This window comes from Labeo rohita, chromosome 6 (genome assembly GCF_022985175.1).
Source record: "Labeo rohita strain BAU-BD-2019 chromosome 6, IGBB_LRoh.1.0, whole genome shotgun sequence".
NCBI lineage: Eukaryota > Metazoa > Chordata > Actinopteri > Cypriniformes > Cyprinidae > Labeo > Labeo rohita.
The window spans coordinates 27,635,794-27,779,972 of record NC_066874.1 but is presented as its reverse complement, the minus strand read 5'-3'; the positions used below and the strand labels follow the sequence as shown (position 1 = coordinate 27,779,972).

At 35.8% G+C, this 144,179-nt stretch overlaps 1 protein-coding gene across 1 annotated transcript; it reads left to right on the top strand.

The window, feature by feature from the left end:
• The first annotated feature begins 32,027 nt into the window (after nucleotides 1-32,027).
• Nucleotides 32,028-107,334, top strand: cntn3b (contactin 3b). The gene is made up of 23 exons (XM_051112466.1): nucleotides 32,028-32,433; nucleotides 40,492-40,629; nucleotides 44,884-45,028; nucleotides 55,440-55,615; nucleotides 60,192-60,287; nucleotides 64,650-64,853; nucleotides 66,848-66,950; nucleotides 68,738-68,922; nucleotides 71,855-71,991; nucleotides 73,990-74,119; nucleotides 74,592-74,742; nucleotides 74,822-74,949; nucleotides 81,327-81,502; nucleotides 87,463-87,580; nucleotides 88,266-88,424; nucleotides 90,088-90,237; nucleotides 90,583-90,653; nucleotides 91,812-92,046; nucleotides 93,926-94,035; nucleotides 96,847-97,033; nucleotides 99,054-99,166; nucleotides 99,966-100,131; nucleotides 101,561-107,334. Exons 2-23 carry the CDS (start codon nucleotides 40,575-40,577, stop codon nucleotides 101,653-101,655), a joined length of 3,090 nt encoding a protein of 1,029 aa, XP_050968423.1. The 5' UTR covers nucleotides 32,028-32,433; nucleotides 40,492-40,574; the 3' UTR covers nucleotides 101,656-107,334.
• The last annotated feature ends 36,845 nt before the right edge of the window (nucleotides 107,335-144,179 follow it).

The window sequence follows — 144,179 nt, the reverse complement described above, 5'->3', positions numbered from 1 at the left end:
TATTTTTTTTTTTTCATATCAGTCAGTATCTATAAATATCATGATAAATGTCAATTTTTTTTCCCAAGTTTAAAGGCAGATTTGTAAAAACCAGACAGTTGTAAAAACCAGACAGTTAAATGTGGCTTTAAAATATTCTTTATGGTCAAAACATGAAAAACACTTTGTTTTTAAAATTCTTTTTCCAGTCATTTTTCCTTAAAATAAATATACTAAGAGGTAAAAATTATGTCTTAGTTCTGCATGTTTTAATGAGTAATATTGGTTCAAATCAAGAAACAGGTTCGTGTTACCTGATAATATTAATAACATGTTTTGTCTGTTAGAAATAAACATTTGACAGTAGCTTGGGTTAGGATGTAGATGTAGATTTATGTTCATTATCAAAATCAGTAATATCTGTAAAACAGTAATATCTGTAAAAATTGTAGCAACCTCATTTGTATATGATGAAATGTAATTATTCTGACTGTTTTTTTTTTTTTTTTTAAATTAACTATTGCTTTTCCATAATACCATCCACAGATCATAATAATAACTGTCAAAATCACAAATATTTCACCTCAATACCATGGTAAAAATGTAATCTGGTTCCTAGGTATTTGTATGAAAAACAGTAGTCTAAATACATTTCGTATAAATGCATAAACACTATAGCTTAATTAAAAAATACTGTAATTATATTCCATTACTCCTCCTTCAATACATTTAATACATGTCTACATTAATAATATAATACAATTTGACACAAATATACCCACATTTCTGACACAATACCACTGTGCAGTTAGTGCTACTACAGTAAATCTATGGTAAATGATGGTATTTTGTAGATTAAAAAGCCTTCTGACTGTATCGTTGCACACAGCGTTTCTCCTGTTTGTCAGTGCTGTTGACTATAAACCGAGTCATTTGTGTTCTTCACTTGATTCAAGCACTTCACGCTGGTGCTGTTTAGTGACGCGAGTGGACGCATCTGCTCTAATAAGTTCACGCCGTGCCGCCGTTTGAACTTTGATCCAAGCGGATAAACGGTCCGAGTGGCGTGCTTTGTCGCATAAACATTATATCGAACATTTATTGAACCCTTGTTATCGCGCGATAATTATTGTTATTGATTTATCGCCCAGCCCTACGTTAAAGGTCCAGAAAGGTAGTGGACATGATTAAAATAGTCCATGTGACATCAGTGGTTCAACCGTAATGTTATGAAGCTACAAGAGTGCTTTTTGTGCGCAAAGAAAACAAAAATACAGCTTTATTCAACAATTTCTTCTCTTTCATGTCAGTCTTCACCACAGTCGAAGAATTGTTTTGTTTTTTGGCAAACTATTCCTTTAACTGCACTTAAATCTTATATGCAGTCAATAGAGTACCTTTCTATTGAACCCCCGTTTCAACACTAGACAGGTTCCCCTGCAGGTGCAAGCTTGCTTTGCATTTGGGCAGCTCAGGTGAACCGGTGATGTCCATTTCCAGAGTTCAGTCTCAAGCTACTGCAGCTGCAGTCTAAAAACACAAAGAGAATATGGAAGCGGAAGCAAGGTCTTACAGGTGAGCGGTAGTGCTTACTGATGCTGAGGAGCGTTTGAAGATTTTGCTAGACTCACGTAGGGTACACTAAGGTTAACGCTTAAAAGAGTACAGAGTCATTTTCTGACTGCCCTGAACTTGGCGTAATGAGGAAATTTTGCATGTAACATCATTAGCACGGGGTTGTAAGAAGGACACGGGACATAACATGACATGTGCATGGCAGATCATACGCAGGGCTTTGAACTATCCAAGAAGACATCAGGAATCTAGGGACTGAAACTTTGCCAAAGCTGCACACCTGCAGACATGAAAGTTATCACTGTCACAGTAACCATGGCAACTATGGGTAAAACAATGCTGAGTGCTGACATCCACAAGAAAGAGAAAATATCTCTTTGTTATCTCAATTGTTTCTCCTTAAAACAATGATGTCTGCAGCTTGTTAGATTTACCTTCTGAGGAAAAAGACCTCAGTGAGACCTCAGACCTCAGAACTTCAAGTTTCTCAACATCGATCAAGCAGCAAGCGATGCCTTGAGGTCATCACAAGTAAAACTTAAACATGAAAAAATAGTATAAATAACAATAAAAGTATAATTACTAAATACTAATAATTTTATTTATATAATTACATAATAATAATACATATATAGTTTAAGTTTGCATACACCATGCAGAATGTGCAAGATGTTCATTACTTTACCAAAATAAGAGGGATCATACAAAATACATGTTATTAAACTGCCTGCTGTTCTTCAGAAAAATCCTTCAGGTCACACAAATTCTGTTTTTTTTTAGCATTTTTGTGTATTTGAACCTTATAGTTGCATATGAGTCCCCCAATAGTGCTCAGTGTGAAAAAATGCTTCTCAAAATCATACAGTCATTGTTGGAAAGGATTAAAATACACAAAAACCAAAGAATTTGTGGGACCTAAAAGATTTTTCTGAAGAACAGCGGACAGTTTAACTGTTCGGGACAAACAAGGGACTCATGAACAACTATCACTAAACAAAAAAACACAGATGTGGATCATTTAGATAACAACAGTATTGAGAATCAATGTAAACTTTTGAAATGGGCCATTTTTATAAATGTAGCTATTATTTTCTCTTGTGGACTATATGTCAACATCTTTTATGTGAAATATCTTATACTACATAAAAAATAACATGCATTTTGTATGATCCCTCTTATTAAGGTAAAATAATTAATATTTTGTAGATTCTGCAAGGTGTATGGGGTATGTATTTCCATGAACCTCCAAGCACACATTTGCAAACAAGATCTGAAATCCCTTCTTATGACTAAAAATAAATCTTGAGTTTGCGATCAAAATACAGTGTGGAATTGACCAAAAATCAATTTCACCCACTGCCAGTGTTGTTTGTTTGTTTGCAATGAGATGTGTTTAATGCAAATCAGGAAATGGTGCAACCACAGCCAAAATTTGTGCTGAATGCAATTTGTACAGAACAATTTTCCAATAATGAAATGTAAATGCTCACAGCGTCACACTATTCCAGCACATTTAGTGCCTGGTTAAACCGGAATGCGGGTGGTTAGTAAATAAGACAGCAGTTTTTTGCGCTGTAACACTGCGTGCAATAGCGATGCAATCATTTAGTGAAATCACTCAGAGATTTCAATGAACTGAAGAACCTCTATCCTCATTCATTTCATAGCGCTGTAGTGGCTCTTAGTGCATGACAGTTATGGTATATTTTGTATATTTTGTAAAGATAACATCTTATTCAAAGTTGATACTTAATGAAACAAAGCTCCATTAATATTCTGAGCTGCACAGAAATAAAAAACAGCAGACAAAATACATTTTTCCTACACCAACAGGTTTGTGAGGCCAAATGCAGAAAATAAAACAATTGCTCTGTGTGTATCCATCAAATCTGAAATGTAGGAGGCAGTCGCATCCCTTAATATTCTTTTATCCAAGTTTCCTATCACCTCTTGTTATGTTTTTATGACAGAGTTTCCTGTTGCTGCGGTTCCACGATGTTTGGAGACAGGTGTAAGTTGCAGCCTCACTCAATCAAATCTGGCATCTATCCACCCGTGACACTGAGGAAATGATTTAGCAGCTGTTTCACCACTTCAGTAGAGAATAATAACAGTTTGCCATCAACCACAGAAGAATAATTTCACTTAAACAAGCCTAGACCTGTGTGAGAAGAAAACATTACTGTGATTTGAAAGAATGAAGTTGCCTGGGCAGATGGATTGCCAGTACATAATGCTTTTGTAAACTGATTGGTATGCCATTACCTTTCAGGGTTGCAGATTTTTTTTTTTGAAAATGTATGAATGAATTTGAGTGGCAATAATTACCCCCAAGACACATTTTTAGCAACCGCATCCAAACCTGTCAAGATATTTGCTGCTATTACAACAGAATTTGTCATTCAAGAAATCTGAAATAAAGGAAAACAACTCTGAATGATGCTTTTTTGAATAGCAGCTGCTTATGATGGACTTCTGAAATAACATTTTATATATGTAGTCTAAAAATGGGACTTAAAAATGGGAATAATGATTTTTGAATAGAAGTTGCTTGTATTATGAAGTAAAATATTATTTCGGAACATTTATTTCAGAAGTCTGTATACATACACACTGTACACTAAATATCTTGTATGTGGATGTGTGTGTGTGTGTGTGTGAAAAAAAAATTCTATATTTTTACATTAACAGCGTAATCAATATTCTATTTATTAAAGCCAATTATAAATCTCATCAAGTTAGTGTTTTTTAGAATTTCATATTCATTCCAAAGTAATAACTCAAGGCAGCAACAATTTAAATAATATATGGCCGTGTCAACTCAACCAGAGGTCCCCGGCTCAAATTTTTGATTTTGCTAATATTTATTCTGAAGAAAGATAGACATGTATAGTGATGAAAGCCAAAATATTAAATGTCATGGGTGAATATTTACTGATTAATTGACTATTTTGTAGAGGGAGGTCAAAATGGCAATTTTCACCTTAGATTCAGAGGTAAAAATGACTTCATCTTATTTTTACAGAGAGATTGATAGTTCTATTAGTAAAATCTGTTCACTTTATCAGTCTTTGTTACATTATGTGCCAACAGTGACTATTTAAAAATGGGTAAACAGCAATTTTCAAGTTTTTCTCCAAAGTTTGCATGCCTGTAACTCAAGAAGTATTAAAGATATCTCAATGCCCTTTTAGACATTGCGTCTTAACAAACTTTCCTTTTGGCATCTTTATTTTTAATGCCCTATGAGATTCGGCTGCAGAGATATTAAAATTTAAATATGGCTCCAGGAGTAAATTATTAAAATGTACACATTTTCAGTGGTCAAAAACAAGATACAATTCTTATTTAAATATTACTTCTTCTTTAGACATTGTTCTTTAAATAAAATAAGTATCAGCGGTACACAAAGTGACCAACATTTGATTTATTTGACCACTGAAAATGGGTAATATTCAACAATCTGGACATTGAGCTTCATTGAGACTAAATGATGTAGGGCCTTAAAAATGAAGATTCCAAAAGAAAAGTTTATGAAGAACTAGAATCTAAAATCATATTGTAATATCTTTAATACTTCTTGAGTTATAGGCACACAAACTTTGGAAAAAGAATATTTATGGCACTCAGACTGGTGTTCATTCAGTTGTCTTGACAGAAAGAAACAAGATACATCTCTAGTTTTAACATTATTTATTCTTCAGACATTCCTCTTTAAAAGAAAAGAAGTATCATATTTTTGCTAAATGACCCTGGTTTTTGACCACTGAGAATGTGTACATTTTAACAATTAACTCCTGGAGATATTGGAAATTCCAATATCTCTGGAACAAATTTCATAGGGCTTTAAAAATAAAGAAGCCAAGGTTTGTTAAGACCCAATATCTAAAAGGACATAAAAAATATATCTTTAATACTTCCTGAGTTACAGGCATGCAAACTCTGGAGAAAAACTTGAAAAGTGCTGTTTCCCTATTTTTGAATGGTCACCTTTGGCACATAATGCAACAAGGATTGCTAAAGTCAACAGATTTTACTAATAGAGCTACCAATCTCTGTGTAAAAATAAGATAATGATGCTGCCATCTTTTCTTTCATTTTTACCCCCCTGTAAGTTGACTCTAAATCTAATGAGAAAATTGCCTTTTTGACCTCCCTCTACAAAACAGTGGATTACTCAGTAAACATTTATCCATGACATTTAATATTTTGGCTTTCACCACTATACGTTTATAGTTATAGTATACGTTAAAATTAGCAAAATCAAACATTTGAGCCAGGGAAGGGGAGGCGAGAGGGATGTTAACTCCTGCTGTAATTTTCCTACTATTTATTAAAACTAAGCCACAAGAAAATCTGATTGTTTATGCATTTTAAAATATATTTTTATCTATTATTATTAATAGTATGGACTTTCTGATCAGAGCACTAGTCAAATTCTCAGTAAACTCTGCTGATGTCATAATGATCATGATTAATACTTCTGAGAGGTCACTAAAAACAGCTTGCACCCAGATTAGCATTAAAAAATGAAAATGAATTTCTATAATAGGCTACATAATAGGTACAGGATATGGAATACTGCTGATTATTTTCCTCTGAAGCTGCCTCTCTTGCCCCTCTTGAATGATTTTTTTTTTTGCATACCGCATGCATACTCTACTCACACATACACGCACTAACCCAGCTGGCTATTTCCCATGATGAATTGTAGTGTTATTTTCAGCTCTTTCTCTTGGCAGAAACACCTGGCACTGATTGAGGATCAGGTCACATTGGCACCCTAGATCAACTCGTGAGGCAGGAGTCTGGGTGAGACCGGGCGCTCTGGCACTGGGCAGGCCGCTAAGGGTGCTTGTCTAGGACACCAGATGGAGGGATCTGCATATTCTGAGAACAACTGACTGTCTGGAAACTGACAATGGACCAATAGGATGGCTCAGCTGATCGCTGATGTGAAAGTGTTATATAATATTGTGTAAACTAACAGCAAAAAGTTTGGTTTCTGGAAAAAAAAAGTCTCAATATTCTCACCAAGGCTGCATTTATATGATTAAAAATACAGTAAAATATTAATATTGTGAAATATGATTATCCTTTTAAAATAACTGTTTTATATTTTAGTAGATATATTTTAATGCAAATGCAAATTATTCCTGTGATGGTAAAGCAAAATTTTCAACAGCCATTGCTAAAGTCTTCTGTGATATTTATATTTATTTGTGCTTAATATTTTTGTGGAAATTGTGATACACTACCACTCAAAAGTTTGAAGTAAGTATGTTTTTTAAGAGAAGATTAATAATGTTATTTATCAAGGCTGCACTAACTTTCTATTCACCAACTAATCTTTACAAAAATATAACTTTCAAAAAAAATATTAAATAGCAAAAAACTGCTTTCAGCATTGATGATAACAAAAACCATTATTAATACATGAACACCAATACATATTTAGAATATCTACTGTAAATATATCAAAACTTAATTTTTGATAAGTAATATGCATTGCTAAGAACTTCACTGGACAACTTTAAAGGCAATTTTCTCAATATTTTGATTTTTTTTGCACTCTCAGATGCCAGATTTTTAAATAGTTGTATCTTGGAAATATTGTCCTATCTTAACCTATACATCAATGAAAAGCCTATTTATTCAGCTTTCAGATAATGTATAAATCTCAATTTTGAAAAATGTACACTTATGACTGGTTTTGTGGTCCAGGGTCACCACTAGTGTGGTCTTTTGGGCCAGTAAGCAACCAACCAAAACACCTTATAGCAAAAACAGCAAAACCCTGGTATTAAGGCAGCAAGTTATCCATGGGAATGAAATACTATTTCCTTTCAAATGAAAAAATCTAATTATAATTACTATAAACCAACCTAATCTGCATTTTTGATGAGAACTGCCCTAACAAGGTTTTTAGAAATGTTCTAACCTAAGAATAGCAAAAGCCCACACATTTACATCCACATGCAGTCTTATGGCAGTTGTACATTCTACCACCAGCTTATTTGTAGTGTATAATTTAACACCCACCAAAGAGTGTGTGCATACGTGTGTGTGTGTGTGTGTGGGCACACATGTGAGCTTGAAGTGTTCCTGACAGTGTGCCCACTTTTAATGAGAAACACCTGGCCCTCATTCATAATGGAGGGCGGATTTCAAATTAATTTGGTGGCACTTCTGTCTGTCCTGGGTGATGTTCAACAGCTGTACAACTCCACTCTCAACTGCATAATGAATCACGCTTCCCTCTCGTTTGAACCCAGAGATGGGCTTTTCATTGTTCATCTTCTCTGGATATTGAGGGCTGCCACCTCTATAATGCTGAATGCTATTGTCAGAAAAGTTGCTAAACTTGGAGTACGATTTGAGCAATGATATCTGGAATAAATGATGCATGTCTGAGGAAATCTGCTGTAAATGCAGAGTGAATGTCACAAAACCTGTCAAGGAATGTAATTCTCACATTTTACCACACCAAAATAATAATTAAAAGTATTACCAGAAAATTATCTATCTTTCTTTGTTTTTTCTTTTTCTTTCTTTATGCATTTATGCATTTTGCATTATTTTGAGGACATTTAAGCACATTTACCCTATCACATTTTTCCAGTGATTTTCATTATTGTAATAATCTTTTTAAAAAAAATCAACTGAACTAATTTACTAATGCAACAAATGCCATCATGACAATTATTTAAAATGTCTTTTTTATGTTACAGTAGTAAAAATAAGACTTTTTGTTTTTAATTAAAGGAAATTAAGGGTCAAATCTCCTAAAAAATATATATAGATATAATATATATGCACAAACATACGTCTCACAATTATCACTTTGCTGAGAAAAAGTCACAATTCTAAGAAATAAAGTCAAAATTGCAAGATACGAACTTACAATTCAGACTTTATAAAACGCAATTGTGAGTTATTATTCTGACTTTTTTCAGAATTGTGAGATATAAACTAAATTCTGAGGACATGTTAGTCTTTTTTCCCCTCAAAAGTCTGAAAAAGTGTCACAATTCTGACTTTATAACTCCAATCAGAAGTTTATATCTCACAATTCTGAGAAAAAAAGTCAGAAGTGTATGTTTGTATCATGCAATACTGAGGAAGAAAGTCTGAATGGTGAGATAAAAAGTCACAGTTATCTTTTTTTATTTAGTGGCGGAAACAGGCTCAACTCCTCAATATCCTGCAACACTGCAAGCCATGAGGTTTGCATTTTTTGTATTGAGCCCAGAGCTCAATCCGTGTTGCTTATTTTATTAAATCAAACTTTCTTTTCACCATACAGATTTGCAGGTCAGAGTGAATGAACAGACTGCCATCCATCTCCAAGAACACGTTTTGAAGGGCATTTACACTTGGTTTTTTAAGACCAACCAGCTCTCTGTTCTGTAAAATACAGGAAGGGACCAGCTGTAAACACATCATTATGCTTCTCTGTGATTCAGCTGTCCTAATAAATGAAGATTCTTGACAGTCAATGTTCCCTGAATGTAAGCAACTATATGGGCTGATTCAGAAAGAGCTGAATAAAACGCTGGTGATGTTAATAGTCCTTCCATCAAGTGCCTGTCACCTTTGGCTTCACAACTGTCTTTCAGTAAGTATGACAAAAGAACAATTAAGTCAGGGAGAAGTAAAACAGCAGCTGTGTCTCTGCCCCGGTGTGTCCTTGTTCTTTGAAATTTCTTCAAGAACTCAAACCTTGAGCTCTTTATTTTAAGACCGCACATATTCACCACTTCCCAAGCAAACCAGACTCTAATCAAATGAAGAGACTTTCAAGTGAAAAGAGAGAAATACGTGACTTATTGCATTCCATGGGGCACCATCATGTTTTAACAGACTGTGAAGATGATTCATAAGAACAAGGATTGTGTCAAAAGTCTTTCATTTTTGTATCAGTACACCCACCTATCCACGCTCACAGTCACATACGCAGACATAGCTGCTTGTCAAGTGCTGGATTTTTCATATAGAAGAATTTATGTGGACATGGATGGCAATTTCACTTCGACTTTCCAAATTGTACTCTCTCTGATCTTCCTAAGGAGCTTGCTTTTGATGTCACAAGCTGCGGCAACGGTTATAGGTTTAAGGAGCAACATCTCTTTGGAGGATTTTGATGTGCTCTGCTTATCTGCTCTGTATATTTGCATTCAATTTTTTTACTGGTAATGGAAGATGTGTCATGCCCTGATGATGCATGCTGATCATGTGACTCAACAAGTGTGTATTTCTTTCTTAGGAGTGTGTCAAAGGGTCAAGGTTTGGCTGGTTATATCTTCAGGCATTTTTATGGTGGAAACCATAAAACCATTTTATTCACACAACCAATTGTTCTGTTATTTTATCACACTGTCACATGCAGTTTCGTAGACCAAAGAGTTCATGTTAGAAATCTCATTCTAAATATCTATAATCTGGGATGCACAAATGACATTATAAACGTGTATGACATGAGCCAGAATTTCTAGAAACTAATACAATCACAGATGGGCAGAGAACATACAGAGTGAGTTAACAGATCTTTCTTATGAGGCCACAGCCATCTGCACACTGCATTTCAGAGAAGACAAAACTCTATTTACACTATTTTTGATCCCAGATCTGTAACAGCCACGACAAGTTTGTGAAATATGGATGCAAATTAAACGTATTATTAATATTATTACATAATAACAGTATTATTACCGCATATGGCAAATTCTATAAGCTTGTTCTTTATCCTTTTATTTTACTATAATGAGGTTTTTAACAAAAAATGAACATTTTGTCTGTTGTTCACCCCATGACTTAATTTATTCTGTGGAAGACAAAAGGAGACATTTTCAAAGGCTGTACTGGTTGTTTTTTAAAGGGGTCATCGGATGCCCATTTTTCACAAGTTGATATGATTTATGAGGGTCTTAATGAAAAGTCCATAATATACTTTGGTTAAAAATTCTCAATGGTAGTGTAAAACAACACCTTCTTTATCTTGCCAAAATCAGTCTGGTCAAGGTTGCTTTAAATGTAATTGAGTTCTGCTCGCCCCGTCCTTTCTTCTCTCTGTGGAGTGACGAGCCTGTTTACTGTAGCCGCGTTTAGCCGCTAAACTTGCTAACTAGAATGTTGTTAGGAAAGGCGATCGCAAAGATCCATAAAAACCCTTATACTCACTTCTGCTGTAAGTGAAGCTGGATCACGAATGATTTGCGCGAACATAGACGGATATATGTAGATCCGGAGGCGCATTCCATTTACAAACAAACGTAATCCACTGCATTTTCAGTGGCTCAGATGTCAGGAGTAAATGACGACCAATATGTTCATTATTACATCCGGCAACACAACACCTCAATCGCTTAATCTGAGATATTCTTGTCTAACTTACATCCCTGCTCCGGCATCGAAATAATGGAGGTCGGACTCCTACAGCTGATTTAAGGCAGGTCTGAGGTAAGACGCTCATGTCAATCAACTATCGTGGGAGCGGAATCTGTCGGTGTGACAGGATTTTTATCATTATAGGGTAGATGTAAAAGTGTAAACAATATGTAAAAGTGAACTTCGCATCCGATGACCCCTTTAACATTCTGGTTTAAATATCTAAAGATGTAAAACCTATAACACTATGTGTGTACTAATGGTAGTGTATTTGCTCATGGGTGACATTTCAAATATTGTTTAACTGCTGACATTTTAAAATTCCAACAAAGAGTGCAAATGACTTCTCTTTTTTCATTTATAAATAAATTCACATTCTCTGTTATGCTTGTGAAAGATCTCAGGTGTCTTGTTCAAGAGACAGGAAGCTTCTTGGTATTTCATGGTGTTTTTATTTTACACAACTTGAAGGAGAAGTTCACTTCCAGAACAAAAATTTACAGATAATTTAATACAGATAATCACCCCCTTGTCCAAAATGACTTAATTTAATCAGCTTAATTTAATTATTAAAAGTGGATATCTCTATTGAAATAAAAAACAACATATGCTAGTTAGATATGTTTTGAAGCATGAAAAGCTGGTTTAAGCTGGTCCTTAGTTGGTCATGAGCTGGTTACAAGCTGGTCCTGAGCTTACCCGTAATTTACCATATGCTGTTTTTTTTTTGTTGTTGTTGTTTTTTTTACAGGAATAACAGACAGTTTTAGCAGATTTATAAAAGAAAGATACAGCTGTACTTTGGTGACACTGTTAATTTCGTGATCTAAAAAAAAGTGACAAATATATCTCAAGCAAGTCGTGTGCAATGCTACCAACAACCTCCATAACCCGAATAAAGCACGTTGATGGGTGTGCTCTTGCTCTACTTGAAATAAAACATTCAGAAGCTTATACAAACCCTTGGCACAGAAAAAACATCATTTTTTTGAAACTCTGGCCATGTTTAGCATGTCAATCCAACTCTTTAACAGTGTAAATGAGTCAGAATGCATGAAATAGCATTAGACCTCCCCTTTAACTAGCAAAACGGCTTGAGTCTTGTTTGTACAAATACACATGGGCAGTCAAAGAGTTTCACTGTCTCTGAAACGTATAATTATTGGATGAATACAGGTCAACAAGATGTTGTTTTCGCTTTATGTCATGAGTTGCACAACCAGTTATTTCCTTTGTACTCTCAGACAAAGTTTTGTTGAGCAAAGCTTTCATGTTAGAAATCTTATTCTGAGCATCTATATTCTAGGATATTACAAACATCTAAGACATAAGCCAGAATTTCTAAACACCAGTACAATCAGAGATGGGCAGAGATAACACATTGCTGATAACAGAACCATTTAAAAGCATTTCTTCATGTTTACAATGGTTATTTATCTAGTATGTTTAGAAGTGACCTTCCAATTCCAGCCGCTATTACAAAATTTCAACCTGTTGGCCTGAGATACCAATCAGAGCTTTGTTCCTTTGCTGTTATTTCAGCTAGCCGAGCACAGTAATCCCCGACACTACTCAGAAAGGCTGTAATGACAGGAAAAGCATCATTCTGTGAGTTCCTCAAAATCCTGGTTTTGTGATGAAATGACTTTGTGAAAGTACTTACAAGAAGCTTACACCAAGCAAAGCATCAGTGAAGCACTAAAGACAACCCTTTTGTCTCTATAAAGGATTACACAAGCCAGTGATCTCAGCCCAGAATGTTCCTGAGATGCCTGAAGAGGCTCTGCGAAACACAGCTGTTTTCCTCAGTCTCTATTCGGGAGCAGCAATGTTCACATTACACCCACTATGGATGTTTGAAGCCTGCTGTTACTATCTGAAAACTGTGCTCAAAATGCCAATAGTCTAAATCATTGTTGCTTAGTACTACTGGTGATAGAATAATACAAAATATAGACATTTTATTTCAATTGTTACTTTATTGTTTTCATGTTTTATTTCTAATTTCAGGTTAATTTACTATATAAAATTTGCTTTGTACATCTAAGATTCTTCCTATTTTTGGAATATTGATCTAAATATATAGAATACATTGATATTAATTAAAATACTAAAATATAAAATCAAGAAATAATAATAATAATAACATGCCAAACAGGGATAGTTCACCTATATATATATATATATATATATATATATATATATATATATATATATATATATATATATATATATAAAACATGGATTTTGATGTGAGAGGACAACAAAGAATATCCTTTTTCACTGCAGGAAGTGTTATGGATTATGGACTGGTATTTTGACCAGAAGCAATGGCTTAAAGTCAAAACGTCTTAGTGATGGATTTTTTTTCTTACAAATATCATGTGGATTACTTGTGGATTATGGTGATGCTTTTACCAGCTGTTTGGACTCTCATTCTGACGGCACTCATTCACTGCAGAGCCACAAACAGGAATGCAGAATACTAAAAAAGAATTTCACAAGACGCTAACTGATGGACTGGAGTCGTGTGGATTACTTGTGGATTGTTGTGATGTTTCTATCAGCTGTTTGGACTCTCATTATGACGGCACCCATTCATTGCAGAAGCACAAACATGAATGCAGAATACTAAATCATTTTAAAAGATGTTAACTGATGGACTGGAGTCGTGTGGATTATTGTGATGTTTTTAACAGCCGTTTGGACTCTTATTCTGATGGCACCCATTCACTACAGAAGCACAAACATGAATGAAGAATACTACATAACAATTTTGCAAGATGCTAACTGACAGACTGGACTTGTGCAGATTACTTGTGGATTACTGTGATGTTTTTATCCGCTGTTTGGACTCTAATTCTGACGGCACCCATTCACTGCAGAAGCACAAACATGAACGCAGAATACTAAATAACAATTTCACAAGCCGTTAACTGATTTGCTTTAGTCGTGTGGATTACTTGTGGATTATTGTGATGTTTTTATCCGCAGTTTGGACTCTCATTCTGATGGCACCCATTCACTGCAGAAGCACAACATGAATGCAAAATACTAAACAATTTCACAAGATGCTAATTGACAGACTGGAGTCGTGTGGATTACTTGTGGATTATTGTGATGTTTTTATCAGCTGTTTAGACTCTCATTCTGACAGCACCCATTCACTGCAGAAGCACAAACTTAAATGCAGAATACTAAATAACAATTTCACAAGCCGTTAACTGATGGACTGGAGTCGTTTGGATTACATGTGGATTATTGTGATGCTTTAATCAGCTGTTTGGTCTCTCATTCGGACGGCACCCATTCACTCCAGAACCACAAACATAAATGCAGCATACTAAATAACAATTTCACAAGACATTAACTGATGTATTAGAGTTGGATTTCTTCAAATCTGTTCTGATGACGAACCAACCTCATCTACATCTTGGTTGGCCTGAGGGTTGGTAAATTTACCAGCAAATTTTCATTTTTGGCTGAACAGTTCCTTTAAGGCAAAGGAATCTTTGAATTTCAATCGTATATACCACTATACACAGGCACAGTGACTGAAATGCTCTCACCTTTGTGGGATTACTTCATCAAGCATCACATTCTCCATCAGAGAGATAAACCAAATTAGATTGAGAAATTATGTGATTAATAGCAACAGAGGAATGCTAGTCCCTATTCTCATTATTTACAAGAGTGGTGAGAGGGTTTATTTGGATTCCCAAAGCAAAGCAGATAATACAGCTGAAGGACAAGGACACCGTGTTTTTGCCTGCCACAGAGCACAGATGCCACATCTCAGCTGTTATACACTTAAGAGCATGTTTGATTCTTTAGCCTGTATTAAATAATTCGCACACCAGCTTGATCAATAAGAGAAATGAAGAAATAACACCAGCTAATTACATCCCTCCTATTCCTTTCATTTCCACAATGGCTTTACTTAAGGTAAATGCATTGCTGTATAGCACAAACATGAAAGCAGAATACTAAATAACAACTTCACAGCCAATGTCAATACAGCATAGCAATTCTTTAGCAGCTTTAATGTATGCAAGGCTTGTCATAATGCAGTCCAAGGCATTAACAAGCCTTTTAGTCATAGTCACGAGCGTATTTTATGGATTCTGTGGGGATGTGTTCACAGAACAACACATATGCATTTTTTCTAAGCTTTTAAGCAAGTGTTGAACTTCATGATCAATTTTGAATGAGAGCTTTTCTGGGTATTTAAAAGTTTGAAGCAGTGAAGTTGGCATAGAATGCCTGTCTCATTTGCCTCCGGTTGCATATATTCAGTTTTTTAAGGTGAGTAGGTGTGTGGCTGAGGATGCTTAACGTGTTTTAGGAGAAACTTTCTGTCCCTCAGGTCTTATTCAACCCAGAAAGAAATTCTATTTCACTTTTTTGCAGAGCTTATTCTGCATACATCTAAAACAAGACAACCGCTTTAGAGAGTGAGAACCAAATTTTATTAGAGAGAGAGAGGTGTGAAGAGATCTGCTTAAATTGACTGGCCTTGGTGATGTAAGATCTTCCTCAACAAACACTGACATTCAATAAGGAACTCCAGACTTTACACAACTCTCAGGTGAAAGACAGACTTGCAGGCATAAACACACAACACTGTTTCATTTCATTTCATGCGCTGTAATAGATAAGCAAATATATAGTGGCATAGGATATATCAAAATGGGAAATAGTAGGATATTAATCACTAGTCACTGCTGATACGTATTTGCATTTAAATAGAAACAACAATAAAAATACACCAGAAAGGTGTATTGTTTTTCCTCATATACACTGCCTACCTCATACTCCACTATATAGCAGGCTGAATGATTTTGATTTTAGTTTGACCACATTTTATCAAATTTGTTCCGGTCAAGTCAGGTTAAGTCAGAGCCAAGGTCTCATTTCTGGTTTTAGTCCTCATGCAATGGTAATACAGATCTGCTTGAATGTTCCTTAACATAATGGTATAGTGCTTCAACAGCAAAAGAAAATATCACCATGGTGATAGGTGCTTGCAGGGAGAGCATTCAAACAGGTTGGAAGGTGTACAAAAGTAGGCAAATAAAGAATTTCAGAAATAAGAAAAAGGGAATTATGCAAAGTTCCAAGTTCCTTTGGTTACTGCTGATTGCTCAGACAAGCTTTATAAAACATCCAACAGGAATGAACTAGAGATTCTGTAAACAGTGCACTTATTAAAGATGTCTTTTATGCTTACAAGTAAAGGCTGCATTTATTTGACACCAGTTGTTGTTGCTGCACTCCCAACTCATCAAATATTGACACTTGGTCAGGATCCCTTTAGCGTCACTTTTTAACATGCAGGGTCCTCCATTGTTTTCAGCTGTTTGCTTTAATTAAATGGTTTGCATGCATAAAAATAGAAATAATTTTATATAAAGTTATACTTTAATTGGAGCACCTAACCCCACCCCTACCCTAAACCTACCCACTACTTATCAATATAAAATATGTAATAGGCAAATATAAGTACAGTCACAGGTATTTATTGCAAAAACTGACCATAAATAAGCAGTATAAAAGCATTACAAACAAGTCCTTTGCATTCCGAGTCTTCCGAAGCCACACGATATCTTTATGCGAGGAAGAGACTAAAACATAAGGTTTTAATCACTGAAAATGATCCATTAAAGAAAAAGTCCGCTTCCAGAACAACAATTTACAGATAATGTACTCACCCCCTTGTCATCCAACATGTTCATGCCTTTCTTTCTTCAGTCGTAAAGAAATTATGTTTTTTGAGGAAAACATTTCAGGATTTTTCTCCATATAATGGACTGCTATGGTGCCCTGAGTTTGAACTTAAAAAATGCAGTTTAAATGCGGCTTCAAACGATCCCAAATATGGTTTTAAACAATCCCAGTCAAGGAAGAAGGGTCTTATCTAGCAAAACAATCGGTTATTTTCATAAAAAATAATACAATTTATATGCTTTTAAATGTCAAACGGTTGTCTTACTGTTAGGGAATGTTGAAAAACTCCCATCTCATGTTCTCCCTTAACTTCAAAATCTATATCGCTGTTTTATCTTTTTTGTTAAGGGTGTTTGATCTTCTTTGCATGTTCACTTTGCAAAGACTGGGTCAGTACTTCTGCAACGATGTAGGATGATTTTGAAATTATTTTTGAAGTCGAGGGAGATGGCTGGGATCTTTTACAACAGCATTTGGGATCGTTTGAAGCCACAATAAAACTGCATTTTGGAAGTTCAAACTCAGGGCACCATATCAGTCCATTATATAGAGAAAAATCCTGAAATGTTTTCCTCAAAAAACACAATTTCTTTACGACTGAAGAAAGAAAGAAATTAACATCTTGGATGACAAGGGGGTGAGTACATCATCTGTAAATTGTTCTGGAAGTGGACTTCTCCTTTAACACGCTCACATCTAATTCACAGAGATACTCCTAAATATTAGCATGACGCAAACGGTTACGAGACACACAGGAGCCAATGGCATTACACAACCAAACCAAATCAGGATGAGCTTTATGGTGGATAAAGACAGTGATCATGTGTATTCCTCTCAGAAATCAATCGTTTTCCCCCCGAATACTATTTTTTAAAATAAATTATGACTGTAGTTGTATCTGCCTGTTCTATCCTGTTTTATTGACAAATGGTTAGGTTTAGGGGAAGGGCTTGTGTTACCTGCTCATACAGTAAATGTGTAAACAGTGTAATGTAAATAAAACTGTTGTGACTTTGCATTGAGGGAAAAAAAAAAAAACGCACCACAACATAAATACAATGGCAAAATGAGTTCCCAATACATAATTTGATCATGACGATAAAACTCCCATTGCCTTACTCCTTCATTGCCTGCACGTCGAAAAATGACGCGAAGGGGGTGCCCTGTGTGTCCAAAAAGTGACGCCAAAGAATCCTGACCAAGAGTCAATGTGTGACGAGTTGGGAGTGAGAATGTGTTGGTTTTTGTAATATTATATTTAAAATGTAATTTAATCCTGTTACGGTTGCAATGCTAAAATCAATGCATTGCAATTAGTGAATTGATTCTAGATTTTCTGAATGCATTGTGATTCTTCCTGGAATTAACTCTGAGCTTAGTTTTTAATAGCAGATGGTGCTTTAACCTAGTTGATGCAAAGCTGAACATTTAGCGGCCACTATTCCGATTACATGTTCCTATAATTTTAATACCTATGCTAAGTTGGTCCTCAAGAAATCTTTTTATTATCATCAATGTCGAAAACAATTGTGCTGCTTAACATTTCTCTGGAAACTGAGAAAGTTTATTTTATTTTATTTTTTTTCCCAAGATTTTTTTTGTTGAATATAACGTTCAAAAGAACAGCATTTGAAATGGAAAGCTTTTGTAACATCATAAAGTTCTTTACTGTCACTTTTGATCAATTGAATGTGTCCTTCCTGAATAAAAGTATTAATTCTTTCTTTTCTCACTTTTGAACAGTAGTATAAAGAGTAATGTGATTAAAACTGCAGAGACTGCAAACATCACACACATCTTGAAAATGAATAGAAATGTTTGTCTCTGCAACATATACTAATATATTTCTACTATATTATTATGTAAATGAATGTAATTTAAGCCTTATAGGGGTAGACATTGCTGATGTTACCGATTACTGTAATGTCTTATGTTCATTTGGGAATGAGCAATAAACACTTAAAGCAGGATTTATTTAAAGATTTGGAGAAAGGAGAAAAATATCACGTTTTACTGTATTATTTGGATAACTTTCACAAAACAACACTTTCACAAACACTTTTAAAGACTTCCTTTAGAAAAGATCAAAACGTTGTCTGATAATAGCACGGATGGCCACAGTTGCTAAGGTAGAACTGGCCAGCAACACTGGCAGTCGGGAACAAAATGCATGCTAAACGAAGAAGCAAAAGTGAGAGAGACAAAACAAATCCAAAAAATAATAATAGGCACAGAGAAAAGAAACAAACAATTAGACAAAATTCTTTGTGATCATCTCAAAGTTTTACAGTCTAAGATTATAATGAAGTCCCCACGCACCATGTTGCCACACTGCTGTGGGGACAGATTGTGTTTCGATCCTGCAGCATCTTTTCTATTCAAAAGATGCATCATTGTTTGTGGGCAAAACACAATTCCTCTCTGTGGCAAGACTTTATGCTGTTTGTTCTTCTATCTCTTGTGCACTTGCAACCCTAGACCTCAGATTTTCTGCATTGCCTCCAGTCTTCATGCTAGTAGTAGTCTATACGCAGTTGTACGTTATGCACCCTTTGTAAATTCAAGAGCCATCACCCGAACCCTGGCTAAGCTTTGCTATTCACAGCTGCGATGTGGATAAAACCCTCCTCCGAGCTTCTCTCAGCAGCCTGTGGGCTGCATAATGAGTAAAATACAGTGACTGATTGCTGTTAGGATGCCAGCGGCTATTTGGCTAACCATGAGGCTTTTTCCAGCTTGAAACAACGTGAAGACGTTAACATCATCCATACAGTGAATTTGTGTAATTTAGTGCAAACTGCTTTCTTACATCTACTCTCAATTTTGTCATTTCAGGTTGTTAGCATAGCATAAATCTTTCTCTAATCATCCAGAGATGTGTAACAACATGCAGAGGAAGTTGCATTCATTTGCTCAGTTACTTGATGATTATGGTAACAAATGCCACCTCTGAGTCATTAAATCTGGTATATGCACAGCAGCCTGTGCCCTATCAGTCAACCTCAATAGCCTTTTACCATGAAGCACAATGACGAGCAAGGCTAGAAGATGCAGAGGGGATGTTGGGAGCAGTCTTGGGCTCAAGTGTGAAGCGTGTATGACCTGATTGATTGTGTTGTTATTGTTAAGGACTCTGTTCCGTCTGCCTGCGGGATTCACTCTCACCATTCATCCACTCGTCTGTTTGCTCTGGCTCTCATAAATTTCACAGGCAGAGCCGAGCTCTGCTGGGAGCTTAAACAATTGCCTTATTGATGGATGCCCACGTATGAGTGGAGAGAGAATCTTTACAGGAGCTGCTCCTTAAGGCCTTGTGGATTTTCTAGTTTCTTGGCTACATCTCCTCGATATGTTTATATGATTAATATGAGAGGAGATATATGAGCAATAAATCACAAGTAGCTTTGCGATATGGGTGTATATCGGCACGGCTTTGATTGGGTAATCACAGCGTGCCAATATATAGCCATATTGCACGGCTACTTGTGCAATATTGCATTTATACAACAATCGACGGCATGAGTGTGTAAATGCATAAGAAACAAAAACGGAGTGCCTTCAAAACCCCTCTTTTGTGCAAACTACTTCCTTCTGCTTCCATTACTAATTCGAAAATGTCCCTTTAGAACTAGTATTAAAGGAACATTGAGTTGCTTCATTGAAAGCTTATTGTATTACTGTATAAAAGCTCACTCTATTGTGAGTGAGATGGACTGAGCAATTGTGATTACCTGCATCTGATACAGCATTCATTCTTCATCTCATATTCACAATAAAACATTGGTTTGAATGTCTGCTGAGGAAAGCGATATCTTTGTCGTACTCTCCTTTCATCTATTTCCGATTACAGCGCTACTTAGTGCATTTGTTGGCTGCGTCTTACAAAGTGTTGTTGAAAGTAAAAATAACATGTGTTTACAACCCTGTGTCAGTCTCTTTCAATATAAAAGTCTTTACTGACGGCTCACTAATAAAAACAGTCTCTTGTCGCCATCTAATGGCTGAATAAATGGAACTAAAGTCACAATTATGAAAACACACATCATTTCCCAATACTAAAAAGCATTATTAAATACTACTATTTATATAATGTTATTTACTGAATAACAATATTTAATAAACAACAACAGTCATCAGAAAAGCTGCTAAACAATTCAGTCAAAAGTACAAAGGCAGCATTAAATTAACATAAAATATAACATGATGAGATTTTGCCCTCAGCCAAAACTATTGCTCTGGAAAAATAACTAGATTAATGAGACCAAGATATCACTAGAATATCACACTCTTCTCACTGCTCCTCTGGACCAGAAAGAACTTGTGCATATATATATATATATATATATATATATATATATATATATAGTGCATTTATGCATTATGCATTTTTAATTTGAATATATATGTGAAGCTAATATGGCTGTAATTCCTCTATTATGGATTCTTAGAAGGATTATGTGGGTCATTCCTGCAGTGCAGTACCTGAACTTTTTAAAAATGTATCTGCCTGTAATGTTTTTAAAAAAAAGAGGCTTTCTTAGACTTTCAGAAATAGGCTCTGGTTAATATATGCAATTTTTTAACCATCTTGTGAAACCTGATATTAGTTAGAACTTCTGTAATGTTTTAAAAAAGGATACAAACAGCACAAACCTCAGAATATCACAGAATTTATATTAAAAAATAACTTTGCCAATAATGTTTATGTGTACATACTTATGATTTTTGTAGCCTTTTTCTTTTTTGAATTTAAATATAAATATTATATAAAAGACTAACAGGATGGAAAGTTAAATTGAGGAGAGAGGAAAAGCATATAAATTGATTCACAATTAAAACAATATTAATAAAACATGTTTTGTTTTAAACATTTTAATTCACAGACAGAAAATAGCCCTGGAATATTTCTTCATAAATTGGCAGTTTTAGTTTATGTTCACCTATAAATACTTAATTGTGATCTTGGGGAAAAAAAAGTATGATTTATTTATTTATTATTATTTGTTTAAAGTGATTTTAATACTATGTCCCATATATTAAAAAAGACAGGGTAGTGCATAATAGAAATGACCCATGTGTATAATTAAAACTTTTGACTGAAAATGCACTGATTTTCAGTACGTCAAGTATCTATAATGAGTATCTATAATCGCCTCACAATAGTGAAGTGATATCAAACCTAAATGCTCTTCTGAATGCCTCACCTCGCAATGCCCTGCTTGTTTTGTTCCTTTTTTCAAGAACAAATACTGCTATAACATGTTTAATTCTTGCATGCATCAGCTCAAGGCACACAGCGAGTCAGTGGGGGAGCTAGCGAAATGGAGTGCTGAAATATTTATCAAGGCGTTGCATATTCAGCCTGAGGTCCTTTGTGAGTGCTCTTGTGATCTTCAGCAACACGTTCGCAAATTAAATATTGATGGCGTTTAAATAAATAGGCGAATGGCGCGCCCTGGCTTGAAAGGATGCCACGCTGAATAAGTGAAGATATCGGTGGTGGCTGGGGTGCCCTTTTCTCATGAGACAAAGGAGTGATAAAGGGAGATTCGCTACTGTATCCTGCCTTCTTGCCCTGCCTTCCCGCTTCACGCTGAATAAAAGCATCGCTCAGATACAATGTTCGCAAGTGTTTACTCAAAAAGGGTCATAACAAAAGAAAAAATGTGATCAATGGACCTAAAAGGTTCAGTCACATTTACTGTTGCTCTGCGGAAATTTTGCATACGAAAACCCATCATTCCAATAGGAATCCACACGATTAGGAATTTTGAAGGCAAAAAACTTCTCCTTCACCAAAACGTATAACAGTTAAAAAGTAATAGATTTAAAATGCACTTATTTTATACTAAGTATAGTTCAAGTCTATTACCACATTTACTGATATATTGCTTGAGACTTACTGATATTAAAATTTTAATTAAACTTTATTTGGAGTACTACTTGTGCACAATGCACATTTCTTAATATTAAGCCTAAAATACGTTTTAATGTCACTATTGATGAGGACTGTATGATCTTTAAATAATAATAATAATAAAATGTCTTTAAATGCAAAATTTCAACAATCAAATATACTTAAGTATACCTTTAGTTGGACTTCAGCACTACTTTTGCAAAATTAAAGTACAAAATTAGTTCCAATTTAGCAGACTTAAAATATACCAGTTTATTATACAGAACGTACAATTGCAGGGTATTTTTATTAATTACATAATATGTAAATGCATTTGTAGTATACTTAGCTTGAAATAAATGTATTTTAAATACATTTTAGTATATTTATTTTTCTCTAGGGACAGATTTATCAAAATATTAAACCTGCTGTTAGTGCTTTCTTTTCTACACCACTAGAGGCAACCAAAGAGATTTTGAAAATTACAGAAATAATTCACCCCAAAATTAAAATTAGCTGAAAATGTACTCACTCTCAGGCCATCCGAAATGTAGATGAGTTTGCTTCTTCATCTGAAAAGATTTGGAGAAATTTGGTTTAATTTTATTTTAATCACTTGCTCGCCAATGGATCCTCTGCAGTGAATGGGTGCCGTCAGAGTCCAAACAGCTGATAAAGACATGACATAAAAATAAAAATCCACAAAAATAAATCCACAAGTAATCCACACAACCCCAGTCCATCAATTAACATCATGCGAGGTGAAAAGTTGCCTGAATCAGGAGAGAACTATGCACAGACCAAGCACCTTTCTAAACAAATATGTCAATAGATTCATTTTGATGTGATAGAAAACAGAGGAAAACTTCTTTAAAAAAGCAACACTTTAAAGTGAAAACGTTACAAATACACAGCTTTTCAAGTCACTAGTTTGTTAACTGATTAACTGATCAACCGAAGTATCATGTTATCTAACATGATGTGTCTACATTAAATACTTATGGTTAGGTATTTTTAAAAATGTATCAGTAAAATAATGACTTCTGCTAAGCACATTTCACAAACACTCCCTGCTTTCCAAACTCGTGTCACTGGCAGAGAGCTGCCTCCAGGTTTTCTGATTTTCTTCCTCTTTCTGTGTAGGCAGTAATCAGATTTGATGCAAATTACAGATGCATACTGGTGATCTGATATATGCAATTGAACATTTTAAATAAAAGAATAAATAAATAAATAACAATTGCCATATGCCTAGAAATCTACAAAGCAACCAATTGTAATTCACTTAGAGAACGCAATGATGCACAAGAGTGATCTACGTGGATGAGTAACAAATCCAAAGTTACGTTCAATAAAAACACTAATTAGAACTGCCATCAGAGAGAGTAAGAGAGAAAAAGGATATGAGAAATAAAACCCTGGATGCTGTTTTTTTTTCTGTTTTGGAGAGCAGCCAAACGTTTAACACATGCATACATAAATTCATGCATAAATTTGGTGCTTCCATATTGCATATCCTTTTCAAAGGCGTAAACAAAAGACATGCCACACTATAATAGCATATGTATTGGTTCAGACAATGCACTGTAGTATCACACAGCACCTGGGCCTCACACTTCCTCTAACCTACATTGAGAAAGATAAGGAAGAAAACATCAAAAGCTCACTCACTTCCTGTTCTTCCAGCATAGAACAGCTCCATGGGAATACAGCATCATTTATAACACTTCATATTACAAACAGACCAGGATAAGGAGATGGATTCAAAGTGCTAGTTTGCATTAAGGTCTCACCTTTCTGGCTTCTATGTGCATAGGATTTGTTGTTGAGCGTATAAATATAGTGATCTTATAGCTGTCAGATGCAGGCTAGCAGGGGTCTCCAGGGATATGATCCAGTTTTAAAGATCCCCTTAGGAAATTCAGAATCCCTAGTGGTGATACACTTGCTATTAATAAGCATGTGTCAAAAAGCAGATATGTAAAATACTGTACACTTGTATTTGACAGTTACTTTGTAACAATCCAGAAAAAAGACACTGGAAAGGGCAAGATGTTCATTTGCACAGTGTTTCAACAATAGTTGAAAATGAATAGCTGTTATCCTTGGTTGTTAAATGAATAGGCCTTGAATTTAAATTATATCCTGACAATATATCTGACCTCTAAATTAACATCAGTACTCCAGAGAACCATAACCCAATATTTTGATATACTGACATACAAACTTGACATACAAATTTTGATTCTGTTATGGATATACAGTGGCATGCAAAAGTTTGGGAACCCCTTTTAGAATCTGTGAAAATGTTAATAATTTTAACAAAATAAGAGAGATCATACAAAATGCATGTTACTTTATTTTATTTAGTACTGTCCTGAGTAAGATATTTTATATAAAAGATTTTACATAAAACCCTTGGTTCCTAAAACTGTGTGTGGTTACCTAGATGATCTACGACTGTTTTTTTGTTTTGTGACGCTTGTTCATGAGTCCCTTGTTTGTTCTGAACAGTTAAACTGAGCACTGTTCTTCAGAAAAATCCTCCATGTCCTGCAGATTCTTTGGTTTTCCAGCATCTTTTGCATATCTGAACCCTTTCCAACAGTGACTGTATGGTTTTGAGATCCATCTTTTCACACTGAGGACAATTGGGGGACTCAAACACAACTATTAAAAAAAGGTTCATACATTCACTGATGCTCCAGAAGGAAACACAATGCATTAAGAGCCGGGGGGTGAAAACTTTTTGAATTTGAAGATCAATGTAAATTGTACTTAATTTGTCTTCCAGGAAACATGCAAGTATCTTCTGTTGCTTCTGAAGGGCAGTACTAAATGGGAAAAATGATATTTAAATGAAATAAGAAAAATTCGGACATCTTCATCCTGTTCAAAAGTTTTCACCCCCTGGCTCTTAATGCATCATGTTTCCTTCTAGAGCATAAGTGAATGTTTGAACCGTTTTTAATAGCTGTGTTGAGTCCCTAAATTGTCCTAAGTGTGAAAGATGGATCTCAGAATCATACAGTCATTGCTGGAAAGGGTTCAAATATGCAAAATATGTAGGAAAACTGAGAATCTGCAGGACCTGGAAGATTTTTCTGAAGAAAAGTGCTCAGTTTACCTGTTTAGAACAAACAAGGGACTCATGAACAACCATCACAAAACCAAAAAACAGTCATAGATTATCTAGGTAACCACACACAGTATTAAGGATCAAAGGTTCCCAAACCTTTGAAGGGGGTTATTTTAATAATTTCAGCTATTTTTTTTTTTTTGTCTTGTGGACTATATGTAAACATCTTTTACGTAAAATATCTTACTTAGGACAGTACTAAATAAAAAATAACATCCAGTTTGTTTGACCTCTCTTATTTTGTTAAAATTATTCACATTTTCACAGATACTGCAAGGGAGTTCCCAAACTTTCGCATGCCACTGTAAACAGTCTTACCTACAAGAGAGTTGTTCACAAGCTACACTCTCCATTAAAAAAGCTGCTTTACTGCTAAAAAATGATTTTGTTTCCTACAATGGAATATAGGTAAATATCAAACGATTCAGGGTGTGAGTGAAATGTCCAAGTGAATCAAACTGAATTGCAAACAATTTCTGTTTGTAAACAATTTTGATGATTTAGAGCAATGATTCATGTGCGAACGTGGCATCGCTGCTGGTTCTGATTTTAAACAGTTGATAGAAAACAGAAGATATACTGCTGAAAATGATTCTTAGGTCAGTACGGTAATCTCTATCATCAGACCAGGATTTATTATCAGCAATATTTTGCCGGAGCACAGTGGTATTTCAGTAAAATGACATACCGCTGAAGTTGTGACGCCCTTGGTTCAAAGATTGTTTCATCACAAGATGAAGTGGGACGCATTGGATTGAAAAGCTGGCACTGGGGTTTTGAGTGAGTGTTGCGAACATGCTCAGTCAAGAAGAAAATTCTTCTATCTGCTAAAAGAACCAGACAGACACTAAACAAACTCAGACTGTGCAGAGATAAGATTGATATTGACAGCTGCAACACCCAAACAGGCACAATAGATATTTCATATCTAAAATATCATATCATATTTTATGTGGCTTTGCTTATTGAGAGTCTAAGCCAATTTCTTTTTTCCCCAGAGGACCAGTCTGGCCAAAAAATGAATGTTCTGTCATCATTATTTGCCATCATGTGTCAAACTTGTATGGCTTTCTTTCTTCTGTGTGTGTAAACACACAGTCATTCTTTGGAAGACTTTGGAATACAGTGTACAAGCCATATGGATCACTTTTAAAACACTGCATCATTGTTTTGCATTTGACTGCATCTCCCCGAGTTTGAGAAGATGAATGGGAAGGAGGAAAAAAAAAATTGTTTCTTTTATGAGGCTAATGAATAAAAAATTTAGAATCCAGAAGAAATTCAGAAAGTATTTTCTTAGCTTTGTAAAATTAAGGTTGAACCACTTATGGACAAACACGGACTGTTTTAACAACGTCCTTGCTATGTTTCTGTGCCTTGACAGGAACCTTACTGTCTTTGGAGGTCATAGCGCTCTTTGATTTAATCAAAAATATCTTAATTTGTGTTCTGAAGATGAAGGTCTTATGGGTTTGGAAAAACATGAGGATGAGTAATTAATGACAGAATTTTCATTTTTGGATAAACAGATCTGTTTAAGTAGCACAATCATCAGAAATTCTCTCTTTGCCTTCAACGTAAGAAAGTAGGCCTACGTCAAGCAGGTTTGGAGCAACACAGATAAATAATAAATTAAATGTTTAAAAAAACATTTAATGTTAGACAACTGTCCACTCACTGAGGTAAAGTGTAAGATGTTTCAAGAGAGTCCACAGCACTGCATCGTGTTCAGAATAAACTGGAATCCTGACCACAGCCGTGCTATCATTTACAACCTCAAATCATCACTTCGAAAACCATGTTGCCAAAAAGCCTTAGCGGGAGAGACTTCGGAGGGCACCTAATTGGGCGCAATGTCTGTCGTGGGTCAGAGCTGAGCGGTACAGATCTCTCTCTCTTTTTAATTAATACCAGTGGGCTGTCACAGCCTCCAAATGAGAAGTCATGAAAGATGAGTGTGCAGTCGACCATGCAGCTATTTGAAAAAAAGCACTGTGTGTGTTTGTATTGATGCCTTGTTCCCTGCATTTCTCTGCTCTTGCTTCTGTGTTCTCTGTTGTGGATCAAACAATTTAGTCAATAGGGCTGTTTGGTGAGCTGGACACGTTGAGAAATGTTCCAACAGTCCTGAGTTATGACATACGCACAATAAGACAAGCAATGTGAATCAATATTGCGCAGTAACCAAACACTGACTGTCATAAAAGATCAGAGCATAAAAATAACAAGAGGTTAACACAAGATTAGCAGAACTCAAGATGAAAAAAAGTCTTAAAAAAAATGTAAAATAAAAAGAACAATTTTTTTTGTCCTTCACATGATAAAATTGAATTTCATTTTATTTTATTTTTATGAGCAGAAAGATGTAATTTGACAAAAAGGGCATTTAATTGGTTTATTCAAAGTAATCTCTCTATTATACACCACTTTATTGCCATTTTATGAGCATCCTGGGCTCGGAAAAGAGAAGAAAATGAGTTTGCTGCCCTGAGGGAACTTCATGCAGCATAGGGTTAAAACTGAAGGCTGATATGAACAGCTGAACAGCAAGTTGTGCTTAACTTATGATATAGTTTGATGGAGGCATGAATAGGTATACAGCTCTTTGGAAATGACTTCAATTACTTCCTTGCCCCGGCAGCCAATGTCACTTTCAGTGTATTTCATCAAATCCTGCCTCAAAGAAAATGCATTATATGATTTAAGGTGACGAAAGTCATAGGTGAGTCACTTAAAACCATTCATTAGATGGCTGATATTAAATGGCATTTTACAGCTTAGAATTTTTGCAAATGCTACTTTTTTGGAATGAAAGTTTTCATTTTCTTAAAATGAAAAGCTTAAAACTAACCAAATAAATCAATATAGGTCAAGCATTCGGTTTAATTAAAAGTTTCCCACAACAGTTTGATTGTGATTGATGAATATGACATTTATGATTGATGACGAGTCATTAAAAGTTTCCTCAACTGTTTGGTTATGATTAATGATGAGCCATGATTGACAGGTCATTCAGGAGTTCTATTACTAAATGTATTTTGAAAGCCAGAAATAATGATTTTCTTGGAATTCAGGGCATTGCAAAATGGTTCAGCAAAAAAATTGTGGGTTCATAACTAAATAAAACCAAACTTAAAATGGTGCAACCCTCCCCTTTGATTTGGGACTAATTCAGAACACAAATTTAAAATCAACAGCAACTGCATTTGGAAATGATGCATTGTAACAGTAACAGTGTAGATAAAGCTGTAGATGCCAATTAGAAAAACAAAAAGAGAAGCACAATTTGGGAGAGAACATATCACAAGAGATAACAGCTCATCTGTGTCTCAAGAACAGCCAAATAAGACACACCATACTGTCTAGAGAATACAATGAAGGAAAAGTCATGCTGAATAAGCAGTGAGGTGCCCTTGATTTGCTCAAAGCCTATAGGGGAACCAGATGGATCTGTGTCACCTGCCCAGCTTTGAAGTTCACAAACCCCAGCAGGATATCTACCAAATGAGGGATCAAATTCTGTTTGATGCCATTTTTTCCCTCTGCATTGGAAGATAAAATAACATGCGAAGATTTGTCTTTATTGCACATAGCCAGTGTCTCATCCTCAAGTCTGGATAATGAAATCTGAGGTTAGGGCTGCATTTCATAATAATGTTTGCTTGGATGTTTGGATGGCCGGCTCAGCTAGGAGGAACTTGAAGTAACTTGTCTATTAAAGATATTCAATATTTATATAAAGCCATAAAACCACAAATCGTGCAATTCATCCGTGTTTATATATTTACAAACCTTAAAAGAATATTCTTCATTTACTCACCCTCAAGTCATTCCAAACTCATATATTCTTATATATTTTCTCTCTATAAGAAGAATTATATATATTATTTATGTTTATTATATTATATTATTATAGTGAGTTTTCAGTTACAGTCACAGCTATTTTTTAATACAACAGCAGCTCCTACACCAATTTTTTTTTCACTCTGAAATTACTAATAATTTTTTTTAAAATGACAAAGAAATGGCACTTAAGATACTGAATTAAACATGAAATTCTACAGAAGAAAGACTGAAATAGCATTTTCTTGTAAAACATACTCCAATAATCTTTAATTTACACCTTGAAAATACAGAATCTGTCATAAAGGATAAAAAAGCACCATAGAAGCATTCCATACGCCCCATAAAATATATTTCAAGTCTTCTCAATCTACGTGATAATTTTGCAGAGTCTTTGTTCAGTGATAGTAGGCCCCTTTAAAATACGATTCACAAAAATTTGTGTTTCATGGAAAATTGTATGCTGTGAAATATTCTTTTAATGTTTATGTAGCTGTAAATATCAGTTTACACTCACCTCAAGATATTACATGTGACATGCTATAACATTGCCCGGTGCAGTCAACCATTTGGCTTCCCAAAGCAGCTAGTCATAAGGTTCTCAGCCAACAATGTTTTCTTCACTAGATGAGGGTCCATTGCACATAATTAAATGAAAAAGTGCTCTATTATTTACCAGACATTTCTCAAAGACCTTTTGCGCTCTCTCTCATCAGTGTCTCCTCCGTCTTTTTCTGATTCTTACAAATTGCTCTGTGCTTTTTACACAGGGTCGAAGAAATATCTTCATCCCTGGGTCGCAATACCATGCCCTTCAAATACCACAGGCTTTATTGATTGACAGTGTTAAGTGCTGGAAAATCATATGGAGGTATACTCCATTATCCTTTAAATATTTCTATTGCAAAGGCTACATGATCAATACTTGGTTAAATCATAACATTAAATGGATTTTAATTTGGTGATAAAAAATAACATCTTAAACCAGCTGCAGTGTTTTAGAACTTAAGTCCAGACAAGACCAGACTTGGAGTCTGAGTCTAAGCCCATATTTTCAGAAGCATTTGGACCTGGTCTGGCCTTGGACTTGAATGAACTGGTTTTAGCTGTAGAAAATATTCTGACTGACTTGAGTCAGAGTCCAATTTAGTCAACATTTCAGTCTGGTTTACGTTTGCTTAGCTGGTCTCCCAGCATTAGCAGATGGCCCAAACCCTCCAAAACCATCAAACCAGTCTGGACAGCAGAACCCAGCCAGCTAAAACCAGCAAACCTGGATTAGTCTGGATTAGGTTTTTTTGCAGCAGTGTGTAGCACTGAAGGACAAAGGTTGTGCGAGGTTCAGAAGAGGAACAGTAACTGTGTTATGGTGGCATTCAGCAGTAGGGTGTGCTGTTTTGTAGCTGAATTCCAAATGACCTGGAATGGTAGGGTTATCTGAGCTTCACGGGTTTTCTAGTCAGTTTAAATTATGGGAGACTGGGGCTAATAGTCACACATGGAAGTTCACAAGGGCTGTATGTCAGTACCTGTAATGTTTTAAGGCATAAATCCAATTACACAAATGCATATTTTCCGTAGCTTTGAATGTTTGTTTCAAATAACTAGTTCAAAATCATCTTACAGTACATAAGTGTTAGAGAATTCTGTCCTCCAAACTAAAAATTCCATTTATCATCATATTATAATTGTTGTTACATAATTAAATAAACACACATAACAGCTTACGGTAGGTTTTCATTTAGAGCAAGATCTATTTATTAAGAAATCTATTTTTTATCTCCAAATATTAGTTTGATTTTTCTTTTTCTTTAATATATAACAATTTATGCTGTTTCATGAACTGTTTTGCTATAGTGTGACGTGTCCAACTGGGTTGATTGATGTGTGTTCAATGAACTGTATCTTTTATTGGTGGACATGTTTAATTGCTTTTTTTGTAGCCTAGACTTTCAGGCTTGTGCCTGTAATTGACTTTCAAAAATAAACCTGCCCTGAGAAATATTCGCAGGAGTAAAACGTGTGACAACTAGCACTCATCTCCCCTAAGTCAAGCTGTGAACGAACTGAAACTGCTACAGGGAGAATGCTTTTGTGGAACAAATGAATCTTCTTACATATTAGGTTTATCCTGAGCTGCCCTTGTCATATCTCAGCATAGCACATACAGTAGATTAGCTTCATTCAAATGTACAGGGAATTAAAGCAGAGCCATTGCATGCTATTACAGTTCTAATATTGCGAGATTGCAAATGAAATTCTTAAGGGTCCAGTTTATGACATCCTATTTCTAATGCACAAACCAGAAAATAGCAAATGGCACTGAAGAAGAGAGCAGGCATTAGACAAGTGATGCAAATGATCACTATCACATAAAAATCTTTCCTTAGAGGCACTTTGCTCATTGAATTTGGGGCGTGCTTACAAAGGCACTCTCAGCTGGAGGTGCATCAGCATGTTAGGTACCAGAACTGCGCATTTCATCCACTGAGCGCCTGCTGGAGGAGGAGATACGCATCATATATACCTAACCAACCGTCTTTCTGGATCACTCTGCTGGTCGGAACCGATCACGGGGCACGTGTGTGCAGTGGATACGCCGGAGCGCTGTGATTCGTGGACTAATTGCGGGGCGCTTGCGGGAATACGAGGAGCATCTCTGTGGACGAGAGGGAATACATCTCGTTTTCCTGTCCGTCTCCACACACACTTCGATTTAGAGGGCATTTATTTGGTACTAAAAGTGAGAGAACGATATCAGGAAAGATGTTACCGACGACATTAGGAGGTTAGAGGTGCTGAGGTTTATCCCATCTCTGAATATGGAGTAAATTCCCACGTCTTTTCTTATTTTGACTCGGAATACAGTGAACGGGAGCGCATCACGGTGAGTTATTCATTATCCATGCACTATTAGATTATTTAAAGTAAGCTGTAAGCGCAAGTTTAAACTGTAAGCGCAAGTTTTATTTGAGATGCCAGATAATGTAATGAATCTACATTATGGATATCGTTATAAATACACAATGCCTTGTTAAATACAGAAAAGCAAGCGCTGCTTTTACACATGAAAACCTGATCACGACCCCAATGACTTAATCGTATTCAACGTACTGATAATTAGGGATGGGAATTTAATCAGTATGATACTTCAAAACCCGTGCCTTAATGGTTCCACTTGAGATGTTTTAGTACTTTTAAGGACGGAATATATGGAGGAGAAAAGAATGTAATTCTTAAAGTATTAGTCGGCAGTCAGTGGGTTAGCTAATTTCAAAAGGACAGATATAGTCTGATAACAAATAATAAAAAAAAATGTTTAAACCGGAGTATCAAGTATCACAAAAATGTGGTAATTTAATGTACTTGTCAATTTATATGACACCACTAATTAGAACAGAACTCATGTGTATCTTTCATGTATATCAACAAAACCTCTCACAGGTTTAAAGTGTAGCATAACAGGTTCGTTTTGTTGTGAACAAAAAATGAATAACTTGAGGTTCAGAAAGTGATTAATTCTAATAACACCACCAAGGATCCATAACAAAGATTCATATCATAAGAGTCTTTCGTTGGCCAATCGGATTACCCTGTCAGGCTGCATTTTATTTACTGAAAAGAATCAGACCACAAAATTCTTTCTAGAGGTTTCGTAAGTGATTAATTCAAATAACACCATGAAGGATCCTTAAGATTCACAACAAAGATTCAGATCATAAGAGTCATTCTTTCGAGAGTCGTATTAACCCGTCAAGCTGCATTTTATTCACTGAATAAAATTTATTTCTGGAATCGACTAAGCTCATAACTCTGTATGTTTTTGATTCACTAAAAAGGACTGGATCACAACAGAGTAATTTAGGGAGTCGTACTACGCTATGTTTTTATCTATCTATCCATTAGGCATGAATTAAGAGTAATTTCTTAGAGAATTGGTAGCGGTGTAGAGTAGCGTTTTAACCGCGTAATAGTACTACTGTACTTTGAATTCTGTGGAGGACTTACTTCTGGATTGATGATGGGCTTTCTTCAGGTATGCTATCTTCAGATGTGTAGTAGCGATATATTTCCCAACATATTACATCCGCCATGTTGGCATGATCTTTGACCTGTATGTTCCTTGACCAGTGATATTCTATCAACAACAATGAAAACAATTTGAAAAGCTGTTGTTAAACGAATACAATTTGACCACAAGTAACAACTTTCTATTGGACATATACTGTACCACGTGAACACTTAAATTCTGTGACCATTTTCTATTTTTCAACTTATGTGAACTCTGACAGAGCCTTAGCTATTGTAGTAGAGCAGATGTGTGATATATTATGTGAACTGCACACTGATCTCAGTCATGTAGGACAGAAGATCACATGGGGCACAAACATCACTCTTATCTTGCAGATTGTATTTCCTCAGACTCAAGATATGATGCATAAGGGATAAAAACTGGCAGGTGCTATACCTAAAGGTCTTCAGCATCTCCATTTGTTCTGATTCAAGACATCCGTAACAAAATTCCCTTGTAATGCATGCCTCACAGTATGGAAGGCACATATGGAACCCCACGGAAAGAAATTTCAGGGAATTGTAATCTGTTCTAAATATTTAATTGGATAGATATTGCTTTTTTGTAAATGGTTGTGTAGAATATGACTCATCAGCTTGAAACGTCAGTCTGTTGAGGGTCTACTTGGAGTCATCTGAATGCTAACAAGAATAATTGTTTAATCTAATTCCACAAAGTAACCAGAAGTCACTGGAAAAAGAATGGAAATTCATTTGTCAAAAAATTTGAGAACACTACAGTTGTCAGTAAAAGGGTAAAACCACATGTAATACTTTTATGATCCAGCCTGAGTTAGTTTCTTTTGAAGTAAAGCCCTCAAACAAGTGTTAGATGGATCAATAAACTATCAGCCTCTCCATAGATCAGCCAACGCTGCCTCTATGGCCTGGTTTATAATCTCACAAAGGTGTGACTAAGCTGTGGGAACTTTAGTGCCTTTATGTATTGCAGGAGCGAGACAGAGAGGAAGGACACACAGGAGAAAACACACATTCGGCTCTCTATCTGCACCACATCTGCTATTCAAATAGGAATGGGATCCTTCTCTCGTGTGTTCATGTTTATTTATGGATGCATCTGGGATGCATGGCTCATCTCATTTTGTTGCTAACAAGCACAGCCAAATTAGAGGTGAGAACACTGGGAAGCAGCAGTGTGCAGAATTCAGTCGAACTTCTCCACAGCACAGCTTGGCTTCCTCCGAGACTATTTATTCCTCTCATTGTGGCGTATAAAGTTTATTTAAAGAGAGACTAAAGATAAATTTGAACATGCGGGAGGAATTCATTAGAGATGAAAGTAATGTTAGTTTATATAACTGTGTGTGTGTGTGTGTTTTAAATTCTGCCTTTCTTAATATCCATCTCTCAAATTCACTTTCTGCAGTCTGGATCACAAACTTTTCTTTTGTTATCTTTCTAAATGCATTTCCTCTATCTTTTTTAATATCTGGTTGAGGCCTAAAGGAATACTTCACTCCAAAATGAAAGTTGTCATTGTGTTATTTCAAACCCATATGTCTTTGAAACTAAAACAAATACTTTTTGTTTTACTTGTTGTCCACTTGTGGTTTTAATTAATAATCTCACCCACCATTGATCTGTTAAAAGTTGCAGCGAAATCAATCATTGTCAGAGACTCGATTTTGGGAACCAGATCAAGAAATGTATTGAAGCATGTAATATAGCACAAAAGTTCATGCTCTTTTTCTCTATTTGTGCATTTTAATTACCTTTGCCATCATCCAGTGCTTACTTAAAAACAATAATAATTTAATAACACTGTTAAAAGTAATCAAAATCAATATCTATTTTATCATACTGTACTTTATAAAGCTGTGATGCCTAAATTCACATGATTTTAATTAAAAAAAAATGTGTGTACTTTAATAAAACAGTAAAGATTTTAACGTCAGCTATTCACTGGATATCAGCGATAAAATTTAAATAATAATAAAAATGCATCCCAACTTTTATGATGCTTTAGAACCTTTATAAAGCTTAAAAGTTTGGGTCCCCATTAATTGTTGTGTGGAAAAGCACGAATGTAGCATTTTCTAAAATTTTCTGTTTTACAGAAGAAGGTAGGAAGAAAATTCAGGTTTGGAATGACACAAACATTATGACAATTTTCTTTTCTGGGTGAACCATCCCTCACAGAAGTGTGCGTTTGGGGGAATTCTGCCACTGTGATTATTGGGTTGTGGGATGGATCGCTGGCTGCCATCTTACTGTTAAGTGCACTTTCTCCCCTTGCCCCATGACAGTTCTATAGAAAATACCTTTCAATTTTATAGATGCCAAAAGAGTAAATCTGTTTCTAAGAATGTTGTTCTAGGAATCTAAATGCTGTGATGGATAAGCAATTCATTTTTGTTTACCGGCGTTCAAGGATTCTGCTTTAGTTGTGCTCAGCTCTGTATTCATTCATTGATGGTCATTTGCACTCAAGCTTCTTTCTTTCAGTATGTGTTGCATTTTTTTTAGCATTATTTATATACTATTATAGTATTTACTAATATTTTTCATTAGCTTTTATTTTTTCTATTTTCATTTTCTATTTATTTTATTTTAATGGAAACTATTTTAATAGTTTTAGTTCACAATAACAACAGTTGTTGCAGCAGACATCATCACAGTACTTTTTCCTCCATTGAATTGCTAAGGTTTGATGGTCAGGCATAAAACATGATTTATTCTCAGTGTCTAAAACACAATATACAGTCAACTTCACCACATTGTTACAAGAACTTATGATTTATAGCATAAGCATAAAACCAGCTCCCACACCAAATGTTTAATGTCAGTCGAAGTACCACCAAGCAGTTGATGTACAGTAATTATAGTCTAAAAGTACACATAATGCTCAGGTTCAGAGCTTTAGTGTAAGAAGTAATTTAGCTGACACTTCTTTTCAAAGAGGTATACTTATTAAAGGGACAATCCCCGTGGAATAACTTCCATGACGGGGAAGGTTTCAAGGGCCGTTCCCGCCAGAAAATCAGTTCGTCAAGAGATGAGTTTGCCAAGTAGGACACCATCAATCAACAATAGTTTTTAGTCAGCATTCCTGTCATAAAACGTTTTTAGGTTGCAACCCACCTAGCCTAATTCAAACCCTAAAATCTGATGAAACATACCCTAACAAGGATTTTGATCCAGGAAGAGGTCCTTCTTAACACAATTGCCTAATAATGTTAGAATCAAAGTGATATGCAGGATTTATTGCAACCATCAAATCAACATCTATTGTGGAATCTATTTCAGCTTCAAGTGGGAGATTTACTGATTGGCTCAATATATATTTTTCCTCATCAACTAGTGGGTTGCTGGCATATCATGCACCATAATCATGAGAGCTACAGTGCTTGGCATGTTCATCACTGCTTCCTATACTGCTGATCATCTCTGTAATACGATGCACTATCCATTTGTAATCACATGTAGACCGTTGTGCATGGTGTACAACCAAAACAGACATCTTTAACCCCTTCTTATATCGGTTATATGTCAAAATGTTCATACTAACCAAGCAGTGATCTCATTTACTGGTGCACAGAAGCATGGCTTTTATATCACTGTTGCAGAGGTGATGCTGCACCGCCTCATTACATTTGCTAGCCGAATGCTGATCATTTTGCTTAATAAGACGGTCAGTGAAAGCTGGAGGAAAACGACACCACAGCTCAGTTTTTAGGAAGGCTCATGAGAGATTGGTCGTAATTGCAATTCATGCCCTGTCTCGCGTGTTGCTGGATGTGACATGCACGCAATATGAAATCTGCATCCAGTTTGTTAACTCATATTTTCTTTTTTCCAACAGAAATCCGCTCTCGGAAGCTTTGCTGTAGGGTGTGAGCTGTCCTTTATTTTGTCAGCTTACACTTTTTTTGGGGTTACATGCAGGTTACGTGCAAAGGTCATAATAAGAAACAATGACAACTGTAATGTTTTTCATTGAAGGTCTGTAGCTACAGTTCCTCTTCCCTCTTGTCCTGCGTCAAAAGCCGAGCTGTGTAATCCAATCTGACAGAGTTTCCTGCGGCATAATGTGCCCCCAAACTTAAAAGACGCCAGGCAAATCCACCCAGAGACCCCCTGTCCCTGCAATTACGACAGACACCCAGCAGTTATCCCCACTAGGATACAGCACTAAACAAGGGGCTCCTCTGAAGATTATGCAATTATAACAAAACGATAGCAGATTACCCTTTCTCTAAGCCTTCATGCCTTTATTGATTTAAAGGGCCAGTATTGAAGAAATGAGTATGTGTTTATAAAAAAGAACTGAGAAAAGTGTACACAAATGGTTTTATACCTAAGGGTATGAAATAAAGACTGACTAACTGGTTCTGTAGATAGAAAAAAAAATCATATGGCCTCAGGCCATAGAGCTGGAACTGTGACAGTTAGGGATTTTCAAAGCAAAATAAAGCGAGTAAAGGAAAACCTCCAATACTCACAGGAGTGAGTCCCTCATGAAATGCTATAAAAATCCCAAAGTGCATGCCAGTCTGTCAAGATAACTTTTATTATAGTATAAAATGCAGTAAATGTAGCTTTTTTGATCTAGAAACCCATCTGATGGCATATAAAAGAGGAACACTTTAAGCACTGCTACATATTTTAATGAAATAAAAATGAGTAAAATAAATTTTAAATATACCTTAAAGGAGTAGTTCACTTCCAGAACAAAAATTTACAGATAATGTACACCTAACCCCCTTGTCATCCAAGATGTTCATGTCTTTCTTTCTTCAGTCATAAAAACTAACCTTTTTTCATGATTCCTCTCCATATAATGGACTTCTATGGTGCCCCTTAAACTTCCAAAATGTAGTTTAAATGCAGCTTCAAAGGGCTCTAAACAATCCCAGCCAAGGAATAAGGGTCTTGGTTATGGTTATTTTATATTCTATAAATTGGTTATTTTCTAAAAAAAAATTACAATTTCTATACTTTTTAACCTCAAATGCTCGTCTTGTCTAGGTCTGCGTGAACTCTCTTTTTCCGGTTCAAGAAAGTTAGGGTATGGTAAAGAACTCCCATCTCATTTTCTCCTCCAACTTCCGAAATCGCTGCAGAAGTACCGACCCAGTGTTTACAAAGTGAACATGCAAAGAAGGTCAAACGCCATTTACAGAAAAAAGGTAAAAGCGATGTAGGACTATTTTAAAGTTGGAGGAGAAAATGAGATGGGAGTTTTTCTGACATACCCTAACTGTCTGGAAGTGGAAAAACAGTTCACACAGATCTAGACAAGACGAGCATTTGAGATTAAAAAGTATAGAAATTGTACGTCTTTTTTTTAGAAAATAACCGATCGTTTTGCTAGGTAAGACCCTTTGAAGCTGCATTTAAACTCCATTTTGGAAGTTCAAACTCAGGGGCACCATAGAAGTCCATTATATGGAAAGAAATCCTAAAATATTTGTCTCAAAAAACATAATTTCTTTACGACTGAAGAAATAGAGACATGAACATCTTGGATGACAAGGGGGTGAGTACATTATCTGCAAATTTTTGTTCTGTCAGTAATTACTTACCCTCATGTCGATACAAATCCGCAAGTTCATCTTCGGAACACAAATTAAGATATTTCTGATGAAATCCAAGAGCTTTCTGACCTTGCATAGACAGCAACGCAACCACCATGTTCAGGGCCAATAAAGGTAGTAAGGACAATGTTAAAATAGTCCATGTGGCATCAGTGGTATATAGGTACGAGAATACTTCTTGTGTGCAAAGAAAAAAAAAAAAAAAAAAAAACTTTATTCAGCAAAAGTTTGGGATGCCAGTTAATTAGACGTTTTAAATCAAATGAATTGGGCTTTTCATTGATTAATTAATATAATTCATCTAAAATCACATTGTTGGTGTGAAAAGTTTTTGATGATTCATTATTGCATTGATTAGACATGAACATTATAAATACAGTCCAAAAACATTTTTTTGCACGCATTGCTCTGTGCGTCTTGGACGCAACATTTTTAACACGCTGTGTTAAGTTTAAAGTAGTTCAACTTTAAAAGCACATCTTGAAACCACTGCTTTTTGTTCCATTTGGTTGCGCTCCATCTGTTTTTGACTGCAAGAATATTTCCTACAAGATGGCATCACACTGTAATTGAGATATGCATAAACCCCACATGTAAATCACTGTATTTCTGGTAATCAAACTGAAAGGTCCTCTGAGAAGTCATCGCAAATTATTCTGTCAGATTCAACCCTACGCAGGACCTCCGAAGATGTCATTTTGCCTGTATATGTGGGTGGAATGCTACGTGCTAGTGAAAGCGGCTAACAGTATTTAGGTTGGCTTCTAGCTCCTATTAATAGTCAAGAGAAAGTAGCTTTTGAGGTCAACAAACTCCAGCCCCCTGATTTCTCTGATGTTGCAGGTTTCTGTTTGTTTCTTCGGTATCGCGAATAATAATGCATAATTTAGACCGCATCAAGCTTTAGAACAAAAGCAGTTGTTACTCTCTTTTAAATGCGCAATGAATATTGTGTTAACAGTTGGGGGTTTCTAACGGTCTCCTTTCTTGTTTCATTCTTCCTTCCAAGCTTCGCTCCCATCTGTCATTCATACTCAAAACATCATTGCATTGATTTTCTGCACATTTTAACTCTAGTCTCCCAGGGCTTTTGTTTGCAGTGCTTTAATATTTTAGCTGCCGTCACATTGAAAACATCTCAGTTGTTAACTTTCTCTTTGATCCAACAACATTTCACCAGTATTTGTCCCCACAGTCAAGGTGATCACTTCAACAGAGGTGTAATCTTTCAGATCTGTCTATAAAAGCCGCGCATTTGTCATATTTGACTCAGAATGTCTTATTTTAATTATTTCTGTAATTACTTTCCCCCACAGATTATACGTCTCACATTCAAGGGAGAAGTCATTCCATTCACAAGCAATTGGATGAGAGTCATACTTGCCCTTGGCAACTAAAGATGACGTTACTATGGAAACGACTTGTGGTGCTATCAATCATTGGCTGCCTCGCAGGTAAATTATTGTCCTGCTGTTTTTCAAACTGAATGTTTTTTCTCTCTGTTTTTATTTTGGGCTGAATGTATACATGTAATGGATTGTCATGAAAGGAAGAATTTCATTATGATCTTAAGTCTGGGATTCATTCAGTCTTTGGAGGAGGTTTGAGACGACACTGAAGTGGGATGAGTTTATATGCGCATTCATGTCGAATATATTGTCGTTTTGAATACCACTGAACTTAATTATGTTATGTTCAGAAAGGAAATAATATGATATTGAGAAAATAATCGCTCTTTGTGCTTAGTTTTTGAAGTAATAAACTTCAACAGGGAAGCATCACTCACCATAAAATAATATATAAAATAACCCTGATTTTGAACCCAAAGTAATTTTTCTTTATATATACACTGCATTCAAAAGTTTGGAGTCAGTGTTTTTTTTTTTTTTTATGTTTTTGAAAGCCTCTGCAAAATTATTTTGTGAAAGCTCATCAGTGCTGTATTTTTTAATCAAATTACAGTAGAAAAAAACAAAACAATTTATGTTAATGCATTTTTAAATGTAATTTATTCCAGCGATAGCAAAGCTGAATTTTCAGATGGACCATCAGATATTATTCTAATATGCTGATTTGGTGCTTATTAACCCTTTAACTGTCACCATCCCCCCCTACGTTTACTTCACCATATTACAAATAAATCCTAATCTAATCATGACAAATTATATATCGTTGGGAAGGTCTAAGACTCCTACAAAGAGATTTTACCACTCTTTGTGTTACAAATTATGTAGGAAAAGTAATAGATTAATTTATGACAAGAGTGCACCTCAAATATCTTCACATAACAGGAGTTCTGACCTTTGTTACAAAAAGACTTTCTTCGTTGCCTTTTTCCCTATCATGTAATAGAAATCTTAAGAAATTATATATCAACTGAAAACTTAAAATCCCAAAATTCATCCTTTGAAAATCAGACATTGCATTAGTATGGAAATTGTACATCAAAATCATATTACAAAATGTTTTTGAACTATAAAAAATTAACTTTGGATAGTGCATTTTCATGTCTATTTTCAAGATAGAGAGTGACAGTTAAAGTGTTAAAAGTTCTTATTAATTTCAATGTTGAAAATTGATGTGCTGCTTTATATTTTATGGAAACCATGATCATTTTTTATTTGATGAATAGAAACATTGTCTTAACTGTTATTAATTTATTGCTTTATAATTATATTGATTTCTTTCTTGAAGTTTGGTATGTATATATATATATATATATATATATACACATACATACATACACACACACACATTCTTCTCCCAATCCTTTTATATCGATTTATGTTTGGTTTCCCCAAGGCTGCAGTGAGATTGTGGCCCAGTACCTGTGTTTGTCAAAGATGATTATCAGGATTCCTGGGATGGTGGCTTGTCTGTATCTCACTAGAAACCGCTGCCTCTTTCTGCCTCTCTGGATGCAGTGGATTACAAATGCAACTCAGAGGGAACTTATTTTTATTCAATAGTGGCAGTATTTACAACAGAAGCTATGATTGATGAGAGTGCAGATGCTATTGTGTAGAGAAATATAGACTAATTTTTTTTTTTTTTTTTTTTTTTCATTTTGTATTCATGAAATTGAAACACAGAACAATTATAACCAGCACATGCATCAAATAACCTATAGTTATGGTGTGTAATTTCAGAAATGATACACACAAACGTTCTTCTGTTGATATTACCACAACAGCAGCTGACACTGGAGTTTATTTTCCAGTAGTATGGTGTTTCAGTGTGTTTGCAGAATTATCTATCTTGTAAATATGGCTGCAGGGAGTATCCCTGTATAATATTAATTGATATAGAAAAAATAATGGTTGCAAGTCTTAGGAATCTATTAAGATTAGGATAATATTCTGACAATGGGGGCGTTATGTCTTCTGAAGCACATTTCTAGAAAAACAAAGTGTAGGGAGCTATGTAAGATGTGTGAATAATACTATTTTTTCTGAAATACTGGATATTTAGTATCACATAAAAACAGCTGTCAAAGCATGCACACATATATATGTATGTATAATGTGACGAGTCGACTGCCTCCCCCCTTATTGTCAGCTTCACCCCGTCGGTAATCGCCGCCCTTCACCAGGCTCCCGACGGGAGTGGGCGTGTGGGAGGAGGAGGGGCGCTGAAACATCCAGGTCTGGCGGCGTGTGATGGGGCACACCTGATGTGAATGAAGCCTCATCACCGCCGCTGTTAAAATGCCGAGCGCGCCTCTCCTCAGGAGACCGGTCTCTTCCCGTGCATGCATGCGCTGCTGGGTCCTCGTGGGTCCAGGAAGGGGTGAAGAGGGAACCAGCGACACTTTTTCCCCCTTTTTGGACACTTTCTGTTTTATTGTTTAATAAAAGCCTCTCCGAGGTTCACCCACTGTGTCCGGCCCCTGTGACAAGACCATTATTTCAATAATGGAATTAAATTTGACATTAGGATATAAATAAGTAAATGCGTCTGATTGGTTTCTTCAATACCGGAGCATTAGCCAGTCAGAAATACATCCTAACCATAGGAATTCCTATGTGGTATTCCTAACCACGTAACCTTAGCTGAAGTGATTTAGAAAACTTCTGTCTTTCCCTCCTCCTCCCCAGCACCACCTGTAAAGATCTGCTATTGGGTCTACTATTTCTTGCAGTGGCCTATCCATTTGTTTGTTTTGATTAAAGGAGAAGTCCACTTCAGGAACAAAAATTTACAGACAAGGTTCTCACCCCCTTGTCATCAAAGATGTTCATGTCTTTTTTCTGTAGCCGTAAAGAAATTATGTTTTTTGAGTTAAACATTTCTCCATATAATGGACTGGCGCCTCGATTTTGAACTTCCAAAATGCAGTTTAAATGCGGCTTTAAATGATTCCAAATGAGGTTGTAAATCTCAAACGCTTGTCTTGTCTTGCTCTCCCTGAACTCTGTGTATTCTAGCTAAGAACAGTTAGGGTATGTCGAAAAACTCGTAATTTCGTATTGTCTCCCTCAACTCAAAAATCATTTCTAAATCATCCTACATCGCTGCAGAAGTACCGACCCAGTCTTTGCAAAGTGAACATGCAAAGAAGATCAAACACCCTCAACAAAAAAAAGTAAAACAGCGATATATGGTGATTTTGAAGTTGAGGGAGAACATGAGATGGGAATTTTTTGACATACCCTAACTGTCATAAACTGGAAAAAAAAACAGTTCAGGCAGAGTGAGACAAGACGAGCTTTTGTCATTAAAAAGTATATAAATTGTATTATTTTTATGAAAATAACCGATCGTTTGCTAGATAAGACCCTTTTTCCTCAGCTGGGATCGTTTGCAACCGCATTTGGGATCGTTTGAAGCCGCATTTAAACTGCATTTTGGAAGTTCAAAATCGGGGCACCATACCAATCCGTTATATGGAAAAAAATTCTGAAATGTTTCCCTCAAAAAACATAATTTCTTTATGGCTGAAGAAAGAAACACATGAACATCTTGGATGACAAGTGGTGAGTAGATTATCTGTCAATTTTTGTTCTGGAAGTGGACTAGTTTTTGTATTTGCTCAGCTGTGTACCAAATCTCATAGGGCTGGGTAAAAAAAAAATATTGATTTCTCGATTTTAATTGGTTCTCATTTTTACAAAATTATATGGATTCTTAAATATCAAGAATCGATTAGTTTAGCCTGTTTTCATTTAATGAACGGAACATTGTAGGGCGCCCCCCATTCAATAATTCGTGGTAAGCTTTTTTACTTTTGAAACAAAGTCTCAGGTTTCAAATTCTGCCATTTTTTTTTACAGTATTTATACAATAAATACCATTTCGGCACTGTTTAATGTGGAGTGACAGATTGCTGTAGCACCTCAGTTCAAGCGAAGCGGCAGCGCGAAGTCCATGTAAACTGATCGCCTCCTCTGCTTTAATAAAGCATGAAATAAACACAAATGAGCATATTTTTTTTTCTTGTGACAATTTGCCAAGTACTGTACCTAATATATATCCAGCGAAATCAATACTGAATTGAATCAAATCAAAATCAGAATTGAATCGCAAGGTTGTGAAAACAAATCAAATTGAATCGTCAAGTTTGTGTCAATACCCAGCTCTAATATCTTGTATGCCAAAATGAAGCTTATGTACATTACATCCCCCATGCCAGTAAATGCCAGTTGGTGATTGATTAAACTGCATTTTTTTTTAACTAAATGTAAAACAAATGTATTTTCTCGTCTCAGTCTCATCAGCACAAGCCGAAGACACAAAGTTTCTTGGTCCAAGCTGGAAAAAGGAACCAGAAGACCTGATACTGCCCATCCATTCTCCTGAGCAGGAGGCCGTTTTAACCTGTAAGGCATCAGGAGTCCCTTCCCCTCAGTACAGGTATGAGCCTGATCTAGCGTTCTATGCTAGCAATTTATGCATGCTTTCATTGCTATTACAAACCATTTAAGCAGTTGGTTTTCGCAAATTGGCAGCTTATTCCCGTAAGGATCAACTTAAAAAGTAATGCACTGATTGATATTGATTTTCCAGGTGAGAGGCAATTTATTTGTCCTTCATATTTGCCGTTGCATAAATCCAGTAAACCACTGTATTTCTAACAGCCTATCCCAGTAGCATCCTGCTGTGACCCATTTTCCATTTGCTTTCCAGAGTTTCAACAGTGTCAATTTTAAATGTGCGTCAACTCCTTTACCAAAGACTAATCTAAAAAAAAAAAAAAAAAAACAGCAATTTAGCCTACTTACGGAGATATGTTCAAGATTCATTACTTCTTTGGTGTGAACATATCTCAGCAAGAGCTTTAGGAATTAGCAAGCCAAATTTATCTTTCTGAGAGTGTAATGCATGCTACTGTAAAGACGGAAATTGGCTTTGAAAATGGGAGGGGTCTAAATGACTAATTTGCGCTAGAGATTCTAAGATACTGTCCCGCATATTCCCCGGTGAGGCGTCTGCTCTGAAAATAGCAGTGTGCTCTAGCTCTGTGGTATATTGTGTTTCGTAGCTTGGGTCAGCATCATGTAAATGCTCAGGCAAGCACAAGGGAGGGAAGCAATAACCTTGTGAGTGACATTCGATTTAAACGCTTACATTTCCCTTTAGCGCGTCTTTGTGAAAAACACAGATTTAACTCAACATTACGAGAGTATTGATGTACAGGAAGAAGAAGAGCACTGTGACAGCTGACGTCGTGATACTACATTTACTTTTGCACAGATGATACAAAGGTTGAATAAGTTTGACTTTTGACCTAGCTTTTAGTTTATTTATGCAGATATGTAACCATAAATAAACTCTGTGGAAAGGAAATGAAGTGGCTTATGCATATATTCAACAACATGCAAAATAGTAATTTCCAGCTCTGTCACACTGAAATACACTGCACTTCCTTTAATTATTTAATTCCTTTCTCACAGACATTAGGTATATTTGGTTTTGGATTGTCATGAAATTCATTTTTCCCGAACCAGCTGGCTGTGTTATTGCTTTTAAATATTTAGAATTTGTAGACATTTCCTTTTGCACAGTAAAAAACAGAAGAGTCTAGCAACCAGTGTTGGGAGCTAACAGCGAACAGTGGTGCTACTAACCACATTAGTCATTAGCGTGACAGTACAGTTCAGTTGTTTAAAAATAAAATCCTTTCTGGTAACAAACTACTTTTTCCAATAAGTAACAGTGTATACCAAACAGACCCTTTCTGATGGAAAATTTTCTGATAGCAAATCAGTTATTGGTTCATTTATCTCATATAAAGTGTTGAAAAGAATTCATTCTAATAAATCAGTTTGTTTATACACTTATTTTACATGACCCAGCAAGTCTTCATTTTAATTCCTAATTCATTCTAACATGTTTTTATGAAAATAAATGTTAAATATTTTACTTTTTAGTTCTGCTTAGGTTAAATATGTTTACGTTTGTTGTTGTCATCGTAATTTGTTCGTTTAATTGAAAAAAACTTTTAATTTTTGATAAACTAGTAGTTTTTGAGGAAAACATTCCAGGATTTTTCGCCATATAGTGGACTTCAGTGGTGACCAATGGGTTGAAGTTCCAAATTGCAGTTTCAAAGCAGCTTCAAAGGGCTTTACACAATCCCAGCCGAGGAATAAGGGTCTTGTCTAGTGAAACGATCTGTCATTTTTTTTTCTATACTTTTTAACCACAAATGCTCATTTCGCACTAGCTCAGCCATGCGTCCGTAACTTCACGCATTACATAACCACATTGGAAAGGTCACATGTGGTTATTTTTTTTTTTGTCTGTGCACTTCGGTTCAAAAAGATAGAGTAGGGCGAAAATCTAATTTTTTCCTCTAAGTTCAAAATTGTCCAACAGTCGAGCTAGTGCAAGATGAGCAACTGTGGTTAAAAAGTCTATAAATTTGTATTTCATTTAGAAAATGACAGATGGTTTCGCTAGATAAGACCCTTATTCCTTGGCTGAGATCTTGTAGAGTTCTTTGAAGCTGCATTGAAACTGCAATTTGGACCCTCAACCCATTGATCCCCAATAAAGTCCACTATATGGAGAAATGTTTTCCTCAAAAACTTTCTTTTTTTTTTTCAACTGAGAAGATAAAGACATGAACATATTGGATGACATGGGGGTGAGTAAATAATCAGGAAATTTTTCTTCTGATTATTTAACTCTTAAATTAAATTTACTATATTGATCATTTGTACAGTTTTAGAGTAGTTTCTCCAACACTCGTACCAGCTGTGTTTTGTCTTGCTTTGAAGTTCACCATAGATTTAATCTCAGGATTCTGGTGACATTTTCTCTTTGTGTGTTTGATAAAACCTATACCCATCATTCAATGAACTTTACAACAATACATCCAGACACTGATAAAATCAGTGACACTCTAAAGATAATTTCTTGAACTGAAAAAAGAGACATTTGCTGAAAATAAATTCTTCAAGGCTTGTCTTATAAGATCTAATCTGGTCAAGAGGCACCCGAAAGGTTCAGTCCACCCCAGCAGTCATTTCAAGAGTGTTAGCAAAGAACAGTTGAGCCAGCTAATGTTGACTGAAGGGTGGCCAATTCTGCTGCAAACAGTAAGAGGAGGAAGAGTCTCCAAAGAACATCCAGTTACTTTCTTTGTCAAGAGAAATTGTCAGTGTTCCAGCAGAGTCTGGTGGTATTTCGGCGTCTGCAGAGGCCGATGTGAACTTTGAGAACATAACACGCCAGGCTATTTTGCATCTTGGTTTCAGATTCCATAGAAAAGTAACTCGGAGCTGAGTCAGAAAAGAGCACTTGGCTGGCTTTTGCTTTTCTCTTAAAAAAAAAAATTTGTTTTGAAGAAATATGGAGTTGCTGTATTTTATTGCATTTAAAGAATTATATAAAAATCAATACATGCATATCAATTACATATTTAATAGAAAGAATAAACAATTTGCACTTCCATACAGAATTTTTTCGTTTTTGCTCACCAATGCTGCATTTATTTTAAATATAGTAAAATATTGAACTGTTATTACAATTTAAAATAACTGTTTTCTATTTGAATATATTCCTGTATTCCTCCAAGTTAAATTTTCTTTAGTCTTAAGTATTAGAAATCAATTTAATATGCTGATTTGGTGCACAAGAAACATTTCTTACTATCATCAGTGCTGCTTAATAATTTTGTGGACAACATACTTATTTTTCATTTTTGACTAATATTATTTTTATTTATTTGAAATAGAAATTTATGTAACTGAAAATTCTGAATGCAAATCAAATTTTTGAACGTGGGTATGTACATTTATTGATGTACGTTAAACATAACATTTTCTGACTGTATCCTTAACTAGACCACAACTGACTTTGCTTCTAATAAAAATGTTTTCCTTAGCTTATTTGTTTTTTTGTTCATCAGGCTCTTAATAATATATTTCTTAAATTATCTGAAGGCCAAAAAGTTTTCTTTCATCTAAATATCAGAATCACAGTTGTAATAAAAGCAGACTTTTATAATTAAGTAGACTTCCTCCTTCCCCTAACAGACATTTCTGTGAAAATAGCCTTGATAAACTGTTGTAAAGGTGTTGACGTGTAGTTTGAAAAGCCTTAATTTCTGTTGGTGTTTCTCTGCTTGTTTTGTCAGTGCTGTTTGCTGAGCTTGTCTAGCTGTTTGAGGTGTTTAGCAGAGTTGTTTGAGGTCCCAATAGTGCTTTTAAAGTAGAAAATTCTCAGTAGAGTTTAAATGCGTCATAGAGGTTTAGTGGCCTGTGTTATGTTGTCCAGCACCTCACTTAAGAAAAGCATTTTAACATGCTGATATGCTTCATGTGACATTCGCACGTAACAGGGCTTCACTCACCCCGCTTGGATAATTGGCCTGCGCTTTGAAGAACATTTAGCGCTTAACATGTAAAAGCACCAAGCAAAAGATCTTCAGCCTGCCAACATCACAGTGCACTAACAACCCTGACCTTAGCATCTCTCTAGTATTTTGTGGCTTGTTCTTTTTTGGTCCAGTAAAAGCGAAGTTGTATTAATGTGGTAGTGTGGGTCTACAGGGAGGGATAAGGTAGGCTGTGAGGGAATTTGAGGCCACAGCACAGCCATGACTCCTACCCACAATGCTTTGTGGGCTCTTGTGGTCAGCAAACACTCATAGAGCAAGAGTTTACATTATGCATTTATGCATTTAGCAGACTCCTTTATCCAAAGTGACTTACAAAAGAGGAACAAGCGCAATTCGTCCAGGAGCCAACAATATTCTTAATGTACAATGGCAGGTTTATTTGACAACTAGATTAGGAAGCAATCTAGAGAACAGGAGAAATGCGTCGTGATACTCTTGCGAACATGTGCCAAAGACTAACATAGAAAAGAAGAAATTGTTGAATAAAGTCATTATTTTTGATTTCTTTGCACATAAAAAGTATTCTCATAGTTTCATAATATTACGGCTGAACCACTACTATCACATGGACCGTTTAAAGACGAAATTCACTTCCAGAACCAACGTGTACAGATCATTTACCCACCCCCTTGTCATCCAAGATGTTCATGTCTTTCTTTCTTCAGTCGTAAAGAAATTATGTTTTTTGAGGAAAGCATTTCAGAAAAGTTTTCCATATAGTGGACTTCTATGGTGCCCGCAAGTTTGAACTTGCAAAATGCAGTTTAAAAGCAGCTTCTAAGGGCTCTAAATGATCCAAGCCGAGGAAGAAGCGTCTTATCTAGTGAAGCGATCGATTAATTTCTAAAAAAATTTAGAGTTTATATACTTTTTAACCTCAAACGCTCATCTTGTCTAGTTCTGCATGAACTCCCATCTCATTTTCTTCTTCAACTTCAAAATCTTCCTACTTTGCTGTTTTACCTTTTTTTTTTTTTTTTTTTTTTTAAAGAGTGTTTGATCTTCTTTGCATGTTCACTTTGTAAACACTGGGTCGGTACGTCTGCAGCAACGCAGGATGATTTTGAAGTTGGGAAGAAAACAAGATAGGAGTTTTTCGACATTCCCTAAAAGGGATACAACAATACAGTTAGTTCACAGTTCAATACATGCCTCAGTTTTTTACCACGGTTTTCGGTTTGGTTTGGTTCTGATATCTTGCCACCTCAGTGTGTTTTCTTTTTTTTTTTTTTGCAACAAATGAACAAAATGCTCCCGTAAACCTACGTACTCTGTAAAAAGCGTGGCTTAGTATATGTCTGCTTAATTTTTCTTTTGAGAGAGGTTTTATTTTTTCGATTTTTATGCAAAATAGAATGGGTTTCATTCATACTGGACGCCAATTATATCAACCACTCGACTGATGTTGTGAATTAAAAACAAGTTATAATGTTTTTTATAACTTTAGTTTTCATAACTCTTCTGTTGGACAACAGGTTTAGAAAGGCTTATCACTGCATGTCATTAGAATGGAAGATGCTTTGTGTGTGTTGCTTTTTCAAATATAAGCAGGGAAGCGTTTCCTCATTTCAGCACGTGAAATCGCAGACACATGTACAGCAAATACCGAGAGAAATAAAACAAGGAAGTTATTTAAATGCAAAACCGAAAAACCACAATTCACAAGCATGTATTGAACCGTGGATGTCGTACCGAACGGTTCGATATTTTATTGAGTATTGTGACATCCCTATTCCCTAACTGTATTGACCCGGAATGCACAAAGTTCACGCAGAGCTAGACAAGAAGAGTATTTGAGGTTAAAACATATATAAAATTGTACATTGTTAAAAAAAATAACTGATTGTTTCACTAGATAAGACCCGTCTTCCTCGACTGGGATTGTTTAGAGCACTTTGAAGCTGCATTTAAACTGCATTTTGGAAGTTTAAACTCAAGGGCACCATAGAAGTCCACTATATGGATAAATATTCTGAAATGTTTGCCTCAAAAAACAATTTCTTTACAACTGAAGAAAAAAAAGACACAAACATCTTGGATGACAAGGGGTGAGTAAATTAGGTGTAAATTTTTGTTATGAAAGTGTTCTTCTCTTTTAAATGATGTCCTTATTACCTTTCTGAGCCTAGAATGTGTCAACAGCGTTACAGTCTATGCCGGTTCAGAAAGCTCTCGGATTTCATCAAAAATATTAGAATTTGTGTTCTACGGGTTGGGAACTACATGAGCTTACGTGACACCTTGTTCATATTATTAAACGTCTTTTACATTTGTTTTAACAACTTGCATACAAGGTATGAATTTTTATCAGTTCACACTTTCCTGCGGAATCAAACCCATAACTTTGGCATTGTTAGTGCCAGTGGCAGAGAAGTTCAGTTTTACTCACTTTAGTTCTCCCTATGCTGTTTTAAATCCTTTGAAAGAGCTCAGAATCTGTTTTCCCAACCTACATTTAACCTGACAGGATTTTCAACCTACCTAGCATGCTTTTAAGATTGTAAGGATTTGAACCCTGGTCCATGGAGCAGGCAGTCATCAGAGACGAGAATGTGAAGGAGAGCTGGTTAAAATGCAGAGATTACACAGAGAAAGTCAGAGGTGCTCTTGTGTCGGCCCTCATTAACTCGGCTCCAGCATGATCTTTGTTGAGCACAGGTTGCTTTTTCGGTTGTACGAAGCATTGCGGAGCATTCTTTTGGAAAGATAATTGGACCTGACTGTTTTGAACATCACTGTTTTTATTTTTTCCACTTTCCATGTCCATTTTTCTGATATTTTTCTAATGAGCAGGTGTAGGTTAGGTCTCTGAGCAGTTTGTTAATGTAGTCTGAAGTAACATAGAGATTATAATGATAATTATGATGATGGCGACGTTAATCGTGACAGTAATAATAATGTGCGGATCATAATGTCAGAAATGCTGATAGAGGCTTGGACAGTTTGGTGTGCAGGGGCAGCATAATTGTCCATTAAACTTCTCAGAGAACTTTTGGTTGTGGAAAGAAAAGCACTGGGAGCCCTAGGCCCTCTACTCATTATCTGAAAATACTTCGGCTCCCTGTCACTACTAAGCCTTTTTTATTCTTGTTAAGGGGCTCCTTGGAGACTGGATTGTTTGTAATTCGTCATCTAGCCTTTAAAAACGATCATTTATGCACCAGTTACCATCAGGATATGTGGATTCTGTTACCTTAACCTACCGCTGTGATTGTGACCATAGTATGATTGCAAATAGGACTGAATACAAAAAAAGAGTATCAATAAAGATAATTTAGACATAATGTGCTTTTTGCTGTTTCAGTACATCCTATATAGGCTTAGCCTATCTGTGACCCTGGACCACAAAAGCAGTCATAAGGGTCCATTTTTTTAAATTGAGATTATGCATCATGAGCTGAATAAATAGATAATTTTGACCCATACAATGTATTATGGCTATTGCTACAAATATACCTGTGCTACTTAAGATGGTTTTGTTGTCCAGGGTCACATATAAGGGAACTTCTGAGGGCACTGCCCTAGTATCAAGCTGTTGTATTTTCTAAATACATATTACTGATCTTATTGTGAATGATTTATTCTTAAATATGCACATAAAAATGACCATGTAATTTGTAATCAAAATGTCACAACTCAGTCTGCCGCTGAAATGACAGACATCTCTCTGGTGGCAAGCTGGACTTATCCATTTCGCCTGCATAAACCCTGCCTCTTTCTTACAAATTCAGCTCTGACTCCATCTAATCAGCAACTGATGGACTGAACCAAGTCCTTTCATACATATTTTTCTTTTTCAATAAACCATTTAACTGATGCATGTTATAATGTAGAAAAAGGATCTTATGCAACTATTTTGTTTCATAGTTTTCAAACTTTTAACGTTAACAAAATGAGTAGCACATTTGAAAACAAAAAAACTGACCTTTACTTAACATGAAGAGAAGGGGGGAAGAAAGGGTGGAAGAGGGCATGATATTTTCATTAGCATGAAATTATTTTCCCTGCTGAATAATCATACAGCATCTCAGCACATGTGCTAGAAATCAATATTTCCTATTTCCATATTATTCTAAGGCTATTGATCCAGCAGAAGCAGCTCGCCTCTGAGTGCTGCGATATATTCAATCCTCTAGTCTAATCTGGGAAAAATAAATAAATACTCAAACAAGCAGTCTACCCGAGGCAATGAAACAGAGTCAAGACTACACCACTTACGCAGAGTGCAAAATATGCATATTAATGCATGCAAATGTATTGGAATTCCTTCTAAACGTTAAAAAGATTGTTCACCCAAAAATGAAAATTCTGTCATTAATTACTCACGCTCATGTCGATCCAAACCTGTAAGACCGTCATTCATCTTCAAAACTCAAATTAAGATGTTTTTGATGAAATCTTTCTGGCCCAGCATAGACAGCAACACAACTACCATGTTCAAGGTTCAGAAAGGTAGTAAAGAGATGTCTTTATTCAACAATTTCTTCTCTGTCTCATCAGTCTTTGATGCGCATTCACGAGAGCACCACGACACATTCGTCTGCATTGGCTGCTCAAGCAACAAATGACAGTATCATGATTCATCCTACCTACAGAAATATTTATAATAATTTAAATATGGTGTTATAGAGACCATATTTCTCAAGCTTGCAGTCACAGAAATTCAGTTTTCTCAAAACTCAGAAGAACTATTGTTGTGTTTAGGTGTTTGTGGATGTTCTGATTTAATCAAACTTGCTGGAGAACTCTAATCTACACTAAGAAACAGATGACAACATTATTATGTGCAGACGTATATGTACCAACACAGATGATATTAGATCCTTTCAGGCTAATATACTGGTTATTTCATTCATTTTATACACAGAGGGCTCTGCTTTATGTGGGATGCAGGAGCTTTGTTGATTTATCAGGCTATTGAAAGTGTATTAGAAAACCAGATTAGTTTGACGCTATAAAATTATACTTGACTACATTGTGCGAACACAAATATTGTCTGTATTTACAACAAACAGCCTCGCAGTAATCAACTGTGTGTGCCTGCAGGCCGAATGTCAAAGTAAATGATATCAAATACACTGGCTATGATATTAGACTCACAAATGATGACTAAAGGAGTCAGATTAGCTCGACTGCCACACTGAGATCAATAAATAATGCAGCAGAAATGGGCTTCGGAGAGCTGCAGTAGATCTGCACTTTGTTGTGTGTCAGATTTGGGAGAAACTAGAGTCTCCAGTTACTTTTTAAAACCACGTTGTCCACCCCACTCATTAGTTTTTCACACCGGTGGAATAATGTAGATCCTGCTAGCAAGTTTATTTCCCCATTGTTTCCATCATTCGAAAGGATTTGTGCCAAGGTTTGACTCTCAAATGCCTGATTCGGCACAACTATGGATGATTTTTAAGGTCAGATCTGATTAGTTCTAGACATCATCAGTTGTTGATGCATTTTTCCCATTAAACAAGTTGGTATACATTTTATGATTACAGTTACTGATTAAGCTGGTTTTCTGATGGGCAACATTCCACTTTTACAATATGATTTTTCTACTGTGTAATGGCATCAGCAAGAATAATAAACCTGCAAATTAGGAGGAATGTTATTGCATTACATAAAATACTAAACCAGTTACAATTTATTTTAAAGAAAGTCAGCACAAGCACACTTTCAAGCTAAATATTTTACAAAAATATTTTTTTCCATACATATCCATAGTGAATATGATGAACTTCACATGGGGTTACCCCTAAACTTGAGCTAAAATAATGAAAACCACACAAAAAAAGTATAAGTTGGATAAAAGTAACCACACAAATGATAAAGAAAAAGGTTCTGAGAAAAGTTCTTGCATCATTTGTTTGCAGATGCCACATGGGTTTAATGTTAAGTTCAAACATTCCACTGTAAAATGGATTTTTTAAAAATTCTTTAGCAACCAGCATTCTGAATAAATTTTGAGATATCACATTATTTTGGTTAAGCAGTCCAAGTTGCTGTTTAATTTGCTGTACTTCTTCACACTCCATGTTGAACCTTTTTATATTCCACAAGTGTAGCTAAATAATTGAAATCACGCTGAAAAATAACGAACCTTTCACAGTTTTTCATAGCAATTTTATAATTGGAAACTAAAACCAACCTACACACAATTAAACATTCCACATTTTCAAGGTCAATAAATAATTAGATATTTCTTATTCTTGAGCACTGTTTTGCTTTCTTTCATCAGTTATTAGTCAGAATGTACTACAGAAGAACAAAGAAGGAAAACAAATGTCAGCAATGAGCTTTGTTTCATGCTGAATCTGGCTGTATAATGAAGCAGGCTTCATCAGATCGATGCATGTGATGAATATTGGTGAGTTAGCTTCTCTAGAGACCACACTCCTGATTGTGTTTGCGTCTCTCCAGATGGTCTCTAAACGGAACGCTCATTGATCTTCGTGGTGACGAGAGGCGTCGCCTGTCTGGGGGTAACCTGATCATTACCGGCCTGGATCGGGACCAAGACAGCGGTGTCTACCAATGCACCGCCTCCAACACCCGGGGAACCATTCTCAGCCAGAGAACCACACTACAGTTTGCATGTAAGTTATGTGAAAGCATTTATTTTTAAAGATGTTGTGTGTCATTTTTTTGTTGTCAAAATCAATGCTTTTTTTAAAAGCCACTTTTATATTTACATATTAGATATTTTTTAGATGTTAAAGGGATAGTTCACCTAAAAATGAAAATTACCCCATGATTTACTCACCCTCAAGCCATCCTAGGTGTATATGACTTTCTTCTTTCAGCTAGATACAGTCTGAGTTATATTAAAAAATGTCCTGGCTCTTTCAAGCTTTATAATGGCAGTGAATGGGTGTTGAGATTTTGAAGCCCAAAAAACACATCCATACATTCTAAAAAGTGCTCCACATTGCTCTGGTGCATTAATAAAGTCCTTCAGAAGTGAATCAATGCATTTGTGTAAGAAAAATATCCATATTTAAAACTTTCCAGCAGATGACGTAGGCGTAGTGTAAGCTCCGTTGAGAATATGCTAGTCTTGTGAGAAGTTTTGTTTAAAGAAAAAAGGAAAACCAGCCTCCATCATTTTTCTTTACAAATCCTCATTTTGTACTTCTAGTTCATGATCGGTGTTTTGTTTTGCTCTCTTCTCTGCACTTCTGCGTTCTTCACAGGGTTCGTCTACATCCTACATCATCCGCTGGAACGCCACACTCTTGTGAACGCACATACAGTACAAAAGTTAGCGGAAGCTAGAGATCAGTTTATAAAGTTTAAATATGGATATTTTTCTTACACAAATGCATCACTTTAATTCAAAATACCTTTGTTAACCTCCTGGAGCTGATGATGGATGGATGCAGTTTTTTGGGCTTTAAAATCTTAACACCCATTCACTGCCATTATAAATATTGGAAGAGCCTATTCGAAGAACTAGGGTTGTATTCATCTAAAAGAAGAAAGTCACCTAGGATGGCTTTAAGATAGTAAAACCTGGGCTAATTTTCATTTTTGTGTGAGCTATCCCTTTAAATATATATATATATATATATATATATATATATATATACACATATATATATATATATATACACACATATATATACATATATATACACATATATATATATATATATATATATACACATATATACAGTGTTGGGGAAAATTACTTTTAAAAGTAATGCATTACAATATTGTGTTACTTCCTAAAAAAATAACGCGTTACATTACTTTTGCGTTTTTAAAATGTACTTTAAAAAAATAAAATAAAATCAACTGTTAGTAATTTTTCTTATTAGTATGGTTGAACTAGATCATCAAAGGTCAGCAGTTTTAATTCATTTTGATGAATACTGAATCTGTTTTTTGCGAGTAAGATGAATTAATGCATTTTCACATTTAGTCTAGAACTACAGTAACATCATGTTTACACAGAGCACACAACGCCTCTGCACTTCTGATTTCTCTTATCATGAGGACAGGAGATTTGTCAGTCAACAAATTTTCTTGTAAATTAAAAAGTAATGCGTTACTTTACTAGTTACTTACCCCCAACACTACATATATATACAACCTTATTGTAAAAATATTACTAAAATATTTTAATCCAACATAGCAACATTAGCTCAGCCAATAATATTGAGTTTGGGGCATGATTTGTCCAAACAATGGCAATGGTTTTGCTTTATATAATAAGTATTGTAAAAGCACCAGCTTTGGTATTTAGTATTCACATGGCATTGCTGAAGAAAGAGCAATCAAACGAGCTGTCAAATGTGACAATTTCACAGGGTGAAGCGCCATTTCATCGACTTCAAACTCCATCACTCATTCTCATTAGTCACCAGCTTCAACAGCATCTTTGTACGCTGCATATTGACTCGCCATATTAATACCCATACTGTCTGCTTCACAAAGTAAACTGCCAAGTATGAGAATAGGATTCTAGCCACATGGCCTCTGTGCAGATGATTTAAAATGCTGTCCATCTGCATGCTCAAAGAAATCAGTTGTTTTTTTAAGATGGGAGGAGGAGTATTTGGGATGAGAACACGCCTGGCCACGGACTCCTTTTGTCTTTTCACTTTCATGTCGTCTAACTATTGATCCAACCATGGGAACACACAGAGCATCCCACGTCCCACTTAGAAGACAGATTCCCATCTTTACGGGTGGGATAATGAATCTCACTTCAGGGGACTGGTTAACAGGACTTGCTTGACATTTATTTCCTATATTGATCATTGGTTAGTCAAAGGGGAATTATGATTTTAATAGGATGATAATGCCGCTGGCTTTGATAATATGTCAATGTGGCATTTCTTATCTTTTAGACAGCTGTTGAAAACGCCATCCTGCATCTGCAAGCCAGTTTGAAATACATGCTTAACTGTAAAATTTGTCATTGGGAGATTTATTCCATGGTGGCTTTCTATTGGCTGTGTATTAGAGTAATCCTCTCCTGAGGCGAGTTTGGAATGAGTACCTTTCTCAAGGGTGTAGTAGCAGCAGAGCAAATTTGTGACCTGACAAACCATGGCTCACACAAGCTCCCTAGAATTCAAAGCCTATTCAGATTTTTTACCAGCAGGCCCTATATAAAAATAAAAATGGTGATGGGGTGATCAAAAGCATATTTAATTTGTATTTTTGTATCCCTAGTGAAAAATAAATGTACTAAAATGTATTTAAAATACATTTGTTTCATGCTAAGTATACTACAGATACATTTACATATTATATACTTAATAAAAATACCCTGCAAGTGTACTTTTAGTGTACTAACTGCTAAACTGGAACAACTAATTTTGTACTTAATGCTGTTTAATTGTGCACAAGTAGTGCTGAATTCCAACTAAATATATACTTAAGTATATTTAATTGTGGTAATGTGGAACTATTGCAAGTATACTTCAGGTACACCTTAAATATTTTGCATTTAAAGACTGATATTATTTAAAGATCATACAATCCTCATCAATAGTGACATTTAAACATATTTTAGGCTTACTATTAAAAAAAGTGCATTGTGCACAAGTAGTACTTCAAAAAAATTGTAATTATAATTTTTATATCAGTAAGTCTCAAGCAATATGTCAGTAAATATATTAATAGACTTAGTATAAAATAAATGCATTTTAAATATACTCTATTTTTTACTAGGTATATATCAGAGCTTAGTACAGTTTGGCAACCATGGTTATTATAGATTTATTTTATTTTTTTATTTTAATGTTGTAAATTTTTATTTGTTTTTTTATTTTCAATTTGCCGTTTCACTTCATCTTTTCTTTTATTAATTTTTTCCATTTACTTTTTTTTTAGTTTTAATTTATTCAGTCAGTTTATTTAAGTTTATTAGGACTGCCAAAGTTCATGTGCTGCCTGGTATTATTTAAAGCTTTAACAATATTAAATAACAGTTATATGTCAATTTTAAATGTTTTTAGGTTTTTAAGATTCCTAATAAACCATATTAAAATTTTAAAAATAATAATTTGTGGATGCTTTAATTTTATTTTACATCATTTTGGTGTTGAAAAAGGTTCAGTGGTTTTTAGGGTTTCATTTTCATGAAAAAGTGATTTTTTTTTCTGTTTACTTTTTATTTACACTTATAAAACGTCAAATAAACCAGATGCATGCCAAGTTTCAAGTGTTTCAACAACGAATCAATAATAGTTATGGAAATGAATCCACAAACACTCAACTCTTCGACCTTCGCGTCCAGATATGAATGTTTTCCATTTATGAAGCGGCCCCATTCACTGTAAAGATGTTTGGCTTACCACACGGCCTACAGCCATCACATGAGTCCAGCCTTATAGATTTTAACACAGGAGACTATTAATCAGCGCCCGTGGCTCTGCCGCTCGGGCTTTAAAGCCATTCATCCTGTTACTGTGAGCCGAGCAAGTCTTGCTCTTTCCGCTCCACCACAGCTCAGAATGACCCGGCTTTGTGGGACTTCTTTTCGGTCAGCGGGGAATCTCTCATTAATCTTTCCCGCTGTTTTCCACCACCTCTCCCTAATCCTGATGTTTTCTTCTGCTTCTTTTGTTTTTTCCGTTTTTTTCCCAACGCTGTAATTCGTCTTATCGGTCACATTGGCTCTATATTGTTTGTGCTGGGGAGCCTGGCTCTTGGCTTGTTTGCTTAAGGGTGTGGAATTGGCACAGCAGGCTACGGTTACAGAAGGCCTCTCTGTCACGAAACAAGGAGAAGGTTTTTATCATGCCAGGTATACGAGCCGGCTGCCAACTTCCTCTCCTCCTGTTAATTTGTGAGGATGAATCGTGTGGACATGTATTGACAGGGAGGCTACTGGCTCAGTGGGTGAGATTAAGATATCTCTGGTAATGATGCGGCTTACTGCTGGTAGGTGGAGGCGATGTTAGCATCCCTTTTTTCATACACCCTCACAGTGTTTCGCTAGACTGCATTGTTAGACACCCACTGTATGCTTTGGATTATTCTCAATCACTGAGTCTGTTTCCTTCTTTTTGCTTTCTCAAATATTGAGCGCTACTAAATGATTACTGTCGACGTTGCTTCTCCATTCGCTTTGCTATGTGAAGTGCAGTTTTCATTATGCATGCAAAATAATTACCTCATGCAAATGTATCTCATTCCATGTTTAATCTGTTACAGATCTGGAAAACTTCAAAACGCAGACAAGAAGTGCTGTGAATGTGAGGGAAGGCCAAGGGGTTGTTTTGTTATGTGGCACACCTTTGCATTCTGGGGGTAAGTTGGTATATTACTATATATAAGTTCTTCATAATCTTTAATCAAAATGCTCTTCCTCTGCAAAGACATTGCTTTTCATTTGACGTCACTTATGCTGGAACAGCAATGTTATTTTAGTGTTATTTCTATATCATTATAGTTATTTATTAATATTTTCAACTAGCTTATATTTTTATTTGCAATTTAATTTAATTTGTTAGTTGACTGTTGACAAATATGATGCAGAGCAACAACTCATAAAAAATGCCCCTGTATGTGTTTTGATCAATATGACACTGATTTTGTCCCAATCTATCACAAGCTTAAATGTGATTTTATACAACAGTTCAGTAAATAAGAAGTTGATATTGTGTTATCAATTTTGCAGAGAACATATTACCTTTGAAGCCATAGCAGTAGTGTTTACTTTCTGAATGAATCTGTGCTTTGAACGAATCATGTGAATCAATGCTTGAAAGGTCTATTCATGAATGAATGAATCAGCCGTGAAGGGTCATTCATTCATCGTGAGTCATTCATTCATTTGATTCCTTCATTTTGAAGGAATCGAATGAATGAATGACTCAAAGACATTTACCACCACCTGCTGGCAGATTTAGTTTCTTATTTAGTATCATTTCATTAAAAATATAATAATAATAAAAATTAAAACACTGAAGGGATAGTTCGCCCCCCCCCCCCAAAATTTAATTCTGTCATCATTTACTCACCTTCATGTCGTTTCAAACCTTTCTTTTGTGGAACATGAAAGAAGGTATTTTGAAGACAAAGCTGTTTTGGTTATCAATGACTTTCATTGTATGAACAAAAAAATGATGTTTCTCAAATTATCTTCTTTTATGTTCCATAGTTTACGTTAGGCCGTTGCAGCTAAATGTTAATGTGTAATCAATTTTGTGTCGAATCAAATACAATATTTCTTTTTAAAGCTACAATTTGTAATATATACTTGATACTTTATCATGTAACAAGTATAGCTTTAAATAATCTTTTGTGGGTATTTTCCCAAATTAATTTTGTGATTAATTCATCAAAACATCATGTAATTAGATTAAAATTTTTAATTGACTGACAGGCCTGATTTTAATGTAAGTTTTAGTAATGTTATGTAATGTTATTTGTTTTATCTATAGCTTTTTAATTTCAGTTTTATTTTTAGTAATTTTGGTATGTCAGCTAATTTTTTGCAAGGGAACATTTCTTATTTTTAAGGCTTTAAAATGTAAAGTTTTAAATATATAAATATATAAATATATATATATTTTTTTTGTTTGTTTGTTTTTTTCCAGCTCGATTCCAAAGTCTGAGAAATCCAAAATCTTAGTTTTAGTTAATAATAACAACACTGGGTTGTGCACTTTAATCTATAATGTTAATCAATAACCAAATACTGTCATTCAGTCGGGTTACATTTCACAATCCAATCAATTCCTGATGGACAAAAGTCCTGCCCTACTTTCTTTTTTCTTATTGAATATCCTGCCTCACAATGATGGAACTAAAATGGGTTGCAAACAACAATTCACTTTCGACTTCAATAAAAGAAGTGGTCAGAATCTGTTAAGTGCTGCCTACACACATATGTACTTGCTCTTAAATCCCACTGAATAACATGAAACCATTTTTTCTTTTTCATCTTCCCTGAGAAATGATATGAAAAAACAAAACAAAAACAAACAAACACACAATTGTTTCATGTTGCCTCACAATGATACAGGCTGTTTTTACTTTACTGTTGAGAAGTGTGATAAAGGTCAGTAGAAATTCACACTCCAATGCTGTTTCACAAGCTGGAACCAGAAGTGGCGGAAATGCATGTTTGCATGTTAATTGTGCTTCTCTTAGGCATATAGCGCCTTAGACAAGACTGAGGTTGTAATTCAACCAGCTGTAATTGGACAGAAGTCATTAGACCCCAAGTGCAAACAAGAACCAGGCAGTGAGAGACATCAATATCAATTAGAGGTCGTGACTATTACTGCGACAAATGAGATGTCAGAAATGAGAAGATGTGAATTTGTTTCATAGGCTGGGCAATTATAGTTTGCTGAGATAAATCTGTAATTAAGCATTTGTTTAATTAGAGAACCCAGAAGAGGAGTGTTTCATATGCGAATACTTTAAAGTTTGGCTTTAATGTCACCAGCGATTGAAAACGCAGGCGAAGTATGAGTGAAAAGCTGAAATAAATCATTCAAAAGTGCTGGAGAAGGCAGAAATTGAATCAACGCACTTTGTGGTGAAGAGACACGTTTCTAAAGCACTGATGGTCATTTTACTCACAGTATACGTGTTGGTTAGCATTAGACCTTCTAAAGAAACTCATTTACTATGGATCGCAGATCCTGCTATCATTTCTTTGGCTTCAATTTGTTTTCTCATTTGGATCACTTTCTTTTCAATCAAACCTGAATCTGGAGGCAAATGGAAATAAAGACCTGAAATTGAAGTCCCAACCCAATTAGAGGGAAATATGTTTTGTTTTGTTTTTTTCAGACGAATGCATTTTCTGTGCAGAGTAGGTAATCAATTGATTATCACTGCAAAGTGCAAACAAGAATGCTAAGCTTTGCAAATTCTCAACTGATTCTATTATAAAAGTTTTCACTGCGCATAAGTTTAAGTATTACAATATACAGTAGTTGCTCTTTATCTATTTAGATTTAGGCTGCATATTGAACTCAAAAGGCAAATGGGTTATTATTACCAACCTGTTTTATCATTATGGAAGAAGAAGCTGTATTGTTTTACAGTAGTAATATTTGAAACATCCAAACTATTTTTTCCCCAGAGCAATGCTGAATGCTCACTGTTGTAAAATAGCATGTGATCAAACATTTTCTCTGCTCCACATCTGCAGTTTCCCGCTAGATAAAAGAGCTTTATGATGACCTAGCTGTCTAGTGAGATCACTGAACTCAAAAAACAAATTGGTTATTATTACCAACCTGTTTTATCATAGTAGAGGAAGCTATATTATTCTACACTAGTAATATTCAAAACAATTTTTCCAGGGTAGCGCTCTGTTGAAAAATAATGTGCCATCACAATGATTCGTTGTTCCACATCTGCTTATATATATATATATATATATATATATACATACATACATACATACATACATATATACATATATATATATATATATATATATATATATATATATATATATATATATATATATATATATATATATATATATACATATATAAAATACAACTTTAATTATTAAAAAAATCCTGAAAAACAGAAATCCAAGGTTTTAACTACAATTTTAGGTAGCACAACTTTTTTCAGCACTGATACAAGCCTTGGTGAGCATAAAAGACTTTTAAAACAAAAAAATCGTAACAATCCCAAATGTTTGAATGGTAGCATATGCTTTAACTACCATAGAAATAGATATATTGCATGAAAATACTGAACTGTGGCACATTTGATGCATTCAAACCAAGCATCTTTTGACTATGACCTTGTACGTCATTATTTGCCAGCTGTAGGCTATTTTTCCGGCATTTCTATTATGCCTCACTTCCTTAAAATGGCAGAATAGATAGCTCTGATACTGTATATCACAATGTGGAGGTCATGTTATATAACCCATGATTGCATTTTTCTTAGCAGAGGCCTCTAACATCAGACTTTCTGAACAGTATGTTTGTTTGTGTTTTCAGTTACCATCACAATTTCTCTCTTTTCGATTCCTGTACATTCAGCACATTTGACAATAGCTATCACATCTTATTAAGCTAACAGAGTTCTGATGCAGGGATTCCCGGCCCAACCTGATCATAAACAATTGGTTTCAACTTCACGACAACCAGCCTGCCAGCGTGTTTCCCCGTCTTAGGATGGGTGGCGCAGTCTCGGGGGACCCTTTTTGATCCCGTACTCTCTTCCAACAGTTGCATCATGTGCCCCTCTTTCCCGTTCCCTTCCCCCTCTCGGTCTCCTGTAGATGACACGCTAATGCACTGTGGCAGGGCCTTCGGTCTTTTTTGGTTCAGCCCTTTCCAGTAAGAGCCAGCCATGCATGAATGACGCCAGCAGAGAAGCCTTTCGTCCCCAGCCACGGTGAAGCCGGACAGGGCATGTGTCATAAGAGTGCCAGTGAGGCGCTTTAATCTAGTTTGTTTCGCTCCCTTTCCTGCTGCCTCACAAAGGAAGAGTGGCTCTGTTTACTGAGCCTTACCTGCCCTAAGGAGGTCAGCCCGAGGCGAAGCGAGTGGTGTAACGCAGACGCTTTGTACGCGCTTTTGAGCCGAGATTATAGTTTACCGAACAAAGTGACTCAACACCTTTCTGAAAGTATAAATGTCTGTGTCAGGATCTAATGCTCTGTTTCTGACATGTTTCCAGAGCTCACATTCACCTGGGTCTTCAATGAGTACCCTCACTTTGTCCAGCAAGACAGTCGGCGCTTTGTATCCCAAGAGACCGGGAATCTCTACATTGCTAAAGTGGAGCCGTCCGATGTTGGGAATTACACCTGTGTGGTTAACAACACTATTACCAAGGAGAGGGTGTTCAGTTCCCCAACACCTTTAGTGCTGAGAAATGACGGTAAGAGAGGTGTCTGTCAAAGACTGTATGGTTTAGGTGAAATATAGGAATATAAAAATAATCCGAATTTTATAGGTGGATGGTAAAAATGCTATGATAAAAACTCTACATTATTTAAAGTGGAAGTGAAGCAGTCAGTCAAGTATAGCCTACAATATTTAGTAATCTGATTTCCACTTTAATAATAATACCATTACGGGTGGAAGAAGTCACAAACCTGCTAGTTTGGGGTGAAAAGCGGATTGGTAACAATATGCGTTTATGTCGTTACAGCCATTCTGACATAATTTTGTGTGCTCAAGAAGATTTAAAAAGATAATTTGGTACCCGCGAGCTGTGGGAAATCTACATGAAAACTTCATTTTTTTCTTTAAAATGGTTACATTAATTAACCATATAAATCAAAATAATTAGCCTTTAATTGCCTATATAGATTAATGAGCGCTCAAGCGCAAACACACACTAAAAAAAAAAAAAAAAAAAAAAAAAAAAAAAAAAAACTTGCCACAGTGCACCGGCAGATAAACAGCAGGGAGACTGCATTAACATTTTAATAACTTATTGATAAACTATTGCTTCTTTGTTTTCGGCTTAAGAGATGAAGTCGGCGACACTGACAGTAGTGGATGCGCCTGTATGTTTCATACAGATTACATAACCTGACTATTTGTATTCTATTTGAATTGGTTCTTTAAAAAGCAGACATTTCACTCTCTATAGATATATTTTTCATATCTATAAGGCAAGTATACACAGAGTTTCGAAGTTTCATGCTCAAGTTCACAGAGACAGAGACAGTGGAAAGCGCATCCTGTTTGCTTTAAGTATTTTACAAAAGCACAATGTTTTGTTGTTATTGTGAGTGCACACAAATAAAGTTATCTTTACAGATTCGAAAGACGTATTACTCTTATCTGTATGACCAAAAATGACAGAGTATTTTAAGAGCAAGTGACCGCACGGACTATATGACTTCGCCACTTCCTGTGGAATTCTTTTTCTGCGACTAACAAAATTTTGGTCGACTAAGCCTCTTCTAAGCCCTAGAAATCAGTTTACTAAATAATGTAAACATGACTGACTGCTTCACTTCCACTTCCACTAAGGTTTATTAACACCAAGGATGTATCTAACAATATATAACTATAAAGATATAGTTTTAAATCATTCTAAATTTAAAGGAAGGAACCATATTGTTATCATTTTCAAGACTATTCCAGCAAATCAACTTTAACAACTTAGACATCCAACCAGAATCCATTCTGCTTTTAATAATTTTGAGCATTTAATGTGGCGGACGACAACAACTGAATAACTGTTATTATGCACTTTCTATATTAGTATTTACCTCAGCTTGTGGAAAAGCAACTAGTAATAAACTTTGATTGATCATGCGGCTTTCTCTTTACCACCTGTGTATATTACAAAGGAGAAAAAACATTTAGCGTTTAGTGTTTTTATTGTATTTTTTACTGTGTTTTTACTGTAATTGTAAGCTCAATCTGGAAAACTGCTGACAAAATGTTTGATAAAAAAAAATGGCACAGTATTTTTATGGTAAAGTTCGGGAAAGTAGAGCTGTTTACAATAAATTTCACCTATTTTGAACTGTATATCTCACTTGGGTCCAAGAAGCTCGTGACATTTTTACGGAGATATTCATTTGTAAATGTCAGAGATGTATTTATTTCACCGTCTTGAAAGCTAAACTGCCTCTTTTAAGAACACTAACCTGCACTCTTGACAATGCCTCAAAGGAGGCCACATTTCCATTTGAGATGGATCCTGTTTTTATTATGTGTGTTCCATAAATCTTTAATAACATGTCTCCGTATTTTTGGCACAATCTTCTCAGCTCCCCAGCTCATTGACAGGTCTTTGTGTTTTGCCATTTGTTGTTGTTTTGCTTGTATTCTGGAGTACAAAGCTTGTATATCATAAATCATGAATGACAAAGCCGTATGCATCTGTGCTGTATTGTCTGCCCATGGCAGGAGCGATGGGAGAGTACGAGCCCAAAATAGAGCTTCATTTCCCCGACACCATTCCAGCTGCTAAAGGATCCACGCTGAAGCTAGAATGCTTCGCCCTGGGAAAGTAAGTCCAACATGCTCGCACCTGCGTCTGTCTGCGTTTTCCCGCCGCAAACTGTTGCCTGAGTTCACACCCTTGCTTAGCGTTATTTATTTTTATCCCGCGTTATAAAATACACCGAATTTGTGATCAGCACTTCAGGTTCATTCTTAATGCGATTTGCGATCTGTCACGGAAGCTTTTTACAGAGAGCTTTTCACAATAATGGCCCGCTTTGCAGCGAGCAATGACCCGCAAGATTTACTCCTTAAATAGTGTGGAAATAGAGCTGCAAGCCTCTTTTCAAATGAAGAGCAGAAGGGTTGACGTTTAGAGAGGGGGGTAATGCAGGTTTTCAAAAAGCGGGAGATGATAGCTTTTCACACCATACAAGGAGCGCGTCACCCCGGATTCAAACGTGAATCAGATCCATTCACACTCAGATTTTCTTAATAGGGTACAGCTTTGCAGAAATGAGGGGGAAATGGATTTTCTTTTGCTAAACATTATGGAATTTCACTTCCTCAGACAAAGTTGCTGTAGCTGGTAGAGCATGATGCTAGCAATGCCAGGATGCTGTCTTATGCATGGGTTTGAGTTTTAGGAATTATATGAACAAATCAAAATGCTTAAGTTAAATGCAGTTAAATCACTTTAGATAAAAGCATCTATCATAAAAGTTTGGGGTCAGTAAAATTGTTTAATATGATTGTTTAAAGTCTCACCTAAGCTGCATTTATTTAATTAAAAATACAGTGGAAATTGTAAAACCCTGAAATAGTAGTTTAAAATAATTGCTTTCTATTTTAATATATTTTAAATGGCAAAGCCAAATTTTCAGCAGCCATCTCTCCAGCCTTAAGTGCCATATGATCCTTCAGATATCATTCTAATATGCTGATTTGCTTCTCAATAATATAATTATGTGTTAAAAAGAACAGCATATATTTTAATAGTAAAGACTTTTACACTGCCAAAAAGTCTGATGTTTTTGATCAATTTCATGCATCATTGTTGAATAAAAAAGTATTACTGACCCTAAACCTAAATACTAGTAATACTTTTTTTATTTTAAAATGCATAGCTTGAATGCAGTGTATGTCACTTTAGATAAATGCAAAAGCCAAAGTGATTTCCCCCTTACCAAACATTACATGAAAACATAATTTTGACCTTGTAATTCCTCAAATGTAATTGTGTGAATGAAAAAGTTGTAGCTGGTAGAATGTGGTGCTAGAAGTGCCAAGGTTATGAATTTGGTTCAAGGGAACGCATGCATGATTAATAAAATACCTTGAATGCTTTGAATAAAAGTGTCTACCCAATGCATAAACGTAAATGCAAGTTCTAATAAAAAGCATAACTTGGATGCAGTGTGTGCCACTTTGGATAAAAGCCTCTGCCAAATTGATTTCCTCTCACCAAACATGTTAAACCAGAATTCTGGAACTAACCTAGTAATTCCACAGATGGAATTCTGTAAATGGGAAAAAGATTCTGTAGCGGGTAGAACATGGTGGCAGCATTGCCAAGGTCATGATTTTAGTTCCTACGGAATTCATGAATGATTAAATACTTTTAAAGCTTTGAATATAAGTGCCAAAACCAAAACCAAAAAAGCAAAACCTACACATGATAAATGTACAGCTTAAATGCAATGTATGCTGTTTTTTTTTGTTTTTTTTTAAAAAGCAATGCCAAGGTAATGATTCCAAGGGAATTAACATACTGATTAAAAACAACAGTATATTGGCTTTAGATACAGGGTGCCAGATGAATTTCCTAATGGTGGCTTTGTTCTGATTTCACAGTCCAGTTCCCAAGATCAGCTGGAGAAGAACCAGTGATGTTTCGTTCCCAAACAAAGTCAAGCTAAAAAATTCTAACGCCATTCTGGAGATTCCAAGTTTTCAACAAGAGGATACGGGAACATACGAGTGCATAGCAGAAAACAGCCGTGGAAAGAATGCTGCGAGAGGTCGTGTGTCTTTCCATGGTGAGTTCGTAGTCACCTTCGATTTCTACTTTATTATTACTTTTCAAATGTATTTTTCATTTATTCCAGCTTTCTCGTTTTACCATTTATCATAAACACCCTTGTCAACATCACTTTACGGTTAAACATATGTATACATTTCTTCTACCTCTGGAATTTGTTGTTTGATAAGTTTAAATAGATATTTTTGTTGACAGATCAGCTTTGTCTCATAAAGCTTTACAGTAATTAAAAAAAAAAAAAAAAAGAAAAGCATGATTGTTGCCATATGGCATTTCTGCACCGCACTGAAGCTGCAGTAATAAATCAGTAGATAGTGGCAGTGGTTATGATACTGCAGTTATTTATTTATTTGGAAGTGTTTTATAGAATGTAAATTGTATTTATGCAAAAAGAACATTATGATTTGTGTTTTGTCTGTTGAGAAATATCAATTAAATTAATTTAAAAAATTAATTTAACAACGTAGATGCATTTTAAGAAAATGTATGTGCATTTATTCATGTATTTATTTTCTAAATATCTTTACTATTATTAATTTTACTATTATTATTTTATGGCAAAAAAAAAAAAATTAAATCATTAAAACAATGTTTACCTTTGAGAGTTAAGCATTCATTAGAAATATTCATGTGCTTGAATGAAAATTTGCTTATGCGAGTTTAATATGATTCTTTAGCAGCTGTAAAGTTCTAAACTACCTTGAGTGGTATTATTATGACACTTTTCCACTGTCATTATGTCATGTAAAACCACACTCAACCTCGCTATGCCACTTGTGTCATAACTCACAGTGAGAACATGTCTCAACCAGCGTCTCATTTGACTTTTGTCCTTGAGAGACATGACATTTCATGATGCACGTGATTGTGACTTTCTGCAATGAGCACCTCATTGTACAAGGTCACAGTGGCATTCCATAAAAAGTCAAGCTTAATTTGAAATGTATGACGTTGTTGTATTAATAATTCTTTACCCTTTGTACCCTTAATAAAATCCAACACATACTCTAGAGTCTTTTTGAGCTTTCTGTATTTGCACTGACTGCCTAAATATAATTTGTGCGTCTGAATGCTGTGAAACTGTTTTACAATTCTGTAGGATAAATGAAAAAGAGAATTTGCCTTGCCAGAGTAGATTTTCTGTTCCACTATGTGATTTCTTGTAGAAAACAAGCAGTTTGAAAAGCACTGGATTGGTGTCGGTCTTAAAGGATTCGTAGGTCTTATCCTGGGCCTTTTAAATTAACATTTGTGGGGAGAAATGCAATCATATGAATTCGTTAATTGAACTCAAGACGCGGTGCGTGGCGGTGGAGTGTTTGCCAGCCGAAAGGATAATAAAGCTTCCAGAAGGAGGTCAAAGGATTTGTAGCACGGAACGGAGCATGTGCCCGTAGTGTGATAGAATTGACATATTCACTAAGCGTCTCACTTCAGTAGTTAGATTCATATTCATATGGCTCTAGTGAAATGGGTCGTCTATTGTTTGTTTTTATAGGGGCGTCAAGCATGCTCTCAGTATTATACAAACTAGCGAGTGGGTGTATGGCGAGCCATTTGGAGCTGCTGAAGCAGCTTATGTGATTCTAATATTACAGCCTTTTCTGATAATAATAATCAATAAAGGAGTTCGGGGGTCACATTGTGATTTGAGCAATTTGACTGAAAGTGGGTTGGGATGGACATATACTATGTGTCAGGAGCATATATATACATATATATATTATATATATATATATATATATATATATATATATATATATATATATATATATATATATATATTTAAGAAATGAATACTTTTATTTCTCAAGGATGCAATAAATTGTGTTTTACATTAGGGAAAAAAAATATTTAAAAAAATTCAATAAAAAAAAAACAAAATTAAATATATAATACTAATAATAATAATAATAATAATAATAATAATAATAATAAGGAATATTTAAGCACCAAAACAGCATTTTACAATGATTTATAAAGGATTACATGACATTGAAGACTGGAGTAATGCTGCTGAAAATTCAGCTTTTTCATCACATGAATAAATTATTTTAAAATATAATCAAATAGAACACAGTCATTTTAAATTGCAATAAATTTAACATTTTTTAATTATATTTTTTAATATATATATATATATAATATGAGAGAAAGGCTTCTTTCAAAAACAGTATAAAATCTTACACACCCTAAACTTTTGACGGTAGGCTATATTTAGCTTTTTATTTTTTTTTTTTTTTTTTTTTTTAAAGAAATGAATACCTTTATTTCACAAGAATGCAATAAATTGTGTTTTAAATGAGGGGGGAAAAACTAATATTAAAAAAATATATTAAAATATATATGATGATAATAATAAGGAATATTTTAGCACCAAATCAGCATTTTACAATGATTTCTAAAGGCATTGAAGACTGGAGTAATTGCTGCTGAAAATTCAGCTTTGTCATCACAGGAATAAATTATTTTAGAATATAATCAAATACAAAACAGTTATTTTAAATTGTAATAAAATTGTAGCTTTTTTTAATATATTTTTCTTCAAATAGAAGAGAGAGACTTCTTTCAAAAACAATATAAAATCTTACACAAACTAAACTTTTGTCGGTAGGCTATATTTAGCTTCTTACTTTTATTGTAAAAAGAGCAACCAGGAACTCCATGGCATCTCCGTTATTTTTTACAGACGAAAGTCATACAGGTTTAAAATGACCCTTAGGGTGAGAAAACGATGACAGATTTTTCATTATTGCGTGAACTTTTACTTTAATTGTTTCTGTCATCAAGGCCTTTGAATCCATTAGCCTTGGGTAATACGACTGGTTTTAATATGCAAGTGTAACATTTCATTTATGTGTGTACTTGAATCTGTCCATCATTGACCCATCATTCATTTTTTGATTTATTAATATGCTCTCTATCCACAGCCACACCTCACTGGCTGCAGACGATGACGGACACATCATTGTCCATTGAGGAGAATCTGTTTTGGGAGTGCAAAGCCAATGGGAAACCAAAACCCTCATACAGCTGGCTGAAGAATGGAGAAACTCTTATATCCGAGGTACTTAGCGGTTTCTGAAAGACCCCTAATGAGACTGAAAGCTTTATATCCACTTACTGTAGTTCAAAGTCAACGCAAACATGAATTCTCATTGCTGACATAAAAGCGAGGCAAAAAAAGAAGCCAACAGCTGTTTAAGTAGGAGAGACTCCCATCAACAAACATCAGCAGTTATAAGGCAGCAGTAAGACTCCATTAGACGTGACCTGCATTCAAGCCGAGAGTGACCCGTACCTCCTCCCTCCACCCTTCCATCACACATCACGTCAATCTCTCCCTGTGACTCTTTGTGCTGAGTTCAGCCCTTAAGAACAGCCGATAGGCTTAAAAGTCTGCTATGCCATTAGCAGAACCATCAGCTCAACACCTCCCTACCTGTCTCACGTACTTTTCCGACTGGACGCTCATGCCAAATGAATTGGCCATTAGTATCTCACTGCTATGTTCAACATTTCTTTTCTGTTCATTGGAGCAGAGGGTCAGCATTTTTCTTTATTCTCTTTTATAACCTCCTCCACCCTCTCTTAACCCGTCCTTAGATATTCAACTCAACGCACTTTCAGTATTATATGCACAATATGTTGGTTATCAGCCAATAGTGGAGGTTTTTTTTGGTTGATATTGGGATATACATTGGCTGAGATTGGATTTTTCATTTTTCTAGCTCAGTTTTCATATATATTTTTTTAAATTTAGATTACTTTTGTTATCTTCCACTCACTTTAAGTTCATCTTTTAAAACAAATAGTTTAATAAAATTGTTAAATGCTGAAACCTTGAAACAGCTGAAGCAAAATATCCATTTTCAACATTATGAAGTATGCTAAATTCAAAGGGCCCTATGAAATCAGTTTTTTTTTTTTTTTTTTTTTTTTTTTTTTTGTAAACTCAATTTTAAGGGTTAAATTAAAAAAGTATGAATCAAAATGCGTGACTAATTAATTTAAATCATGAAACGCACATTATTTAACAGCACTTTTTTAAAATTGCCATGTTAAAGCAAAAATAACATTTTTAAGGCTTTATGAAATGTGTTTTGTTTTTTCTTTTCTTTCTCAAATTCTGTTTTATTTTAATCATATTCTGTTATTTCTATTAATCTCTAATTAATTGATTTTATTTTAAGAAATCATGTATTATTTTATTTTATTTTATTTTATTTTATTTTATTTTATTTTATTTTATTTTATTTTATTTTATTTTATTTTATTTTATTTTATTTTATTCATTTATTTTCCAGAAATATGGTGTTGTGTATTTACATTTTTCTGGTAAATAATTTCTCTGGTAAATATACTATAAAAATAATGATTGAAAAATAATGATATTATTATAAGTATATTTCTGTCACAGTTTCTTCAAGTTAAAATGCTCATAAAGCTTTTTTTATACAAGCATCACTTGTGGATGATTTTGGTTTTCTGTCTTTTTTTTAACAAAATTCCATAATTTTACAATGAAGCAGTGTTTTTTATTTTTCAGTATCAGTGAGATACTGTACTATTGCAGTTTTCATTAAGAGTTTGATTTATTTATTTATTTTTTTTCTTTTTAATTTTAATGTTTGGTAAAGTTTTAGTAATTTTGTTGTCCATTTTTGTCTTTTTTTTTATTATTTTTTATTAATCTATTTTAATATATGTCTGTAATTTTTATGCCTTATATTTTAGTTGCAATCATTTTAGTGCATCAACTTAAATGAAAATAATTTCCTTGCCAACTAGCTAAAATGTTGACATTTAAATTTATTTTATTTTAATGAAGTTTTTTAGTTCTTAAAAAAAATAAAAAATAAAAAAAAACATGTTTTCCCCTAATAGTTTTATTTAATTAAAGGAAAGACCCAATCCATATCTAGTGACGAGCATATCATAGAAACGTGGCGCTGGTCTCTTTTGACTTGGGCCAATAAGCAACCATGCAGTCAAGCAGCCCAGCATTGCCCTAGCAACCGCATAGCAACCATTGTACTTTGATTGTTTGTGGTTATGTCTACAGGGCCGAGTGCAAATAGAGAACGGCGCTCTCTCCATCTCCTCGCTAAACCTCTCAGATGGTGGGATGTATCAGTGTGTGGCGGAGAACAAGCACGGCATCATTTATTCCAGCGCCGAACTGATGGTGCTTGGTACGACCTCTGTATTTTCACCGCCTGCTCTCCATTCTTCATTTGAATGCTAAAACTTGATTGTGTAGTAACAGCCCAGGCTCAAATTACAAGGCAGCACTGAAAACATCCGTCTGATTGAGTGCTCCATTGTAACGCTCACATTTCCCCAATATTGATTGTGAAATTATGTCTGTGCATGCTGAAATTCATTCATTTTAATCACATCACACTGGTCAGTATTGTGCATACGAGGCCAGTTTCGAACAAATGGCGTCGGCAAAGTGAAATGTACGTTTTCGTTTAAGACAAATGGCCTGGAAGAAGCCGGTGGAAGCGGACAGCTCTATTTGTTAAGTCCTTTAGACTTTTCTAAAAGGCTTTCTTCCTTTTTTTTTGCCAGAGGCTGTTTGAACGTCAATTGCTGTTCATCACAGATTCCATTGAGGCTTTAAGTGTGAGTCTGAGGACCAAATCTCTCTGTCTCCTACAGCCTCTGCTCCCAGCTTCACCCAGAATCCTTTGAGCCGAGTGCTTAAGGCTCGTTCGGGTAGTGACGTTAGCCTAGATTGCAGGCCACATGCTTCGCCCAGAGCCATTAGCCTGTGGAAAAGAGGAAGTGAGATACTGCAAAGAAGCGAAAGGTATTTAGCTTTGGAGTTTATATTTTATCACGTTGAAGCCGTGTGATTCTTTGTGATGCTAATTATTCATTACCTTTAGGATTTCACTCTTCCCTAATGGGACTCTTAAGATTGCCAATGTAACCAAAAGAGATGGAGGTAGCTACACATGCGTCGCTAAAAACCAGTTTGGCACAGCGAGCACAACAGGAAGACTGATAATCACCGGTAAGTCATTTTGTTTTTTTATTCTGTGTACACACTTAAAAATAAAGGTGCTTCACGATGCTATAGAGAACCTTTTTCGTCTAAATGGTTCCATAAAGAACTTTTAGCATTTGAAGAACCTTTCGGTTTCACAGAAGGTTCTTTGTGGCGAAAGAAGGTTCTTCAGATTATAAAAAGGTAAGAAAGAGATGGTTCTTTAAAGAACCTTTGACTGAATGGTTCTTTGTGGAACCAAAAATGGTTCTTCTATGGCATCGATGTGAAGAACCTTTTAAAGCACCTAAGTTTAAATTCGGCAGTGTTGGGGAAAGTTACTTTTAAAAGTAATGCATTACAATATTGAGTTACTCCCTAAAAAAGTAACTAATTACGTTACTTAGTTACTTTTTATGGAAAGTAATGCGTTACATTACTTTTGCGTTACTTTTTAAATCTGGGCAGGGCTTGCTTGTTTGTTATAAAAAGTTCTATTTTTGGCAAATGTAAAAGCCTTTTCACACCAAAAGCCTCAGGCTTTGAGAAAAGTGAATTCACGTTTGCACAGTAGACCACAGAAGAAAAAATATCAACTCTTCAGCAATATAAAAAAAGGAAAACTAATGTTAGATTATCTTGAGTCATTTTTGCTTATTAGTATGGTTGAATTGGATCATTGAAGGTCGGCAGCAAAGACATCGGTTAATAAAATGGTATTAAATGCTTAAAAGATATTTGTATTATTTAATATATTTAATTATTGCAGGTTTGTGTCATATTCTGAGTTGAATTTCACAGTTTATATTCATTTTGAGGAATACTGAATCTGTTTTTTGTGAGTGAGATGAATTAATGCATTTTCACATTTATTCTAGAACTAATATCTTACTCCCGATTTCTCTCAACATAGGGAAAGGAGAGCTTTTAATCAATAAATGGGGGGAAAAGTAACTGGCATTACTTATTTGAAAAAAGTAACAGATATTTTCTTGTCAATTAAAAAGTTACTTCACTAGTTACTTGGAAAAAGTAATATTATTACGTTACTTGTAATGCGTTACCACCAACACTGAAATTCGGCTTGCTAAAAGTTTTTTCCACGCTTTCTCTAACCCCATTATTTACTGCCTCTTTCTATTCTCAAAAATAGCAAAAAGTCAGACAAAAGAAACATTTTTATCATCCAAACAAAGACATAATGAAATTTCTTTGTTGTAAAAAAGCTGATTCATCTCTCTCAAAATAGTCTTGGATTCTTTTGACAATCATTTAGCTTTAGGACCTAAAGTAGCTTTATTTTTGCTGTACAGACAATACACAGACACAGTCCGGTCCACTCTTATTGTTGACTCAGATACTGTATTCTCGATGGTATAACTATGATTAGCTTTGAATGAATTGCCACATCTGGCACATATCATGATGCACTGCTTCAGCTGTTTCAAGAAATGTATTAGCCAACTGACAACTCCATTCTTCTTACTTTCTGTTGTCACTGCTGTCAGCCTTTCAAGTCAAAAAATCACAAAGCATAAGATTTGTTTTATATAATCAAGCACACTGAGAAGTCCTACACAATGGTGCTACACTATTTCAAGACAAATGGCTTTTGTTATCAAGTCTCTATGTCTCAAAGTTTTAAGACATCTTTTCAAACTCCTATTTAAGGAATAGTTCATCCAAGAATGTTAATTCTGTCATCTTTTACTCATCCGCAAGTCGTTCCAAACTCATTTGACTTTCTTTCCTCTGTGGAAAACAAAAATTAGAAAATATGAAGAATTAACTGTACTTTACTTTTCTTGCTATTACAGTATATGCTGGTGGGAGCTTTAAAGAAAGCTTCAGAAAATGACACAAAACTACCAAATTTAAGTAGTCCATGTGAATCATGCTGTATTTCAAGTCTGTATGTCTTTGCTCAGTACCAGTCTTCCCCTCCAGTGGGCTACGAACTGGAAACGCGTAATTGGACATTGAGTTGAACTTAAGAGGTCAGTCCGGTTTGCGAATGAATCATTTGGTTTTGTGAACTGCATAAACTGATTTATTGATAGATTTAAAAAAAAAAAAAACATTCATTCGCAAATCGAGCATCAATGCTTCAATGAATCATTCCTGTATAGTTCCAGTGGGGCATTGTTATGAAAGTTACATTTGATTTCCAACTCATGACTATCCTAATAAAATTATAAAAAAGTGTTTGATGCAAAGTTTTGTATGTACTCAGTTGGGACATGGTTTCAGCAAAATTTTGACTGGCCCCACCACCAAACCAAACCAAACCAAACCAAACCAAACCAAACCAAACCAAACAAAACAAAACAAAACAAAACAAAACAAAACATAACATAACATAACATAACATAACATAACATAACATAACATAACATAACATAACATAATATAATATAACATAATATAACATAAATAAAATAAAATAAAATAAAATAAAATAAAATAAAATAAAATAAAATAAAATAAAATAGTTTCTTGGTGTTGGCCTGTGAAGTTGTATTCTACGGAAGACCATTTCCACCACTGCATTAAAAAAAGAAAAAAAAAATGTTATTTCGACTTTTTATCTAACATTTCTGACTTTTTTCAGAATTGCATGATATAAACTCTCAATTGCAAGTTACAATTTTACAATTTTACAAGTTACAAAGTTTACAATTGCAAGTTGCGAGATATAAAGTTACAATTCAAATTGCAAGTTTGTATCTTGCAAATCATACCTTTTTTTATGAAATCACAATTCAGATTTTTTTTTCTCAGAATGGCACGATATAAACTTTTTTTCTCGCATCTGCAAGTTATAAAGTCCAATTTTGAGGTGAAAAAATACTGATATGTTCTCAAAATTTATATAAAATAGTGTTTATTGAAAAAAAAATGTTATTGCAACTTTTTATCTGACATTTATGACTTTTTTCAGAATTGCATGATATAACCTCGCAAATCTGACCTTTTTTGCAAATTGCAAGTTTGTATCTCGCAAATCTAACTTTTTTTCATATCTGCAAGCTATGAAGTCAGAATTGTGAGATATGAAGTTACAATTTTGAGGTGAAAAAATACTGATGTTCTCAAAATTGATATAAAATAGGGTTTATATCTCAATTCTGATTTAACTAACAGTTGCATGTTACAAAGTCAGAACTGCAAATTCACAATTCTGAGAAAAAAAATTCACAATTTGATACATAAACTCGTAATTCTGAAAAAATAGTCAAAATTTATGTTGTTGCAATTTTGACTTTATAACTCACAATTGTGAGTTTATATCACTTTTCAGTTCTGAGAAAAGTCAGAATTGCTAGTTTATATTCTGACTTTATAACTTGCAGTTTATATTACATAATTCTGACTTCATTTCTCAGAATTGCAAGTTCATATCTCACAATTCGGAGAAAAAGCCAGAAGTGAGATTTATTTTTTATTCAGTGGCAGAAACGAGCTTCCGATAGGCCAACAAAAATTGTAGATAGAAGATAGAAATTAAATAAAAAGAGTTTTACTTTTTACAGGCAGGTCTAAGAAGTATTCAGGTACAGAAATTGAATAATCAAATGTAAAATAACAGCATTACTCTGTTTTACATACAGTGCGTGCCTAGTACATAAGGCTGCCTTTATTGTCAAGCCCTGATTTTCCTTGCTTATTGGGTCATTCCATGTCAACTAATTTTCGCAAACTTCCCCGGCTAAAAATTTCGATTTTGTTAATCTTTTTTTCTGTAGAAAGACAAACATAAATAGTGATGAAAGCCAAAATAGCAAATGTCACAGATGTACAGTACTGTGCAAAAGTCTTAGGCCACTAGTATTTTCATCAGCTAAAAAATGGTTTAAAGTCAGTTAAAGTCGGTCTTTTGCTGTAGTGTGTCAGTAGGAAATATCAGTTTACATTTCTAAACATTCATTTTGCCATTAATTATAATAATCCAGTGAGATTTTTGTATGGAGCACAGGCTGTTGTCAGATTCCTTGTGCAAACAGAGATCTGATCTCTCCATCATTCAATCCAGTCTGTCTTAAGAAACAGAAAAAACGGAGACAGACTAAATCCAGAAGAACTGTGGCAACATCTCCAAGATGCTTTAAGAGACCGACACCTACAAAGCTACAGTACTGTTAAAATTTTTAGACAGTTAGGCACATAAAATGAGGGTGCTGTCAAAAACAATGTCATAAATAGATTTTCTTTATCAATGAACTTCTGTTAACTAAAATAAATCAGCATTTGATGTGACCATCCTTTGCATTTAAAGTAGCTTTTGCCCTATGTGCACTTGTGCAGAGTTTTTCAGGTAGCTTTGCAGGTAGGTTATTTGAAACATCTTGGAGATGTTGAAACAGTTCTTCTGGGTTTAGTCTGTTTCAGTTATTCTGTTTCTTCATGTCATTCCAGAGACAGACTGGACGATGGTGAGATCAGATGTCTGTGTGGAGCACTGGCTGTTGTCAGACTGCCTGTGCAAACAAAAATCTCACTAGATTATTACAATTAATGGCAAACAGAATGTTTGGAAATGTAAACTGATGTTTCCTACTGACACACTACAGCAAAGGATAGAAATAACTTACTTTAAACCATTTTTTAGCTGGTGAAAATACTAGTGGCCTAAGACCTTTGCACAGTACTGTATATTTACTGAGTAGCCCACTATTTTGTAGAGGGTGGTCAAAATGACAAGTTTCACCTGAGATTTGAGGCCAAATTAGAGGGAAGTAAAGATGACTTTAGAAAGCTGGCAGCATCTTTATTCTATTTTTACACGGAGACTCATAGGTCTATTAGTAAAATCTGTTTACTTTACCAATTTTTGTTTCATTATATGCCAACGGTGACTGTTCAAAAATGGCAAAAAGCACTTTTCATGTTTTGTTTGCCTGTAATTCAAGAAGTATTAAAGATACTTTAATACTTAAAGATTAGATTAAAAATCTTAATATCCTTTTAGATTCTGGTTCTTAAACTTTTCCTTTGGTATCTTGGTATTATTTGGCTTTCATCACTATATATGTTTGTCTTTCTACAGAAAAAAATATTAATAAAATCCAAAATTTGAGTTGGGGACTTAAGGTTGAATTGACACGGAATAACCCTATAGTAATTGAATGAAAAACATTCCTTTCTCATTTTGTGATTCAAGGAACAATACGGATTTGAAACAACATGAAGTTGAGTAAATGATAGAATTTTCTTTTTTGGGTGAACTGTCACTTTAAGAGAGCCTTCTATATTGTGGAGGCATAACATTCTCTTCTCCAGTGTTCTATGTAGTTCATGTTCCTTCAGTCTTCCACACATCCCAGTCAATGTTTCGCTAATTACTCATTGTTAAGGTCATCCATAATTGCTGTGGCCATTATCTGTGTGGACTGTTATCTCCTTGTTAAGCTATAGGATGAATGTTATTCCTCACTTTTGTTCTTCATTATATAGGTTACAGCTTTAATCAGCAGTATTTTTATTGCAAATCAGAAGAAACTCATTAGCTATATACCACTGAGGCCTCTGTGTGAATCCATACGTCTTTTGTAGGGTTTCTCGTTCTTCTCCTTCCTTGCATTTTTCTCTTATTATGTTTTTGTCATGCACCATCAGTTGACCCCTTTAATGTAATTTAATTAAAATGACCTTTCCCTCACTAAGCGTCTTCAGCCAACTGTATTCTGCTCACTGAAGACATGCTGCCAATTCATTTGGCTCTTATTAAAATCCACTTTATGTTAGTCTCAAATTAATAGCCCCCATATGGAAAGACAGCAGCCAAAAATCTAAGTATAGTACCTAGAAATTAAGATTATTACAGCAATAAACCACCGTAGGCTGTGGTAAAATCGCTAACCTGCAGCCTACTGCTCATCAGGACAACAGCAATGTAAGTGAAATATTGTTACAATTATTTTAGAAGGAAGTTTCGATTTATCACAGAAAAACATTTTAATTCATTTCTAAAGCATTTTTGAAATAGGCAATTTATTAAGAATTTCACCGTTTTTTTTCTTACTGTAAATGAAAATTCATATTCAGATATTTTCTCATTAGCAAATATTGTCTTTTTTTGTACATATTTTAAATTCATAGTTTTTTCCTCTCGTCCTCAGCTTCAATTTCAATCTTGATAGTCTTTTTAAATATCTTTTTGTGTCATTTTTAATAACTCAAAAAATGTTGGTTTTAATTTATTATTTGCATAGACACTTAGGTCAAAAAGGTGTTTTTTAATTATTTTAAACTACTCCAAAGGCAGCTCACTAGATTTTTGGAATAAAAAGAGCGAGAGACAGAGAGATTGTTTTGTTATTTGCCTGGCTACAGAACATATTCTCTCGCCTCAGTTTGTGTCCCTGAGCTAAACTGACAGACTATGTTGACACTGTAACTAACAGAGCCCACGAGGATCAGCCAGGGCCCCAGCAGCACAGAGATCACGGTGGGTGAGAGCATCGTGCTGCCCTGCCAGGTGACTGCCGATCCAGCCTTGGACGTGGCCTTCTCCTGGGCCTTCAACGGTCAGCCCATTGATTTCCATCAAGACGCCGACCATTTCGAGCGAGTGGGAGGGGTGAGTATTGTGGTTTAAGGGCTATATTGCAACCTCAGCAACCTCATCCCACACCACCACCTCCAAGCATGAAAGATTTATTGGGAACATATCTTAGAAAACAGGATTTTCCTTGCTGTTTTGAAAAAAGGGGTTGATGTACTGTGTAGACATAATCTCACCTTTACAAATCATTTATGAAAACTGCAAAAAAAGTCTTAAAGGGGACACCGGGTGCAAAATTCACAAATAAATGTGTCTTAGCAGTGTGTGGACCACCCTACAATTATAAAAATCCATTCACTCCTTTTGAATCCTCAAAAAACCTAAACTGACTCAATTATCAAGCTGTTTTGATTTTCTGAGCAGTATGATGTCATACTGATGATGTCCACCATTTTCTCCACGCTTGAGCAGCTGTAGCGCCAATGTCTCATAAGCAATGCAGGTGTTCTGTAGTTGGTTGTCAAAATTCTCCCATCATCAGAGCCACTGAGGATGCAGCGGATTAGTTATGTTGCGCCACTGAACGCACAAGAAATACAAGAAAGGGGCGGAGTGAGCAGAGCTCATTAGCATTTAAAGAGACATGCACTGAAACAGTCGCTGTGAACAGAGCTGTTTTTGACAAGGTAAAAAGGGTGTTTTACCTGACCATTGAGGAATTTTAACCAAAGTATGTTGCAGACATTTCATGAAGACTCTCAAGAATCATACCAACTTGTGGAAAATGGGGATCCAATGTCCCCATTAAAGTTACAGTGGCAAACACAGTTTGTTTAATTATAAAGGTCTGAAATTGTCTCCCAACACCAGAGCCACTGAGGAAGCAGTGGATTAGCTTGTTTTTGATGGTAGCATGCCACTGAATACAGGGACGCAGTGGATTAGTTTTGTTGTGCCACTGAATGCACAAGGAATACAAGAAAGGGGCGGAGTGAGCAAAGCTTATTACCATTTAAAGAGACATCCACCGAAACAGTCGCTGTGAACAGAGCTGTTTTTGACAAAGTAAAATGGGTGTTGTTTTACACGACCACTGAGGAATTTTAACCAAAGTATGTTGCAGACATTTCATTAAGACCCTAAAGAATCATACCGACTTGTGGTAATGGGCATTCAATGTCCTCTCTCAGTCATGGCCTAATGGTTAGAGAGTCGGGCTTGTAACCCAAAGGTCGCTGGTTCGATTCCCTCAGGAATTGAAGGTGGGGACTGTGAATGAACAGCGCTCTTTCCACCTTCAAGACCATGACTGAAGTGCCCTTGAGCAAAGCACTGAACCCCCAATTGCACTGGAGCAATGGCTGCCCACTGCTCTGGGTGTATGTTCACTTCTCACTGCTGTGTTGGTGCACTCGTGATGGGTTAAATGCAGAGGACCAATTTCAAGTATGGGTCACCATACTTGACAATATGTCATCACTTTCACTTTTCACTTAAAGTTACAGTAGCAAACACAGTGTAATTATAAAATCTGAAATTTTCACCCAACACCAGAGCCATTGAAGACACAGTGGTTTAGTTTTGTTTTTGATGGTAACCTGCCACCGAATAAACAAAAAAATGAAAAAAGGGGCGGAGATAGAAATAGTTTTTTATAAAATAAATAAATAAATGCTTCAAAAGTGTAGAATATAGTGCTTTTACGTATGATAAATCTGGCATGGGAAATTTGTACAATAAAATGCAGTTTTAAGTTTTGAGTAGGAGTTTTAGATTAATTAGTTTTAGTTATTTGTGCTCATCATTTGAATCACATCAAAGATCCCAGCACACAGTAAAGGCCACCTTATTGAACTGATCTCAAACACAAGCACTTGAAGTACTGTAACTGGGTTTTAATCTAATCATTGTACTGGACAGGAACAATCTATTGGGACTTTGAATGCTCTTCCTCAAAGAGACTCGCCTGCCATTATGTCTGTAGTTTCAAATTGGATTCTTGGGATAAATTTTGCCATCTTGTTCTGGGTCATTCCATCATTGACCTACATTGAATGTGAATGATTCTACATGTATACCAAACAGCTGCTCTCTACAGAGTGAACCAGAGAAACAGGCCAGATCAATTAAGAGTCTTGTTCCCATTTTACCCTTCCAGTTTCACAGGACATTTTACATCTCAAGGGAGACAATTCCTTATTGCCGCAGGACTCCAATGAATTGAAATCTTGCCTTGAGAAACGCTTTGTGTTGTGCCGCGTTCCATTTTCCTGGTTTGGTTCAGAATTTTCCTTTGCTGGCTGGGGGTTTGAACGGAATAATAAACAGCTTTTGATAATTTTCTTTCAAGGATTTGAAACCTGAGCACAGACTAAGGTTCTTTTTGAAAAGCACAGGACCAGATGGTTCATTTACTAGGCAGTTCATAACTTCCTGAATTCAATTCAGCTGAAAATGTGATGTTCTATAATTTATTTAAAAGAAAAAAAAAGTTAAATATATTATAAAAACAGCATTAAAAAAATATATATATATTACGATTATTTTATTATAAAAGAAATAATACTCTCTCTCTATATATACAGGGTGGGCCATTTATATGGATACATCACACATCAAACTTATTGGGAATTTCACAAGAAAAACAATGGTGTGCTTGGTTTTAACGTAACTTTATTCTTTCATGAGTTATTTACAAGTTTCTGACCACTTATAATGTGCCACAAACAGGACGTTAATATCACCAACCACTCCTATTTTATTAAGGTGTATCCATATAAATGGCCCACCCTGTATATTATTATTATTATTTATTTTTTTATTTTATTTTTTTGATCTTCAGGCCCCTCAAACCCACAGCCAAGCCATGTGGTGGTGGCTATGTAAATTAATACATGGGGCTTCTCTCAACGGCAAGTACAAATGACATTGACATATGCAAATGTGGGTTATAATGAGATATGGTTTCACGGATTCACACTTTCTCTGCACCCAAAGATTACTCTTTCCTCCTCAACAGTCTCTGATGGGTGCATTACCATAATTAAACAACACCCGCTCTGCAGTCTTCTCATCTAGTGTTGAAATTTTGGAATCTATCCATTGAATGGGCTCTTTTTTTTATATTGATTGAGTTTAGGGCATTTTTTCATAGGAATTGAACTTGACAGAGAGGAAACCACAGTCAAGCATAAGTGCTGGTGTTTTTTGAGAGCTTGGAGTGCATCAGATACTTACATGCACTATTACAGTAGAGTAGTGCTCTGTGGTTTGGGGCTGGTAGACCACTAGAGACTTCAATGTGATATACCGGAGTCAGCTTGTAGGAGTTTCTTTATTTAAAAGCCAGGGAGAAGCACAGAGATACAGTTTGCAGCAAACCTACTGTTATTTTATTTTATTTTAAATTATAAATAAATGCTATTTTCTTTTATTATTTTATTTTACCCAATTTAATAGGAAAAGTATACATAAAAGCTATATTATTTTATTATTTATCATTTTGATTTTTAGAAAGTGATCAGATTAATTAAAACCACAGATTATTAAGGTTTCTCTAATTAAGTCAGTTTAATTTGCTTCTTTCACACATTGTGCTGTCTCTTCATTTGAAATAAGAAATGGTCTAAATATGGTCTACTTTTTTAAAATCTGTACTAGTGCAGTGATTTTAACGTGCTGCGTGTTTGTCTGGAACAATATTAACTCTCACTCTGCATATGTTTTGCTCATTTACCTGGTCCAGGCTTATGTAATGGTGGAATAATTAGTATTGTCTTGCCAATTAGCCACAGAGTGTGTTTTACTCCTGTGTGGCTAAGAGAGCTGGATCCGAGTGAATCCCGGAGGCTAGTCACTGAGACTGTTTATTTAGGTCCACACGTATCTTAGAGCACAGCAGCCATTTTAAAGGAGTGTTGAGCGTCTGAGTTTGCAGAAATCTGCAGCTAGCATGACAGGGAACATCAGCGCACCTGCCGCAGCTCTTTTTTGGTGATAATTACATCATAAAACTGTATACTAGACACAGATTGCTGCTGAAAACAAGCACTTTGTTACTCAGTAAGCTACTTGCAGTTGCAAGTGTCCCAAATCTGATTTCTCTTGTAACACAGATGTTATTTTATTTTTTATTTACTTTTTTGATGACTATGTAAACTAGTGTTATTTTAGTATAAATGAGATGCTTTTTGAGTCTGTCTTGTCTGTATTGTTACATTTTGTTCTCATTTTATGTTATTTTTTCATGATTTTGTTGTGATCTTGTCATTTCTGGTAGGTTTTTGTAATATATATTCATAGTTTTTTTTTATTAATTTTTAATAATTGACATGAAACGTTTGTTTATTTATTTGTTTGTTTGTTTGTTTGTTTATTGTTTGTTTGTTTGTTTTAGTTTTATGTTACTAGTTCCAGATAATAACCCTGGAGTAAACAGTAAAAAACAAAAAATAAAATAAATAAATAAATACAAATAAAATAAAATTAAATTAAATAAAGTAAAATTAAATTAAATTAAATTAACATAAAATATTTTTGCAATTTTAGTCATATTTTAGTACATCAATTTAAACTAAAAAAAATGAGAAATGCTGCCTTGGTAACTAGCTGATTTTATTATAGTTTAATTTTGTAGTTTTAGTTTAATTATATAGTTATAGTTTAATTTTAGTAAAGTTAGTTTCAAGTAATGAACTTTTATTTATTTATTTATTTATTTATTTATTTGTATTTTTTGTGGTTTTTATTGTAGTTTTAGATTACTATAATAACCTTGGAGTAAACAGTAAAAATAAAATAAAATAAAACTATCTGAAATAAAAATTATATATATATATATATATATATATATATATATATATATATATATAATTATATACATATATACATATACACACACAATTTAGTTAGTAGAATAGTAGTAGAATATAGTAGTAGAATATAACCCTGCAGTAAACAGTAAAAATGAAATAAAATTTGTGAATCTTTTATATGTGAATAAATAAGATTATTTTGCAGTATAACTTTAGTGTAAAGTTTTTTGTTTTTTTTTAATATACTAAATATTAAATATACAGGGTTATACTAATAACCCTGAATTAAAAAAATTAATAAATAAACATTTACAATTCTCATTTGTAAATCTTTTATGTGTGAAAATAAATAAATAAAAAGTTCAGAACATTCTAACTGCAATTTTAACTTGATTTTTTGCTTGATTTACCTTTAGTGTGAATCAGGGGTGTCACACACTCATTATTTTTGATATAGGCTTATGTTTTTTGTTTTTTTCCTTTTTATTCAAAATATTATTATTCGCCAGGGAATCCAGTCAGCGAGCTATAGTGAACAGAACAGTGGCGTTTCTGTTTCTTTGATGGCTAATCTGAACACCTCTGTTTGGTCATTCCATTCAAAAGCTCAACAGAATCGCGTGTGATTAGTTATAATGCGCAGAGCTGTGGAAACTTTGGCTCAGCGCCAGACAGCGTACGCAGATTTGAATTTAGCAGCTGAATTGATGTGCCGCACTGAGCGTTCTAATAACGCCGGTGTGATTGTATCAAATATGAAAAATATTATTCGGCTATTTTTTGTCTTTTGGAAGATTCAAAATCCACGTGCACGTGCCCCCTCACTTTCAAAGGGCATGATGCCTCTGGTGTGAATCATAAAATAATGTAAGTAATTTATAAATTGCACTATTAAGTATTACACAAAATGTTGCAAAAATATATTTGCATGGCCTTTTAAATGTAAATAGAATAAAAAAAAAAATCTGAATCAGCCTCTGAATACTGTTTGGTTTGTAGCACCTGTTCTCTCATTTTTTGAAAAAGTGCCAGAATTTCATGGCATGAGCCAAAAAATACAAAGCATGCCTTGAGGTTATGTTGTGATTCATGAAATATGTTATGAATGATAATGCATCACGCTTTCAGAAACTACCAGTAAAGAGTGGATTTGGTGTCTTGTGCTGTAACAAAAGAAATTATTATTAATTATTAAGGTTTATTACATTTTCATTTTTACAGAGCTTTTCCGGCGATCTTATGATTAGAAACATCCAGCTTAATCACGGTGGGAAGTACGTTTGCCTCGTCGACACGGACGTCGAGAGCTTGTCTGCTGACGCAATATTGGTTGTTAAAGGTAGGAACAAACTGTCTTTCGGTTTATATGTCCACATGCACAATATTTGCCTTCTGCGCCCATTGTTTTATATATTTACAACCGTCTTCCACAGTGAAGAGCTTCTTGCGAGGTGTGTATTTCATTGAAAGGGCACCGCTAATGTAGCAAGAGTTCAGAGAGTGCTAAATGTGTCACTTGGGATAGTTTATGGGGCCTCGTCTTCGCTGCTGTTTTTGTGAGTCACATTGGTATTCATAGCCATTACGCATCACGGCTCTGTCCCAGGTGTTTGGAGAGGAGCTGTTTATCATAGAGGATGTCTTTAATTGGCTCATTTACACATCGGCTAAGCAGCACGACGGGCCTTAGAATGCAGTGCAAATGAAGAGAAAACATTTAAATGGTAGAGAGTTATTTGGAGCAGAAATGCGACTCATTTAGTTGCGCACATACAAGCGTACACACATACACGCACCTTGTTGCCCTTGCTAAAACAAGCATGCACGAGCACAAACCGCTCGCCGTGTCTAACACCTCAGAACACACACTTCTAAACAAATAGTCGACGACTTATTAGAGCGAGACAGTTTCCAAGTCATCAATATGCATAATGCATGGACCGAATTTAACGTTTGAGCAGGTGTGGAGTATAATCAAAACTCCTAATTAATTCAATTCCATATGGGCTGTGTGATCGAGTCAGGTCCCCCCAGCCCCCCAGACTTGGTCGTGGTCGAGGAGGTCACAGACAGCACGGCCCAGCTGTCCTGGAGCCCAGGCCAGGACAATGGAAGTCCCATTACTGGATATGTCATCCAGGCCAGGACTCCTTTTACTGTCGGTTGGCAAGCTGTCGACACAGGTACATCATCACACATCACAGACATAGCTATGCCATTGTGTTGCTTTTGATTCAGCTGGCAGCACGAGGGAGGCATTGCCAACTGAATAACTCAGTTTGTCATCTGTGTGTTTATATTGTTTTATTTAAAATTTCAATTTTAAATAATGTGCTTTTGTCATTTGTATTAGTTTTTAGTTTATATATATAGTATAGTTTATATATATATATATATATATATATATATATATTTTTTTTTTTTTTTTTTTTACATTTTAAAAATGGCTGAAAACCGAAGAGTTGGGCTGTTAAATATTTTTGTGGGGAAACAAATTTTTATTAACACAAAATGTTTGTTTTATTTTATTTAGTAATAATTAATCATTTTAATTTTAATGACTACTTTATTACTATATTTAATATTTTAATTCATTTTATAATTTTATTTTATTTTTATACATCTTCATTTTTTACACCAAAAATCTATCTATCTATCTATCTATCTATCTATCTATCTATCTATCTATCTTTTTTTATTTATCATTCTTTTATTTATTTATTTTATTTTTGACATTTATTTTATTTTATTAGTTTTATGTAATTTTAATGACTATTTAATTACAATATATAATATTTTAATTAATTTAATGTCTATCTATCTATCTATCTATCTATCTATCTATCTATCTATCTATCTATCTATCCATTATCCTTATTTATATACTATTATAGTGTTTATTCATATTTTGAAATGGCTTTTATTTTTTATTTTCATTTGCAATTTTAATTTAATTTTAATTTATTTTATTTAAGTTTCTTACCTTTTATTTTTACATTTTTACTTTTTTATTTTGTTTTTTTTACACCAAATTTTAAATTTTTGCTATTTTATTTTAAATTTAATTTTACTTTAAATTGATTTTATTTTATTAGTTTTTATGTAATTTTAATTACTATTTAATTACTATATATAATATTTTATTTTAATTTATAATTTTAATAATTTATTTATAATATGTAGACTTACTATTGGTTGGTCTATCTATCTATCTATCTATCTATCTATCTATCTATCTATCTATCTATCTATCTATCTATCTATCAATCATCTATCTATCTATCTATCTATCTGTCTATCTATCTATGCCTTATTTATGTACTATTATAGTGTTTTTTAATATTTAAAAGCTTTTATTTTTTTATTTTCATTGTTTTTTTTTTCACATTTAAAAAATAATTAAAATCCAAACAGTTGAGACATTTTTGCTATTTTTATTTTATTTCCTTAATTTTTTATGTATTAGTTTTATGTAATTCATTACTATTTAATTACTATATATAATATTTTAATGGATTTATTTAATTTAATTATTTTATTTAATCTATCTATCTATCTATCTGTATATGAGTGTTAGTTTTATTTATATACTTTTATAGTGTTTATTAATATATTGAATCAGCTATTTTGATTGATTTTTTCATAGTTTTGATTGATTTCATTTTAATTTTAGTTTAAGTGTTTTTTTAAATTGTATATGTTCTGTCATTTCAATAGTTTTTAATTTTATTTAGCCTTTTTTCATTTCAGTTTTAATTTTAGCCATTTTAGTGCTAAATCTTTTAGTGCTTTAACTATTTTATTTTAGTAAGCTGAGTTGTATTTTACTGTTCTTCTTATCCCCAGTTCCTGAGGTGATCAACGGGAACACTCTGACTGCAACCGTGGTGGGTTTGAACGCTTGGGTGGAATATGAGTTCAGAGTGCTGGCCAGTAACAGTGTCGGGATGGGAGAGCCTAGTCCCCCGTCTACCAAGATCAGAACAGAAGATGCTAGTGAGTATGCTAGTGTGTGAGACTTCCCTGAATCTCCTTGCCTTATTTCAGACAGCCACTGAAATTGAAAGCACTGGAGCAGACCATACATCCTCAATTCTCCCGTCATCTGTCACATCCATCACTTTTATTCCACAAGCAACACTCAAACCTATTCTGAAAACACATTCTTTTATTCACAAATTTCTGAGGGATGTTTTAAAGAAGGTAGAACCTCTGAGTTTTGAGTCTTTATGTGATGAAAAATTCAAATACACTTTTTTAATGATCAAACATGCAATGAAAAATCCCAATCAGAGCTCTGCCGGCAGCATTTTAATCTCTTCTTTGGGTTTTTGCCCGCAGTGCCTGACACGGCTCCCACTGATGTCGGAGGCGGAGGAGGTACCAAATCGGAATTAGTGATAACATGGGAGGTAAGTCATTTGTCAGATTTTACTGCTCCCTCGGCCAGCCTGGGCTAAATGCCGGTGCTTAATTGTGTAGAATGAAATGTAGCCCTTTTATGGTCGTTGTCCGCACCAAGAACCCTCCCTCCTGGCCTCCGGACTCCAGGCTTTACTACTTCTCCTCCAAATGAAAGTTAACTGGGGGTCAGAGAGATTCTTTTAGGTTTATTTTTTCCACAAATAGGCTATATTCTGTTCAGATACATCATGGAGGAAATAAGGGTTTAAAAAATAAATAAATAAATCCCCCATATTTGTCACCATTTTGCTTTTTTCAGGTAACTTAAAGGGATAGTTCACCCAAAAATGAAAATTACCTCATGATTTACTCACCCTCAAGCCATCCTAGATGTATATGACTTTCTTCTTTCAGATGAATACAGAATAAAAATGTCCTGGCTCTTCCAAGCTTTATAATGGCAGTCAATGGGTGTTGAGATTTTGAAGCAGAATAAAGCGCATCCGTCCATCATAAAAAGTACTCCACACAGCTCCGGGGAGATAAATAAAGGCTTCCTGAAGTGAATCAATGCGTTTGTGTAAGAAAAATATCCATAGTTAAAACTTTAGAAAGTGTGATCTTTATGACGTAGGACGTAGGCATATGACAGTTAGCGGAAGCTAGAGATTATGGTTTATAGTTTTAAGTATGGATATTTTTCTTATGCAAACACATCGATTCAGAAGGCCTTTATTAACCCCCTGGAGCTGTGTGGAGCAATTTTTATGATGGATGGATGCACTTTATTGGACTTTGAAATCCCAACAGCCATTCACTGCCATTATAAAGTTTGGAAGAGCCAGGACGTTTTTTAATATAATTCTGATTGTATTCGTCTTAAAGAATAAAGTCATATACACCTAGGAAGGCTTGAGGGTGAGTAAATCATGCAGTAATTTCCATTTTTAGGTGAACTGTTTCTTTAAGTCCGTCCTTTAAGCGTTCCATCTAGTCTCTCTACTAATATGATGTCATGAAAACTGCATGTGCAATAATGAAAACGACTTGAGAAAGAAAGTGCTCTTTAAACTAAGTGCTAATAAAGCCCTGTTGTCATGTGGGTCAGTTGGTGTGTTGACCTCAATTTGTTTTAATATCACTATAGTTTTGTGTTCCACTCTAAGCCTGTTCCAGAGGAGTTGCAGAACGGAGAGGGCTTCGGTTATATCATCGCTTTCCGGCCGGTGGGCATGGTCACTTGGACCCGCGCAGTGATCTCAGCGCCCAGCGTCACCCGCTACGTTTTCCGCAATGACACCATCCCGCCGTTCTCACCATTCAATGTGAAAGTGGGAGCATTCAACAACCGTGGAGAAGGACCTTTCAGCAGTATTGCAACAGTGTTCTCCGCAGAGGAAGGTAGAGTGGATTTGTGTACATCAACACTTACAATCGCAAACTCAGAATAGCTTCATTCTTTGCCGTATTTTTAGAGATCTGTAGTGTTATCGAAATTTTGGCTGGTAAAAGCAACTGGTAATTAACTATTTCAAGAATTATATGATTATTTTAATATATAAAATCATTCAAATATGCAACCCTGGACCACAAAACCAGTCCTGGTTTGTTAGGATTGGACAAAATTTGGTGATACAGTACAACTGTTTGAAAATCTGAAATCTGAGAGTGCAAAAAAAAATAAATATAAATATTGAGAAAATTGCCTTTAAATTTGTAAAATAAAGTTTTTAGCAATGCATACTACTGATCAAAAATTAAGCTTTGATATATTTACTTTAGGAAATTTACAAAATATCTTCATGGAACATGATCTTTACTTTTTATCCCAATGATTTTTGGCATAAAAGAAAAATTGGTCATTTTAAAATGTATTTTTAGCTATTGGTACAAATGTACCTGTGCTACTTAAGGGTCATATATTTTAATTATTATTTTGCATGCCTCTTTTACAGTATGTTCCAATTACATAGAATGTACTTCAGATCAGTCACTGAAATTTTTACAAAAAACAGTAAGCTACGAGAGGTAGTACATTACCATGAACAAACCTTTTTCATTAGGTACTATATTTGAATTTAAATGTGCTTTCCTACACTGTTGTAAATTATATTGCTATTATATGATATTAAGGATATTATGATATTAAATGATATTCTGGTCTCTAAATATGGCTCACTATACAGTACACTACCATTCAAAAGTTTGTTTTTTAAATGTTTTTGAAAAGTCTCCACCAAGGCTGCATTTATTTGATTAAAAATATGGGAAAAACAGTAATATTGTGACATAATATTACAATTTAAAACAGCAGTTTTCTATATTAATATTTTTTTTTATTTTAATTTATTCCTGTGATGGCAAAGCTGAATTTTCAGCATCATTACTGTAGTCTTAAGTGTCACACGATCCTTCAGAAATCATTCTTATATGCTGATTTCGTGCTCAAGAAACATGTATTATTATCAGTGTTGAAAACAATTGTGCTGCATAGTATTTTTGCACACAATAGCAAGTTTAAACAATTTCTTCACTGGCACTTTTGACCAATTTAATGCTTGCCTGCTAATTAAAATGATTAATTTATTACAATTTTGAATGGTACTGTATGCAAATCTGTCTTTTTTTTTTCTTTTTTTTTTTTTGCTTATCCATGAGACTGACATTTTTAGCAATAGCAAAAACAGCACATGTTTGCCATTAAAAATAATAGCAAAACAGTACAATTAGTTCATATCACTAATCCTACATTTAAGCCTAACAGTCTGAACCCTGATGTTATCTGCCTTCAATTTTGGCCTAATCATCCAGAAACACTAATATAGGCTAGTCTGCGATTCGTTGTGTGGAGCAAAAATATTAGGAACTCACAAACACAGTCAGACTAGTAGTCCCTTCACGTTCTCAAACGCTCTCGGTTCCCTCCCTTCACACATACAGGTGTGACCTTGAATGAGAATGATGGAATAAGTTGATTGAGACAGCTTACGCCCCTCCTCCCTCGTTCAAGCTGCGAATGACAACCTTATATTAGTTATTGCAGCTATAGGTTACAACAAATCCTGCTAGACACTTACAGGCCTATTCATGTGCTAGAGTGTTAATTGAATTTTCCCAGCAGATTGTCTCCTTCTCTGTCAGTCACAGTTCCCATTAAAATGAAGTAGGGCCTCTCTCAGGTGAGACCGGGGCTTCATTCTCTGACTTAATCCAATTTTACTTCGATGGCTGTGTAAAGCTTTTTGAATAAGAGCCTCAACGTCTCTCCGTTCCTCCGCAGTGCCGAGCGTAGCGCCGGAGAAAGTGTCAGCAAAAAGCCTGTCGGCGGCCGACATCGAAGTTACCTGGGAGCCGATCGCGTCGACCCCTGAAAGAGTTCTCGGATATGAGGTTTGCTTCACATTGTCTTCCCGTTCACCACAATAAATGTCATGTTTTTCGCTGTAATAATGCGATCTGGTTCTCGAGCGATTATTAAAAGTGCTTCTCACCTCTCCCATGCCACCTCAAACACTGAGAATGCCAGTGTTTAGACAGCGCCGCTGCTTTGTTAAATGTCTGCCGCTCTTAGAAGCTAGTTGAAAGCTCTCCGCTGGCCTTTCAAGAATGCAAAGAGAGTCTCGCTTTCTCACAAGCCACTCTCTCCATCTCTGTCACCCCTGCCCTGCGGCACAAAACCGCCACGTTGCCATGGTAGCGGCCATATTGTCTGGAAAGAATAGAACTATCATGTCACTGGATTCTAGATGAGGGGGAAACTTTTTAGGTTTTATTTTCGTCTCGTCTTTGGTTTGCGAGGACCAAATCAAAGCAGCATGGATCAAGGAACTGCGCTGTATGCGTATATACCATTTATTTGTGCTCACGGTCCTTTGAAGCACCTGCCGCATTTGAAATGGAAAGTTCCTTTTTAAACTATCACTGCATTTCCTTTTGTACAAAGCCAAACAGTAAGGTTGAAAAGTCTGAGACTGCTAATGCAGATGCATCTATTTTGCATTTTTCTAATTTAATGCTTGTTTTTGAATATATATTATCAGTATAATAATTTAGACATCTTGTGGTTCAGTGGAAGCAAGAACATCTGACTTCTTCACGTGGTCTGTCACAGATCGGCTTCTTTTTCATTCATGACTTGGAATTTGCATTGAATTGGTCACACCTACGATAGCTGAACTGGAATTAAATTCGGAATAACAGGAGGAATTTATTTTGCATTACTTTAGATTGCAACTTTATGTAATTCAACACAGGTAATGCTTTCTTGGAAATTAAGTGTTATTCCTTCCTGATCCACAACAGTTTATTAAATACGATGAAATGTACACTGCGTTCAAAAGTTTGGGATCAGTACGTTTTTTTTTTGTATATGCTCATCAAGGCTGCATTTATCAAAAATACAGAAAAAAATTGTGAAATATTATTGCAATTTAAAACAACAGTTTTCTATTTTAATATACATTTAAAAAATAATTTATTTCTGTGTTCAAATCTGAATTTTCAGCATCATTACTCCAGTCTACAGTGTCACATGATCCTTCATAAATCAGTGTTGAAAACAATTATGCTGTTTAATTTTTTGGAACTTGTGATACATTTTTCAGGATTCTTTAATTAATAAAATGTTAAAAAGAAAGCATTTATAAAAATAGAAATGTTTTCTAATAATATAAGTCGTTACCATCACTTTTTATCAGTTGAACACATCCTTTCTAAATAAAAGTTCAAAAAAAGAAAAAAAAGATTACAAAAAAAAACTTAGAAAAGATCTTTATTTTAAATAAGTGTATATATAAGAATACCACAGGTTCCAAAAAAAAAAAAAAAAAAAAAAAAAAAAAAAAAGAAAAGAAAATTAGTAGTACAACTGTTTTTTTTAAATTAAATAATAATAATAATAATAATAATAATAATAATAATAATAAATCATCATATTAGAATGATTTGTGAAGGATCATGTGACACTAAAGACTGGAGTAATGATGCTAAAAATGTAGCTTTGCATTACAGGAATAAATTATAGTTTAAAGTATTTTAAACTACAACAGTTATTTTAAACTGTAATAATATTTCACAATATTGCATTTTTGTCTGTATTTTTGAACAAATAAATGCAGCCTTGATGAGCATACAAAACTACTTAAAAAAAAAAAAATTAGAAATTGTATTTATTGATAACTGCTAAAATATTGAGTGTTACAATCACAGAAATAAATTAAGAATCTTACCAACTCTTCTCCAAACTTTTAAATGGTAATATAAACAAAAATTCTATAGGTGGCATTAAAAAAAAAAATCTAAACATCAGCTAAAATATACCTATACAAAAGTCAAAATACATATGACTTCCTTTGAATTTGTTCATTTTAGTTCTGCTTCCTTACATTGAGTTCTGCATTTAGGAACTGAATTGTAATGAATTCTCAATTCAGGTCTGAATGACACAATATACTACATCCTGCAAAAACAGAGAGAGCAAAGGTAGAAAAGAAATAATCTAGAAATATGCCTCCCTTGGGCAGATCTCATTAATGTCTAATTTTGAAATTGGCTTAAATCTTCCTATACTTAATGCCTCAATATTGATATTACATATGACCCGGGGTTAATAATTGATTATTTCATTTCCGCTACCTAATTGTTTCTCACCTAGCACACAGCTAAAAAGTTAATTGAAATTTCATATCCTCAAGAGAATCTACATACTATTTCGAAAGACTATCATATTTCCAGGCAGCCAGAGATACGTTCTCAAGCTTGTAATTTAGAGACAAGACACAAATGAGCTAAACTAAGTGAATAAGTGAAATAAGTGTATCAAATATCTGAAATGATGACTTTGTTATTGATTGTTGTGAAATCAAGTCGTTGAAAGACACATTATGTGATGACTTTCGTAGAATGTAATTCCATGCATATCATATCTCACCTTCTCCGGCAGCAGATAAAAATTATTGGCATTTACTATGTATACCTTCTTGAGATTTAAAACTGTAAACCCAATTAGTGTATCTCCATTAGCAACCATTTAAGTTAACTGAACGTGCCAAAAACTTATTTTCATAGTAGCACTTGAGAAAAATCTGCATGTTTAGGGTCACATCAGGTTGCAAGAGTGATAGTAATTGTTTTGGCAGAGAGCTGTTTACAACTAAAGTCAAGGATATATAAAATGCCCTTGTTGTGTGTCTTGGCGAACAGGTGGTGTACTGGGAAGATGACACCAAGCCGGATACAGTGGGTAAAGTGCGGATCACTGGAAACTACACAGCAGTGAATGTCAGCGGCCTGCAGGGGAACACTCAGTATTACCTAGCAGTGTGTGCCTTCAATACAGCAGGAACTGGCCCCCAGTCTGTACCTGTCAATGTTACCACTAAAAAACCACGTAAGTAGTACTCTGTCCATTTCAAACCATCTTTAAATAACATTCTGTGCTTGCATGTTGCTGACATTTTTATTCAGTGTGTGCATTTTAGCTGGAAGACGTAATTTACTCTTCCGCAGTACGTTAGTAAAATATTCCATGTCGGGTCTAAGAACAGCGTTCTATGGATGTCTATATCTCTCTTTCCTTCTCACATTTATCTTTATATTTTACTTTGCTGAATGTTATGGGAATCTATTTCTGCCTCAAGAGGTTTTCTTTAGATAACACCAAATCTTTTAAAGCTTTGAGAGAGATTTTTGCTTGAGGCACCTAGTAGTACATAAACTAGCAGAATTGTACATTTACGCTTTGTTTTTTGAGTTATGTCAGAGAAAGACTGAAAACTTATAACTTTTGGACAGATCACTAAGTCTACACACACATGCTGTGAACCTGCTGTGACATGACTTGAAGGTGTTTCTTCCAACTTTTACAACTATCTATTTTTCTAGTAGTTTGTAGAGTTTATTTATAAGGACCATTCTGCAGAAAAAATATTGTATGCATGCAAATTGTATAATATCCAAGGTACACATTTCTAGTAATTGTGCAGTTATATCTCATATTGTATTCTCAGAAAGTTTTGGAATATTTGTCCAAAATTTGTCACTACCAAAACACAGTAATATTAATTTAATTAGAAGGGTTATTTTGACCTATTAAGATTTTGCTTTCATCTACATTGTAAATATATATTTTTTGCTATTTTATTACAATTTGTTTTAAATTAAATTAAATTACATTACATTTTTTTTTTTTTTTTTCTATAATATACATTAATTTGTGTGTATTTATACATACATAATAATTACACACAGTACACACACATTTATTAGGCAAACTAAATTTTATTTGGTATGCGATTAATCGGTTGACAGCCCTAGTTTGAATATACATTGAACCAAAAACCATCATAACATCAGTATACTTTTATTTCTGACAAAACTTCTCATGTTTTGGTCGTGACAGCACATTTTCGGTAGTGACAGTAATGCTTTGGTAGCAACCACATCATATTACAGAATTTTAACTTGCAAACTAAAAAACTAATAAAACATACAAATACAAAAATTTTGCATAACTATAGTAAAATTTAGTTTATTTTCCCCAAATATAAGAATTGTGTGTTCCCTTTTGTCACCAATGATGACATGTTTTGGTCTTAACACCTAAAAAAAACAAAGATGTCACTACCGAAACTCTGCCAAATGTTTCGGTAGTGACAATTTTAGATACTTTTGGACCTAGCTCAAAGATGCTAATCAGCACATTGTTAGCTAGCACAGTTTTGAACAGTGGTACACATATAAAAACAATGTTATAGACTAACTGTGCTTTATTGTAGAAAAAAAGGTGTGACATTTGTTAAAGTTACACAGATTTCTCTGATTTTTGAACACATATACCTCAAAATGATAGGACCTATCTACTCACACTTTGAAGCTATGAGAGAGGGGGACACAGGAACATTTCCTGATCATAAATTTAGGGGTGTAGTTAAAAATCAGTCTCAGCCAATGGACTAAAACATACATTGTTTCGGTGGTGACATGAAAATGCAGGGCATTTTTACATAAAGTTTCCTAATTTACAAAGAAAAGTAACTTTTTTTTTCTTCCCCAAGTGTATTACTACGCATGCGTGTGGCGCTGCCGACATAGGAGCCGAATTTTCATTTTTGGGTGAACTATCCCTTAAAAACCAGGAATTGTCAAAAAATAAAAAATAAAACAGAAGAAAAAATATTGTCTCAGACAATATCAAACTGTGGAAACCAATTCTATCTAATTGGAATGAATCACAGATTCCAAGTCCGTCTGTGAAAGAAACTTCCCCTGCTGACAGTACTAATCTGCTTGTCAGACATTCTGGTGTTATCGAATGCAGTCACACAATTGATCGCACATTGCGAATTTGATTCATTTGATTGAATTTCTTTCTTTTTCTGCCCATTTCTTTCATACACACCACACCTCAGCGCCTGGACAGCCCCCTCAGAACGTAGAGTGGAACCTGATTGGCTCTCAGCTCGTGCTGCAGTGGGATCCCGTCATCGCTCTCGAAACTGAATCTGAGGTCACGGGATACATAGTGAGTGACATTATCTCTCTGCACCCAGAAAATGCATTGGGATATTTTATAAGAGTTTCACTAAAGGCAATCCATTGTTTTCCCTTTAGCAGTCAGGCATTTCCATTCCTACATTGTAGGATGAACAATGACGGCAGGAAATACAATGCACATTTGCATCTGATACTATTGATATACATAATAAGGGTTGTCGGGGTGCAGTAATTTAGCTACAGAGATATGGCAGTTACATGGCCGAAAACCAGTCATTTGTGTGTTTTTATAGATAAGAGCACAGCATATGCTATTTCATGTCTCGTTCCACCTCTCTTAATTACACATGCATGCAATTAACAGCTCTCACAGTGCTAATTTCCCCACAAGGGAAAACAGTCATGAAGCTCAGGGGAAAAGCACTAGCCATTAGCATCAGTAAACATTATCTAGAATAACAGGGCATCACCTGTGTTTAACTCCTTTCATGGTTATATATGTCGCTCTCACATCATTAGTGGTGCTACATCACTGTTGTTGCTTATACATTAGAGATGAACTTTAAATATTAATTTACTACAGACATGAATGATTCATCCAGATAAATGAATTTTAAAATAATTATTTATTTTTTAATAATGAACACTTTCATAAGTCCAGTATAAGTCCAGAGGCTTTTCTCAGCAAAAATTATACTAATTGCAGTATATTTAACTGATGGACTTATACTGTAATTAATTCTATTTTTAAAAAAGAAAGATTGACAGCTCTAGTGTTAATTATTCTGAATGAAGTCTTTGATTAAATTGGGTGTCGTCATCTGCAGGTGCAGTACAGAAGACACCGGAATAACGACATGTACTCCATCATCACCAACAAAACCTCGGTTGAGTTGACCCTCAATCCGAACGACAACTACGTCATTCAGATCAAGACCCTCAGTGAAGGGGGCTTGGGGGAAGGAAGCGAGCCCATCCACATCCACCAACTCAGTAAGTCTTTTATTTCGTCTTCCGCCAGCATTGATAAGCTCTTAATGGGGATTCAGTCAGTTTGGATGCCTAAATATTTTGCTCTGTTCGCTTCAGTCTTTCAGTGTGTCGTAGAATCCGACCTTTTAAGAAATGCACGCTCCTCCGCTATCTATCTCTGTCACCGCACAGCCAGAGCGGCATGTAAATTAGTGAGAATCACCCCCAATTCCTTCACTCCCTCAAATGGGAGGCAATCAAAATGTGCTCAATTTCCCTCTCCCTTCTTACTGAGAGTTGCTTTCAGATTCAACCTGATTCTTTCAGAGAATTCTTTCCTTAATAATGCCTCTTTCCATGAATAGGGTACAAATTGGTGTAATGAAAATTAGAGGCACAAAAATGTTGTCTTGTTTTGAGATGTTAGATAAGCTGTCATCTAACATAAAATCAACCTAACATTAACTGAATTAGTCAAGCTGAGCTCAACCATTATTGCTACAATAGTTCACCAGGGGGTGAAAACTTTTGAAACGTAATGAAGATCTGCACATTTTTCTGATTTTGCAAATATATTGTATTTTTTCATTAGTACTGCCTTTTAGAAGCTACAGAAGATACTTGCATGTTCCCAGAAGACAAAATAAGCTAAATTTACCCTTTTCTTCAAGTTCCAAAAGTTTTCACCCCCAGCTCCTAATGCATTGTGTTTTCTTCTGAAGCATCAGTGAGCATTTGAACCTTCTGTAATAGTTGCGTATGAGTCCCAGTGGGCAGTTTAACTGTTCAGGACAAACAAGGGACTCATGAACAACTATCACTGAACACAACAAAAAATAAAAAACAGCTGTGGATCACTGAGGTAACAACACAGTATTAAGAATCAAGTGTATGTAAAAATCAAGTCAACTATTTTCTGTCGTGGACTACTCGTTGCCTTTTATGTGAAATATATTTTTCAGGTCAGTACTAAATAAAAAATAACATGCATTTTGTATGATCCCTCTTATTTTGGTAAAATAATTATTTGCAGATTCTGCAAGGTATATGTAAACTTTTGACTTCAACTAGACTAGACTTTCAACTAAACTTTGACTTCAGCTAGACTATATATTTTCTAAACATATAATTATAGTATAGTATATTTTGTTTGATCTCCTATATGTCGTTTTAATATGGAAACATATATAATTATAAATATTAAAATATATTTAATTTTTATTTGTATTTACTTTGACTTTCTGAGGCTGACAATTTTCTACATTCTATTTTCTTTTATTTTTTTACAGTTTTAGACCATATTTTGTTGGAAATTGCCTGATAATGTAGACCACATACGCAATTTGATTTAGGAATGAGCTGTCTGAGAACTGAAACCACAGTGCTCTCTTTCTCTCCTTTGGGAGGTTTAATAGTGTTTTTTAATAGTTTTGTTTGCGTTTGCTTACAGGCATGGGTGCACGTGGATCCAGAGCAGGAAGGCTGTGCACGATTTCTCTCTCTCCGCTCCTCATTTGCGCTCTGTCGACGATCAGTGCCTCCTGATGTTCGCCTCCCATGAGCACCAGACCCAAACACACCGAGAAAAACATACTTTCTCCTCTTTGCTAATATAAGGCATATGTTTTGCATCACAATCTGACCTGATGGGATTCCCCAGATCCGGCAAAATGTATAAAAGAGCCGGATATTGAAATGTCATGGGAATGTTGGGGAGTTTTCATCAATAGTAAACACAGCAGAGCCCTGGAAGAAAGTCATTAGGGTTTTTGGGATGATCTAGAGTACTGCAAAAGACATTTCCTTATTGAGTATTTTTGTTGTCTTTTCCTGAAAAAACATGCTTAAACAGGATAAATTAACTTGAGGGGAAAACTGCATCAAATATTAAGACTTGTTTTCAGAGAACTAAGCTTAAAGTTTATTTTTCTTACCCCATTGGTAATTTGGCTTTTTTTCATAGGTTTATGCTTAATCATGGGGAAAAAAGATCCTGTGAGGTTAGAAAAATAAACTTAATTTAAAATTATATGTTTTTCTTTGAAAACAAATCTTATTAATTGGAAAACAAGACAAAAATGACAATTTCTTTGGCACCCTACACCCAGGAAAAAAAAAAACAAAAAAAAAAACAGATACACAAACTGCTTTTGTTCTTTGTATAATACGCTTCTTTATGCAGTGTGCCAATGTGTGCGTCATCTTTTCCTCTGATCCTTGAGAACAATCAATGCCTTAAATTCATGTACGCACCAAAGTAGATGAAAACAGTTTTGCAGTTGAGGACAAGGGCTAAGAAACCAGTGTTGGCGGGAGTTGCTCTTATACATAATGCAGATTTTTGGATCTCTTGTGGCTTCAAGTTCTGGCTCTGGGTTAACAAAGCCGAGCATTGATTTGTCCTAATGGGAATCTTCCATTAGTTAAGAAAAGAGTGTCGCAGTCCCGCCTCTATTACAGTGTCATCGACTCCAAAGGCTCCCTCACAGTCTCTTTGATGGGTATTAGCATTTTGTTCGACACATCATGTCGCTTCAATTATTGATGCATTACGCATTATACTCTTTAGGCTACGCAATTAAGGCTTACTTTTCCTGTGAGTATTTGCTCTGTATACGTCATCTAGTTGAACCAGATTTACACCACTTCAGTTTTTCTTAGCTGGTGCTGCCCCGCTGTATCATGTTATTCACAACCCATTCACGCCTTCAAATATATATTGTAACGCAACACATCAAAAATCCATCGAATATGGTTTTAAAGTTTCCATCACTTAGAAAAGTACGCTTTTGAAAGGCACTCATATGCCTCACACACGTCTACCTGTACTTACGTATGTGCGTGTTAGTAAACTGGCACATAAACTGCAAAACAAGTTGTCAGAAACTGAGTGACGAGATGTGGAACACTGCTGGAAGGGTATCAAATTTTTATACCTCTAATGGCCCTAGATGTGAAAAGATTGAAAGCCTTGCAAACAAGTACAAAACAGATGCGTGAAAGTCCCCAGAGTTCCTAACCAGTCTAAATGCGTTGAAAAAAATCAGAGTTGTTCAAGGTGGTTTTGCATCCTAATCGTGTGGTATTGTTCAAAAGACACATTAGGGTTGCACTATAATTTGTATTTTAAACATGAAATATACATTAGTGGTTCAACTGTAATTTCATGAAGCTGAGAGAATACTTTTGAGCACAAAAAAGAAAAATAAATATAGCTGCATGCAGCGATTACCAGGGTTCAAACGCTTAAGGCATTTAAACATATAAGTAGAAAGACATTACATATTATTTAGCAAGGCTGTACCCACCTTTTTAACTGTTATAGCACCAGCTGTAGTTTGATCTCCTTAAAACTTTGCATGCTTGTTTAGAATCACCTGCCTCATGTGCTAACCAGGTTTCGTGACGTTTTGAGTTTTCCTTTAGGCTTTATAGGATTTGGGGTAAATTTGGACAGACCCCTTTTCTAAATGATAATATATATAATTATTGACCTAGAGAGCCCAGGGAATTGTACTGCAGTGTTTTTTTCCAGATTGAGCAAAAAACCTAGGACGTTCTAGAGGCAAAGTTGTCGTAAATAAGGAGTTCTATCGTACAATACAAATATATTGTGCATATGTGTTCATCGTTTACGCCCTTGAAAAATGCGATTGCCCCCCGAGTGGCCGATTTCTTTCAAATTTCTCTCAGACCTTTGTGGCCGTGAATCAAACAGGCCCACCAAGTTTCGTTCCAGTCAGCCTCCGTTAACCTTGTCTAACAGATGCTCAAATTTCATTGGCCAATGGCAGCCATGTTTTTTGAGATACACAAACGCCTTATAGACACTTGTGGCACTTTGGACCAAGACCTGGCACATGCTTAAAGGACATATAGTTGCGCAGTAATAGCCATTTTAATGTTTTTTTTCCCCTCTAACAGCGCCACCAAGTGGCCAAGCTCTGTAATTTTTTTCTGTGACCTCAGATTGAGCTTTTACATAAGTGTTCTGAGTTTGGCGAAGATACAGGCATTTTACTAAATTTGAACGTTTTGACTTCCCTTCCCTGATAGCACACATACATCATAAAGACGTCTATTTGATGTCGGCATTTAAATCTGGAAGATGTATTTTATGAGTGTTTGCTAATATGCGATACGTCTATAGGACATTTCCTATCAGATGTCAAATAGACGTCTAATAGATTACTTTAAGATGTTTATGATTTAGAATGTATGTATGCATCTTATAGATGTCTGTCAGATGTTTGTACACAGCAGATGCTTTCCAGATCAAGTGATCTCTAACAGACATCTTGCAGACGTGCTACCTGGGTTTGCGATGGTGTCAAAAGTTCAACTTTTTTGAGGTAATTATTGATATTCACTCTCCGGAAAATCTTTCTGCAATCAGGTGAAAACCTAGTTCGCAAAAGTAGGTTTTTCAGTAAATGCAAAATACTCTAAAACTTTGCAGGCTCAAAATCAAATCTCATTTATTTTGGCCACTATGAGTTAAGGATTCCAACAACATAAAACATTTGAATCTGCGACTGACATTTAGGAGTTATGAATGATTTCGTACTTTTGTTTACTGTAGCGCCCCCTTCAGGCCGATTGGGGCGAGCCTTGGTCACATTGTAGGCGATGCGAGTACAACAATCCCTCCAAGTTTCAAGTTTCTGATCTGCACAATCAGTTTCACATGGAGACTGCTGATCTGTGACCGTTCTAACAATTACAACGTGCTTGAAGCCCTAATAACTTTATTCAATCATTTATTCTCTTCTGTGTCAGTCTTGGACGCGTTCACGAGAGTACCACGACGTATGTGAAGAAAGGTTGGAAAAAGTAATTTCTTTGTGAACAAAAAGTATTCTCACAGCTTCATTTTGAGCATAAATTTGGGGCAAAATAATCGTGATTTATCAATTTAACCATTGTCATGCAGCCGTAAGTCACATTATGATATTGGATTACCAGTACATGGGCGATCATATCTCATGTTGATGCCCTGATGTACTGAATTCTGAATTTTTCATTTGTACCCTCAGTGAGACAAGAGGCGAGGCGCTTCGGGGGTGACCTTTTAATGCCGAGGTTCGCTGCCAAGGAATAGTGCCTTCACTGGACAATATGTTCCTGGCTCTGTCATGGCAGTATCAGGCTGTAGAGCCCATAATTTGCACTTGTTCTTCTCAACGTCAGAAGAAAGCACAAGGTAGTGAACCAAGGTGACATAGCCTTCCTGCAAAGTCTCTAGAACAGGTGCAGTACATCCCATGAAGACATGTTAAGAAAGTTAGTGAGAGAGAAAAAAAAAAAAAAAAAAAAAAAAAAAAAAAAGAGGCTGCAGAGTCCCAATCAGGACAGCCTATCTGTTCTCCTTCAGGCTTTCATAAAGGTCTGGGCATCTTGATTAGGCTGCAGTGGCCCAGTCAATGGGATATCGATTTTTCTGCTCTATATTGCGGCTGTCACAAAGCAGACTCTTGATTGACTGATGTCGGTGTTCCTGTCAGCCGTCTTGTGTGGAGTTTGAGCTTTGAGCGTCTGAGATGTCCTTGCCCTCCTCCCGTTCAAAGAGTTTGAGTTTTAGCAGAAAGATGCAGAGAACAAAAAGAAGTTTCTTGAAGAAGAATTAGATACATTTTGCAATCTTACATCTGCGTTAGTGCAGGTGAAAAACACAGAAACTACATTTCAGGATATGCAGTCGAACACCACCGTTCAAAGGTTTGGGATCAGTCCGATTTTTTTTTTTCTAAAGACGACTATTATGTTCATCAAGGCTGCATTTATTTGATCAGAAATGAAGTAAAAACTGTAATATGTGAAATAGTAACTCTTTTCTATTTTTAAAATGTAATTTATTCCTGTGATAGCAAAGCTGAATTTTAAGCATTGTTACTCCAATCTTCAATGTCACATGATCCTTTAGAAATCATTCTAATATGCTGATTTGCTGCTCAAGAAACGTATTATCAATGTTGAAAACAGTTATGCTGCTTAATATTTATGTGTAAAACCACTGATGAAAAGAGATTCTTTAATGAATAGAATGCTCAAAAGAACATAATTTATTTAAAACAGAAATATTTTGTAACATTATAAATGCTTCATGGTCACTTTTGATCAATTTCAAGGCATCCTTGCTGAATAAAAATATGAATTTCTTTTATAAAACCTTAAAATCTTACTGAGCCCAAACTTTTGAATAGTAGTATACATTTTAGCATCATTTAAATCTTAATAAGCATTCCTGGTTCCATTGCTATTTATTTCAAAAAAGCTCCGCCCCTAAAATGACATTCTGCTGATGTCATCAAGTCCTCTTATTCTACTTTTAAGTTATTCCCGATGGATAAATTTCATAAAATTCCTCCCTGTTACATTAAAGAAGGCTGCAAGTTCTTCATTTTGAGTTTAAAGCTGCTATTACGAACAGTTTTTAAGGTTTTTTTATGGTCAAGTGTACTTTATAGTTCTATAGTTGAGTTTCTCTCTTTGAAATGATGAATTATTTATAGGTTGTCTATTCTTTTCAGACAATGTTTGTTTTTCAGCATAGGAAAACAAAAATAGAAATGTACTATAAGTATTTCATATTACAGTAATTACAAAGTTAGCGCTGCTTCTCACACCCCTTGTCACTAATGGTTCGTTTTTTCCTCCTGCTCTCAGTTTGTTCTAATGTGCCCCATCAACCCTCAGTTACAGTATCTGCGTAATGATGCATATAAACACTGAAACAATAATTGTTGTTTAATAGCAATGATTTCTTTGGTACTCTTAAAATTGTGAAGTCTAATTTGCCTAATTTTGTGTACACCGTATAATCAGTGAGTTTCATTTCTTCACATTATGGTTTCCCCTTGGCAAAACTTTGATATGAAAATCTGAGCTGTTAATGACAGATCTTATCGCTACAATCCAATTATGTTTCTAAGTAATCCGAAATGAAAAACGACAATACATTGGCCAGATGTAAATAGTGGCTATATATTTTTAGAGTCGGCCAGCATTGATAACCTAACGTTTTCTACTGCACACGGCCCTGAGAATTTAATACTGATGTATTAGTGAATAATCTCTGTGAGATGACTTACATATAACATGACATTTTCATATTGAAAAGTAACTGTTTTGTCTTGTATACTAAAACTGTGCATGTGGAAAAATGTTTGGTGCATACGTGTTGAATTTTATAATCCTGTTAAAAACTTAATAAAAATGTCAAAAGCCTGGTTTGTCTGTGTATTTCATTGGGGGCTTTAAACAGCTAGAATTACATTACATAGGAGGAAATGGCAGCCTCAAAAGCCACTAGTAATTTCAAACGTACTCGGTTACTATCGTAACCTCGGTTCCCTGAGATACGGGAACGAGTACTGCGTCGTTAGACGCTATGGGAAAAAGTCCTTTTTTCTCCTTGACTGAAGCCTTTTTCATAAACGCAGTGCAACTGCACGGCCATTGGATCGTGCAGAGAAACGAAACGAGCCAATGACTCGGCAGCGGTGCTGCACGAGCCTATGGCGAAGATGCCCGCCGAAGCCCGCCAGAAGGGGCGGGGCCAATGGCTATATAAGCGGCCGCTTCGCCATAGGGAATCAGGTTACTTCGACTGAAGCGACGATTATGTCGTGCAGCGACATGGTATGGCCCGTAACGCAGTACTCGTTCCCGTATCTCAGGGAACCGAGGTTACGATAGTAACCGAGTACGTTCCCTTTCGATACTACACTCGTACTGCGTCGTTAGACGCTATGGGAACCGGTCCATAAACGCCATGCCATGGAGAGAACGACCGAACCCGTACTTAGACCCAACGGCCCTAGTGACGAGTAGAACAAGGTCTGGTCGAGAATCGCTCTCCTGTGATTACTCATGCAGAAAGGATTCCCGCCTGTAGGGCGGGGATGTCTAGGCTGTAGAACCTAGTAAATGTGGACGGCGAGGCCCAGCCGGCCGCCGCACAGATTTCTGCCATGGATACACCACTAGACCACGCCCAGGAAGAGGCCACGCCTCTTGTTGAGTGGGCACGCACTCCGACGGGGCATTCTAGACCCAAGGAGGAATAGGCTAGGGAGATAGCATCAACTATCCATCTAGAAAGTCTCTGCTTTGTGACCGGTTGTCCCTTATTGCGGCCACCAAAGCATACAAAGAGCTGATCCGATTTCCTAAAGGGGGCGGATCGCTCGACATACATTCTCAATGCCCTAACAGGACAGAGCAGACTCAACTCTTGATCACCTTCCGAAGAGGGAAGAGCAGAGAGCGTTACCACTTGTGCCCTAAACGGGGTGGAGGGCACCTTAGGCACGTAACCATGCCTTGGTTTCAGGATGACCTTAGAGTCGCCTGGTCCAAACTCAAGGCAGGAGGGGCTTATAGAGAGCGCTTGCAGATCTCCTATACGTTTGACTGACACTAAGGCTAGCAGCAAGGCGGACTTAAGTGTCAGGGTCTTAAGGTCTGCATCCGACAACGGTTCGAAGGGGGAACTCTTTAGCGCCCTCAGAACCGTGGATAGGTCCCAAGTAGGGATAGTGTGGGGGCGGGAAGGATTCATCCTTCTAGACCCCTTCAGAAAACGAATAACCAAGTTGTTCCTGCCAATCGACTGGCCTGCTATTGGGGCATGAGAGGCCGCTATAGCAGCCACATAGACCTTGAGTGTGGAAGGGGAACAACCCTTATCCAACAGCTCTTGGAGAAAAGACAGTATCACAGATATGTCACAAGAAACCGGATTTTTCCACGGGTGGAACACCAGGTGGAAAAAACGGACCACTTAAAAGCGTAGAGGCGCCTAGTAGACGGAGCTCTAGCTTGAGAGATTGTGTTCAAAACTCCTTCCGAGAGGTTCTCAGGTTCCCGTTCAAACACCACAGGTGTAAGGCCCATAGATTGGGCTGGGGATGCCAAATGGCCCCGTTCGCCTGAGAGAGAAGGTCTCGTCTCAAGGGGATCGGCCAAGGGGCTGCGCAAAGCAGCTGACATAGCTCCGGGAACCATGGCTGAGTCCTCCAAAGCGGGGCCACCAGGAGGAGCTTGTGACGTTGTTCCCTGACTCGTTTGAGTATTTGAGGAATCAAAGACGTCGGGGGAAAAGCATACAGGAGGAGGTTGGGCCAATCGTGGGCCAACGCATCTCTCTCTTTCGAAAAATATATTAGGCAATGAGAGTTGTCTTTTGAGGCGAAGAGGTCGACCTCTGCCTTGCCAAAGACCTCCCAAATTTTCTGAACCGTCTGCGGGTGAAGCATCCACTCTCCCGAGGGGACATTGCTTCGTGATAGCATATCCGCGCCCTGGTTCAGTTTGCCCGGCACGTGAACCGCTCTCAATGAAGCCAGGTTGCACTGAGCCCATTCCAGAAGATCCTTCACCAGAGTGAAGAGGAGTCTGGAGGAGAGACCCCCCTGGCGATTTATGTAAGACACCACAGTCATGCTGTCCGAGCGGACCAGTACGTGGTGTCCCTTCAGATCTGGCAGGAAGGCGCAGAGGGCGTGACATACTGCCAGCATTTCCAAGCAGTTGATGTGAAATCCCTCCTCTGCCTTTGACCATAGGCCGAAGGCTGGGCTGCCATCGCACAACGCCCCCCAACCCCTGTTGGAGGCATCCGTTGTGACTACCTTCCTTCTGCAGACCAAACCCAAGGGCACGCCCCTTTTGTACCATTGCAGGTCCTTCCAGGGGGCCAGGGCTTTCACACAAGCTCGGTCCACATTGACATGCAGACGGCCGTGACGCCATGCATGAGGCGGAACTCGTGGTTTCAACCAACGCTGAAGGGGTCGCATACGTAGTAAGCCCAATTCCAGCACTGGGGATGCCGAGGCCATAAGACCTAGCATTCTCTGAAACCGCTTGAGGGGGAAGCGGGCTCCGGCCCTGAACGAACCCGCTAATTGTTGTATTAACAGAGCTCGCTCTGGCACAACCATAGCCCTCAGCTGAGTTGAATCGAAAATTGCTCCCAGAAACGATATTTTCCGGCTGGGGTGCAACATACTCTTGGGCAAATTGACCTTGAGTCCTAGGCACTCTAAGTGGCTGAGGAGAAGGGTCCTGTGAGACAACAGTTCTTCCTCCGACTGGGCCAGAACGAGCCAGTCGTCGAGGTAGTTGAGGATGCGGATTCCCCTCTGTCTCAGGGGGGCGAGAGCCGCGTCCATGCACTTCGTAAACGTGCGGGGAGCCAGGGACAAGCCGAAGGGCAGGACCGTGTATTGATAAGCCACTCCCTCGAAGGCGAATCTCAAGAATCGCCTGTGATGGGGGCTATCTGGATGTGAAAGTATGCGTCTTTCAGATCCAGCGAGAGAAACCAGTCCCCTGAGCGAACGTGCGAGAGGATCTGCTTCAGAGTTAACATCTTGAACGGCCGTCTCATGAGGGCCTGATTCAAGCGTCTTAAATCGAGAATGGGTCGAAGAGTCCCATCCTTCTTGGGGACGAGGAAGTAGCGGCTGTAAAACCCCGAGTCGCTCTGGGCTGGATGGACCACTTCTATGGCGCCCTTTTCCAGCAATATCATCACCTCTGAGCGCAGGACGTGAGCGTCCCTGCTCATCACCACGGTGGGGACCACGCCGCTGAAACGCGGGGCCTTCGAGCGAACTGGAGTGAGTAGCCTCTTTTTACTATCCCCAATACCCAGTCTGACACTCCGGGGATGGCCTGCCAGGCCTCTGCCCGAGTGGCCAAGGGTATAATTGGTTCGGGCGGTTGGCCATCGCAATGGCACGAGACACCCTTTATGATTGGAAGAGGAAATTTGCTCTCTTTTTGAGGATGTTTGTGTTTTATTTTGTTCGCTGTCACAGCGACTGTTTGTATGGGCGCAAAACACATGGACCCAGTATTCACAACAGCTTTTACACAAAACACACCGCCCTCGGCACCCGGCATTGAGCGAGGTGCTTGGAGGTTCAGCAGAGGCCTCTTGGGGGGTGGTCCGGCCAGCGCGAGACTTTGCCCCCTCCTCTTCCTTTCGCCTGGATTAGGACGACGACGGAGGCGCCGGATCCAACGCCAGCTTAGGACGCGGTCCCTGACGCTTGGGGAAGGGGTAACGTCTAGCAGAGCGAGAGCGCAGTCTTGGCTCGGCCTTGGCTGGCTGGGCTGCGGCAGCAGCGGCAGAAGGGGTCGTAGACGCGGGTTTCACCGGCTGCTGGGGCGGTGCAGACTTGGGGCGCCCGGAAGCAGCTGTGGAACTCGAGCGTTTTGGCAGAAAGTGTCGCATAGCCTGGGACGACTTTTGTGCCGCAGAGAAACGCTCAGCGAATCCCTCCACGGACGGCCCAAACAGACCTGTGGGGGAGATCGGGGCATCCAGAAAGGGAACCTTATCCGCATCCTTGATCTCCGTTAACGTGAGCCAAAGGTGGCGCTCGAGCACGACCAAGCTGGCCATGGATCTGCCAATCGCCTGGGCTGTGGCTTTTGTAGCGCGCAGAGCCAGGTCCGTGGCGCTTCGCAACTCTGTCAAAGTGGCAGGGTCCAAGGCAGACTTGTCTGATTGGGCGAGAAGCTTGGCCTGGAACACCTGGAGAATTGCCATCGAGTGCAGAGCTGAAGCAGCTTGTCCGGCCGACGTGTAGGCGCGTCCGGCGAGAGCCGAAGTCGTCCTACACGGCTTAGGAAACGGGAGGGCGCGAGGGGCGGAGTCGCGTTCTGAAAAGAACGCTATCCGTGAGCGCAGAGAGGAGAGACTCATATCCCCGCAATGGGGACAATCCGTCTCTTTGAGTGCTGCCTCCGCATGGGGAAGCCCCAAGCAGGAGACGCACTCACCGTGATTGTCGGCAGCATGCAAGGGGGCCTTGCATGCACGACAAAAACGGCGCGGCATTTGAAACAACGCCTTATTTGCTCTTTTAGCGCGAGAAAATCGCCGGATGGCGGCAGGGGAGGATGCGTTGCAGCCGGCGTCAGCGGGCGGCGAGTCAGCTGCAGAATCACTCCGCTTGCAGGTGCTTGTCACGGCGAGTAGGCTTCTTTCTCGTAAGCGAAGAATCGTCGCTGAAGGAGAAGAAATCTGATTCCCTATGGCGAAGCGGCCGCTTATATAGCCATTGACCCCGCCCCTTCTGGCGGGCTTCGGCGGGCATCTTCGCCATAGGCTCGTGCAGCACCGCTGCCGAGTCATTGGCTCGTTTCGTTTCTCTGCACGATCCAATGGCCGTGCAGTTGCACTGCGTTTATGAAAAAGGCTTCAGTCAAGGAGAAAAAAGGACTTTTTCCCATAGCGTCTAACGACGCAGTACGAGTGTAGTATCGAAAGGGAACTACTGTTTTGAGAAGAAAATTAGATAGATAGGTAGATAGATAGATAGATAGATAGATAGATAGATAGATATTTGCAATCAGAACAGTATTTGCTGTATCTGGCATAAAAACAATGAGGATCTCAGGTGACGGCATTCAATTTATCACAAACAAAACAGAAAACTAATTTACCATAAACAGTAACTGCAGGCAAGATTTGATGTAATATTATATTATTTTGTAAAAACTACTTTAAATTAAGTCTCATCTTGTGTTACAGTCAAAATTGTGAGATATAAACTATCAGTTCCGATAAATAATGAAGTTATAACTGTGTGATATAAACTCGCAATTGCGAAATTATAAAGTCAGAATTTTGTCAGAATTCCGAGTTTATATCTTGCAATTGTGCCTTTTTTCTCAGAATTGCGAGTTTACATCGTGCAATTCTGAATTTATAACCTGCAACTGTGACGTATAAAGTCAGATTTGTGAGATATAAACTCACAATTCTGACTTTTTTCTCAGAATTGTGTAATACGAACTCCCAATTCTAAAAAATAGTCAATTGCGTGAAATAAACACGCAATTGGAAGTTATAAAGTCAGAATTGCAAGATATAAACACACAATTCTTTGCAAGAAATAAAGTCTGATTTTCTGACTTCTCTTCTCGCAATTCAGATTTTTTTCTAAAAATTGTGACAAACTCCAATTTTGAGGGAAAGAAAAGTCAGATATGTTCTCATAATTACACAACTGCATGTCATAAAGTCAGAATTGCGAGATGTAAACAATTCGGAGAAAAACTACTTCTCAGAATTTCTCAGTTTATGTTTATAATTTTGCAATTGCGAGTTTATATCACGCAATTCTGACTTCATTTCTCAGAATTGCTAGTTTATATCTCACAGTTCTGAGATAAAAATCACAATTGCGAGATTTAAACATGCAATTCTGAGAAAAAAGTTTATTTCTTGTAATTCTGACTTAATACCTCGCAATTGCGAAATTATAAAGTCAGAACTGCGGAACTTGCAATTCTGAGAAATAAAGTCAATTTTTTTTGTCAGAATTGCGAGTTTACATCTTGCAATTCTGAATTTATAACCTGCAATTGCCAGAAATAAAGTCAGAATTGCGACATATAAACTCACAATTGTTTTTTCTCAGAATTGCATAATACAAACTCACAATTGCCAGAAATAAAATCAGAATTGCGTCAAATAAACTCACATTTGCGATAAATCAAATCTGACTTTCTGACTTAATAAACTCGCAACTGATTAAAGTCCAATTTTGAGGGAAAGAAAAGTCTGATAGATTCTCAGAATTAGACAATTGCATGTTATGTAAACTCACAATTCTGAGAAAGTCAATTCTGAAAGAAAAAAAAATAAATCAACGTTATTTCTCAGAATTCCGAGTTTATGTCTCGGAATTCTGCCTCATTTCTCATTTTTCTGAGAAAAAAAATGTCAGAATTGCAAGATAAAAAGTTGGAAATGGACTTCTATAAAAAAAATGTAGTATACTGGTACCAAAAATGTTAAGCAGGCATTAAAATAATGCATTTTATTTTTAATTGCATACAGTATCACTACTTTTAGTTTTCTCTGTTATAAACAAATTTGATCAAGGGAAAATCCATTTAAAAGCTGATGTCATGTCTGTATTCACCATATTTCCTGTGCAAGACAGAATAATCAATGCCTAATTAGCTCATCTTCTTAGATGTAATCTAATGTGAGATTGTTGAATTCAGAGCATCTTTGCCGGGTCGGCCTCAAATGGTACATGAATAATAAGATGACCCTTTTTAATCTGCGTGATCTTAACTGAATCAAGCTTTGCCATGGCCGCTTGTAGAACAAAGTAGAACAAAGCGTCATGTGATGGCTTATATTCATTTAAAATGTCAAGAGTAGTTAAAGAGTTTAATAGCTCCTTTGAGAAGCAATATTATCCTGATAATAGTAGGGTACTAATGGTAATTTAATTAGCTGGACGTGCTAATCAATATTTGAAGCAGCTCGGGAGCTGATGTCTGGACTCTAACCTTCGCTGCAGATAAAGCGGAGTCACACTGACTTATTTTGGGCCAGTTATCGCCGCTTTGTTTGATATGCCGTGATGTATCACTCCCCAAACAAGCCTAATTTCAGATGAGTGTGGAAAAGGCTTGGTCTGGGTCATCTCCAGCAGCTGGATGAATGGTGTGTAATTAAAGGTTCAGTAGACCAGAGTGTTTTCCTAATTAAGTATAAATGCCAAGCTCGTCAGAAAGACGCCCAGGCTCCATCTTAATGCCAGCGAGAGATTTTATTACTAAACAGCATGTCTGGAGGAAGTCTGCATCTCTTTCCTAATTGCAAATACACACTGACATGACACATACGCATTGTGGCTGGTCAATACTGGCATTATAAGAAATGCTGGTAACAGAGTTTGTATAGGTGAACCGGTTCTTTTATATCACGCTACCAAACGTGTTAATATTCATAGGGCTGGGCGATAAATCGATAATGATAATTATCGCGCGGTATGAATTCCCTCGATAAACGATAAGTGTTCGACAAATATTCCATATAATGTTTATGCAGCAAAGGCAGAACAAAAGAGCGCTACTCAAAGCGTGCCATTCGGACTGTTTATCCGCTTGGATCAAAGTTCAAATGTGATGAAATGTGAAATGTGGATATATTTGTGTCAAATCTTATTATATTATTAATATAGAAATATAGAAATAAATGTATTGAAGTAGGAGTAATGGAATATAATTACAGTATTTTTTTTTTTATATACAAATACCTTGGAACCATATTACATTTTTACCATGGTATAGAGGTGCTGTATTGTGGTTTTAACTTATTATCATGATCTATGCATGATCTATACTATGGAAGAGCAATGGTTAATTTAAAAAAAAAAAATTTAAAAATAAAAAAACTCAAACAGTCAGCATAATTACATTTCACACATATAAAAATGAGGTTGCTAGAGTTTTTACAGATATTACTGATATTGATAATGAACATAAATCTACATCTGCATTCTAACTCAAGCAACTATCAGATGTGTATTTCTAAGGGATAAAAAAAAAATTATATTATTGTTAATATTATCAGGTAACACAAACCTGTTTCTTGATTTGAAACAATATTACTCATTAAAACAGAACTAATAATTTTTTTTCTATTAAAGTATTTATTTTAGGGGAAAAATGATTGGAAAAAGTGTGAAGAATTCAAAAAAACATGAATGTTTTTGTCATGTTCTGACCATAAAGAATATTTTAAAGCCAAATTTAACCGTCTAGTTTTTACAACTTTCACACTGTAGCAAAAATCTGCCTTTAAACGTGAAAGAATTAACAATTTGACATTTATCGTGATAATTATCAATATCGATTAATATGAAAAAAAATTATTGTGATAATTTTTTGGCCATATCGCCAGCCCTATTTTCAATTTAATTTCATTTTAACACATAAGACGTCATCTTTAGCATATTTCCTCACAGTCAAATTCAACCAGAAATGTGAACTAATTCAAGCGAATCAAACAGAATCTGCTCAAAAGAACAATTAATTCACAAATCAGCCATTACTATGGAAATGTCAATCACTTGAGCTATGAATGGCAAAATATACGATTTAATCATCACCTATTCAAAAAGATAAGTTGCGTATGAGAGGCTAAAATCTATTCAGTTTGAAAGTTTCCTCATTGCTTTTGTAGTCAGAAGTGTGGTGTGGTTTTGATGGGTTGTGACATATAGTAAATTAACACAAGCCCTGCAGTATCCCCATTCCAGCTCCCTTTTAGGAAACGTCAACAAAGAAAAGAAAACGGCGATCGTTAACTGATTTAATGGGGTTTTGATAAGTAGAAATTCGGAAATGAATGGCTGCTCGTACGATAATGATATCGCTAATCTTAAAATGACACTCTACATGATACGTACAGCTAATTTATTCATCTCAAAGCTATAACAAGTTTGTGTTAGACCAGAAAGAAAGCACACTGAGCGGTTCATCACGCTGCTGTCAAAGTGAGTTGCCCAAATGTCCTTATTATCCAGATAATATCTCTCCAGTAAGTCTCTTGTGGTCTGTCTCAATGGACACTCATTCATTCATTAGCCTTAAGGTCTCCAGACATGCACTCTGCTTGCAGTATAAATCCAGCATATGATTCATGACAGATTATATCACATGCTGGCACCAGTTTCACTTGGAAAATGCCTGACATGTTGGCATTTTGAGAGCTGCTTTAGGGCTATGCACGGATGAGGACTAACATTCTTAATCAACATGGTCTGCTGGCACAGAAGTAGATGCTTTGAAGTAGTGGTATGAGTGAAGACGTGGGGCGATGCTCCTCATTATCATGGAGTACTGGGTCATATCTGGCGCGAGGGACTCTTTAGTGTGGGTTTTAAGAGGACTACATCTCTTATCACGTATACAGCTACAGGATAGCTTGGTTTGTGTTACTGATGTGCAATGAGACAACCTAATGCAATTCGGATCACATAAATGTATTTACTGTACATTTTTGTTATGTTTGATTTTATTGTATAGTTGATTTGTATACAAATGCTTAAAATACACTCAATTAAGGTTTTATAATAATAAAGTTACAATATCTATCAAAATCTAAACATTTAAATGGTTCCTGAAATAAAAAATTTGCAAAATTATTTAAACAAAAAAAAATGTTATATGGTTCATATATTTAGCAAAATGCTCCTCTCTAGAGTTTTTAGAGCTTTCTAGCTGACTAATGAGTTAATGGTCACCGAATATGTTTTTTCTGAGGTAAATGTGACATTACGTGACATTGTTTACAAGCTGTTATATTTTTATAAAGCAGATAGCTCCGGTCCTTGATTCTGATTGTCTGAGCCGCATTCGAAGCTGTTGTAAATTACTCTACACCTTTGTTTACCTTTGTGTTTTGCTTTGCAACCACTTGGTTGCAACCACAACTGTTTCTGAGGAACTACATTGTTTGGTGGAAGAATTCTGTTTTTATTGATATCAATTATTTGCTCTATATTTGCTGTTTTATTTTGTGAAACTTTACTATGTATATGGAATAATCGTTTTATAAAAGCAATAAGCCTTGTGAAGCTGTGGTTTACAGTGAATTTATAACACCCCTTAGCTGTTATAAATTCACTGTAAACCATGGCTTTTTGGGGCTTATTGCTTTATTTTAACATACCTTCGGTATTAAATTATTAAAGCGAAGACGACGATCAGTTCATGTGCCGCTTCTCTTGAACTGAGGTGCTACAACGATCTGTTCTGTACTAAAACGGACAGAATTTGAAATTTGAAACTTTGTTTTATATCAAAAGTAACAAAGCACAAAGCATATTGCGATTTATTGGATGGGAGGTGCGCTAAAATGTTCCAGTCATTAACTGAAAACAGACTAGACTAATCGATTCTTGGGATTTAAGAATCAATATTTTGTATAAATGAGAATCAAATAAAATCTATATTTTTACCCAGCCCTGATATTGCTCAAGTATGGAAACGCTAATACTTTTATTGCCTCTATTTTCTTTTAACTGGTGTAGATTAGTTTGTTAGTAGTTTGAATTCAACTTCATTTTTAAGTTTTCTGTTTTATTTTCAATTTAATAAAGATTTAGTAATTTTGTTGTGTTGTCATTTTTATATTTACTTATTTTTGTGTCTAAGTTTTATTATTATTAGTAGTAGTATTATACAATTTTAAGTTTATAATTCACGGCAAACTTTTCTCCTCTAACAGGTGACATTAAAATTTAGATGAATTAAGAAATTTAACAGATCCTACATCTCATTTTGGTTTTGATTATCAGCTAAAGAGTTACAACACTGATGAGACCGTCAGAACACACCACATCCCACGGCATCCCAGAGATAGAACTCAAATCTATTTTTCATATTCAATATTTCCTTTTCAAAGCAGTGAGCCGTCCCTCTGGGGGATTTTTGGCTTAGGTTATATTCATATCTTAATTCAGAGAAACCCTCCGTAGAGTCACTTTGAGGAATAATTTACACGTGCCTCGGTTTGTGTGGCTTTATCACGATCGTCTTTCTCCAAATTTATTGCCAAGCCTTTTATTATTGGATTTTCATTACAATTTACATCCTCTCTGATGTGACTTGTACCCCGGTCTACAGCGACGACAAAGGCTTAATGCAGATCATAGGTTTTGGTTTGTACCCTCAATAAATATCATACTGATTTTGCATTGTGCAAGTGATTCTGGCTGACATGAAGGAGGCAGTTTACCATATTGAGTGTTGTAAGACTCCCCACCAGGGTAATTATCTTGCAGATTGCTTCTCGCTAGACATCCTGATATCCTTTCTTGACAACATGCTGGCACCATTAAATCAAGAGAGAGAACAATTCTCTCACACTGAACCCATACTGACAAGGATGAAAACTTGATATTGCTTAAGGTCGATACATGCTATGCATACATCTGAATGGGACCAGAACCAATTTTAGCCATTCAGATGCTGAACGTCTCTTTGAGTTAATTTTATCCCCTATGAAATCGCTCAGGGTCTGTTACATCTGCTTAAGGGCAAATGCGACTTGAGGATGAAGGTCGTACGTGTTCACCACCTTAAAGAAGTGTACAGAACAGCAACACTCCAATAAATAAAAAACGTTCCCAGAAAATAAGTACGAATACACAACATGGGACAAAAAACACTGAACAAGGTCAACCTAGACTCCCTTCAACTTTACATGTGACATGCTACTCCGTAACTCAATAAACAATCCAAGGACATTTCCCTGCTGAAAAAAAATGGATTTGGTAGGCATACAAGTCATCTTGATTTTTTCAGGGTATGATTTTGAAGAATGTTATTTTGCTTAGTATAAAGTTTTACAAATGGTCGCAGACGTTTTCCCATTGAGTATTCTATGACGGTTACCACAGGGCAAAGTAACCCACACACGTTTAAGTACTGAGGTTAATAGATAGCGAGCACCTCTTATCTCATCTTTATGTGTATAATTTAAGTGCACAGCTATCACTAGTGATTTTATTCTAATGTTCATGAATAATTCTAACTGAATTATGAGCATAAACTAAACATTATAGGAAACACGAATGGTGCAAAAGTCGCAGTCATGATGCTAAAAAGGTCTTCTGAATTGTAGGACCCTATGAAATCCGTTGAATTTTTTCCCAAATTCCATTTTTTCTGTTTTAATTTTTCTGGATTCCATTTTTTCCCCATTTTAATTTTCTCAAGAGCATGTCTAATTAATTAAAATCATGAAACTTATACAATTTCACATCAATTTAATAAAGGTTTAACAAAAATGACATGTTTAGGCCCCTATGAAATGTTTTATTTTTTCTCACTATAAGTTTTATTGTTATCAAATGATGTGTTTTAATATGTCTAATTATTTGAATGCATACTTAATTTATTCAAATTTATTCTTAAAATAGCCTTTAAAAAAAAATCTAATTTATAATAGAAGTTTTTTTTACCCTCAGAAATTGTGTATTTAAAATGTTCTGGTTATCAAATGAAGCCATAAAATATTAATTTCATTTATCTTTTAATTATTGAAAATTAAGCAAACTTTTTTTTGGCAAACAAAGGGGAATTTACTATTAAAATTAAAACATGGAAGAAATGTTGTGTGATGATACCCTAAAAAATAATGTTTGTTTCATTTTAGTAGTAGTAGTAATAGTAGTAATATATATCTGTCACAATGTCTTCAAGTTAAACCGGACTTTTATTTTGACGGGTTGCCGTGTCTACCTTTACATTTCTGTGTGTATATGATATAACGCTAGTTTTCCTCAAATGGAATGGTCAAATGCTCATGACGTGACTCTCAGCAGATATTGTTCATGTATTTATGTCAACATTTAGCGAGACGACAGATGCTGAAATCATGTGCGCTTCAGTGTGTGTAATAAACAAAACCGCTGGTCTGCTCCATTCATTAAAACAGAGACAGGCAGAACATGCAGGATTCACATTAAAATGGTATTTTTGCAGCGTACTATTTACAGATAGTAGTCCATATTGCGGTTTGATTTAAGTGTAATGACCAACTTTTGATTAATCCATTTAAACTTCGACAAATTCCGTGACATTCTGCATCATTCAGTAAAATCCGTTTTTATGACTGGATTCCAATTCCGTCCACTATCCTGTCCACGTTTTCCGCATCGCGGAAATCATAGGGCCCTAGAATTGTTACAAAGTTGCAGCTTGCTAAGTTATTAGTAGTACATGACTGGTTAAAATATAGTAGATTTTATGTCATAGGTGTATACTCTAATAATGCATCAAGTTAGAAGGTTCCCTGTATCACTGTTACCTGCAATGTTTACATCTGCTCCAAGGAAAAATAAATCATATTTTACTTGAGCTGTGAATGTGAATTTGCAGTCTGTATTTAATGTGATGCAATAAAAAGATAGTTTGCCACAAAATAATGGCAAGAAGCATCTTGCTATCAAGCTGTTTGTACAAGGTGAACACAATAACAAACAGTGCGACCCGTGCAGTTTGATTGCAGAACAACTGATTTGACTCTGTTTTTTTTTAGTGAATCAAAAGCATACAGAACAACCTATGGAAGCTTGTTTCTGCCTTGGGGTTAAAAGAAAGGTAACAGCGACTTTTCAAACTAATGGATTCAGTTGAACCTAAAAATGAATATCTTGAATTCACCGCAAGTCTATTTGGATAAAATAGTCCGCCAAATAAATAAATCAAATGTAAATAAGCATCAGTTAAATCATATGCATCCTGAGTCAGAGATAAAACGACCACTACACAGCTATAAATGACTAAGGAACGTCTGGTTTGGGCAATCATTTTGCATTCTATTTGCAAGGTCAGTGCTGCTTGTCTCCTGTCATTTGTGTTAAACAAGACACAACACAAGTGATGACATTGGATTTTCAGCTGAGGGTCACAGACTACCAATATCTTTCAAAATTCTTTGACCCCCAAAGGGACACAAACAAACACCGGATCAATAAAAAGGAAGAATTCTTGCTGAAGGGAATACAAGTGTCAATAAGAAACAAATTGAATCACCTTCATAAATTTGGTCCCCATGGTGCTGATCATATTTAAAATTCTTTATTCAGCCACTTACAAAAAAAGTAAAACCAAAAGACACATAGTCCTCTCCTGCTGCTTAGCTGTGCAAGTAAAGATTAGATGGCATAGGTCAAAAAAGGACAGTGTAATAAATTGAGGTGAAGCATAGCAAGATTATACATTAAGAAAACTGTGTAGTGTCCAAAAGACAAACTATATAGGCTCCTGCAGGAAAGATGTATGCATATTTTAGCTTCTACAACAGTAACTGATATGTGGTGTGATGCAGAGCCGTACACTGAACTACAATGATTTAAATTATTTGTGACCCTGGACCACAAAACCAGTCATATGGGTCACTTTTTGGAAATTGAGATTTATACATCATAAGAGTTCCATTGATGTTTGGTTTGTTAGGACAATATTTGAAAATCTGGAATCTGAAAAATTAAGAAAATTAAAATATTGAGAAAATCGCCTTTAAAGTTGTCCAAATTAAGTTCTTAGTAATGCATATTACTAATCAAAAATTAACTTTTGATATATTTGTGTTAAGAAAGTTACAAAATATTTTCTTGGAACACGATCTTTACATAATATCCTAATGATTTTTGGCATAAAAGAAAAATCTTCAGGTCATTTTGACCTATACCGGTGGTTCTCAACTCCAATCCTCGGGACCCACTGCTCTGCACATTTTGTATGTTTCTGAATCTGACATTCATGGATGTTTCTCCTAACGAGCTGATTATCTGAATTAGATGCGTTAAATGAGGGAATGTGCAGAGCAGTGGGCCCCGAGGACTGGAGTTGAGAATCACTGACCCATACAATGTATTGTTGGCTAATGCTACAAATATACCCATGCTACTTACGACTGGTTTTGTGATCCAGGGTAACATTTACATATTAGTAATAGAGATTCCCAAATATGCATATCCAAATAAGTGTATCAGCATAGCAGCATTTTAGTATATTATATTTATTTTTATTTTGTTTCTATGCATATGTAAAGCAGAAGCCAGACACCTTGAGATTTTTTCGGGACTGTTCTAAATCATTACATCATTACGTAAGTAGAAGGCGAAAGGTGACTATTTATGAGTGAATCATTGAATCATTTGTTCGCACCGATTCCTCCAAAACGGCAACTCATTCGAGAACAAAACACTCCCGTTATATTTCAGTATTCTACTCCCTGATAAATGCACAATCTTTGTAACAGGTAATCCAGAACCAACTTAAGAACAGTATCAGTAATAGTTAAAAAATGTCTGCTGAGCAAGTAAATTAACCAAGGAGGGCTCCATAAACGCAACCTTGAGTGGCATCCCTGGTGAAAAAAACAGCATATGCTGGTAGGTATGTTTTGATGCTGGAATGCTGGTTAGGTAGGTTTTGATGCTGGTTTAAGCTGGTCCTTGGCTGGTTTATGCTGGTCATGTTGCTGGTCAAACACCAGCATGAACCAGCAAAGGACCAGCATAAACCAGCAAAGGACCAGTTTAAACCAGCATCAAAACCAACCTAACCAACATTCCAACATAAAAAACATACCTACCAGCATATGCTGTTTTTTTCTCCACGGATACCTCTATTCAATAACTTTTGTGTAAGTCTAAAACAACCAAGGCTCAGCCTTTACAGTGTTAATGCTCAATACTGCACGCAAACACAAACAATCTTGGCACGGCGGCCCAATATTCACATAACAGACAAATGTAAAATTAATACACTAGTACTTACTTATTTTAGTTGCACTCTCCAGGCCTTCTTTTCGGCAAATTCATCCAATGTCCTTGGGACTAACTGCTCCACCATCGCTTTTCTCCTTGGCCAAGCATTTAAGTTTGTATTTGTTGTTCATCCATATCGTTCTTTTCAACTAGGTGGCTACTGTACCTAACCTCACACACATTTTTTCTTCTTTTGTAACGCGGCCACAGACGCGTGTGATACACTGCTTGAATATAAACTAGAACCTAGACCTCCTAATAATAGCTAGTGAGTTGTCGGTGATAAACGTTTCATTGTGAATGAATCTTTCATATGATTCGGGACTAGTTGTCTGTCGCTCACTAAAGATGTAATGAACTACCGCCACCAAAAGAACTTGTTGAAACTTGTAATTTATTTTTTTATTTAAAAAGCCATACAATCAGGGGCGGACTAACATCTGCTGGGGTGCGTTTCCTGTACAACAACGTAACTCGCTGATTAACCTCCATAGTACGATGCACTGTTGTGGAAACGAACTAATTAGTCACGACTGTTTTCCGAACACGGTCAAGGTTGTAGTTTTTTGTTTTTTTTTTCTTAATGTTGGGCAGTTGTTAATGACGTCACACGCTGTGGTGGAGAAATAACTTCTGATATTTAACTGAATAGAGATCTCTAAAATGCAGCTATACTGAACATGATGACTAATTTACTATTTTTTGTTCCCTGTCATTTCACTTTATTTAATGTTTGATTCATCGCCTGTTCTTCTTACGTCATACTCCGGGATTCCCTTAGGCACGTGCACTATTCAAAAACGGCGTTTTACAGAGGACGTGCAAAAATACATGGATTAAAATGCACTGATATTTAGATAGATTGGAAGATGTAGATTGTACTGCGTGTTAGTTTGCTTATTGTGCCGAAGGCGCTGTTTGCGAATGTTAGTTTGAACTACGGTTTCGGGAAACACCGAATCGTTGAACTATGTTGGTAACGACAGAACTTGCGCCCGTAGTTGGCTAACGATGCTTTTGGGAAACGCACCCCAGAATGGCCGTCCATCCGACGCTGCTAATTATTACTCTGCATTGTCTGACATCCCAAATATTCCATTCATTCATAAAGAGACAGCAGCGATTCTACAAGGGATTACATTTGAGAGATATTCAGTTAGAAAACAGAGTAAATGAATATGCCTATAAGGTGATTAGTCTGATTAACACGACACACACAGACATATAAATACTCAAACTGAAGAATTCTGTTGTTTCAGGTTTCTATTCTAAGTTTATATTTATCGTTGTCATATACATTTTGCCTTCTGCTCTTTTTATGTAAATTTCAAGTATTTTAGTTCATACAATAATACATTTATTTCAATCATCTGTTGAAAAAAAAAGATAGAAACCATCTCATAATTTGTAGTAATGGTTGTAGTTTCTAGTGGGTTTCACAACTCACTAGAAACTACAACCATTACTGCAAATTATGAGATGGTTTCTATTTTTCAACAGAGGTTATTTCAGTTCTCTGTTTAAAAAAAAAAAAAATAGAAACCATCTCAATTTGTAATGGTTTTACTGGTTATAATGAAATTTGTATTTGTTTTAATGGAAACTGTAATAGTGCCTGTTGGTCTCTACTGGTAATTGGTCGCCTTTTATTCGTGGCTTTTGTTAAAGCCACTAAATCCTAATGTAATATGTCCCAAAAACACACTACAGGAAACCATTATTTAATGGTTTTAATGGTTGATGGTTTGTAATGTTTTTAATGGTATTTGTAGTGGAAATTGTTAGAATTTCTGTGATGGTCTATTTTTTTGTCAGCAGAGTTACTATGGGTTTTGTCATGTTAATTGCCATAAATGCGATAGGATTGCTGTGAGATAACGACTGTTTGTAGCTGTAGTAAGCCTATTTAAGTGAAAATTCATGGCCGTTTTTTAATCCCAGTCCAACATTTTGGAGTTAAAATCAACTTTGTTTGTTTGTATGTGTATTTTTCCCACTGCTTTCACATGCTTTTTTCCGGTGTTATTTCCAAGCCCGTCTCTGTCAGAGTTTTTCCTCTCTCACAGCAGGTGGGCTACATCTACACCACTGAAGTCTCAACAGTGGGTAAGCTACCACTGAACATATTTAAAGTAATGACATCTTTTCAAAAAGCCTAACGACATGTAAAAATAAATCATATTGAGGCCCACCACAGATCAAAGCACAATGTAACTGTGCTGTGCACTTCTGTGTTCTGTTTAACAAAGCACCCTTAACCCAACTGCTGACTGTGAAACGGCTGGTTTTCTGGTGCGTAGGAACATGTGGGTGGAGAAAAAGTTTACATGGAGAAGCTGCTGCTGCTGTGCATACATATTGCTTTTTATTCAGTGTATTTGAGCTGTTGTTGAGAACAGAAGATAATGGCGATGATGATAATTGTGATGATATTATAATTATATATTAATGAACAACAAGACAAGTGAAGCTTCCCATAGCTTTTGATGTTGAAAGTCTGTATGTGCTGTACACCCAGTCAAACTCTAACAAGCTAGCCTAATTTGGCAGATGCGCAGATTGCATCGCATGATCTCATCCTCAAAATCCATGAACAAAACTACAAACAAAATAAACTTTAATAATAATGAATGTAGATGTAAACTAATTAAAATGCAAGTTCACTTGCAGAAAGATAAACTATATGCCATTAAAAGTGAAATCACAAGCCTTAGAAATTTAGGAAAAAAATAATATTTTAATAAAACACATCTGAGACCTCCATTAAGTCTCCTGCGCCTTGAATGAGCAACCTCTGAGATATAAAAGTTTCCTAGTATGCTACAGAAGGGTGTTAATTAACTTAACCTGGTCAGACAGATCAATACAGACTTCTGCTCTTGTTTAATTGGTCCACATCTTTTGGCACGTGTCCACCATACATGTTAATGTTTCTGGGCATGATTTCAGAGTGTGAAGAAACACCAGCTGTTCATGCTAATAAAGACAGAGAGAAAAAAAAAAACAGAAATGATGTAGAGAGAGAGAGAGGTAGAAGAAATAGCTGCCATTTTACAGAAGCTATTTTAAGATTTTGCAACAAGGGACGTGTTTTAATACTGGATGGCATTTCAGCAAATCATTCTGATGAATGTTTTCACAGCCTTTCTCATTGTGAAAGTCCCTTAGGCACAGATGAGACGTACTTACAGAGTCTTGTCAGAGGGCAGTGTTTTTATACAATGCAATTATTTTCTCATTCACTGGTCAGACAAGGGCACTACTTAGGGATCAAACGAGTCTGACAATATGATGAACTCATTATACCTCCTGCATATTTGAATCATGAATCATTTTTAGAATTTTAAAGTATCCCCACAACCTTTTGCGTTGTCACCAAACACCTGAATGACCTACAGTGTTCTACACTCATTAGACATTGATATGTTCAGCATTAGACCTATAAAATGTTCAGTTTCTCTTCCAATACCTAGACAGCATGTTATGCATCACAGACACATTCCCAACTGTTTGAAAAAAAGGCAGTACTTATAGTTTCTGGACAAATCTCAAGAGCAGCATACCATGAATCCTTCACCTAAGTATAAAGCAGTGCGTTGGTTGTTCAGTGATGGAAATAACGGCGTTATAAATAAACGCCGTTACTAAAGGCGTAATTTATTTTTTGTCAATAACGAGCAATCTAACAAATTATTGTTTCCCCCGTTACAACGCCGTTACTGTTACTGACAATAAAATGCAGCGTTACTATAATTTATTATAATATTATTATCATTTTATTTTTCAGTTCATCAGCGTACCTGTATTTGACGAACCATAAACTGTAGTGTAAAGGCACACGAGCCGTCGTTTTGCCTCATACACACGAAAGATACACAGCAAGAGAGTCTTATACTTATATACTGCAGAACTGACGTGCACCATGTAAACGATATTCTTTGTTGTATTTTCCTGTCCAAATCTTCTTTGAATTCTTTATCTTATCAGTTTTGTTATCTTATCAGTATTATTTTTCGTTTTTCCCCCTTTTTTTTTAGAAACACTAAATAACAAACATCTTCAGCACCACCACCAGTCTTAAGTTCAGTCAGCATGAAAAATATGCATCCATAAATGGTTATTCTAATTGCTTAAGTTATAATTACTAAAGTTTATATATATACTTTATCATTCAGCATCTGAACTTTTATATTATATATACATACAGGATATCAGATATTTAATATTAGTCTGGAAAAATGTAATTCATTTCATTTATTAATTCTGACATATTTGAACTTTTTTGTTTTTAAGTAACATAATAGTTACTTTCCCTAGTAATTACTTACTTTTATAATGATGTAACTCAGATACTAACTCAGTTACTATTTTTAAGAAGTAACCAGTAACTATAACTAATTACTTTTTTAAAGTAACATGCCCAACTAACATGGTGTTGTTTGTATTGGATGAGATAAGATACATCAGAGATGTCAAGAGAATGAATATTGAATACTTTCATTCAGTACTGAAAAGTATAGCCTATATAAAAAAGTTAATTCTGATTAAAATCTGTAAATGCTGTTGAGTCATTCCATTGCTATCTGTATGTAACAAAAGGTACCTTTTTATATGCTATAACAATGGCAGAAAATGGATTGGAAAAATGTCAGCTCATATCTTACATTCTAGACCAAAATGATGTCACTTCTTCTTGATCATATTGTTTAAAAAAAGTAATGCTTTATTATTATTTCAATGTAAATAAGCGTTATGATTTGAGAACTTCAAAATCCATGAATACAGTAAATTGTCCTATAGATAGATAGATAGATGCCTGAATCCTGCGGATTCCATTTTTAATCAATTTGAATTCCATTCAGATTCAATTCCATTTCTCATTCTGAAAAGTTCCAAACCTCAACTGGCATTAATATTAGCCCAAAAACTTAATGGATTGGGTTTCCATGGCTGAGAAGCTGCATGCAAGCCTCACATCACCAAGTACAATGGCAAGTGTCAGATGGAGTGGTGTAAAGCACCTCGTCACTGGACGTCACTGGAGCAGTGGAAACATGTTCTGTGGAGTGATGAAGCATGCTTCTCTTTTTGGCAGTCTGATTGGCATTCTGGGTTTGGCAGATGCCAGAAGAACTTTACCTGCCTAACTGCATTGTGCCAAATGTAAAGTTTGGTAGTGGAGGGATAATGGTAGGCCTATGGGGCTGTATTTCAGAGGTTGGAGGTTTTTATTCCAGCTTGACTGTGCACCTGTGCACAAAGCAGTGTCCAAAAAGGCCTGGTGTGGAAGAACTTGACTGGCCTGCACAGAGCCCTGACCTCAACCCCATCAAACACCTTTGAGATGAATTTTGACAAAGAAATGAGAGCCTGGCCTTCTCATCTAACATCAGTCTATAACAAGTGCTCTACTGGATGAATGGGCAAAAAAAAAAAAAAAAAAAACTCACAGAAACACTCCAAAATATTACTGAAAGCTTTCCCAGAAGAGTGGAAGCTGTTATAGCTGCAAAGGGGGACCAACTTCATATTAATGTGTACATATTTAGAATGCAATGTACTTTTGTCCATACAGTGTGCAGCATATATTGTTTTGTTTTTTGTTTTTCACTCTCTCTCTAAACATTTTAAATGATGTGACCCAGGACCACAAAACAAGGGTCATTTTTTTTTAAATTTGAGATTTATACATTTTCTGAAAGCTGGGATTGAGCAATATTTGGCCAAAATACACCTATTTGGAAATCTGGAATCTGAGGGTGCAAAAAAAAAAATCAATCTATTGAGAAAATCACCTTTAAAGTTGTTCTTAGCAATGCATATTACTAATCAAAAACAACGTTTTGATATATTTACGGTGGGAAATTTACAAAATATCTTTACTTAATATCCTAATGATTTTTGGCATAAAAGAAAAATCGATAATTTTGACCTATACAATGTATTTTTGGCTATTGCTACAAATATAACCATGCTACTTAAGACTGGTTTTGTGGTCAGGGTCACATATGCATTTTAATATGTATGTACATGTCAAAATGCATATTTAAGAGTACACCATGATTACATGATATGAATTATTTACATGATATAAATTATTGTTTTAGCTTAGATAAGTGAGGATTTGTATAACACATAGAGTTACTATCTATTGTATATACAGTGTTCCAAATCAGTGACCATTTCAGTTAGGATGATGCCGTGGGGGCTGTTCACACAGGATGCGTTCTTGCATTGAAAAACAGCTCGACAGAGCGCAACAGATTGGAACAGAATGCAGGTGTCACAAGAAAAAAGTTTTTTTTTTTTCCTCCACTTCATACAGTTTCTAAAAACATGGTGCTCATGACACAAGATGCTTACAAACAGCCAGACATGTTGTAAAAATTAGCGAACTTGATCTAACACAGTGGCTTTCGGTGGTTCTTTTTAAATGATTTATTATATAAAAACAAACTTTATTCAGATTCTAAAAACACAAAACTCATACTGTTATTGAAGAACATACTGAGGCAGAATCTTGAGCCTTCTGGAATCATAACATAAATCGATGTGTTTAGATTTGTAAATAAAACGTATGAAAACAAGCACTGATGTCAAATTTGCAGCCGAAATACCAAAGGAAATACATTAGCCAGTACAGCGGAGCCTTCATGTCAAAAGGTTGAGAAACACTGATCTAATAGATGTTTACATAGAAATCCATTAGAAATGGCACAAATAGACACAAGAACGCATGTTCTGTAGCCAGTACACAACAAGGCAGCTCGTTAGATTTTTGAATCAAGCTTTTGTGTGAGATGAGCTTCTTTTAATCGGGAGCCAAGACACTTTAATATGGGGAGGACAGCTGGCTGTCAATTTGGTGGACACACTGATGGCCAGCAGTGTGATTAGTTCCATTGTGTTAATCATGGCTCTCAGAGCATCTGTCTGATGACCATCAACGCAGAAAAAAATGAAAAGCCATTCAGTGAAGTGCAACAACAACACAGAAAATAACAGGATCTGGCATCTTCAGAGTTCTTATTTTTCATCTCAGAACAAAACCTTGAATTGCGTGACCAGATATCTAACTGAAATGGCCCTATGCACACAGTCAGCAAAAAAAAAAAAAAAAAAAAAAAAAAATCTACTACTAAAAAAGTAAACATTATTCGCATTGTACTTCGAATTGTTTTGACCCCTAAGTTCGCGGCCTGGAATATAAACACATCGAACCATCGAATGTACGTACAATTTACAATTTGCAATCCCTTTACACATTTATCCCATTAAATATTGTCACATGATGTTAAATGCATAAAACATGTAATGCAAATGTAATTTTATGAGGTTTTGAGTTATAATCATTTATCATCATGTTTATCATTAAGCAAACTGATGGGTAAACATATCAGTCATGAACATTCCACTGAATACAAATCTACAAAACGCTGTGGTTGTATTCAAAGGCTACATAATTATATTGTTTGCTCATAAATTAAAAATGGCTTTTAACATTTAAGAGGGGCACTGGCAGCAGTTTGCATTGAAATGAATGGCACAAACCCAGATCCCATGGGTTGACATATGTTAATATGTTCTTTGGCTACACTCTAATTCGCTGTTCTGCACATAAGCCTCAAGCGAACAAAACTCAAGACGTGAATTATACATGAATTATACATATTCAACACAAAAAAGCAAAGTCATTGGCATTCAAGTCACAAACGCTGGAATGCTGGATTTTATAAATCTGCTTGAATTCAGAGACAAAAACGTTAGAGTGTACACAGAGCGCGTTTTATTGGAGTGATTGCAAAAGGTCACACATGTCCACTACAAAATACCATCCTGCCAGCATGCCATGAATTTAATCAAATTCAGTTAAGAGGAAATACTTAGTTGCCACTGTGGATGGTGAAATAAAGGAGCAGAAAATGTACTTTCTAATAAGTCAGAGAATGTCTGATGAATGTATATAATTTAAAGTTAGATAATATCCATGAAGTCCCCACACTCACAACACGTATTTTTTACTTCTAAATATTAATAAAGTTTCACTTTTTTAACCACATGATCAAGAGCAAGTGACATCATCTGGGTTTAGATATGAGCTGACATTTTCCCCTAAGTTATAACATATAATTGATGGATGGATTCGTTCATTCAGGAATGAAGCTTGACAGTCTTTTTGTAAATCACTGAATCATTCATTCAACCAAACTGTTTACAAACATTTAGAAATGAAGAAAATTAAATAGATAGATAGATAGATTTAGATATAGATATAGATAGATAGATAGATAGATGATAGATAGATAGATAGATAGATAGATTGATAGATTTGTTCAAACAAAATGATTCATTCAGAAACAAAGCTTGACAGTCTTTTAGTGAGTCACTGAATCATTCATTCAACCGAACTGTTCACAGACATTTATACATTAAGTAATATGATAGATAGATAGATAGATAGATAGATATGTTCAAACAAAATTATTCATTCAGAAACAAAGCTTGACAGTCTTTTAGTGAGTCACTGAATCATTAATTCAAACAAAGTGTTTAGAAAACATTTAGAAATGAAGAAATATAGATAGAAATATATATTTTTATGCTCTTACAAATTTTTTTTTTCTTTGATAAATCAAAAGATCATTCATTTGAAGTAGAAATCTTTTGTAACATTATAAATGTTTTCACTGTCTTTTTAATCAATTTAATGCATCCTTGCTGAATATAAGAAGTATAAATTTCTTTATATGAAAAAAAATCTTACTCACCCCAATCTTTTATATTTTTGTAGTGTGCCTGTATATACATATACATCATGCAGTCAGTGAACGGGTGTGGGTGGTCCATGTGCATGTCTTTTTTTTTCTTTTATCTGACCAAGGTCTGACACAAGACAAGATATTTAGCAAGTGAACAGCCAGAAAGCATGAAACTGGATAGCTTTTTTAAGGTATGCATGGGTAGCTATAGCAACAGAAAATTCGTCGTGCCGCAGCTGAGACCTCTTGTGACAGACCTGCTGTTTACTGGGTGACAGGATGACCTGTGATGTCTGTTTGTTTGGAAAGTTGCAAAGGCAGCAAAACTCTAGCACAAAAAGAACGCATTTCAGCAATAAACCCTGTACTACCAAAACCCTGTCATTTAAATCTCTTTGTCCACATCATTGCATGCGCATTTTGCTCCAATTAGAGCTGGCATTGCAGTCGTTTAAGCTTGAATTCTGTAGCAGGTAAATGATAAAAGCTGACAAACGAGAAGAAAAATTCACAGCAAGCAGTGTAGGCAACCTATTACCAAACTGCATAACTGACATGAAAAAAATGTAAAGCTATCCATTCAAAACACCATTATAACATCTCACAGACTGAATGCAGTCATTGTTAGCTCAAAGTGGCATCATTACCCGGCATAAAGCACGAGAAAACTCAGGATCAGAAGTGTCTATCATGATCCACAGCTCCAGGGCGCCAAACACTCAGTGACTCTGAAAAGATCAGTACCCTAAGCTCACTGTAGCACTGTGGCCTGTTCATAACATACTAATTAAGCCACTCCAAGCGGCCGCGTATGTGAATGTTGATAATGATGATGTACATGCCTTCCCCCTTTTGGGCTCATGGGACTGCTGTTTTTCCCAGGCAACAGGCGAGACATCATTAGAGTCAACGCGCATGGTTGCACATGCCGAGGTCATGATGAATCTTTAACGGAGCGACGTTTACAGCATAAGATGTGCCACGCAAGTCACCGACTGCTCGAGATATGCAGCAGGTGAAGTTTCCATTGTAATTTTATGACGAAATGCACCCGTCTTCACCTGAGATTTTTATACCCTCTGCACTGGAATCATATGCTGTCCGTAATGTATCATGAAGCCTGATTTCCTAGTTTCGGACTGGATGGGAATGATACTAATAAGTTCTAATGAGGATGTAGTGAGAATCCATCTATGGATGTTTCATTGATAAGGACTTTTGGCCCTGTGGACTAAAAGCTGCTTAAAAAATACTTTTTAACTCTCACTATAATATATTTAACTTGCCAACTTACAATGTCTATATTCCTCAGTGGACGTGTAAAACAACACCCTTTTTACCTTGTCAAAAACAGCTCAGTTCACAGCGACCTGTTTCGGTGCTTGTCTTTTTAAATGCTAATGAGCTACTGCTCACTCCACCCTTCTCTTCTGTTTATTCAGTGTATTCAGTGGCACGTTACCATCAAAAACAAAACTAATCCACTGTGTCCTCAGTGGCTCTCGTGTCAAGAGAAAATGAAGACTATATTTTTCATTTGCACTTTCGACATCCAACTACAAAACACCTGCATTGCTTATTGGCTGAGGGCAGAAATTTGCTAATATGGGACAGTCTGTCAGTCATTGTGGGTAGGGGTCAACCTGATATGTGACCCTGGACCACAAAACCAGTCATAAGGGTCAATTTAAAAAAAGCTTTCCATTGGTGTATGGTTTGTTAGGATATGACAATATTTGCTTAAGATACAACAATTTGAAAATCTGGAATCTGAGGGTGCAAAAAAATCTAAATATTGAAAAATCGCCTGTAATGTAGTCCAAATGAAGTTCTTAGCAATGCATATTACTAAATTATAAATTTACAGTAGGAAATTTACAAAAGATCTTTATTTAATATCCTAATAATTTTTGGCATAAAAGAAATATTGACAATTTTGACCCATACAGTGTATTTTTGGCTATTGCTACAAATATGCCCATGCTACTTAAGGCTGGTTTTGGTGGTCCAGGGTCACATATGTTTTTTCAGAGTCAATGCCAGTACCGATTATTACAGATATAACTGATATGAAACAGTATGCCTGGTGTAAAAATAAAAAACTTATGTCAAATTTAAGAACAACAAGGGCTCTGACAAAAACCTTTAAATTCTTTTCAATTATTAAAACAGTTTTGAAAATTACCTATACCAATAACCATAGAAATGCCTATAGTGGCGCCGAAAGTCGGTCGACCCCTAGTTGTGAGCAGTATGATGTTATATTGCTCCAAAAATAAAAAATGGCTTGATAATTGGAACTGTTTAGATTTTCTGGGAATTATAAAAGGAATCGCTGTGTCCACACACTGCCAAGACATATTTATAAATAAACATCATGTAAAAGTGAATTTTGCATTTGATGTCCTCTTTAAAAAAAAAAGTCAAGCTATAACTATTTTCTTTTAAAAGTTTTTAATTGAAATGAATGTCACAGGATATACATTTACATTATATTTAGGCACTGTTATCCAAAGCTTTTTATTTGAGTCACTGCATGGCGATCTTCTGTGGCCTTTTCCAATTTATTTATTTGGACGGTTGTTTCATTTAAAGTTGTACTTATCTGGTAAGGTTTAAACATGTTTTGGCAGGGCAATGTTTAGGTGGCACATTAGCACTTACACTACAAATGCAATGAGGTCATTTCAGACTACCTCTGAATGTGGTTTGAGTGATCAGATCACAAAATGTTTTGGACCCTGTTTACACCTCTAATTAGAACTGCTGGCTTGTGATTGGATGTTAATACCAAGTCCAGATGGGGCCAAAGGTAATTGAGCGCCACAAAATCTTTGTTGTTCTGAAGTGTGTATGTATACTTTATATTGACAAATGGTTAGCCGGTTCAATAGATTGCAGTGTGCTGGGGAAACTAAATTCCCCAAGCCTTGTAAATGCTTACAATGCTTCTTCATTTCATAGCATCTTATCTTTAAATGGTTTTCTGTCTTGCGACAATATTAGAGCTAAGATTTCAGACTCCACCTGAACACTGTGTTTTGGCTGCAGCTGCACGTTTTTAAAGTCATCATGGATGTGGTTGGGTGTACCGGTGCAGTAGAATGGTGGACTCATCCCCAGTGACAGGTGTTTGATTGCAGCATGATTAGAAGCAGCTCTGCCTTTGGGAGAACTTTCCCTTCCCAGCTGACAATATGAATTAGGAAGTCCAAAATCTTTGAGCCTCTGAACACACACGCTCACACACACACATAAAACCGAGCTTAAGTGGGAACACACCTGCATGCAGATTTATATGCGTTCACATACTCAGAGACTCTTCAGTGTTGCTGTCAAAGCTCTCAACACACTTACGAGTTGAACTAGAGAAGTGGCTGAAGCTTCACAGTGTATAAGTGAAACAGTGTTTCATTTAACTTCGTTTTCACTTCCACTATTTTTAGTTGTATTCATAATTTTTGCTTCGCAATTGAGTGTCGTACTAATGAGTGTTGTTAAAGGGGTCATTGGATGCCCATTTTCCACAAGTTGATGGTTAAAAATTCTCAGTGGTTTTTACCTTGCCAAAATCAGCTCTGCAAAATTTATCCTGTTCTGATCGAGGTTGCTTTAAATGTTAATGAGCTCTGCGCACACACCCCTCTCTTCTCTCTGTGGAGTGACAAGCCTGTTTACTTTAGCCGCATTTAGCTGTGTTTAGCCGCTAAACTTGCTAACCAGCACGTTATTAGGAAAGGCGATTGCAAAGATTCTTAAAAAAAACCCTTATACTCACTTCTGCTGTAGGTGAAGATGGATCACGAATGATTTGCGCGAATATAGATGCGTTTATGTAGATCGGGAGGCGCATTCCCTTCACAAACAAACATAATCCACTGCATCTTCAGCGGCTCAGATGTGGGGAGTAAATGACGACCACTGCGTTCATTATTACATCCAGCAACACAACAGCTCAATTGCTCAAACAGAGATATTCTTGTCTAACTCGAAACAATGGAGGTTACTGGACTGTGACAGCTGATTTGAGGTAAGACGCTCATGTCAATCAACTATCGTGGGAGCGGCATCTGTTGGTGTGACTCCTTTAATATTAAAAGGTAACACCTACAAAGTTACATACAGTTTCATGTTTACTGACTTGTGATCAATATTGGACAAGCTACTCAAAATGTAGCTACACACAAAAAAATGCAGGGTTAAAAATAACCCAATCTGGGTTATTTGGCAACCCAGTGCTGGGTAAATATTAGACAGAACTCATGCTGGATTATTTTGACCCAGCTGTTTGGGTTAAATGTTTTTACCAAACATGTGGTGTTATTTTATTCAAGTCAACTGTTGTTTAAAAATTGTTATATTGCTGGCTTAAAATGGACTGAAACTTATAAAAACACACAGAGAATTACTAGAGGCAACAGCAATAATCTAAAGATGAACATTTATTATTACGCAGAACACATGGACAAATAACAAGACAAACTGAATTTATTTAGGTGAATAAAACATAGTTTTATTACAATATTACATACATTTAAACTAGCTTAACAAGCATTTTAGACATTAAAAATATAACATTTTAAAGCATTTTTATTTTTGTGTATTGAACCGTTCTCTGTAATTGCTTTTTAACGAAATAGCACTAATTCCGAAATCTGAGCCGGTGAAGGGCTGCTGTTCGCCGGGGTACAGTAACTGCAAACTTCAGACCGCGGCCTCACGTTTCACTCGTAGCTGAAAGATGCCGAGACTGACTCCAAAACGTGCCCACAAACAAACAGTATTGACATTAGAGAACATATTTTAACATCAAACTAAATTTAACTCAGGACTATAAGGAATAAAATCCACTTATTTTATGCAAGACAAAAGGCGTTTCCATCAAAGTGACTGCTGCTGACACAGCTGACTGACATCTCGTCCTTGTGTTGTGTAAAATAATACAATTTGCAGCACAGTAAAGGCTTTATAAATGAAACTAAATGTATACAAACCTTTATTTTGCTGAAGAAGTCCACCAAATTGGTGGCACTGACAACTGCTCTCTCCTGTAGAGCACTCAAAAAGCCCGCTCTCTGACTGTAACTCAGCAGTTGGGTTGTTTCGTCGAAGACAGTCTCAACCCAGCGGTTGGGTAGAAAAAAAATAACCCAGCATTAAAAATGACCCAGCAACTTTGTTACAAAAAACTACCCAGCACCTGGGTAAAAAAATCATAAAAATAACCAAATAAAATGACCCAACAAGTTGAGCCCAGAATTGGCTTAACACAGCATTTGGGTTAAAAAAAAATAACCCAGCATTTTTAGAGTGTAGCTATGAATACAATATTAGTTTAGAGAAAATAGCAATTGTATCTACTTATTTTAAAGTCAGCAGAGCCATATTCCCTTCCCTTTTTTGTGATATGAAGTGTCCCTTTGCTATTCACAAAGTGGGAAAATAAATTCAGCACTATATGACTGGTCATTAAAAAGAACTGATTCAAATGAGTGATTCATTTGTATGTAAAGGATTGCTTTCTCTGATTGTAAGCACCTGACAAAAATGACTGAAATATTGTGTAGAAAAACAATACATTTTCTAAAATCAAGATTTTTTTTAGCTAGACCAGGGATCCTCAAATCTGGCTCGTGAGATCCACTTTCCTGCAGATTTTAGCTCTAACCTTATTCAAACACCTGAACATGATAATCAATGTCTCTTCAGGACCATTAGAAAATCACAGGTACAGTAGGTGAGTTTGATCAGGGTTTGGAGCTAAACTCTGAAGGAAAGTGGATCTTGTAAGCCAGATCTAAGGTTCCCTGTGCTAGACAGTATAGTGTAATCAATCAGGGAAAGAATATTCTCGTTCTAGAAAGTTTTTTTATTAGCACATTAATACGAGATGAGTCATCAATATTTTTGGTTCATTTCCCAGGAAAAGAAGGACTAAGTTTTAAAAGCAGATCTACTCAAAATGCTTTTAGGAATTGTGCATTGATTGCAAACCACAGCACTGCAATGTTGATTAAATGGGGTTTCAAAATCATTGTACAATTCAGTTCACTTCAAATTTATTTGAATAGCATTTTGCAATGCAAATGATTCAAAAGCAGATTTACAACAAACAAAATCAAAACCCAAAGTGGGCAAAGCCAAACGTGACTAGAAAACTAACGAGGAAAAAAAACCTCCTTAAAAAGTTTAAGTAACGAAGCAAAACTTTTGAGGAAGCAGTATGCAATTATTTATTTTTTTATTTGTTTAAATACTACTTTCATATGTTTCATATTTTTAATGTCACCTACAGGTTTTGTACACAATGACTCTCAGCAGGTTGGGACGTTTTACTCAAACTCTGGTCATTAGTTTGTGCACAGCAGTGTCCTCCTCCAACCTCCTGCAGTTATATTTTCTGCTTTCAAGGCATCGTCAATTTGCCTCTGAAGACACTGATGAATTCTGACATGTTTATGTTTGCGGTTCAGTGTCAGGCAGGCAGCTTTTTACCTCCACCTGACAGTGTTGCATCACTTGTCTTCCAAAAACACTTCTGAGAATATTCCTTTGGGAGACACCGCTCCATCAAAAGATGGAACAACATTTCAGATGTTTGGTGGAAGTGAGTAACGCTCCCCTGCAACTCTGATACAGTACACTGTTGATGCTCTGCTAAAAGAAATTGCCAAGAAAAATGAACGCCTTCTATTTACAATGACACTCCCTGTAGAGTTTTGACAACATTTGAGGGGAACCTGACAGTCATATCATGAACGGAAAATCTTCATTTCATGCACTGATTGAGAGATGACTGTTGCAGTACTTACAGACCAAGAACCATGGCAGTACCATGGTATATGTGCACTGTGGTTGTGCACTGTGTATTAAATAAGAGAGAGAAAGACTTTGAGGTTGTAAATAAAACAAGGATTACTGGAGGATGTTTTACAAGAACACTCCATTAAAAGGGATAGTTCACCCAAAAATGAAAATTCTGTCATTAATAACTCCCCCTCATGTTGTTCCAAACCTGTAAGACCTTTGTTCATCTTCAAAACACAAATTAAGATATTTCTGAAGAAATCCGAGAGCTTTCTGACCCTGCATTGACAGCAACGCAACTGACTCATTCAAGGCCCAGAAAGGTAGTAAGGACGTTGTTTAAATAGTCCATTTGACATCAGTGATTCAATAAAGCTATGAGAATACTTTTTATGCGCAAAGAAAACAAAAATAATGATTTTATTCAGCAGTGAGGAAGACACAGAGGAGAGGAAATTGTTGAGGGAATTGTTCTTTGCATACAAATAGTATTTTCTTGCTTTGTAACATTAAAGTAAGTGCGGTAAAACAATGGTACTTTAATGGTACTAAATTCCATCGAAGTATCATGGTATTTAGATGGTACTTCAGAGTACTTTCAAACATACAGTTGAGGTCAAAAGTTTACATTCCCATTTTAGAATCTGCTAAATGTTAATTATTTTACCAAAATAAGAGGGATCATACAAAATGCATGTTATTCTTTTTTTTTTTTAGTACTGACCTGAATATTACTGACATGATATTTCACATGAAAGATGTTTACATATAGTCCACAAGAGAAAATAATAGCTAAATTTGTAAAAATGACTCCATTCAAAAGTTTACACCCCCTTGATTCTTAGTACTGTGTTCTTACCTGAATGATCTACATCTGATATGATCTACATACACAAAAAACACAGCTGTGGATCATTCATGTAAGAACACAGTATTAAGAATCAAGGGGATGTAAACTTTTGAATGGGGTAATTTTTATAAAATCAACTATTATTTTCTCCTTTTATGTGAAATATCTTATTCAGGTCAGTACTAAATAAACAATAACATGCATTTTGTATGATCCCTCTTATTTTGAATAACTAACATTTTGTAGATTCTGAAAGGGGGGTGTAAACTTTTGACCTCAACTGTACCAAGGTAAATATAGCATTATGATTATTTTTTGTGTATTTGGTGGGATATTATTACTGTATCCTGTACAAGCACATTATTTTCAAAAAGTCTAAAATAAGACATCCAAAAAACATGAACCATGCAGGTCTGAAAAATATAAAACTTTTTGTTTTTGCAGTGTTCCAGCAGAAATCTGACTTAATTTATTTTTATTTATTTATTTATTTATTATGAGGGATAAAAAGGGTGTTTTCTCTCCCAGCCTTGCTGCCTACTCTGTTGTTTAATTACCCTTTGATCATGATGTCTTGAGATTTAAAATACCACAAAGATCCATCATGCAATGAGCCATGTGAGCGATACTTAATATTTCCATTGATGTGAGAGATTTAGATGAGTAGGGTATTAATTATAAGCTCAATGTCATTTGAGAGCCTGTGATCACGGAGCTATTAATAAACAATAAATTACAACTGTATTTTAGATGATTGTGCTTCAAAGTAGACATTGTTGAAACCAACATCCCAAAAGCTCATTTATTTATTTCCTTTTGAGTTGGTTTATTCACCAATACCATCCCATGAATAATAATGTTTTTTTAAAAATGCAAACATTCCGAACCAAACAAGACTCACTATGGCTAAAAGCTTTTATAGTCAGAGGCCGCGTACCGATTTGCATGTTACCCATCCTAAATGTGCATTTGTAAGAAAATCTGTGGTATAAAGACTCATTTTTAGACATTGCAGCACGTCGTATATATGCAAATTAGGATGTAGCTAGTGTCTAACTGGGGTTAGATACAATGTCAAACACTTATATACTTGGGTAAATGTTTTGTAGCATCTTCCAGTCACATCAGGAGGTGATAGACCTCAAACCGCTAAATGTGAATGAGGACATGACCCCGTGTTATATCACAAGCTTTGCAATTGATTACCTGCCATGCCGACTCTGACTGAAAGATATTTCCGATTCAGAGATGTTGCTGCTTGTTTACACATAATCCATGAACATGCTTTTTGAAAGACTCTTGCATTTAGAGTTCAACCTCCTTCTCCTTTTTTTCACGCCACACTATCTTTCTCTCACTCAGTGTTTCTGGGACACAGCAGACAGCTCGGATGAATGACCTCGGCCACGGCATTGATCCACATGCTGTACTGCCAAGGCTTGCATGCCAGTATACACACACAGACTCGCCATGCCAGTATTTGAGAAGGCCTCAAAATTGCAGCCAAACTGAGACCCTGAGGCAGGACTTCAGCAGAGCAAAAGCTCATAACAAGCCGGGGGAGGACATTACCAAACAGACGGCAGAGCAATTGTTGTTTATTGCATGTAGCTATAAAAAAAATACCACTTCAACATCTTTCCAAGCACACTGCAACACGGTCGATGATATACTGCAGGATATACAGTCTCAAGTGAAAAAGAAAACTTCAAATCAAATAGCTGCAATGAGGAATTTGATAGACATCTGCTCATGACACATTTGTTTATTTGGACAAAGCCAAGGATAAATTCTTGTCTCCATAGTCAGCTGTGCATGACACCTATTATAGCTTCAGATGCTGAACCTGAAAAAAGCTTCTCAATTGGACATTTAGGTTGTTGGAGAAAAACAAAAAAATTAATTCTGAGATGCCTAATTTTGGCCTAAATTATAGACTAGCCAAAATAAGACATCGCAATTCATGTTTAAATCCAAAGCTTCCTGGGAGGCTGATGAAGAAGATATTACATTACTGAACTTCTAAACTGTTTACAATACAGCAGTGTACAATAAAAGCAGTAGTCTTAGAAGTAGAGGAAAAATCTGAACATTACAATTCGACCATTTCAGCTTTTGCATTGTATTGTGTATTATCCTCCAGCATCATTATCAGCATAATTCATCATGTTTTGCCTGTGGGAACAGTTCACTGATTATGATCGATATATATTGATACTGCTTTCAATTCATTCTCATAGTTACAGTCAGCACCCTGTCATACATGGGGGCTTTGGTTTACTGGGGTGAAAAACAATCCCATTAGACTGAATTTAGCTGTTTTATTTTTAGCAGTACTTATTTTACTTGTTATGAAATCTGCTAAATAATCAAACACACATGAATACAAAAGCACTACTGTTTGAAAGTTTGAGGTTAAGTCTCTTTTCAGCAAAACAATACTGTAAAACAGTTATATTGTTACAATGTATAATAACCATTTTCTTTTTAAATATTTTTTAAATGTCATTTCTTCCTGTGGTGGCAAAGTTGAATTTTACTTCAGTCTTCAGTGTCACATGATCTTTCAGAAATCATTCTAATATACTAATTTGGGGCTCAAGAAACATTTATCATTATCATTAAACATTGAAACAGTTGTGTAGCTGTGTTGAAAGTAGTGAAAAACTGAATAGCATTTATTTGTTTCATAACATTATAAATGTCTTTATTGTGTATTTAGATCAATTTAATACGCTCTTGCTGAATTAAAAAAAAACATCATACTTAAATATAATTATATAATTATAATTTGAACTGTAATTTTCATTACATAAAACGGTTTAAAAAATCATTATATAAACAGTTAAAAAAAATAATAACTATGAATGTCTTATACTTAAAATAACCAAATCTGTTTTGGTTTTTAAAATTTCTCAGTCGTTCTTAGTGGTAAACATGATTAGTTTTCCATGCTAAACATCCCTCCATCATGTAATACATCACCAACAAGGGTCATAACATTGTGTTTGTTATTTCTAACATCTCCATTAAAGTTACAGTACTGTTTATGTAGATCACTTCCCACGTAGGCATTAGACAGCAGTGACACTTGGGTAGTTGCAATTCAAATAACATTTAATAAAAAGAAAAAGAGAGCGAGCTCTAGCTGTCTAAGTATGTACAGAGCATGACATGTACCTCTCAGGCTGATATGCCTTAATCTCATTAGTTAGAAAATGAAGTCTCGATTATTGGCATGTTGTCAAGCATAACCACCCCCATTACTGGTGGCAGGCAGCCTGTTCATCTGTGCCTTTGACAGATTCAGTGTGCACATCCAGAAGGCAGCGCTAGCTAATAAATGTCAACATGAATACCCGATATATCTTATTCACATCACAAAAAGAAAAGAGTAAAAAAAAAAAAAAGTGTATTTGTAATACACAGATAAGCCGCTGTCTCTGTGCATATCACATCACAGATTATTAACCACCTAATGACAGAATCACACAGGGAAAGAAAACGTTAGCTCAATTTTTCGTGATAGACAACGGCACAACCATTGTGAAAATATTTCTATATTTATGACATGTTATTTTATTGAAGGTTGATGTAAAAACATTTAGAGCATTAAACGGCCATTTAATTACATTCATGTGATTTTGTTTGTTTGTATGACTTACACTGTGTTTACAATGATGTTTACAATGACAAAATACTATTATACCCTTTATAATCAGTGATGCTGTCCACAGTGAATGTGGAGTGACCAACGCTATCTCATTTAATTTGTATGTATTTTACAGACAGTTAGGGTACGTCGAAAAACTCCAATTATATTTTCTCCCTCAACTTCAAATATCATTTCAAAATCATCCTACATCGCTGCAGAAGTACCGACCCAGTCTTTGCAAAGTGAGCATGCAAAGAAAATCAAACACCCTTAACAAAAAAGGCAAAACAGCGATATAGGACGATTTTGAAGTTGAGGGAGAACATGGGATGGGAATTTTTCGACATACCCTAACTGTCATGAACCAAAAAAAAAAAAAAAAAAAAAAAAAACAGTTCAGGCAAAGCAAGACAAGACTAGCATTTGACATTAAAAAGTATATAAATTGTATTATTTTTATGAAAATAACCAATCGTTTCGCTAGATAAGACCCTTCTTCCTGGGCTGTGAGAGCATCAAAACCGGTAATGGAAATGCCAGAAGTATTCATACAGTATTCAAACTACAGCACTGACAAAACAATATATAGCCTACCAGTTTCGTTTGCTGAGATTTTCATGTGCAACAGAGGAGTTCTGCACCGGGACTCGATAAGGCACTTATTTGGAGATCAAGATGATGCACCTCCACTTTTTCTGCATCTGTTTTGAAAGCCTCATCAAAACCATGGACATCCCTGCATCATAATTAAAGCAACCTGTGCAGATACCCAGATAGCAAATGTATGTCTGAAAGATGTCTGTTAAAGATCACTTAATCTGGAAAGCATCTGCTGCAAATGCAGACGTCAAATAGAAGTCTCCGAGATGTATGTGTGCTAT

Coding starts and splice junctions, on each gene's coding strand:
- cntn3b (XM_051112466.1), top strand. CDS start 40,575: ATGACGTTACTATGGAAACGACTTGTGGTGCTATCAATCATTGGCTGC. Junction 45,029..55,439: donor GTCCCTTCCCCTCAGTACAG/GTATGAGCCTGA, acceptor GCGTCTCTCCAG/ATGGTCTCTAAACGGAACGC. Junction 94,036..96,846: donor AAAGAGTTCTCGGATATGAG/GTTTGCTTCACA, acceptor CTTGGCGAACAG/GTGGTGTACTGGGAAGATGA.